The sequence below is a fragment of the Sciurus carolinensis genome, chromosome 2 (assembly GCF_902686445.1).
Source record: "Sciurus carolinensis chromosome 2, mSciCar1.2, whole genome shotgun sequence".
Taxonomy (NCBI): Eukaryota; Metazoa; Chordata; class Mammalia; order Rodentia; family Sciuridae; genus Sciurus; species Sciurus carolinensis.
In genome coordinates this window covers 198,362,906-198,506,528 of record NC_062214.1, presented here as the reverse complement: position 1 = coordinate 198,506,528, position 143,623 = coordinate 198,362,906, and the positions used below count along the sequence as shown (strand labels likewise).

General features: G+C 47.4%; 4 protein-coding genes across 8 annotated transcripts in view; 2 read left to right on the top strand and 2 right to left on the bottom strand.

Moving 5' to 3' along the window:
* The window catches only part of Aspg (asparaginase), a 21,174-nt gene extending 9,051 nt beyond the window's left edge, over positions 1-12,123 (bottom strand). For 3 of the 5 annotated variants that reach the window (XM_047534119.1, XM_047534133.1, XM_047534125.1), the window contains exons 1-5: positions 6,612-6,717; positions 5,872-5,983; positions 4,318-4,443; positions 2,522-2,605; positions 1,528-1,654 (exon numbers count right to left, since the gene is read on the bottom strand). In XM_047534119.1, the coding sequence (XP_047390075.1) occupies positions 1,528-1,654; positions 2,522-2,605; positions 4,318-4,443; positions 5,872-5,983; positions 6,612-6,670 (508 nt within the window). In that variant the 5' untranslated portion in view covers positions 6,671-6,717. Of the gene's footprint in view, positions 1-1,527; positions 1,655-2,521; positions 2,606-4,317; positions 4,444-5,871; positions 5,984-6,611; positions 6,795-11,681 lie in introns of those variants that run through there. The other 2 variants (XM_047534138.1, XM_047534148.1) reach the window with 2 other exon arrangements.
* Positions 12,124-35,709: 23,586 nt separating this feature from the next.
* Positions 35,710-107,908, bottom strand: Tdrd9 (tudor domain containing 9). The gene is made up of 35 exons (XM_047539792.1): positions 107,852-107,908; positions 106,918-107,015; positions 105,481-105,702; positions 104,874-104,996; positions 101,599-101,679; positions 98,440-98,604; positions 92,865-92,968; positions 84,049-84,113; positions 81,442-81,496; positions 81,212-81,296; positions 80,360-80,417; positions 76,540-76,644; positions 74,071-74,168; positions 72,859-72,990; positions 71,760-71,925; positions 71,614-71,677; positions 71,477-71,540; positions 71,171-71,215; positions 70,351-70,404; positions 67,026-67,142; positions 66,014-66,121; positions 63,970-64,070; positions 61,366-61,539; positions 59,772-59,883; positions 58,551-58,763; positions 58,233-58,322; positions 57,465-57,725; positions 56,446-56,601; positions 55,363-55,433; positions 53,797-53,906; positions 53,222-53,318; positions 44,329-44,467; positions 40,631-40,749; positions 37,437-37,509; positions 35,710-36,389 (listed from the first exon to the last, which is right to left on the bottom strand). The coding sequence occupies exons 1-35, from the start codon at positions 107,868-107,870 to the stop codon at positions 36,288-36,290; spliced, it is 3,846 nt and encodes a 1,281-aa protein (XP_047395748.1). The 5' UTR covers positions 107,871-107,908; the 3' UTR covers positions 35,710-36,287.
* Positions 107,909-122,942: 15,034 nt separating this feature from the next.
* On the top strand, positions 122,943-124,600 carry Rd3l (RD3 like). Its single transcript, XM_047534107.1, has 3 exons — positions 122,943-122,997; positions 123,383-123,688; positions 124,042-124,600. The coding sequence occupies exons 2-3, from the start codon at positions 123,390-123,392 to the stop codon at positions 124,337-124,339; spliced, it is 597 nt and encodes a 198-aa protein (XP_047390063.1). The 5' UTR covers positions 122,943-122,997; positions 123,383-123,389; the 3' UTR covers positions 124,340-124,600.
* A 16,239-nt stretch (positions 124,601-140,839) lies between these two features.
* Atp5mj (ATP synthase membrane subunit j) lies at positions 140,840-143,188 on the top strand. The gene is made up of 4 exons (XM_047540399.1): positions 140,840-140,954; positions 141,503-141,626; positions 142,309-142,332; positions 143,013-143,188. Exons 2-4 carry the CDS (start codon positions 141,503-141,505, stop codon positions 143,045-143,047), a joined length of 183 nt encoding a protein of 60 aa, XP_047396355.1. The 5' UTR covers positions 140,840-140,954; the 3' UTR covers positions 143,048-143,188.
* The last annotated feature ends 435 nt before the right edge of the window (positions 143,189-143,623 follow it).

Genomic DNA, 143,623 nt, shown 5'->3' with positions numbered 1-143,623 from the left:
GTGAGTTTCCCACACCTGGCCCATGCGGGGACGACCTGGAGGAATGGTGGGCAGGGGCTGGGGGCTGCGGCCGGAGCGGCCTCCACTCTGCTGGGAAGCGGCTCCGCTGGGCCGGGACTGAGCCCCGTGGGTCCCGTGTGTGGCAGAGGCCCTGGGATCCAGAGTGAAGGCCTGTCCGCCCACGGAGAAGCTCCAGTCCTGAGCCCGTAGGTGTGACTCAGCCCCGGGGAACGCCGCTCCTTCCCGCTGCAGGGGCTGAGCACCACGCCCACCCCTGTGCTGCCCGCTCCAGGCAGCCTTCTGGACTGCCTAGCCCTGGGGAGCAAGGACCCCAGCTCGGCCTGGGAGTCCTGGGTGCACGATGCACACTAGACATGGACAGTCCTGGCTCTACACTCTCTGGAAGGTACTAGGAGGAGGGCAGGGGAGGGGGCGTGGAGTCAGAGCCTGGGGCCGTCGACAGGGCTCAGGGTCAAGGCCCTGGATGCCCACAGCCCATCCCTCTCTCTGGGGGCATCCACTCCTTCCTAAAGTGAGGGTCGAGTGGCGGCAGCACCTGCTATACCAGGAGATCCCCAAGAACAGCTCTCTCTGGGCCCCCAGAAACACCCTGTGCCAACCCACAGGCCTGCAGTGGCCCAGGCAGAAGCACGGGGTGGGCAAGAGACATTGCCACCTCCCAGAGGGCTGGGGCCCTACACAGTCACGCAGTCAAACGAGAACAGCAGCTTTGCTTCTAGACAGGCAGCCCTGCCCTGCCATGAACACGGGGAACCCAGGGGCAGGCAAGGTAACAAGACCCCAAAACATCCCCGAAAGAAAGGCCAGCTCTGCTGGGCAAATCCAGAAGAGATCTCTTCTGGGACAGATCCCTGGGGACAGGACCCCATAGACAGCAGGGTAGAGACACAGGCCCCAGGGCATGAAGGGGCAAGAGCCAGGGAGAGGCAAGAGACAGGGGGCCCCGCATCCAGGAAGGTGGAGACCCCTCAGGAGACTAGACCCCTCAGGTGAAAAGACGGTGGCCTGAGTCTCCAGAATGGCCTGACCAGAGTGCCACTATGACACCCAGGGTCAGGAAAGGCTGCTCGGGCCTCCCCTGGGGAAGCCTCAGGACCAGCCTAGGACATCTGTTGGCACCATAAGGACAGGACAGGTGGATTCCCTGGAACGCCTGGGAACCAGATGTACCACAGGGACCCACATCTCAAGGAGGGCTAAGCTGTGTGGCAGAGCCGTAGACAGCCACCGAGAGAAACTCCTGGGTTTGTGGCACATGGAGGGTCAGGCAGATCCCCAAACCTCTCCTCCAGCCCCAGCTCCTAACCTGTGGTGGTCTGCCGAGACCTCCCACCTCCCTGGCACGGGGCACCATGGCCCGCCCTCTCCAAGTCGCCCTCTGGCTCCTCCACAGCTCAGGGCGAAACCCAGCACCGTGCCCTCCCCCAGATCAGGGAGACCACTCCGGAGCCCACAGCCTCCGTCCAGCAGCACCACAATCAGCGACCCTGCTCTTGGATTGCTCACTTGTGATGTCCACACCCACAGTAGCCAGTGGGGGCAGGTTGGGGGAGCTGAAGGCCGCGAACCTCCGAGTATCCACCTTCGTTGCCCGGTTGCCCCGAAACAGCTGATTCTGGAAGAACAGGCATACCTGCAGGAGAGAGGGACAGGGGCTCTGAGCTGGGGGCAGGGCCTGTCTCCTTCCAGCTCTCCCCACCACCCTGCCATCAGCAGGGATGCCCAGACCTAGGGGTCGGCAGATGACCCGCAGGCAGAGACCTGCCCAGGAGCGACCTCCATGGATGGCTGCTCCCCGCAGGCCCCTTCCTGCCCTGCCAACCACCAAGGCAAACCCCAAGCCTGCAGGGCCTGGGCAGCATGGGCAGGGGGAGCTGGCTGCTGGCCCCAGGAGGGGCTCTGGGCCTGCTTCTCCCCCATGAACTCAGCCACAGGGGCAAGGAGCACGGGGAGCTGCCTGCCTCCGAGCTGCTCAAGAGCTGTCCTCGAGGAGGGGCTGGACAAGAGCAGGCAGAGGGTCGGCCTGGAAACGCTGCTCTGGAGCGGCCCCAGCTCCAACACCGCCCGCCCAGGGAACCGCTGAGGACAAACCTGCTCCTCGCCCTGGCCTCAGGGGGGAGGGGGTGTGCAGCCCTAACGACCACCCGGGAAGGAGGAGTCCCGAGCTGCGCCCCAAGCCGAGCGCGCTCCGGGAACGGGCGCTCACGGACAGTACGAGAACGAATCGTGATGGGAAGACTGCACAGGCACCCGCCAGACTGACCACGCTGACGTCTCTGGGGAGTGACATGGGTGACCGTCCACCCGCATCAGTGACTGCTCACGATGCGTCACTTGGAACACAGGCGCATCTTTAGAAGGCTGCGGGCCCTCGCCTGCAGGTGCCACGAGCACAAACCACGAGCTCCTGCCCCGGCTCCTCGGGAGCTCCCGGGCTGCACCACCCACCGTCCTGCCCTGGATGGAGGCGACCCCCACCAGGCCAGGCCAGGCCAGGTACCTCTGGGATGACGTACTGGCCGGCCATGAGCAGGGCCCCCAGCAGGTTCTCCCGGCCGTCATTCCACAGCGCGTGGATGGGAACCTGGGGAGAGGTCACAGGTCAGGGCTGAGGCCCAAGAAGCAAAGGGGCACCTGCTCCCCTCCCCAGTCAAGTCCTCCAGCCTAGGGGAGGGAGGAGCAGCCCATTTCCATGGCCACCACAGTGCTTCCTGCTACAGTGCCAGCCCAAGCCCAGGGCCTTGCTCCATGCAGGTCAAGTGCCCAGGGGACAGCAGGCCCAGGCTCCCTGGTCCTGAGGACACGACAGCTCTTTGCTATCATAGGAGCTGTGGGTGGGAAGGAGCGAACGATGATGCCCAGGCACAGTCCAGCCCGTCCCTGGGCTGCGGGTGTCTACTGTGGACAGTGCGCTGGGTGATTCCGACAGTTCCCAGCTCCTCGCCACTCTTTCCCAGGAGGGCACCCACGGGCAGGACTGCTTTGGGGTGTGCAGAGGCCCAGATCCGCGGGAGAGGCCAGTCGTGGCGCGGTCTGCGGGGAGTGGTCAGCACAGGGTCTCTGGAGGGAGAGACCCCGGCCCAAAGGGTGAGGTCCTTGGTCCTCCTGAGCTCCGCCCCTCACGGGGTGGCACATGGCTGTGGGTGAGCCTGCCCAGAGCCTCAGTTTCCCCTGCAGCACAACAGGGAGGGACGGGTGCTTCGTGACAGTGAGCTAGAACGTGCTGGTGCCCCCGGGGCCAGCAGTGCCCACCCCCCCCCCCGAGAGAGCTGCGTGGCATTCACTCCCCTGGTCTAGGAGGGGCTGGGTCATCAGCCCAAGCCCCATGCGCCTCGCAGGGACTCCAAGTCAGGGACATGTGGGAAGGAGCCAGGCAGGACAGGAGATGCCTGGCACCAGAGGTGTGCTCAGTGGCCTGGGGCCTTCAGCACAGGGCACCATTGCCCCTGGATGCCTCTGAGCAGCCAGGGAGACCAAGCTGGGGGTGGCAGAGACACCTCTGAACGGCATCTGGCAGCCCTGGCAAGAGGGTCTCCCTGGAGCTTCATGGGGTTCTGCTCACAGGGACACGGATTGGCCTCCAGAGCCCAGGCCTCAGCCTCCCCAGTGGGGAAGGATGCTGAGGGGCTCATCTAAGATTGACCCCAACAGCCACTGGGGCTCCCTCTTGTGAAGCCACCTGCAGGCAACAGGGACCCCAGGTCAGTTTCTAACAGGCCCCAATGGGGGTGCAGACCTCCTCTGTCCCCTGCCCTCAAATATAGCAGTTTTCCAGAACATTCCACCAACTTTGGCTTTGGCAGGGGTGTGCTAGCTTAGGGTGAGAAAGGAGGGGGCATCATATGCTGGGTCCCCAGGGAGGGCACTGGTGGGAACCACCATGGCAAGAAGGAAGAAAAGCACAAAGGCTGGAGGGTGACCAGGGCCTCCCCAGGCACCTATCCTGGGGTGGCCACCATGCTGAATGGACAGCAGATATGAAGCTGTTGTAGTGGACAGCAGATGTGAAGCCCATTAGCTAGAAGAGAAACGGCTTCCTCGAGGGTGGAGCTGTTGGGGCTGGGCTCTGGGTTCTCCTGAGGCCTCATGGCTGAACAAAATCACCAGCAGGCCATGGACCTCAGCCACAGGGACTGCTGGGGACTGGCCCCGGGAGGTCGAGCAGGAATGAACTGGGCCTCCAGGGGGCACACAGGAGCTGCCCCAGGGAGCTGAGCAAGAAGGTCGGGTCCCAGCTGGGACTTGCTCTGAGGCCTCAGGAGGCCTGTGGCACAGGAGCCTCCGACCCCGGGGTACCTGGGCACCGGTGAGGATGACGGGCTTCTGCAGGTTTTCCAGCAGGAAGGAGAACACGGAGGCTGCGAAGGCCATGGTGTCAGTGCCGTGGATGACCACAAAGCCATGATACTGGTCGTAGTGTCTCTGTGGGGGCAGCAAGCTCAGGGCAGGTCTGGGCCTTCCCCTTTCAGCCCTGCTCCTGGGAACAGGTGCTCAGTCAGGGCAGCAGCCTGTCCCCTTTAACACTAGGAAAGAAAGGAAGGGGCCCAGGAGGCAGGTAGAGGGACTCAGGGGGCACCACGTGACCACCCCCGTAGGCCCAGAGGCCCTCTCTAGAAGACCAGCCTGGGCCTGGGCCCTGGCCTGTGGCTTGCCTCAGAGCATGGGAGAACGTGGGTCCTAGGGAGCCCTGGACTCCCCCTAGACTTCCAGTTAGCGTCTCCCCAGGCAGGGCTACCTCAAAACTGGGCTTGGTAATCTTGAGAGTGCTGGACGAGGGCCCACTGCCTCCAGGGCCACTGGGGGCTGTGGGGCGAGGACCTCTCTGCCCAGAGATGGTCAGCATTAGCACAAACAACCAGCACAAGGCCTGGCCGTTGCCAGCAGGTGGTTGGGAGGAAGGGGACTGGGCAAGTGGGCAGAGGCTGAGAGACAAACGTGGAGGAAGGGCTTTCTTGGGTTAGCAAAGGCCAGAAGCCCTCCCAGGCACACTGGCCATGCAGCAGAAGTGAACTGGCCATGTGGGGATAGCTTCTGGCCACTACCTACATAGGGTGACTGTCCAGGCCATGGCTACCAGGAGCACAGCTCTGGCCACAAACCCTCCTAGGTCCCTGGTCCTAGGCTGCCTAGGGACTGCAGAGTAGCCAGGAGTGGGGCGGGGCACCCTCTGCTGGCCAGGCCGGGCTGCAGGATGAGGAGGCCTTCCTGAGGCTGGGTGGCAGAATCTGGAAGGACCACAGGGCACCATCTGGACCTCTGTCAAAGTCAGGCCTGGCCCCAAGGGTGCTGCAGCCACAAACAAGGGGCGCTGTCCAGACCTCCACAACCCAGGCCAGACGTGCCCACTGGCAGCCCCATTCCTGGAATGGGACAGACGCAGGGTCACACACTGTCCCCAGCAGCTCACAAGTTGGTGGAGGGGTCGGGGAGGGATTATGGGGTTGGGGGGCTGTTGTGTCTCAGATAGAAGGAAATAAGCATGTGACCCAAGTGACCCCAATCAGGGGACTGCGTGCTTCTTCCAGGAGGCAGGTGAGGGAGCCCAGGATGGGTACATGCCGGGAGCTGGGGTGGTGATGGCGGTGGGGGTTGCTCTGGCCTTTCGGCTCCCTCACCAAGAACAGGGACATGGCCTCGGTGCCCATCCTCCGCTTGCAGGAGGGAAAAGGCTGCGGAGCTTTGCACCAGAGTGTACCTCAAGGACCTGCTCCGTTCCTGGGGCTGCCATTCCCAGGCACCACCCAGTCTCAGGCTGGGCAGACTCTCCACCGCCCCAAGGGCTTCTGCAGTGGCTCCGCCCCTCCCTCCCATCCGCCCGCCCACAGCCCCGCCCACAGCCCCTGCCCCTACCTCTATGATCTGGGCGATCTGAACCCACTCGGTGATGGTCATGTCACTGGAGTCGAAGAGGGGCTGGCACTCCAGCACCGTGTAGATGATCCTCTGGTCAGGGCCAGCAGGCCTGCGGGAGGCAGAACGCCCCTCCTGATCCAAAGCCCCCTGATCCTCTGCTCTCCTCTGGCCCAGCTCCAGCCGCTGCGCCCAGCGACGTCTGTCAGTGGGCCCTGCATATTGCTAAGGTCTCAGCATCCTGAGTACAGGGTACAACCTCCCTTCTGCCTGGAATCCCCAGAGGAGACAGGCTGTGGTCCACAGCAGGATGCCCCCAGCAGGGTCACCTTCCCATAGCAGCACTGAGAGGCAAGCCTGTGAGCAGCCAGAGTCCATGCTGGGAAATTCCCACTCAGGGAGAGCAGCCGCCACGGGGAGCTTCCAGCTGAGCCTTCCAGCCACCAAGGGCCCTGGGCAGCTGGGCTGAGCCAAGAAACAGAAGGACCGCCATGCCCGGGAGGGAGAGGTTGCCAGGCCAGCCCCACTTCTCTAGATGGGCTCCGTCCCTAACAGGCATCCTCAAGCTCACTGACCCAGTGGGCTCAGTGGGGCACAGGGAGCAGGACGGGGACAGCCAGTCAGTTTGTGAAGCCCCATGAAAGTGAGCTGAAGCCTCCTGCAAGGGCATGAGTGGACCCCAACAGGCACCATCCAGGCTCAGTGTCTGCCTTCCTCTCCCCGGGAGGACCCGTACTCACGGCAGGACCAGGGTGTCGTCCGGGAGGCTGCAGACCTGGGCCTGCTGGTCATGGAACATGGGCAGCGCCCTCAGACTGGCAGCTAGGCCTCTCCCGGGGACAAGCACTACAGGTGGAGTCCAGGCAGTGTGGGGTCAGGGCTGGTGGCCACGGCCCACTTCCTTCCGTCCTGTGAGCCAAGCCCTGGGCAGGAGCAGAGGGCAGGACCAGGGGTGGCCTGGGCAGGGCCTTCATGGAAGTCAGAGGCCAGGGGGACTGGGACATGGCTGCCACTGGAGGTCTTGGGAGGGTGGCAGCTGGCGTCTGGAAGCCACAGCTTCCTCCCATGGAGCCAGTGCCGAGTCCTCCTCTGGAACCCAGAGCCCGGGGGCCCTGCATGCCCCTCTGCCAGGTCCTGTCTCTGCGTGTGCCCCACTCTACACACACCCACTCTCCCCACTGAGCTAGGCCCTCTCCTGAGGCCGCACGTGTGCCCACCCACACTTCCACCCCACCTCCCAGAATGCCCAGGATGCTTTGCTGGTGCTCCCAAAGTCCTGCCCTCCTCCGCTTCTCACCCAGCAATGCTCCGAGGCCTGGCCTGGGATGCCACCTCCAGAGAGCCCTCCCCAGTGCCCGGGTAGTGGTGCCCTTCCCGCAGGCTCCCTTGCTGGTCCTGAGCTCCCAGATGGCATTGAACTGTGTGTGACTGTCCAGACTCCAGCCTCCAGCCTCCAGCCTAACCCCCTGCCCTGTCCTGTGAATGGGAGGGCCTGGCACACAGCAAGTGCCCAGAGAGGTGGGTCCCACCAGAGCCCGCCCCTGCCTGAGCCTCTGCATCTCAGAATTGTGCACCTAAGGTGGCCCTGTGCAAAACTGGTGCCTGTCCTACAAGGTCACAGGCATGTTTCCTGAAAACAAAGGCTCCTGGCCAGTGCCCTGAGCTGCTCCTGCTAGCTCTGTGACCTTGGACAAGTGAACTAACCTCTCCTTACCACCGTCTGTGAGCCTCCCACGTGCCTGGGAACTGGGACATGGTGGCAAGGGCAACAGGGTCCCCCAGAGACACATCCTTGACTGAGATGTGAGACTCGGAAGGAGTCAGTGTACCTGGGCATCACCTGGTTCCAGCCTTCATCCTTGGCTGCTTGGACAATTTCCTATTGTGAGTCTCAAATTGCCACCAACACAAAGCCTTCAAGAGCCCCTTATCACCTCCCAGCTCTGGGGCGAGAAGTTGGGCCATCCCAGGCGTCCTCAGGGCTGTGCCTCCTGTTGGAAGTTCTAGGCACCATTCTGAACCCACTCAGGGGCCTGGCGGAATTCCGTCCCATGTGAGGGACAGCAGAAGTGCTGTGTCCTCGGGGCTCATTCTCAGCAGCAAGAGGCCACCACGCTCCCAGGCTGTGGCCCTGAGCTCTGTCTTCAGAGCCAGCCCTCTCTTCTGCCTCGTCTCTCTGGCTGCCTCTTCCGTAGCCAAGCAAGGAATTCTCTGGGAACAGGTGGGCTCCCCCGCCCCGGACAACCCAGCTGCACCTCCCATCGCAGAGTCAGGCCTTGATCACATCTGCGGCCCCTTTGCCATGGGAAGGTCCCCACTCACAGGTGCAGGGTGAGGATATGGATGATCCAGGGGCTACAATTCTGTCACATGGGCACTGTGGGGGATGAGGAGAAGGAGGAGCACCTGGAATGGACAACAGCAGGCCTGGCGGCTAGGTGGCCCTGACTCTCCACTGTCTCCATCAACTGCTGCTGGTCATGCACGTGGCACCAGGGGAGCACACGAGGAGAAGGGCTGGCACCCCCATGTCCTCTCATGCAGCTCACAGTCCCACTGGCCTCATGGAGAGCACGACTGTGCGGGGCAGTCAGGCACCAGCCTCACTGCCCCTCCTCTGGTCGCCGCAGACCTGGCCCTCTCTCCCCCAAGAGCAGCTCTGGCCACAGGCTCCGCCCTCCCGGCAGCGGCTCCCTACTCTTCCTGGCCCACAGTGCCAGCCCATTGCAAAGGAGCCACAGACTCAGGCTCCTCTAGCAAGAGGGGGCACAGGCCCTGGTGTCCTGCTCGGGGCATGTGGGCATCACAGCCTTTCTCCCCAGGCAAATCCTGCAAACTCGCCATCACGCACCGAGAGCCCAGAACGGGCAGGCGGGAAGCACAGGGAAAATGACCTGTTAGGAGGGCCTGGGCCTTACCCCGCCGCGCCTTTTCTACGTTCCAGGGTATTCTTTTTAATCTGCAAGCTGTCATGGTGTCTACCATTCTAAGTCGGCATCAGCTTTCACGACAACTCTGATTCTCTCAATCCTATTGGTTTTCTTGCTGAGGGTCCTCCAAGGGTCAGGCCTAGGCAGCCTGAGCCCTGCCCCTGCTGGCCCTTCCCACATGGCAGGCAGGTGACTGACCTCACCAGAATCTCTGGGCTCCTTCCCACATGCTCAAGTGGAGATGGGGCTTGCTCTAGGGGCAGTGTGTCCACCACGACCACCAAGTCTGGGATGCCCGAGTGGGAGGGAGGCCGGACTGTGGCTACAGAGGTCATGCTGCAGTGCTCACATGGCCACGGGCACCACCCCACAAGGTCAAAGGTGGCCACTGGGCAGGATGCCACACAAAGGGACGCAGCCTTGGACCACTGTGTCCTGGGGTTTCTCCTGGCCACAGGAGCCAGGTCCCAAGGGCAGCAGGTGAGAGGTGCCACAGCTGGACACAGAGGCCTCTGGGTTCCTGTGTGGCCTCTGTGCAGGCCAGGCCAAGGCCTGGGTTACTGGGTTTTAATGCCTCTTGGCTAAACTATGAAAGGAACTGGCTAAAAGGTGAGCCCTGTGCCATCACCTCTGCCCCCCCCCAGGACTCTGGCAGGGCTGGGGCCATAGGGTGTGCTCTGCCCTGCAGGCCCCTGTGTCCAGCAAGCGTAGAGGCTGTTACAACAGCGACAACCCAAATAGCTTGGCTGTGGCCATGCCGCCACTCCCACCCACGCCCAGGTCAGCAGGACTGAGCAAGTTAATCATTGGTGCCTGTGGGGCCACAACTCCAGGGCAGGCAGGCCTGCAGCCTCCCTTGGGGGTGCAAAGAGGGCTGGGGCTTGCCTGAGACCTTCTGCCCAGAGCCCCTGCCCAGGACCAGCCCGTCCAGCTGTCCCTCACTCCCTGGCCTGTGAGTGCTACCTTGTTTCTGGAAGCCTTTCACTTCACACACATTGTTAGGCAAAAAATCCAAGGTGCCCCGTCACCATCTGCATGTCCTTGAAGAACAGCCAACTGCAGCTGCACAGGAGAGCAGGCCTAAGGCCTGGAGTCCCTCTTGGGGGTTGCCAGGAGTCAGACCTCACTCACTTCCTGCCTCGTCCTCTGGGGCTAAGACCCCTAAAGCCTTTCCGAAGGAGGAGAGTCACAGCTGCAAACTCTGGGGCTGCCAGAGGTGGGGGTTGGTCTTTTCTGGAAGCGGCTGGTGTGGGGACCACAGCCCTTTGCTGAGCCGGAACTGCCCTGGGAGCTCCCTGCATCTCACCAGGGCTCCAGGACCTGGTTTGGGCAGGACGGGCTGCCACTCTGAGCTTGCCTGGTGGGTTGACGCATGGGTAGATGCCTGCCAATCCCCCTTTCTCACCAGGCCTTGAGGATCCCGGGACCCAGAGCTCTTGGGATCCTAGCAGACTTTTACCTGCCTGAAATCGACACCCACTACACCCCATCTTTTGGGCATCAAAGTCTGGTCCACCTCTAGAAGTGCAGCATGCACCTGTGAACCAGCCCACAAGGCTGCCAGATGAGCACAAGGCAGAGGGCGCTGTGTTCCTTCAGGCGGGACTGTGGTCAGTGTCCACTTGTCCCTCAGCTTTGCCACAGGATGACCACATGTGGAGTTGGAGAGCGCAGGAGTTGGTCATGTGTGGAGCTGGGAGGCAGCAGCAGGCAGTGGAACGGGACTCTGCAGGTGGAGTCCACAGGGCCAGTCCAGGCCAGGCCTGGTTCACACTGGCCCAGCAGCTACGCCTCCTGCAGCCCTACGAGCACTCAGAGGGCCCTCTCCACAGCCCCAACGCAACATGTCCCACAGCCCACTGGCAGAACAGCACCTCTTGGACCAACCTCCTATGCATTTCTTTTGCACTGGGAATTCAGCCCAGGGGTGCTTGACCACTTTTTTGTATTTTATTTAGAGACAGGGTCTCCCTAAGTTGCTGAGGCTGGCTTTGAACATTCGATCCTCCTGCCTCATCCTCCTGAGCTGCTGGGATTACCGGCATGTGCCACTGCGCCCAGCTGAGTGTATCATGACTTTTAATGTCAGCCTTGTTCTTGGTGTGAGTAGAGAGAGGGTCCACGTCACTCCCTGTCCCTCAGTGGCATCCACCAACCTGTGAACCATGTCCCTGGTACCTGAGTCCATGAGGGATAGGCTCAACTCAGGTCTGTGTCCTGAGGCCTGGCTCTGAGGGGCCTTCAGGGATGGCTGTGTATTCTGCAGCCCTTGGAGCCACTGGGAGAGGAACAGTGGCTTCTGAGTACCCAGTACAGTGGAAAGGGGTGGCCAGGGGGGAGCTGAGTGTCCAGCAGGCAGCATAAAGGTCCCACCAGGGAGAGGCACTGAGTGCCAGATGTGTGGACAGCACCTGAGAGGCCAGGATCAGAGTGGACCCCATTCCTGGCAGGGGACCCACGCAGGACGGGGGTGGGCAACGAGGGAGGGCTGGAGCTAGAGAAGCAAGAGGAGGCTCCTTGTGTAGAGTGAAGCAGGGGCAGCAAGGGGCAGGCAGAGGTGCCCTGAGGCTGCAGGGTGGTCGCAGCCCTGGGGGAGGGGCACTCAGAGAGCCGCTGTCTCCACTGTCCCTGAGCCAGGGGTGCCTGGGAGGTCCTGAGGGGCTCCCCTCCCTTTCCTTGCTAGGTTCCCTCTCTAGGTGCCACCGGGGGCCTCCAGAAGCCTTGCAAAGGCAGACTGCAGACCAACCCCACCTATGGGCCGCTCAGCTGAGCCCTCCACTGTCCCGACTTCTGCCAGGGCCCTTGTGGGCGCAGGGAGGCGGGCGGGCGGGCGGCCGGAGGCTCCCCTCTCAGGACTCAGGGCGCGGGGTCAGGACTCACCACCTTGCTCGCTCCGCATGCCGAGGGTGCCGCCAGTGTAGACGGCCAGAACCCGCCGCTCCGGCCCTGCAGCGCGCGCCATGCCCAGGACCGCGGGCACCGCTGGCGCCGTGGACACGTGGGGGCCGCGGGGCGGTGGCCGCGGGGCGGTGACCGCGGGGGCGGTGCCAGCCCTGCGCGGACCTGGGCCGGTGCTGGCGGCCGCCGGCCGCTCGGGGGCACGTCACCTGCCGGGGGGGACGGGGGCGGCACCTTCCGGGGGCGGGTCCGGAGCAGCCTTGGCTGCAAAGGCCGAGCCTTCGGACCGAGCGCCCAGGACCTCCGGAGCCCCGCAGCCCCACGCCCCGGTGCTCCCCAAAGCCCGTGCTGCAGGCTAGGTCCCCGACGCAGTGAAACCCATCCCCCTGTCTCTGTGCACGGCAGCCGGGGCCTGGACTGCTGAGGACAGAGCTGAGCAGGGTCTGCAGGAAGAGCCCCTCCAGTGTCTGATTCCCAGAATCAGGAATCACGCAGAGGCCATTGTGCCACTGAGGAGCTGGGGAGCCCCGGGTCCATTAGGGCTCTGTGCTTATTTGTTCTGCACTAACAGGTGACGAAATACCACAGCCTGCAGGCTAACAGGTGACGAAATACCACAGCCTGCAGGCTGCAGTGCAGTGTGTACCTGTAATCCTAGTGAGTGGGGAGGCTGAGGCAGGAGGATCACAAGTTGGAGGCCTGCCTCAGCAACTTAGCAAGGCCCTAAGCAACTTAGTAAGACCCTAAGCAACTTAGCAAGACCCTATTTCAAAACAAAATAAAATAAAAAGGGCTGGAGACGTAGCTCAGTAGTAAAGCACCCCTGGGTTCAATTCCCAGGACCAAGAAAGAAGGAACAAACGCCATAGCCTGGGTGGCTCAAACATAAGGTGCTGCGCCACAGTTCTGGAGACCAGAGGTCCTGGATCTCCGTGGCCGCAGGTTTGGTTCCTCCTGGGTCCTCTCCTTGGCTGACAGGTGGTGCCTCCTTGTATGATGACAGCAGGCATGTTGGGTTAGGGCCACTGAATGGGCCTCATTTTAACTTAATCGTCTCTTTAAAGACTATTTCCAAATACAGTCACGTTCAGACGTTCTGGGGATTGGGACTTCGACACAGGAACATGGGGTTCAACAGGTAACAGCCACCCCTGAAAACCCAGGGTGCCTCCCATGGTTCATCTCCGATGCTCCCTCGGCCTCTCCGTTCGCCTCGTTCTAGGTGGAACGGGTTCTCCGACTCACACTCCTTCTCCATCGCTGAGACCAAATACCTACAAGAATGACTCAGAAGGGACAGTTTATTTTGGGCTCACACTTCCAGCTCAAGGTCCATCAGCTCCGTGGTCTGGGCCCGGGTGAGGCAGAATGTCACTGCAGAAGGCATGGAGGGGCAGGGTCGCTCAGCGCATGGCAGCCGGACAGGAGAGGGAGGGCAGCAGGGAGGGACCTAGCCCCCCAGCCAGGCCCCACCAGCCTACAGTACCACCCAGCAGTCCATTCCGATTATGAATGAATCAGCGAATTAAGCCACCACTGAGGTCACAGCCCTCTGATCCGATCAGGAGCCCCTGAACATGGCTGCACTGACAGACTTCTCAGGGGACGCTTCAGAGCCCAGCTACCCCAGCTAATGAGAGTCACAGTTTGCCCTTTGGCAATCTTCCTTTAGCTACCAACTGCCATCACCAGCCCCAGGAAACATGTGAGGCTGGGCAGGCCTTTGGTGATAATCCCAGCCCTGGGCTTTCCCTGGCTCCAGGCATGTATGAGCCTTACCAGGTTCTACAGTCAAAACTATCCAAGAGCCAGCTCCACCTGTGGCACCAGCGGGTCCCAGGCAGCTCAGCCGTCCCACTCTGTGTTCTCTGTGCACGGACACCTGGCATCCTCTGGTCACCCGTCTGCACCATGTGTATTCTCAGACCTAGCTCCTGTCCTCCTGGTGCTTATCCTCTGGCAGGGGCAGCAAAGGACAAATACAAGTGCTGGTGTCTGGTGGGCTCAGTGCAGAGGAACAACAGGGAACAGTGACAGATGGAGGTATTTTTCAACAGGGTGGCCAGGAAGGGCCCTCTGAAGGGCTACATTCCTGCAGAGCCAGGGCAGAGCACACACTGCCAGGCAGAGAGGAGCAGGTGCCCAGCCCGGAGTCAGTCCACACAGTGGTCAAGTCAGTGAGCAGGGCATTTGCAGGGCAGGTGTACTGGCTAAGGAGCCGTGGGACCAGGCAGGGACTGTGGCTGTAACCCTGAGTGTGACTGTCAGTCCCTGGAGGGCTTCAGCGGGTCTGTCACAACCTCTGGCTGCTGTGGTGAGAGAGACGGGCAAAGCAGCAAGGCTGGCCCTGGGCTAGTCGGCCCTCGGTAAGTGACCGATCGAGACACTCAAGAGGAGGCAAGGCCGCTCGCCTCATGGTTTCAGAGTTTTCAGCGTGTGGTTGGCTGGCCCTGTTGCCTTGGGCCTGTGACAAGAGCCAGGGACTAGTCCCCTAGCCAGGCCCCACCAGCTAGGTCGCTTCATGGTGGCCAGGAAGCAGAGAGGAAGGGATGATGCACGCCCCATGGCCCAACTGCCTTCCACTGGTCCCCACCCCTCCTAATGGTGCCAGGAGCTGAGAAATAAACCTCCAATACAGGGGCCTTTGGGGAACATTCCGGACCTGAACTACAACAGCCCCAGTCTTTGGCCAGAGCACCCTGCTAGGGGGACTAAGGAGGGAAGAATCCACCCCACAGACCTGCAGCCCGTCTGCCTCGCTCCCTCTCCACCCACATTTCTGAACACTTTCCTAGAGCACAGTTCTCAAAGTACAGCCCCCAATCCAGCAGTGATACAGGGAACTTGTAGAAACTGCAACCCCAGGCCCTTCCCCAGTCGTCCTGACGCGAGGCTCCAGGGGCCCAGGAATGGATGCTCTGGCACCCTCGGGGTGATTCTGACACAGTATAAATCTGAGAACCACTGGCCTAACCCAGGGGCCAGCAATCTATGGCTCCAGGGGGAAACTGCCCTCCTGTTTCATAAATAAAGTTCTCTTGGAACAGCTATGCCCATTCCTTTGTGATCTGGGTGGGGGAGGCCAGGAGATGGCCTGTGGAAAGGCCCTGTGGTCACATGGGTAGGAAGCAGCTCCAGGTGAAGAGTGGAGGGGTGCAGGGACACTGGATGCCCCGAGTGATGGGCAGCCTTTGTCCCAGGGTGTCCCACTGGTTCCCAGCAGTGGTGAGAGTGGGCTGCTTCACAGAGACTCCACAAGGCATAAGCTGTCCACATACACACAGCTCCCTCACTGGAGGCTGGCAGCCCAACGGCCTTGTGAGGCACATGCAGAAGGCCTCTGTGCTGTGGCTTCTTCAGGCAAGTTTTCCCTCCAGCTGTGCAACTTCTGTAGAGCCCACCCTGTGCCTACTGACCCCAGCACCCCTGTGGCCCCCTGAGGTGCTCATCCTCCGTCCAGCAGGTGAGGGAACTGAGGCCCGTGGAGGGCTCCACAGCTCTGTCCGCTGAGCTGTGCTCATGGACCCATGCGGGTATATGGTGGCCACGTACAGGCCAGGCTGCTGGGTCCTGGGCCCGCTTCCTGTGTCTGGAGGGGAAGCCAGGGGAGGTGACAAGGAGGGAAAGGGGGAGCAAGGGGGGATGACAGTGCTGGGGACCCAGCAGAGGGAGGCCTGAGAACCCGAGTGGGGTGAGGGCCTGGGCCAGGCAGGGAACAGGCTGTGTTGGGCTGAAGGCTGGCTGGCAGAGCGAGAGGGGCCCCAGGGTCCACGCAGAGGCCTCAGTGCTACCCCGCAGCACCTCAGAGGTCATGTGGGCGCAGGTGCTGAGCAGCCAGGAGAGCTGCTCTTTAGACCTGAACCTGGCCCCCTCTGGGAGGGAGGGAAGTGGGCTCTGGAGCAAGGTCCACCTGGTCTGCCCTGTGGACCATGACCTCAGGGCTCTAAGGTGTCCCACAGCCTGGCAGTGCCATGGCCACTGGACACTAGCTTCCTCTGAAGGACAGTGTGACCTTGGGTGAGGCACTCTCTCTTCAACAAGAAAACCTCCAAAGGTCATGACAGCTGAGGGCCAGCCCCAGCAGCCCCAGCAGCACAGGACACCATCATTTCTTGGGGGAGCTGGAGGGACATCATGGCATCCACCACACCACCCAATGGGGACAAGGCGTCTTCTCGATGAATGGTGCCAGAAGGCTAGCTGCTCACAGGGAAAGGGCAGCCTCTGACCCTCACCTCACCAGAACAGCTGCGAGCCTGAGAGGGGTCCCAGCCCAAAGAGAAAGGCCAACACCATGACATTTCCAGGAGAAAAGAGAAGATTTCAACTGGAGAAGACAAAGATTTCTTAGTTAGGAAACTCTTAGGCAGCAGTCATAAAACAAAATTTAAAAATCAACAACATAGACTATTAAAATTTCAAACTTCTGACCAGGAGTTGTGGCACATCCATAATGCCAGAGACTCAGGAGGCTAAGGCAGGAGGATTGTTAAGTTCAAGACCAGCCTCAGCAACTGAGTGAGTTCTTGTCTCAAAATGAAAACTAAAAAGGACTGGGGATGTGGCTCAGTGGTAGAGGACCCCTGGGCTCAATTCTAAGTAACTAAAAAAAACTAAAAAAAAAAAAAAAAAAAAAAAAAAAAGACTACCTTAGGATCCAGCAAACCCATCTGAGTACACACCCAGAGAATTAAAAGCAGATACACATCTGCACGGCCCAGGTCCACGGCACCATTCCACCACAGCTAAGCAGCAGCCCGTGCTCTCCCCAGACAGATGGACAGCACAGACGTTGAGAAGGAAGGAAGCCCCGCCACGTGCTGCAACCTGGAAGACCCTGAGGCCGCAAGGCTGAGTGAAGTAAACCAGCCACGAGGAGCCGAGCACGTGCGGCCCACCTAAGTGAGATGCCAACGGAGGGTCTGAGTGCAGGCCCAACGCCAGGATTGGAGATGAGTGCCCAGTGAAGCAGTGAGGGGAGGGTCCTGGGCTCCACCATGAGGGGGTCAATGCCACCGTCAACCGGCTGACCCAGGAGTCGGCACCTTTTGCCCTCCTGCCATGTGAAGGTGCAGAGTCAGGGCACCATCTTGGGCACAGAGACTTGGCCTTACCAGACACCACAGGCCGGCACATTGACCTTGGCCCCTCCTGGAACCTGTTCTTTATAACCCAGCAGACAAATGTGGAGAGATGGACTGAAGAATGGGTGGCTGCCAGGGCGGGGAAAAGCAGGGGACGGCAGCTGCCTCACAGGCACCGAGCTCCTGTGATGGAGCTCAGATGGGGAGTCCTGGAACTCCTTCACACGGCGTGAAGACACTGTACTTGTACTACTAAAAGTAGTTAAGATGGTGAGTTTTACACCAGGTAGTTGTCACCACACACAAAGAAGTGAACAGGGAAGAATGGCCCAGGAGAAAATGTCACAAAACACACATCTGACGAAGGACCTGAATTCTGCATAACTCAATAACAAAAAGGCAAATAAGCACCCCAGTGGGCACAAGACTGGAACAGACGCTGGACAAAGGAAGAGGTGGCCACACTTAAATATGAAGACTCACTAACTTGTAAGGGGGATTAACTCCCAAGACAGGTGAGAGGAAATCTAAGGAGTGTGGGAAGAGACGAGGCGGAGCTGCTGCTGCCTCTGGGACCCCTGAACAGGCCAGTGCCCAGGAGGACCAACTGGACAGAGCCCTGCCGCTGTGCAAGGCCAGGCAGGGTGCTCTGGGAGGAGAGTCACCAGACCTTCGGCTGAGACTGGCCGAAGACCCCTGTGGGCAGAAGGCACAGGGCCAGGAAGCCCCTCCTCTGCTCTGCTGGCAGGCCTGACTGCACAGCAGGCACAACGCCTACAAAATCGTGGCACAGGGTGGGCGGGGGCAGAGGGCAAGCTCCGGCGACACCAAAAGCAGCCCTGCAACACCTGAGGAGCCGGTGGCTTCTGAAGAAGCTGAGCAAGCCCAAGAGAAACCCAAGTGCGCACCTCAGGGGGTCTAGGCCCCAGGAGGATGACAGCCTGGGCTGAAGGACAAGCGACTCGCAGCACAGCGGAACGAACCGCGAGCCCTGGGGACCCTGCCGGGCACTGGCATCCTGACATGGGACATCCTGCTGAGCTCCCTCCACACCTGGAACTCTCCCACGGGGAGGGTGACCCCCACGGGCCTCTGTGGGGCATGGTGCCCTGGCGGGGAGGCCACCCAAACTCGTAGCACTGGGATTCAGGTCTGCTTCTGCCCTGCCTGCAAATCACACCTCAGCTGGCTTTAAAGGGGAAGAAAACCTCAGATTTCTTGTGTTTCATGAAAAGAGGAGGGAAGTGCAGAGAGACCAGCAGTGCTGCCTTCTGTTCCTCATCCTGATGGCCTCTTTTAGTTTCATATCATCCCAAATCAAAGTTGTTTCATAAGCCCGAGAAACCAAAGATAGCAAACGGCAGACCTAAACCCGACGCCTCTGCGGGCCCCTCGGGAGCACGCTTCCATGCATCAGCATCCGCGGCCACTCGTGGCCTGCTGGCCTGCTGACGTTCTCTGGGGTCCTGGCTGCGGGGGATACTCTGCACGCTGTCACCTAGGCCACCTCGCCCTCTGCCTGCCAGGACAACCAGGGCAGAGGCAGGGCCTGCGGTTCGTGGTGAAGCGGGCTAGATGGCAGTGCTGTTCTCTCACTGCCAGTTCAGTTTGTGAGGGAAAAATCGCTCCCCATCAAAGTGGTTCACGCCACTGAAGTCTAAGCAGCTCACTGTGAGGCACAGTTTCAGCAGCAGCATTGTGGAAACACGGCGTGCCAATTCCTAATTACAGGTCTTCAAAAGCACAGTCTAATTTCAGACTCTTCCAGAGCCTTTGTCTGTAGTCTTTTAACATTACACTACTTCTCTGAGGTTAAAATGGTAATTTTCTCTTTTACTTACAAAAGTCTTTTCAAGTTAATGTACTAAGATAATTATTCCAATACAGCAGTGAGCCCACAGAATCATCAAGAACATGCCCAGATGCAGGGCACGTCTCCGTGCCCTTTCTCACCACGCTGTGTAATTGCCTGCTCTCTGCACTGGGCTGCCATTTCTTCCTGACCCTATGTATCTTTTGTGTTCCCTAAATAGCGCAGCTACTTCATGGTGGGGAGAGAAAGTGCTTAACCCCAGCTCACTCGCTTGAGCTTGAATGGTATGGAGACCCACTGTGCTTCTAAGGGAAGTCAGCCCAGACTTGTCCAAGTGTCCAGCTGGTCTGGGTCAAGAGTTCCTTTGAATTTAGGCAAGTCTGAATAAATAGCCTAGACACATATATTCATGACCCACACTTCATCTATGATACACCTTTGCACTTTGGTCTCTAATTTGGACTCTGAATATTCCTTCTGCAGTATAGCCCTGTTGACTGAATGCATATCCTTTTAACACCTCTCTCTCTTAATTGTACTCTATCAAACAGAAATGATGGGTGCTGGACTCACCTACCAAAAATAACAAAGCAAGCCCCCAGTCAGGCAGCCAGGGCTGTCAGGAACCCAGATTCTGCCATCGATTATGAGTGGCTTACATCCTCCAGGTCCTCTTGTCCTGTTTCAGTCAGCTTTTTTGTTGTGGTGACCAAAATACCTAACAAGAGCAACTTGGAGGAGGGGAAGTTTATTTGTGACTCACGATTTCATGGGATTCAATGGCCAAATCCACTGCTCGGGCCCAAGGTGACACAACACATCCTGGCAGGGAAGCTCCTCAGTTCATGGTGGGGTAGGAAGCAGAGAGCCAGCCCCACAGGGCAGATGCACCCTTCCAGAGCAAGCCCGAGTGGCCTGCCTTCCCTAGCCCTGCTCCGCACCCTCTGAAGTTAATCCAATCATTCCACTTCCAAATATTCCTGCACCAACCCGAGTTTTGGAGACACCTCAGATCCAAACCATAACATTCTGCCCTGGCCCCCAAAAGCTCGTATCCATCTTACAATGCAAAATGCATTTAGTTCAACTGCAAGAGCCCCACAGTCTGTATAGTTTCAGCCCTGCCCAAAAGTCAACACCAAAGTTCTTTTCTGAGACTTAAAGCAAACTCCTGGCTGTGAGCCCTGTATAAATCAAAAGCAAGTTACATATATCCAACGTATAGCAGCAGAGGATAAACATTCACATTCCAAAAGGGAGGAATGGGGTCATGGAAAGAAAGGATGAGGCCAAGGACCAAAACACAGTCAGGCAAACATTTTCTGTCATCTGGGGCACATGGTGGGGAAATGTGCTTAGCAGCCCTGCCTGGGCCTTGCCTGCTTCAGGGCACGTGGGTTTCTTTTAGCTGGGTTCTCTCTGCAGCCAGATGCTTTTCTCAGGAGACAGTATGTTACTGGCATCACTTAATTCCTGGGGTCTCCATTTGGGGTTCAGCTTCACCTCCATCGTTTCAAACATCAGGGACCACAGGGACTCTGACCCTACACTTTGCCTGGCCTCCCAGGCCTTCCTCTGAAGTTTCTGTGGAAGCCTCCATGCCCCCTAAACTCCAGCATCCTGCATTCCTGCAGAACTAGCACCATGTGGAAGATGCCAAAGTCTGCCAGCTCATCAGCACCCCCCTGGAATCATGGCTGCAGAGGCCTCTGAGTGTCTGTGTGGCTCAGAGGGATCTTCCCTTCTACATCCTTGGTCCTGCAGTGGGTGCAGTCTTACAAATTGCTAATACACACTCAAGGCATCTTTTCTACTGTCTCTGCAAAGTACTTAGCTTCTCTTTAGGGACTGTAATCTCTTCAAGAGCTCCAACTTCCTTGACCCCAGCTTTACATGCATTTTTCTGACCAAACTGCAAGTTTTTAAAAACCCTTTAGCTCTGTTTTTCGCTGAGTCTCACAGTAAACCTGGCTAAAAGCTGCCAGCTATATCCATGCCACTGACTGAATGCTGTGCTAACTTGAAAATTCCTCTGCCAGATTAATTAGTCCATCATGTCCAAATTCAGTTTCATGTAGTCTCAAGATGTGGGCAAAATGTATCCAAGTTGTTTGCCAGAATATAACATAAGTGCCTTTTGTCTAATTCCCACCAAATTCCTCATTTACCTATGAAACCTCAAGAGCATAGTCCACATTCCTATTGGCATTCTGGTCTTCTGAACTCCCACCAAAATTGCCCATTAAGCTCTACTTACAACATTCTAAAGCTTTTCCAGCTTACATCTCTAAACTTTTCAAAATTCCTTCCACAGTTGGGTGCAACGGTGCATGCCTATAGTCTCAGTGGCTCAGGGGACTGAGGCAGGATGATCACAAGTTCAAAGCCAGCCTCAGTCACTTAGGGAGGCCCTAAGAAATTCAGAGACACCTTGTCTCAAAATAAAAAATAAAAAGGGCTGGGGATGTGGCTCAGAGGTTGAGTACCCCTGGGTTCAATTCCTGATCTAAAAAGGGGGGTGCGGTAAAAGAAATCCTTAAATTTCCTCCCATAAACCAATTCTGCTGAGAGAACACCCTGGAGGCCTGCACCTGACTTTCTTTGGACTTCACCTCAGTGCATGCTCCTTTTACTGATCTTTTTCTGTATCGTTTCCTGCAATAAACTTCATCCTTGAGTGCCACTCCACACCAAATCCCATGAACCCTCCAAGTGAGCTGCCGGCCTGCGGTGGTGCTGAGGACCCCCAACACACAAGCAAGCACCATCTCAGCACAAGGGCTCATCCTCATCTCCTCCTCTCTGACTTGGGTCAGGTATTTCATATTTCTGTTGATCCCACTTGCTGGTACCTTTGAGGCATGAAGTCACAGTGGATGCTCCTGCCCAGTTCCTACCTTTCATTCACCTGGCTTCAACGTTTTGCCACTTACAAGAGCATTTCCCAGGAATCTCCGGTTTCCACTCCATTTCAGTGCAAGGAGTTCTCACTTGGCTCAGCTGTGAGAGGCACTGGTTTCAGTTACCAGAGGGTAATCAACAACAGCAGCCCAATAACACGGTTCAAGTACCAGTCACTATAGTATATGCCAATACATAAAAAGGAAACTTTGCCACTAATTCTCCAGTCTACAAGTCCCTAGGTGGTGGTAAATGACAGGCGCACATCCTGATATGTAAGTAGCCACAGCCGTGCAGATGCAGGTGTGTGCGGTGCTGCCTGCAGACGGACCACCTGAAGTTTTATGAGAATGGCTACTCGAAAGAGGGACTTGGCCCACCAGAGCAAATGTGCAGCCAAGAACTGGAAGGTGACACTGCTGGAAGTGCAGCTCCAACAAAAGGTGAGCAGAACACACAGAGGAAACAGGCAGGAGGGAACTTGGAGCGGCCCCCACCCACCCACCCACCCAGTAAGGCCCAGTGACGGTGACTGTGACACAGCTGAGGAAGGAGCTGATGAAGGCCCGACGAAGCTATGCCAGCCACACGCTGCCCAGGAAGGGCGCTAGGTAGGACCGCCTGCAACATTGCAGGTGCCTAGGGTCACTGTGGGAAGTGAACCAACTTAGGAAGGAAGGAGTGCTCCGGGCCCCAGGGGAGGCAGGGAGGCCTGGCACTGCAGGAGGGGTGAGGCCATGGCCAGTACTGGTGACAAATGGCTTTAACTCTCAAGGTTTTTAAGGTGACTTACGGTGCCACCCTTCCCATCTCCACTGTTTGACAGTGTCTGAAGGGACAGGGAACAATGGTCTCTTCGTTAGACCATTGGAGCAGCCCTGCCATCCACACAGTGAAGACTGCCGGGCCTCTCCTGGCTATATTCTATCCCTGTTCATTTTAGACTAGGAATGGGTGCCACGCTTCACGAGGCCCCTTGCCAGTGCTGGGAAGTGGATGATCTTCCTGCTGTGTTTGCGTTGGACAGGCTAATGATTCTGTACCCCTGGAACAGGCCTGCTTTGTCCTGATTACTAGATTCTATTTGTTGTTTTTCCATCCATCTTTATTTGTAAGTGAGCTTCACGTGTAGTTTTCTGATACTACCTCCAACAGGTCTGCCATTAAAGTTAAAAGCCAGCTTAACTTTGTACCTTCAGATCATTTTAAGAACTTAAGGTTCTTGATAGTTCTGCAGCCTGGGAGAGGTGTAGCAGAATTTTGAGTTTGTTCTCTCAAGACCATGAACCTATCTGACGCTTGGCCTTTCCCGGTGGTGGGACTGTGAGGCCTTCAGCTCATCTCCTCCTCCTCCTTTCCAGGTCCTTCCCTGGTGGTGGGACTTCAGCTTGTCTTGTTCTGTCTTAGACCTGACTTATAAGAGGCTTATCTTATTTTTGTCGATGCAGCTTTTGGATTTATTAATCCTGGTAAATTTCTTTTTCCTGATTCCGTATCTTCAATACATTTCTCCCCTAGAGTTTGTTTTTGTTTTCTAATTTGTCATGAGTACCTGCTGTCTTTTTCTCATGGGTTGTGGTATGATGTCTGCTGCCTTGGGGGTTCATAGTTACACTCCTATCTTCCTCTTTGACCCAAAAATTGTTAAGGAGCATTTTTTTTTTTGCTTTTAACTTTCAAGCAGTTAAAATTTGGAAGAGACCAACTCAACAGTGTCATTTTAATGGGTTTGATCATAAAATGTAGACTTACAATACTTTAATTTTTAAAATATGCCTCTTTGTAGTCAAACATGATCTATTTATGTGAATGCATCATAAACATAAAAATATGCTTTCAATTCAAGGGAAACTGGCTTTTATTTCAATATTATGTCAATTTTACTGACTACGTCATTCAATTCCTGGTCCTAAGTGGTCCTTACAAGGGAAGAGAGGTGCATGCCGAGGTCTGCACGGCCCTCCTTTTTTTCCAGCCCTCTGTGGACACTGCTCCTCACCCTGCTGCTTGGCACACCGCTGTTCCTAACAGGAGAGGAGAAGCGATACTCAGAGTTGGGGGGGTTCAGAATGGGAGACTCTCAGGATGAAGGGGGTGGTGCAGGGCAGATGTAAACGTGTGCTCTGCCCGCTCAGCTTCCCGGCCTTTGCCCCACAGCCCTGACACCCTGAAGTGTGGCATGCAGAAGTGCTGCACTGCCACCCCTCCCCAAGCATTCCTTACCTGACCCTCCTCACCCTTCCAAGGTCGAGTACAATGCTAAGTCCCTGAAGAAACGCCCAGGAAAGGTTTCTGTGCATCCTGCCCCCGGAGGCAGAGACCCAGGCCAAGGCCCTGGCCAACAGCCCCCGTGGCATGGTCTGTACACATGACTTTTGTGGCTGGTGTGTGACTCCACATGAAGCTGAGCTCTCCTAGGCAGGAGGCTTATTTCTGGCTCTAGCACCTAACCAGTAACCCAGTACCCAGCTGGTACTCAATTGTTTACAAAGTTTTTCCCTAAAAGTATTTACATTTATAGTAAATTATTCCTGCACTTTATGAGTCACTGTGAACTGCTATTATTCCAACTCAGCAATCCATTTTACACTTAACAGGTCGCTCTCACATCTGAAAGCAGCACTTTGACATTTCCATAGCAACGAACCCCCTGACAACTGAGGGGCTAGGGTGGGTTTGCAGGGTTGAGGCCTGGGAGCAAGGCCTGCCTTTGCCTTCGTGGGGTGGGTTGTGCTGTTTCCCCCACCTCCTGGGCTCCCACCAGCAGGTACACCACCTCCACTCCTAGTCAGGGCTCCTCCAGGCCTCTCCCGACAGAGACCAGAACATCTCTCCCCAGCTACTGTGCAGCCTATTCAAACCACGTCTGAATATCAATTAGGTGTCAGGTTCTTCTGATTCAGAAATTAACAAACTGCAGATTCCACCCTCCAGAGACCTGCACAACGTGAAAATCACTCTTAGGAGGTTTGGCCCCAGCCCAGGTGCAAGGACACTAACCTAGAAACCCTGTAACAATAGAAAATGCTTGGTGAACAAATGGACTGCCCAACTCCAGTTGCTCATGCAGACTGTACAACAGGAAAGGGTGCTTCCTTCTGTCCAGAGGCCAAGGACAGTTGGCAGAAGAGACCCTTCTGGAGGCTTGAGGAGGAAGAAAAGATTCACTGAGGGCCCAGGAGGGGAAGAAGTCCAATTGCAAGGGACAGAGTGTGCAGAGAGAAAGGAGCAACCCATGGGTACCAGGCTGGCAGGAGGCGATGGGCAGTCACAGGCCACCCTGCCAGCTACAGCAGCCTTCCTGTGCCACAGTGGCACTGGTCTGATGTGCACCAGAAACAGGAGGGAGGGAGACGTGGCTTCGGAAATCAAGTTGAAACACTTCCACTACAGCGTGTCCAAACTCCAAAATTTCTACCCTGCTACTTTAAACAAGTGTTTGTGAATTTACAATATATTGAGTGGCACTTTATCTATAATGATGAGTTTTCACTGAGCAAGTATTTTCTGGAATGAATTTCACTAAATCAGTATAATTCCTTGCTCAATTTCCACACACCTAGCTTTTCTTTTCTTTTTTTTTTTTGGGAGGGGGGGGTGCTGGGGATTGAACCCAAGGCCTTGTGCTTACAAGGCAAGCACTCTACCAACTGAGCTATCTCCCCAGCCCCCACACCTAGCTTTACTTTGCTTAAATTTTCTAAAACATTTTCATCAGTTAATTCTCTTTCAGACAGTTTTGGGGAGTGGGTTATACCTGTTTTGAGATGACAACTTGATCCACTGTGGGGTTTTTTTGGAGCCACGGTTTCCCAGGTAAACGTGACTCAGCGGTTGGCTGGCTGAACACTAACATGAAGGTGCTTTTGGATGGCTCTTCTGCCAGGTGAACAAGGCGTGTTTCCAACGCCACTGATCAGAGGTGACCCTGCAGTCCTGTCTCCGCTGCTGTCTTTTCACATGCTCTACCAACACCACTCCAGCTGTCTCAGCAACGGGGACTGCATCGCTTCCATCAGGTGCCAACAAGGTGCTTGCTGCCTTCACCTGCAAGTGGGTCACCATGCCTCCTGCCAGCCAGGTCTGTTCTGGAAGAGCTGTCACCCTACAGGATAACGGCAGGGGCCCTAGCCTCCAGAGCACCAGGCTGCACCACCTGGGCTCTTTTTACTCACAACCTAAGTCTCTAAGGCAAGGCCACACTCACGCCTCCAGCACCTCGCCACCACATTCACGTTCCCACCGTCCTCGTCCACAGAAGCCTCTGGCTGAATCATGATGCACAAATGCTGTTCTAAAAACCACACCTACGCTGGTGCCAGTCTGTGCTCCAAGAAGGTGCAGGACTCTGCTCCACGTACTCCCTCGTCCTAGCAGGTACAGATGGCCACCTCACCAGCATGCTGGCAGCAGGACTGCCCCCTGGAGCCACGCGTGGCCAGGGCATCAGGGTGCACAATCTTCCAGGGTGCTGCTGGCCGCCATCTGCCAGCACTGGGGATTTCTGACTAGGTCCATGGAGGACACAGAGTGTCTGGCACAGAGCAAGTCAGGACAGGTTCCCTGGAAGGGACACAGCAGGACTGCTGTCTTCTTCCTGATACTTTGGGAGGCCACATATTCCTGACCAATGATTCAGATCTCTTTCCACTGCTACAAGTCTGCTGAGGTTTTTGTTTCTTCTTGTTAGTGTTCACAATCATGTCTCTGGAAATCTACCCACTTCACCTGTTTTGTCCACTCTACTGGTATACGATTGTTCCAGGTGTCCTCTCAGTCCTGCAATAGCTCTTTATTGGTAGTGGAAGGTCTCCATTGATTTTTTTTCTCCCTTTTTTTTTTTTTTATTGTAAACAAATGGGATACATGTTGTTTCTCTGTTTGTACATGGAGTAGAGGCATACCATTTGTGTAATCATAAATTTACATAGTAATGTTGTTTGATTCATTGTTATTTTTCCCTTCCCCCCCACCCCACACCCCTCTTTTCCCTCTATACAGTCCTTCCTTCCTCCATTCTTGCCCCCCTCCTTAACCCTAACCCTAAACCTAACCCTAACCCTAACGCTAACCCCTCCCACCCCCCATTCCATTGATGTTTTTATTTGAGCTATTCATATCTTCTGCTTTTCTTAGTCTAGCTAAAAGTTGAGATCTCTACTTCATCCCATAACCAAAAAATTAGCACAAAATGGATCAAGGCCTCAATATAAAAGCTAAGACTGTAAAACCATTATTAAAAAAAAAAAAAAAAAAAAAAAAAAAAAAAAAACAGGAGTAAATCTTCATGACCTTGGACTTAGCAATGGATCCTATACCAAAAGCATGGATGGCAAAAGGATAGATGAGGTGGATTCCACCAAAACTACAGAACATCTGTGCACTAAAGGGCATTTTCATGAAGTTAGGAGGAGGCACACTCCTGTAATCCCAGTGGCTCAGGAGGCGGAGGCAGGAGGATTGCAAGTTCAAGGCCAGCCTCAGCAACTTAGCAAGACCCTAAGCACTTAGTGAGACCCTGCCTCAAAAAATAAAAAATAAACAAAGCTGGGGATGTTGCTCAGTGGTTAAGCACCCCTGAGTTCAGTCCCTGGTAAAAAAAAAAAAAAAAAAAAGTATTTAAAAAGACAATCTACAGAACAGGAGAAGATATTTGCAAATCACATATCTGATATGTTTCACATCTAAAATATATAAAGAACTCCTGACACTCAACAAGAAGACAACCCAATTTAAAAATCCACTGCACGGGGTGTCTTAGTCTGTTTCCTGACATGGCAGCAGAGTAGCACAAACTGGGTAATTTATAAGATCTTTAGCTCATGGCTCAGGAGGCTGGAAGGCCCAGGACACAGTGGCCTTGTCTGCTGCGTCCTGACGTGGTGGAAGGTGAGCTGGTGGGCAGGTGCGTGGAGGGGAAGCACGAGGGAGGCAGGCAGACACTTGTGTGGCACCTGCCTTTGTGATACTAACCTCTCCCCTGGTAATGGCGCTGATCCTCTCGCCAGGGCTCAGGCCTGCAACCCAGGCCCCACCCTACATGGCTGCAGTGGGAATCAAGGGTCCTACAAGTGAATTTGTGGACACATCTGAAACACAGGACCCAAAGACACTTTTCTCAAGATGACATACAAATGGCCAGAAAGCACATGGACAATGCTTAGCCTCCCTGGTCATTAAGGAAATGAAATCCACAGACGCTTACTCCTGCCCTACAGAGTGGCCTGACTCCACCAAGCGAAGGGAGAGGGAGAGCAGCGGGCAGCGGGGCAAGGGCACAGAGAGCAGCGCCCAATTCCACAGCGGGCACCAACCACAGAGCCAGAGCGGGACTCGCCATGTGACCAGCAGCTCTTCCCTTAGGTGCAGAACCAAGAGGGAGAGCCCAGGCCCCACCAAAGCCTGCACACACCACACACAGGAGCACCATCTGTAGCAGGCAAGCGGGGAAAGACCAACCAGACATCCGACGACAGATGAATTCTTCAATGACTGTGGCATCACACATGACAGGGTCCCACTCAGCTGCAAAAAGGAACCAAGAGCTGTCACATGCCATGACAGGGACAAACCCCACAAACAAGCGAAACCCAAACGCTCTCCTACAGGACCCGACAGAACCAGCAGGCCCGTGGTCTCCAGGGGCACAGTGGCTCTGCTAGGTGGCAGAAACACTTTAAACTAGGCAGAGAGTGTGTCCCACAACATTGTGAACACACCAAATGCCACTTTAAAGTACTTAATTATAAATTATCTGTTTCACCTCAATCCAAAAATCGGCAAAGGGACAGAGAAAATATACCATGCTGACACAACAGGAGACGGTGAAATAGCTGTACTAACTCCAGGACAGCAAACTTGGGGAGAGGACAAGGGACAAAGGGCACTGTGTGGGGTCAAAGAGGCCCATCCTTCATGAAGACATGAGGATCCTTAATGTGCATGTGCCTAACAAAGTGTCAAAACACACGAGGCAGAAACTGACTGAAGGGCAGGGAAGAATGGACCAGGCCACCGGCACAGCCGCAGATGCAGCCGGGAGCTCAGCAAGGAGAGCGAAGGGGCAACGCACCAGCCCTTGGCCAACTGGCCCCCCCCTGCAGAACACAGCCAACGACAGCAGGACTAGCCTTCTCCGCAACTCACAGGCAGCCATCAGCAGGACAGGCAACATTCTGGAACACACTTTCATAAATCTGATGGCAATTGTAGAAGGTAAGCTCTCAGACCATGATGGAATTACAGGAGAAGTCCATAACAAAAAGGTAGCTAGACAATCCTGTAATATTTGGAGATTTAAAAACATGTCTAAATAATACATGGTCAAAGAATAAGTCAAAGAAAAAGATCTTCAAATATTTTTAACTAAATGGAAATTAAAATATAACTTATCAGGGCTGGGGTTGCAGCTCAGTGGTGGAGCACTTGCCTAGCGCATGCCAGGCACTAGATTCAACTCAGCACCACATAAAAATAAATCAATAAAATAAAGGTATTATGTCCATCTACAACTTAAAAATATTTGAAAAAATACAATTTATCAAAATCTGTGCTATGCAGCAAAAGTTCTACTTAGAAGGATGTTAATAGAATTAAATACATATATTAGAAAAGAAAATATGTAAAATCAAGAAGTTTAGCTGGGAATGTAGCTCAGAGGGGAGCACAAGCTCCCCATGTGCCCTCCAGGCCCTGGCTCCATCCCAGCCCATGTGCAGACTCAGAGAAGGCAAGTCTCAGTTTTAGGGAACCAGAGAGAATAGCAAGATAAACCTAAAGTAGGCAGAAGAGAAGAAAAGAAAAATTAGCACAGAGATCATAAAATTTAATACAGGCAAAACTAGAGAAAAACCAATGAAACTTCGAAAAGATCAATAAAACTGATAAAATTCTAGCCAGTATAATAAAAAAAAAGGCACAAAATACAAATTACCAAAAATACACATGAGAAAGGGGTCATCGCTACCGATGCCATGGACAGTAAGAAGATTTTAAAAAATTAACAATTCTGTGTCTATCTGCTCTCTAAGATGAATTCCTTGAAAGATGTAACCTGCCATAGCTCAGACAGGGAGAAACAGATACTCTGAGTAGGCTTATATCTACTAAAGAAATGGAATAGTTAATGACTTTCTAAAACTGGAAGTCCCATGCCTGGATGGTTTCAGTGACTTCAACCCAACAGTTAAGGAAGAAATGGCACCAACTCTCTTCATCTCCTCCATAAAATAGAAGAAAGAACACTTCCTAATTCATTCTACAAGGTCACTATTACCCTAATAGCAGAACCAGACAAAGACATTCTAAGACAGGAAATTTACAGATCAGTATCTCTCAAGAACACAGATAAAAAAAAATCCTAAAGCAGTATTAGTAAACAGAATCCAACAATGTTTCAAAAATTATACACCATGATCAAGTGTATTCACTGTAGGTATGCAAGACTGCTACAACACTTGAAAAACAGTTAGTACACCACACTGGTAGAGTCAAAGAAAAAAACATCACGCAATCCTATCAATACAGAAAAAGCATTTGACAAAATCTTATACACATTCATGATCAAAACTCTCAGCAAACTACAAATAAAAGGGAATTTCCTTAACATGAAAGATGACATTCATGAAAAAAACACATTCAACATCATACTCAATGGTGAAAGACTGAAATTTCTGTCTCAGACCAAACACAAGGCACAGGTATCTCTTCTCACCACTCCACAATTTCACATTGTGCTCAAAGTCCTACCTAATACAATAAGGAAATAAAAGACACGCAGCTTGAGAAGAAGAATTAAATTTTAGTTTACGGATGATGTAACTGTTTATATGGAAACTCCCAAAGAATAACCCCCAGCCAGGAATAAGAATTTCCTAGAACTAATAAGCAATTATAGCAAAACTACAGTATGCACAATTAATAAATGAAATTAAATTGACGTTCTATATTCTAGCCACAAACAATTAGAATTTGAAACTTAAATATAACACCATTCACATTAGCACCCCCCAAAAGAAATGTTTAGATGTAAATCCAACAAAATATGTCTACATGAGGAAAACCACAAAACTCACTATAGATCCAAAGGAACATAAAGATATTGCGTGTTCATGGACAGAAAGACTCAATATTGTTAAGATGTCAGTTCTTCTCAATGTGTCCTATATATTGAACACAATCTCCCAGAGTTATTTCATGGATATTAGCACACTGATTTCCAAGTTTTTATGGAGAATAAATACCCAGAATAGCCAACACAACACTGAAAAAGAATGAAGTTGGAAAAGTAACACTACCTAATTTTAAAACTTAATATAAAGTTATAGCAATCAACACCACATGGTATTGGTGACAGAACAAATATATCAACAGAACAGAAAAGAGGGTCTAAAAATAAACCCCCCAAAAATTCAATGGGGAAAGAATATGATTTTGAACAAATGTATGGAAAAACATAAATCTCAACCTCATGTTAACACCCATCCCTTCCTCCAAAACGAACATGGGAAAAAACACGGAACTTGAAATGGATCACAGATCTAAATGTAAAAGTTTAAACTATAAAACTTCCAGAAGAATATGAAGTAGGCAAGCAATCTTGACTGGACCCAAAATTTCTCATATGGGACATGAAAATAACAAAACATAAAATATAAATGACTATTGTCAAATGTCATCAAAATAAAAAAATGTGGTCTTTACATTAAAAAGTAAATTTAAGGGGGCTGTGATTGTGGTTCAGTGGTAGAGCGCTTGCCTAGCATGCGTGATGCACTGGTGCACTGGGTTCAATCCTGGGCACCTCATAAAAAAATAAAATAAAATGAAAGTATTAAAAAAAATGTAAAGGCAAGCCAGACTTGGAGAAAATATTTGTAATATACATCTCTGATAAAGAACTTCTACCCAGACTATCTAACAAATTCAAATAACTGTAAGACAGCAATGCTGTTCTAAAAATGAGAAGACTTAGAACAGACCCTTCACAATAAGTTACATAAATAATAATCACACAAAAGGTGCACAAAACCAGTATTCATTAGGGAAATGCAAAATTAAAATCACAATAGCACACAGTCACCCAGTATTTTTGTTCAAAGACTAAAACTCCAAGACTGCCAGTCCCAAGTACTAGGGGGAATTCAGAGTGGCTGGAAGAAACTCAAAATGGATGTCAGGCATGGTGGCTCCACCTATAATCCCAGCTACTTGGGAGGCTGAGGCATGAGGATCTCAAGCTTGAGGCTAGCCTCTGCAATTTGGCAAGACTGTGTCACAAAATAAAAAGTAAGAAAGGCTGGGGATGTAGACCAATGGTAGAGTGTCCCAGGTTCCATCCCTAGTATTGAAAAAAGGGAGAATGAAAGATGATAAAATGGCTGTCCCTCCTGAAAACGCCCGAGGCGTCTTGTTAAACACACACTCGCCATCTGACTGGTAGTTCCATTCCTAAGTACTCACCCACGAGGAACGAAGCACGCCCACACAAAGATCAATACCAAATCATTCAGTCACTACGTAATTCAGCAACACCTGAAAATGACCCAGAGAACCACCGAGAGGTTAGAGGACGGATGAGGTGCCACACACAGGATGGGGCAGACCCCAGAACCAAGACGAGCGCAGGGGTCCGAGGTCATGCCTGGGAAGTGGGGACCAGGACTCCCCCAGGTTGCTGAGGATGTTCTGGGCCAAACTCTATGTGCCTTGACCAGACAAACTCCATTTTACCCTGAGACTCCATTTCATATAAGGAACGTTTCTCCCATGTGAAAACCCCACCTCTGTAAACCGTTTGTTATTCTTACACAATGTGCTACTCTGCTCCCTTTTGAGCTCCTCCTCTCCTTGGGCTGTGGTTTTGACTTACTGGTGCTCACAGGGTTTTGCTGAGAGCGCGTCCTACTTTTTGCAAGGGGTCGAGATGCGCAGAAGCAATGTGGTCACTGCCCCTTGAAGACCTGCAGTGAATAAAGTTTCATGTCCTGCTTCAAGACTGACCCAGTGATTTATTTCTAACACTCCACAACACTGGCACCAAGTTGGCAGAGGCCAGGGCTGCTGACACCCCATGGGGCATGGCCACACTGCCCCTGTCCACCGTCTGTGGCGAGTGGCACAGCAGCACTTGGTGGGTGAGCACACAGGGAAGAAGCTGGTTTGGGCTCTCCGTCCTGGCCCAAGGTCGGGAGCGGGGCACAGCTGGTGAGGGTCGTTCAGCCGGCAGTCTAGATGTGGCGCATGTCTGTCTGTTTTCCTGGCTCTCCACTCTGGTCTCTCCCTCCTCTCAAAGCCGCCAGCACTCAGCTGAGGAAGTGCCCACAGCCCACCTGTGAACGGCATCATAGGCGGCGCCCTGTCCCCCACCACAAGGTGAGCACATCCAGCCTGGCAGCCCCACGGCGCCAGTGAACAACTCGGCTCTGGAGTGACAGCAAGCAGGCTGGTGCTCCCCAGCTGCTGTGCTGAGGGTGCAGGGTGCGGTTGGGCACGGGGAACTGTGTGGGCAACAGGTGGTGGTTGGTTTCCTGGGTGTCCATGACTGTCAGAACTCACACTGACACTTAATGTTACTGATTCACATGTGAATGAATTACCAAAGGAAGCCGAAGGAAACAGGCTATTTTTCTAATCATTTCAAACTAGGGGACACTTTGAGAGTCATAAAGGAGGCACCAACTTTGACCACATGAAAGGGTAAGACTTATAAGGCAGAAAGTAAATACGGTCAGTCAAAAGACAAATGACACAGATGAACCTGACTTGGCACAGAGAGCTGCTCTCACCTAGAGCCCAGCACCAGAAAAACTAAAAATAAAAAAAAGAAGACACTCAACACAAAGACAGCCCACTCGCCTAAGGATGAGACCAAGGCCATGGGTGCAAAGATGCTTGCTTCACACAAAGAAGCCCAAATCCAACTTCCAGCCTCACAGGGACTCATCCCTTGGGGCAAACACTTCTCGCACTGAGGCCACTGGGGGCAGGTGGGGTCTCTGTGAGGAAGCAGCCTCTCTGGCTGAGTTCTCCGTCAGTGACTCCATTCTAAGAGTCACACTGTGACACTGTGCAGCAGCAGACCACAGCCACCCCAGTCCTAGGCAGTAGCAACCCATGACCTGTGGGCACTCCGGAGAACGGGGCCACTGTGACCTGCACAGACATGAGGAGTTAAGGCAGAGACACAGGTGGCAAAAGTAGACAGGAGTTACCCTATGGAGGGCACAAGATGCCAGCTGGATCAGCATCACCACAGCCGGTCCTGGAGGCCAGCGGGCCCAGGCCAGGTACTGGTCCTCTAGGCTCTGGGGGCTGCCCAGTGGTGCCAGCTCCAAAGGCTCAGGCCTTCTGGATCTGTGGCTGCCTCACTCCCACCTCTGCTGTCCTTCACACGCTCCCCTCCTGAAGGTCTCTTCGAGCACACCACGGTTGGCCCAAGTCCATCCTGAGCCCAGGACACTCTTCCCAGCTCACATTCTTAATCACACTTACAAAGACCCTTTACTCAAAGTCATATCCTCAGGGAATCCAGGGGGCTGGGACCTGGACACAGCTTAGGGGCCCCACCAAGCCCACTGCACTAGTGCCAGAGAGGTCTCTCCTGACTTCCTGCACTCCCCCGTCTGGTCCCCCCTGCTCTGGGCCAGCACTGCCCCAGGCCTTCCCTGGCTCCCTCAGTCCTCCTGTGACCATCCCCATCCCTCTGCTCTGTGCAGGCTACAGGCCTCCCACTGCCTCCTCAGGGCCTCTGTGCACAGCCTACAGGAGGTACGCCTGGCCTCCAAAGCTCCCTGGGCTTCCATCATGCAGGACCAGGCTCCACTCTGGTGCCTGTTTTTATACATGGACATTTGTGGACACCACCTGGCCCCTTCTTACACAGCCTCTGGCTGCCTTCAGCTACACAGGTAGAGCTACTCTGGGTAGATTGGTGACTCAAAGCCTGAGTCAAGCTGCCTTCCTCACCTGCCCACCTACTCAGCAGCCTCACCCCCACCTGGAGCCTCCACCCACATCCAGCTCCCAGGGTACATGTGACCTGCACTGCTTGTGACAGTGCCCCACAAGTACTTGCTGAGGGAGTACCAAGCCAGGAGCACCAGGCTGACTTCCATCATACCCCTTTTAGACACTTCCTTTGCATTAGGAACAGGTAGTGCCTACTAAGAACATGCGTAACTCTTATAAGTGCAGGAACAGAGGATTCTGCCGGTGAAAACAAGACAGTGGCCCTTGACCATCAGTCAGGTCAGGAGGAGAAGCACAATCCAAGCACGCCACTCAGTTTTCCTTTGATGTTTGCAAAGTCTGTGTTCTTCAGTACGATGACTCATTTAACTAGCTGCACTGAGGTGACTGCCCCAGGAAATGGGGAAGGTGCAGTGAGGGGAACAGCTCCATGAAAGGAAGCAGATGGCTACCAAGATGGACATCGTTAAGATGCAATCATGACTGAGCGGGATGAGGCAATTCCAGGAAAAGTTCAGCATGGGGGCAGGGCTCCTTTAAAAAAAAGAAACCTCTTGGTACTATTTAAATATTTAACCATGTGCAGGGAGCAGACAACAGTGGAAGCACCTGCAGCCTGTGCAACCATTCTTCTGGAAACACGTGAACCCTGATCCTTGAGGTTGGGTGCTAACTCGGTGCTGCCACCTCCTGCCTGAAACTGGGAAAGCACAGCCCCTGAAATCCCCAGACCCATAGGGCTCTCTGTTAGAAGCAAGCAGGGTAGGCAGGAAGCAGAGGCCCCACGGTGACACAGTGACACAAGCCTGGCAGCCACAGTGTGTTTCAGCCTCTGCACACAGAATCCACTGGCTTCCTGAGCTGGCCCCACTGACCAAAGGGGGCAAGGCAGCTGCAGGCGCTTGTCATGGCCCCTGTTGCGCAGACGTTCCCCCGCAGGGCACTGCTACCCTCCCTGCGAGCTCTGGATCCCTCGCTGAAGCCCAAGAACACATGCTGCTATCTCCACAGCTCCTCAGCTCCTAGGTGCACCCGACTGCTGCCTCCACCAGTCCTTTCCTCTTGGTGTCAGAGGCGACTGATGCACCTGGTCTTCCACAGCTTTTTCTGATGAAACCCTGACTGATGATGAGTTGATTTAAAAGAAGTCCACACGTGTCCATCAGCTTAGAAACGCAAATCTTCACAGCATGAAGCACTTATTAATCTCTGAGCAAAGATGGTCAGAAACATAAGTCTATGGTTTTTATTGTTTGAACCAGTTGCCAGGTCATCTCTCTGCCTCCTAAAACATGAACTAAGAATTGTAACCTAACTAAAAATTTTTAAATATACAAAACTGAAATGAGTTTTCCAGAATTAGGTATTTTTCCTCATGGGGAAAAAAATCAGAAAACAGCAAGTTTTTAAAAAAACTGCACACAGTCCCTGTGAAAAACTGGCAGTCGCGCTCTTTCCTGCCACAGGACAGGGCACTCAGCACGCTGTGGAACCGGGTATGTAAGACTGGTCACTCACATTTACCTTAATACATTTAAAGCAAAACACAGCTTTTTCCAAACAAAGTCTTCTTTCAGGACAACTTCTTCCAAATAGTTAATACAGTGATTTTCTGTTTCTAGAAAAGACTATACTTTCCAATCCTTCCCACCTGAAAAGAACACCGTCCCCCTCTCCTAAGAGACGGCAGAAGGAAGGAAGGAGGCTCTCGAGGGGCAGCAGGCCTGGGTGGCAATGCTCAGGCGTGGAACAGGGCTGCAGGGGAGCCCTCACTAGGCTCTCACCGCTCCCACAAGGCAACTGGACACAAGCTGCCCGCCTTCAGGGACTGAGCACAACAAGCTTGTGCAGCTGGTAGAGAAAGGTGTTCTTCCCTCTGCTGCCTTCCCGGTCAGCCTGCTCCATGACCAGCTTTGGATCGACCTAGCAGGGCAGACAAAAGGAACAGTCAGACTCACAGTAGAAAAGCCAGGCACATGTACCAGACATGTATAACAGTATGGGCTCCTGCTTCTCGAGGCCAATCAGATGCTTCTCCACTCACACTTCATAGGGCATGACTTTCAGATTCATATTTAATAACAGGGTGACCTTTACTGGGAAAATTCCCACACTCTCCTAAGTAACTGTGAACAGTAACTTCAGTGTAGGTTTTCATATCTAAAACACCAACCTCAAAAGGAAATTCTCCTTTCAAATGACTTCCTGCTGTTGTATGAACCCCACACCCCCCAACTAACTGACAGGTGTGGTGGCTGCCTGCAGTGACCGCCCTGAGGGTTCCACAAGGGAGCCAACTGGGGCGAGTGGAGAGTTCTGCAGTAGCTGGAGGACCTTAGACTGGGCACAGAGAGACAGGCCCAGGATGAGAAACACTGCCTCCACTGGCTTAGAATTGAAGCATGAACCTTCTTCCTGCATTCCTTTCCTGAAACTACATCTTGTACAATTTTTGAACCCTTACAGAGAAGAAACATCACAGGCCTGAGATGGGCCCTGCCCAGCTTCACAAGGGAACTGCATCCCCCAGATCCCTCTGCTAAAGGTTGCTGGGTGGGCCTTTGGGAGGTCTGAGAGTGAGGCCACATGACGAGCGGGTGCCCTCCTAAGAGGAGACTCCTGAGAGCTGGCCAGCACCACAGCCAGGAAGAGCCCTGGCCAGGACCTCCAGCCTTCAACCGGCAGGAGAACAGTGTCAGCAGCTGCTAACCACCCTCCACCAACAACACAACGTGGCCTAAAGCCAACAAGCAGGCGGTGACCACCCTGCAAAGCAGTGCTCTCAACAGACCGCCAAGAGCTGCAGGGTTCACCCAGATTTTCGTAACTGCTTCCCAAACTCACAGTACATTTCCCCGGGCTCAACCACTGGCCAGCCCTGCCCGCAGAGCCTCGAGGCTCTGCACCCTCCGTCACCTAGCAGCCCTGCCCTGGTGCCAGCAGCAGCTCCCCACAGGGCCCACTTCTCACCTGATTCCACTCATAGGGCTTCTCGTGCCACTTGGGAACAATCTTCTCCCTGGGCTTCAACTGGCAGAACAAACTAAAATTGAACAAAGATCAAGTCATACTAATGATACATATGTAACTTAAAATACTAATGTGATTCTTTTAAAAAATATTTAATCCTATATATTTCCCTCAGAACTACAAGATTTTTTAAAAGGTCATAATTTATGTAGTTATGATAAGGGAATATTTTAATTTATAGCACATTTAAAAGCAGAAAGAACTGGAGCACAGCAGACCTGGGTGTTTTATATACATTACCTAAAATGTCTAATTAAAAAAAAATCAGGAGACCTGCAAAGACACAGGAACATGTGACCCTGCTCAGGACAAAAAGAGCAGCTGACAGAAGCTAAGTGGCCCAGGTGGGCTTAGCACACAGACATCTCAAAGCAGCCACTACACACATGCTCAGAGAATCAAAGCAAGTTATGTTTAAAGAATTAAAGGAACACCTGATGGCACTGACCCAAAAATAATCTCAACTGAAACTACAACTATTAGAAATTCTAAGTAGAAAAGTACAATAACTAAAATGGAAAAGTTCCCCAATGGCAAGATTATCAGTAAACAAAGACTGATCAATAGAAATTATCCAACCTGAAGAACAGAGAGGAAACTGAAGAAAAATGACCAGAGCCCCAGAGATGGCATCGTGTGAACCCAGGTGCACAGCAGGTTCAGGAGCATAAGTGACCTGGGGGCAGAGGACACCTTGAAAGAAGTCGAAAATGCAAACAGGTTGTCAGGAGAAGGGCAGAAAAGACATGCCACACCAACAGTAACCAAGGAGGGCTGGAGCGGCTGTGCTAAGAGTCAGACAAAACAGGCCCAAACGAGAACCACTACTAGAGATGAGGGAAGTTACCTCACGCAACAATAACCACGCTGGACACAGAAAGCCTAAAGAACATGCAAAAGCTACTAAACTCATCCATGAGCTTACAAGGTTGTAGGATTAAAAAAACAACGCTTACAAATCAATACATGAAAACAACCTAGAAATGAACAATTGAGAAAACAGTCTCTTTCACAATAGCACTGAGAAATACTTAGACACAGTACAGGACCTGCACAATGAAAACTGGAGCTCAGAATGCAAGGACACCCGTGAGGGTGCAAGTCCCCAAGTTCACCTGCAGGCACGCACAGCCCTGCCACCCCTGCGCGGGGCTTTCTGCTCCAGCTGACACGCTGGCAAGGGAAAGGACATGAGGAACCAGAGGAGCAAGATGCCAAGGAAGGGAGGGGGCTCTGGACCCACCCACAGCCTCGTGTTGCCTCTAGATGGCACAGGATGGGGCGATCAGGCCCCACACCACCCCACAGCTACTCTGTGGTCCAGGTGCCTCAGGAATCCAACAGGGGACAGGACGGTGCTCAGAGGGGATGTCAGAACCACCAGGGATCACACAGGGGAGCGTGACCCTTCGACTCTCACACTGCACACCACACACCCAAGTCACTTTGAAATGGCTCCAGACCTACATGTAAGAAGAGGACAACAGAAAATGCTGTGACCTTGGGTTCACAGAGACCTTTTCAGATGTAACACAAAAGCATAATTCATTCAGAAAAAGATAAAGTAGATTTCATCAAAATTAAAAACTGTTCTGCAAGCACATTAAAATGAAAAGAAGTCACACAATGGAGAAAATTACTCATCTGACAGGAGGTTTGCATTTAGAATTTACAAAGGGCTTCTAGACTCAGTAGTGAGAAGACAAACATCTTTAAATAGGTAAAAGATCTGAACAGACAATTCACCAAAGAAAGAGAAAAGCTGCTGGGAACACAAGAGGAGGCCCCAGGCCATGGGCATTAAAGAAGTGCAGAGTAAAGCCCATGAGACGTCACCAGGCACAGCAGAGGGGGCACATCAAGACAGCACTGCCAGCACCAGGTGTGGTGAGGCACTGGGAGAACTGTACCACATGTGGCCCGTGGGAACTGGTAAGGAACAGCCATGCCACAGAGAGTCTGGCCCTTTCTTAGAAAGTCAACGCAAGTTGGGCACAGGGGTGCACACTGGTAATCCCACAGGCTTGGGAGGCAGGAGGATCGAAAGTTCAAGGCCAGTCTCACCAACTCAGCACTTGGGATCTCTCTGAGGAAGCATGCCAGACAGGCCCACTCCTGGGCAGACTGTACACAAGACCGCCTCCCTGTGCCATGCTTACGAATGAACTTCTGAGACGGCAGGAGCACTATAAACCTGAGTTCACTGATGCTCTGCTCAACTCCACAAATTCACTAAAACCATTTGACCATTTTAAAAAACAAACCCAGACCATCCATGTCTGGCCTAACACATCAGGATAGTTACCCTTGTTGGGAAGCTGGGGTGACAGTGACTCTAAGGAGTCCCATTAGGTGACTGGGACCATGCTCATGACCTGGAAGCTGGCCCTATGGACTTGAAGTGGTGCACTTTATGTATGCTAAACTTCTACGCACACTTCACATAGGAATATATTTTACAAAACAAAGTGAAGAGAAACCAAAATTGCCTTTCCCACAACAGCAATACCTCTCTGGAAGTCTTGTTAAACTAAGAAAAACCCATTCCAAGTGTGTGAGAAAGAGAAGGAAGCTCCCGTGACACCAGTTGCCACCTGCTCTATGCAGCTCCAGCTCCCAGCCAGCACAGAACTGTGGGCAGCAGGGACTGGCCCCTGGACTAGGAAGCTGGTTCTGAGAATGGTGCAGCCTGGGCGTGGGGCACATTCTTTTCTCCCTCCCCAGCCATGCCCACTGTTCTCAGTCTCCTCCAGGCCCCTCAGGCTGACTTCGGCTCCTGGGTTGCACCAATGGCACCCTTGCCTTCTTTACTCTGTCTGGGTTTGGCCAAGCAGAGTCTAGGACAACACAGGGGCAAGGGAGCTGCAATCGGGACCCACCAGCCTCCAGGGCATACTCTCCGGCCTGGCCCTCCCGTGCCCACTGGTTATAATGACCTACCACACTCCTCCTGGCTACCTTTGCCACTGCACCCTTGCTGGCATGGGGGCACAATGCCCAAGTGCCAATGCCTCCCACTGCCTCAGCACTGGAATCCCACTTCAGGTGGTCAGTGTGGTACTCAAGACATCCACAATCCAGGCAGCTGGGAAAGCTGATCAGGAAGAGAGAACCTGTGTTGCTGCACAGCTTACCCTAGAAGTTTCTGGCGAGCATTATCCTGTAACTGCACAATTCTTTCTGGCCCAAGATACTTGGATCCATTTGGCCCATCACACACCAACTTGTTGATGGCAGCCCGGAGGATATTGATCTGGAAACAAATGGGGACATAAATATTGACATGGCTCCATAAGCTGAGTTTCATCCCACATTCATTCACAGCATTCAGAGTGACATTCTGTGGCTATCGTCAGTATGGTTTCTAGGAGGATTATTAAAACATGAATAACATCAATAATCACTACCATCATTTAAAACAGCAGAAAGAGAAAAAAATGAAGAACCAGTAAGAAACATACTTCTTCCATCACAGTCTCACAGCTGTGACACACGCTTGCCTCCTCCCTGGCTTTTTGATGATGCTCCTAAGGAAGCCTGAGGGGCTACCACCCCAGGAACTGACACTGCTTTGACACCAACCTTTGTCATGGTTATTTAGAAAATAAACTTTTTCCATTTTTTAACAGTTTTAGGTTTACCTCAGAGTTGCAAAGGCAACAGAAGAGGCAGTTCTCGTAAGCTCCAGTCAGTCTCCCTTACACTTGTCACAGCTAAGAACCCAACTCCAGGCGTTGCTGTCAGTTAAACTCCAAGCTGTGTGGATTTGACCGTGTTTCCATTCACATCCCATTTCTGCTCCAGGACCCAGGTTCCAGGCACCACACTGAACTTGTCACATGTCCTCCAGGAGAGGAGGGCTTCTCAGCCTTGTTTGTCAAGACCTGGGCAGTCTGTGGAGTTCTGGTGGAGAATTTGTAGAACGGCCACAGTCTCTTCTTGGGATAGAAGGGAGATGTCCTCTCATCACATCCTACCTGTCTGCCTGCCACAATCGGGACCTATCGCTGGGCTGTGGGTGCTCAGCTCAAGGGTAATCTGCCAGGCTCCTCTACCCGCCATTCTGCTGCTCCATGTTTCCCCTGCCTCTCCTGCCCTCAGGGGTGGGGAGCACCTACCTACTGCACTCTTGGGAAGTCTAAGGGAGAGCCATCTCCTTCCCTTTATTTCTAACTATACAGGCACATGGATGTTTTATACTCTGGGCTATAATCCAGTTTGGTGGCTCCCACTGTGCCAGCTCTGGCCACTGAGAGCCCCTTCTCTCCCTGGCACCCTCACTCTCACAGGTCCTCTGACACACCCCATCCCTGAGTGCTGGACTCTCCTTACTTCCTGGCTTCCTCTTCCAGGATCATCCTGTGCCTTTCTGACCCACCCCCAGCCCAGCTGTCCCTCCAGGTAACCCTGGCTCCTCGTGCCAAGGACCCTGTTAAACACCAAGACCTGGGTGCTGGGCGCATGTGCGGCTCCTGGGTGTCACTGCTTCCCGCCCCTCCCAGAGCTGGACAGTCTGTATGGACAGAAACCCGCATGCACAGAGCCTGGAACTGCTTCTGGATCTGACCATCCTGAGGCACTAGCTAACCACGAGTTCCCACTGAAATCGATTCTAGTCCAACACCACAGGGATGGTCACTCTGGCCTTTGTTTGTAACTGCTCCCACGAAAGGAGAACCTGGCTCCAGCATCCACTCCCTCACTGTTCAACCCCAGGAGCACACGAACCAGAGGGCTATGTTCACATGCAGCTCTTCTCTGCAGTCTTACTGTTCCAGTCAAAACTGGACTAAGCTCCTTTTCTCCTCACACCTTCCAGGTAAATATGCGCCACATCTGAACACAGATTAACTTGTGTCTGTGCATGCATGCACTCCATCTTGGGGGCACTGACACCCTGATGGGGTGTCTGTGTGGACAGTGGGCATCAGCACCCACTCTTTGGGCATGGGCAGTCTGTGGGTTTGGCAAATGCAGTCGTGTCTGCCACCTCCGCCCACAGAGAACTCATCACTCCCAAGCCCCACAATGCTCCCTGCCATCATCCACTTCCTCGCCTCTGGCAACTGCTCATCTTCTTTCTGTCCAGCGTGTCATCTGAACACACACACAGCACACACACAGCCCCAGGTCCTGGCTTCCTTCATGCAGTGACATGCACTTACGATGCACCCACACTACTGCACAGATCACTCCCTCCTGTTCCCTGCTGAGCAGGGTCCACTGTATGGCCGGGCCAGGTAGCACACTCATTCCCCTGCTGAAGGACATCTCCATTCTTCTGGTTTTACGATCATGGATAAAGCTGCAGTTGACAGTCACACACAGGTTCTCTGAAGGTGCTAAGTCTTCAAATCTCTTAGACAAACACCTGTGTGGTAGGATTTCTGGGTCATATGGAGATGCATCCTACAGCTGCCCAGGGAGCTGAGGCTCCGCATGTGGCTCCACGCCCACCCCACCATGGCCATGGTCCTGGTTGTGGTGTGTCTGGTGGAGCCGCAGTTTGTACTTCCCTGTGCTGAGCGTGTCTGCCTTGGTTTTACACATTGCCCCGTGCGTTCAGCAAGCTGCTTGCTACCTGTTACTAAGAGATCACTCTGAATACAAGCCTACACCAGACCTGTAATCCACATATATCTTCTTCTAGTACACAGCTTCTCTTTTCATCATCGTACCAGAATTTTTTTTTTTTTTAAACTAGGGATTGAACCTAAAGGAGCTTTGTCACTTAACTACATCCCCAACCCTTTCTGTTTTTGAGACAAGGTCTTGCCAATTTGCCAAATTGCCTCAAACTTGCAATCCTTCTGCCCCAGCCTCCTGAGTCACTGGGATTACAGATGTGCATTTTAATTTTAGTAAAGTTCAATTTATCAAGTTACCTTTCACAGATTGTGCTTTTGGTGTTACACCTACAAATTCATGCCAAACACAAATTCATACAGATTATACAGATTTCTCCTATATTTGCTTACAGAATCTTAGTTTTACATTTGCAATCAGGTCTGTGATAAAAGGAGTATTTTTAACCCCTTAAGCCCTTTCATGTGAAATGGCAGTTACTATTTAACAGCTACACTAACAAGTCAAACAGCACAGGGCACCCAGCCCCTGTCCTCAGGGCCTCTTCCCAGCACTCCCTGCTCCTTCCCTCATGCCGCAGTGCAGCCTTGCTGACTTCACAGAGCTTCTAGGAGGAGAGGAGTCTGACTTCTCTGGAGCAGCACACCTCAAACTACTTGGGGTGAAGAGTGGACAGTCCCCCCCCCACTCTGAGAAATGCAAAACAACAACAAAGAATTGCTAAAATAATGAAGTATAAAAACAAAAACATACAAAACACAAGCACACATTTTTCATTGCTAGATTCAAAAGACAAACTGGTTTGTTCATGAGCTTCATAAAAGTTTTGAAAAGTTTAGCCTGAGCCTGCACCTGCCATATCCTGGTAGTCTTGGTGCAGCACTGGACCTACTGTGAGTGGGGTCTCCATGTACTCGCTCTGGGTTCAGCAGGGTCAGCCAGGACCGGCAGGGGAGCAGTGGGGACAGGAGAATGACTCGTGGCTCCTAATGCCCTGGCATTTCATCTGGCTACCCAGAAAAGGTTCCTGTGCCAGGAGAATCCAAATGAGAGCACCAATGACCAGGAAGCGACGTCTCACAGCAGACGCCAGCAGGCCGGTTGAGGAGTGTTCCCTCTGTACCCTCCAGCAGCGTGGAGGGCCTGGGGAGAGCGTGCTCCTCAGAGACCAGGCGTGCATGTCCGTGTGCACAGCAGACAGCATGCACCACAGAAACACCAACACTGTAAGGACCACCCTGCTCACCTCCACGACGTCCTCCACGTTGAACTGCACATCAAAGGCCAGCTCGATGTCATGCTCCGGCAGCACAGGGGCCTCTGTGGTGGGGTTCCAGCCCAGACCACAGAGCACGCCCGTGTAGCACTTCCCCTCCCCATCAACCCTGAAAGACACGGTGGGGAGGAGTCAATTGACATTTTTCTATTAGCTAATCGACCCATAAAATCACACCAGGTTCTGCCAGTAGTAGTACAGCAATGCATCTCATCTGTGCACTCATTCCAATTGTCTCACTAGAAATACAGATTAAACAGCTGTAAGATGAATATTTAATCACATTAACTTTCTAATTCTCACTGCTACTGACAAGGTAGTGAACAGTCTCTCCTGTGTCCTTCTGAACTCTCTCCGTGTGTTAGGTTCTGACTAGGGAGACTCTAGAGAAAGGGTTACTCGCACCTGTGACTGCAACACAGGGCCAGCACTGTAGAAACCTAGGAGAGTCTGTCCTACCCTCCCTACACAACAGATGCAGATGGCTCTGCACCTCAGCTCTGCCCCAGCTCCCAACCCTGCCGGCTCTGCAGCCTGCCACTCCCCTCTCAGCTTCCCCCAATCCTTCTGTCTTCCCATCCCTGGTCCAAGCCACAGTCACTCTGACCAAGGTCCCCACCTCTGCCCTATTTCTGTCAATCTTTTTCCATGTAGCAAAGGAATCCAGCGACGTGACTTCCTTGTTTAAGGGCCTCCGCAGTGTCCAGACACCTCTGCACACCACTGGGCAGGTGAGTCACAGTGTAACCCAGTCTCCGCTCAGGCCTTCACTGCACCTCAGGCTGCCTCCTCTCTGGCCTCTCTCCACCTAGGAGCACAGGCCTCCAGCCACTCCTCCAGGGGCAACCCCTCCCCACCACACCCAGGTGCTAGTTTAAATGCCAGTGCCTCCACCCATAACAGGCCCACCAGCAATCACATAATATGCGTGCGCACGCACATACACACACACACACCCCAGCACTGAGGCCTTTACAAATATTTGGTAATTTTCTTAAATGCTTCGCTCAGATTTTTGCCATCATCAGGACCAATTAGTCTTTTTCTCCAGCTTCATTGTGATATAATGGACAAAAACTACCTGTATTTAATTAAGGTGCACATGATGTTGTGATTTTGTGTGCTCTGAGTGAACCACAATCAGGACTACTGAGGCACCCCCACCTCGTCCCCTTTTCTGTGTGTGGTGAAAACTCAGGATCTGCTTGCAGCAAACCTCAAATAAACAACATAGTGTTCTTAACCACTGCTGTCACGCTCTTGCACAACGGCTACCTGACACTCGCTCTTCCTAACTGCAAGTACACAGACCAATTAAATTGTATTTTCTGAACTGGAGCCTCGCGGTTGCCCAGGCTGGCCTTGAACTCCTGGACTCAAGTGATCCTCCTGCTTCGGCCTCCACGGTATCAGGGACAACAGCTGCATACCACTGCACTCAGTGTAACTTGAGGTTTTTTTGCACATTGTGCATATTTTTATGGGTTTTTTTTTGGGGGGGGTGTACTAGAGGTTGAACCCAGGAGTGTTCTACTCTGAGCTGTTTCAGTCCTTTTTAATTTTGAGACAAGGTCTCAATAAATTGCCTCGGCTAGCTTCACGAAACTTGCAATCCTCCTTCCTAAGCCTTCAAATAGTGGGATTACAGGCATGTGCCAACCCTTTTCAGTTCAACAGAGTGAAAAAAAAAATTTCTGCTTTAAGTAGACTCAAAGAACAGAGACATGGAATTGAGACTTATAAATTAGGAGTTGAGTATCTGTAACACTGGTCCACTTTGTGCTTTGAATATAACCCTGGCTGCTCTGTCACTCCAACTTAGTTTTTAAATGGACATGTTTCTTTCTCTTCCTCTCTCCCTGCTCCTCCCTAATCTCTCCCCTTCCCAAATCTCAGGGGAAAAACGATTCCTTTCTTCCCCATCCTAGGCAGAGTTCTGTCCCTGAGCACACACCACCATAGGAACAAAGTAATCCAGCCTTGGGGATGGTACCAGAAGATCTCAGCAATGACTCTCTCCCAAATTAACAAGTGAATTACAACTCCAGACAGAACGCATGGAATGTAGCCTTTGAGTCATCTCTTTAAAAGCCCCAAGTTATGCACAAGGCCCTGGGTTTGATCCCCAGCACCGCAAAAAAATAAAAGCCCCAAGTTCCTGCTGATAGGCAGATTCGAAGCCTTTGGGACAGGAGTATCCTGTGTTTCTCCTATGCTAGCAAAGCAATAAATCCTCTTTTTCCTTTTTCTCAAAACTGTGCCATTGTTACTGGATTGGCTTTGGGGACAAGGACCAAGCTTTGGCACTCCTGGTGGGACCCGAGAGCAGCCCCCACTCTGGCTTTCTTGGGCAGGCCTTCTCCAAGGACCCCCCACTTCCATGCTGAGGACTCCTGGTGCTGGTGAACTTGTTGAGAGCCAACTGCAGGAGAGTTAGGAGATAGGCAATTTTGCCTCTGGTCAAACCAGAGGAGCTATTCCTGTGAGTAAAGGGAGGGACTGAGGGACCGTCCCAGCAGCGGCTGAAGCACCCTTTGCTTTGGGGAACTCCCTCCAGCCCTCCCTGACCAGTACAGGTTGCTCCATCGTGGTCCACTTTGAGAAAAAGGAAACTGAACTCAGGAAAGTCTTAACAACTTTGGTCATTTTTAAGTCCCCCAGTGTGCACACTGAAACCCTTGATTCCTCTTTGTGGGAATATCTAGTCCCTCTTTCTGGGGACATCTTTTGGGCCACTGGTGTAGGAGTCACGGTTAAGGGGAACTCAAGAACCTAGGAATATGTACTCCCTTCTGATCTGTTCTAGGTGTTCATGTGGTTGTCGGTCTTGGGTCCGGGAATCCCCTCTGGTTGTCCATTTTGTTGGTGTCTGCTGCTGCCCCTTGTAAGACAAGGCCAGTACTGCACTGATCCCACAAGTAGTCTCTTGGGAAAGACCTTGGCTGGTCAATGTAACAAAGCAATACAACTTCATTTTCTTTTTTCTCAAAACTGTGTCCTGGTTATTGGATTGGCATTAGGGATAAGAACCAGGCTTTCAGCGACACTACCATGAGCTCTCTACCATGAGCTCTCCACCATGGTGTGCTGCCTCGCACAGGACCAAAGCAATGGGCCCAGCGACCGTGGACTGAAACCTCTGAAAATGAGTCAGAATACATACTTCTCCCTTATAAGTTGATTGATCTCAGGTATTTTGCCACCATGATGGAAAGCTGACCAACACACAGTGGGCTCAACTCTCTTCTAGGAATCCCGTGCACTGTGAACTTAAAAAACAGACACTGAGATCACAGAAATATGTTTAATTCACCTATAATGCCTGCTTTCCACTAAAGCTAAAACTGCAAAATCACAATGGGAACAAGAGACGCAGGTGCCACACAGAGCTCAGCACCAGCAGCTGCAGATAAAACCGAAGCAGCTCACTCCTGCACCTGCTGCATGTTTGGAGAGGGACTTCTCCAGACACTCGGGTTTAAGACAAAATGAGAGAAAGGAGGAACTCTCACTGCAAACTAATAGGATTCCCTATTGGACTCAAATAAGGACATACATTTCCTCAAAAGTTAAACACTGGTCAATCTGAAACAACCATGTAAAAAAAATCTCTGTTAAATATTCAGAAATGGGCCTGGATTAACCTGCCAAGTGTCAACAGCAGTCTCTGTGGGAAGTTGTGAAGCACCCCCAACTTTTCCCTCTCCCCCTGAGGCTGCCACAGTTGGGTAGGCCATGCATAGCTACAAACATGGCCCTCATGCAGGTAGGCCCATGTGCCACACGGCAGGAGTGCCACACAGCTCTCTCAACCCCCTCGGCAGCCTTGGAGAGCAAAGGAGCTCTCTTCCACAGCTGGGAAGGCCTCCAGGCCAGAAGTGGTCCCACTGGTCTTGCCCAGCAGGACCTACCTGCTCCCATGGTCCCCAACCACACCCGAGGGCATCCCTTCTGCCTCCACTTGCAACAAGGCACCTTTGCAACATTCACCCAAGTTTTTTAAAGATATGGGAAGCAGGTCAGGATTTTTTTAAACTACAAAGCAGTGCATAAATGCACTGTACACACTTCAAACAGGAAGCCAGTGCAGTCTGACAGATGGTCCCTTCCAAGGAGCAACAGCATCCACTTCCACCCACACTCTGTTCTTATGGCAACAGTGGGCTCTTCCCAGGACCACTGGGGTCAACGGCACTGAACCTTGCTTCTGGGAGGGCGGTGGCCGTGGCCAACTCACTGTGTGATGCAGCTTCCCGCTGGCTCTCAGGACACCGACGCTTGGCACCAGCCACCATGCTGGGATGCCCAAACTAGCCACAGAACACCCACCTGGGAGAGTCCTGGGTGAGAGACAGAGGCGCCAGCATAGGCACAGCAAGAGGGCAGAGACCAGATACCTCCACACCCATGTCTGAAAACCTTCCTACCCAGGCCCCTGACCTCATGGCAGAGCAGTTGACCCTCAGGAGGCGTCTCAGTGCCCCATTCACAGAGCAAATTAGGGCTGCCACACCCACCTCAACTGGGTAACTGGTTTCCAGCCATAGTCACTGGAACATCTGGTCAAGCAGTGGTAGTTCCTTTGAAGGCACTCATTTAATTTGTGACAGCTGTAAGGTTAGAATTTTGTTTTGAAAACAGCCCACTCCCTGTGCCTACCTGGCAGACAGGCCAAGCACTGCCACGGGAAGTGTGGCTCTAACCCTGGAGCCCACTGAGCACAGTGTCCCACACAGCGCAGACACAGAGTGCTTGCGTGGCTGTACCAGTCACACTGTTTTCACAGGTGAGCCCTTCCCAGAGCACTTGCTCACCCAGAAGGGACACTGTCATTAGGTACAAAGTAATGGCGCCACCGCTGAGCTGAAGCTGACACTACGGGTGGCTCCTGCTTCAGGAAAAGCACTGCAGGGAAAGGGCACTGAAGAGAAGCAAGCCTGGCTGGTGGCACCCATGCTCCCAGGCACTCAGGCAGAGGCCCCATGGCAGGAAGCCCGGAGAGGGCAGCCAGGCCAGGGGCCCTCCATTTCTTGGCTTGCTAACGGAGGGAGATGTATGCCCCCTCTTCTTCAAATAGAAACAGAAGGCCCAAGCCTGGATGCAAGACTAACCAAGAACACCTACTGAGAGGAATGCCTGGGAAAGGGAGAGGCGCCCCACACCACCATCTTGAGAAGCACCCTCCAGTCCTACCTTCTGGACTATAAATGACTTCCCTAGGCCCTAGGCCTTTCCTTTGAAGTGTAAACACCCCTGTGGAGGCTCTGGCCCAAGGCTAGAGATCGACCTGTGAAGGCAGTGTTAAAGGAGCAGGTTCTTCCCCTATTGCACTGGGTTTCTGTAAACATGCTTAGGGCTTGAAAACACGTGCACAACCATGTACTGTTTAGACTAGACAACTTATGACTAGGTAGCCACAAATGCCGTGAAAAACCAGTGATGGGCACTCAGAAGCTGGAGTCTGCTCTCCTCTGGTTCTGCCGGCGTAAAATCAAGTTTGAGTTCTCCCACTCTTTGAGTGCCGTCTCCACTTCTGGCCCAAGTCTCGCAACAAGGCAGCAGCTTAATGCTTAATGCTTCATTAATCTTCCCCTTCATCCCACTCCTATACAGAGAACGTGTTCAAGGTGCAAGGTGGCGAGTCCTGGAGTTGGAATCAACTGTGACAGGTCAGGGATGGGAGTGGAGGGAGAACAGAATGGACCAGAGACATGCGAGTCAGGCTCTGTTTCCACAAATGGTCCCTGGCAGCCTCTAGAGTAGCAGCCAGATGACATCCGAGCAGGAGAGGAGAACCCTGCAGGTGGGGGGGTCCCCAAAGGAAGGAAGGGGAGCAAGTGGCACGCAGCATTCTCCAGGAGCTGGGCTTCAGGATGGCCTTCCCTAGGGACTGCTGCAACACATTACAGGTCCTCAGGGCCAGGCCAGGTCTAGAGAACCCATCCTGCTGCCTGAAGACAGGACCCTGGGGTGATGGGAAAGGAAACCTCTCTTCTCAAACCTAAGGCCTCTCTCACCTTTCAAAAGTCTCTCAAAAATGGTTGCCAGGGTCTCAACAAATGGGCAGAGTTTGGACAAAACTCCAGCAGGCTGCCTCTTCCAAAGACCAGAGATGGTGCCGATGCAGGATCCTTGGCTTTCCCTGGTGCACACCTTGAATTTTCGCCTCTTCACACACCAGCATGGTGCCACAGGGCGAGCCGCAGCCGTCAGTCCTGCTGCCATGTGCCATGTGGCCAAGGCGGGATATGCGGCAGGCATGGGTACCGATGCACTTGCCCCTTAGGACGGGCTCCTCGGGATGTGACCACAGTTCAAGCTGAGGGGTGTCTGCAGCCTTACTCATACTCTCACATACCCGTTCCACTTGTGGCTCGTTTCACTCAAATTTAACAAAATGACTATAACCATTAGCTATCTGCAAAGCACTATGTACGGTTTTTCTTCTAAATATTTTTTTAGTTATTAATGAACCTTTATTTTATTTATTTACATGGGGTGCTGAGGATCGAAACCAGTGCCTCACACATGCTAGGGAAGCACTCTACTAATGAGCCACAGTCCAGCCCTATGTAGTATTTATATATAATTTTCTCCTATTAAGCTTTTTTTTCCCCAGAAATACAGTATTTTTTTAATATATAGTTTTAAGTTGTAGGTGGCCACAATACCTTTATTTTCATGTGGTGCCTCACATATTCTAGGTGAGCACTCTGCCACTGAGCCACAACCCCAACCCCATTTTAAATACCAATTAGTTATTTCAGTGTTTTGTTTTTTAAATACCTTTGCTTTATTTATTTATTTTTATGTGGTGCTGAAGATGGAACCCAGCCCCAGCCCCCTCAGTGTTTCCTAAGTGTCTGCAATATAACCACTTGCACTGTGGAGATTAAAAAGTAAGGGGCTGGGCTGTGGCTCAGTGGTAAAGCACCCACCCAGCATGTATGAGGCACTGGGTTCCATCCTCAGCACCACATATAAATAAATGAATAAAAAAATAAAGGTCTATCAACATCTAAAAATATTTTTCAAAAATAATACACTGTTATTTAAATCCTGAAAAATTTTTCATTTAAAAGAGAAGAGCGAAAGCAGAAATGTGGTCTAGTTAAAGGCAGGAAGAGTGGATCTCCACGTGTCCACCCCCATCAGGGTGCATGCCCTGGGTGCCTGTGTGGCACTGTCTTACTGAACAATCATGCTGGGGTCTAGGTCCTCACCTGTCTCTCCTACAAGACCCTGAAGATGCCTTCCTTCAGCATCACTACTGCAAAACAAGGGCAAGATACTCCAACAACTGAAGGGACACAAAGCCCTGTATGGACAGGTCAGAGCACACAGGCAGATCCAACCAGGTAGCACCTGGTCACGGGACACCCAATCTGTGAGGTGTGATGTAATTACCAAAACGGATGTTGCAAAGATAAAATAGAATGCTTCCAATATGTGTGAAAAAGTATGATGAAAATCTAAAATCAAAATACAGTGATTATATAATTAGAAAATGAATATGCAAAATATACTTAAACTTAAACATACAAATAAATTTTAAAATGATGGTGTTCATTTTCTCCCATTCAGCTTTTTCTATGTAGCATATATTTTAATAGAGAAAAAAAAGATACACAATTATTTTTACAACTGAAAATAAAGCACTAAGACTGCAATGTTAAGACTGAGCAGGCATGATCACAGAGGACAGAGTGAAAGGGAGGGGCCTTACGGCTCCCTTCACCCAACTCAACCAGCTAGTCTATCAACTGAGCCCTGTGATCAGCAGACTAGAGGGGACAGAAGGGGCAATGCCCAACCATGTCCCCGGAGTGCCCCAAGGGTCCCGCTTCAGTGCCTGTCAGGGCTGTTTCCTCAGCCCATCAGAATGTGGGCCCTGGTGCCCAATCTCCTTCCTCTCTGGCCCCAATCCCACCCACACCTATTAGCACTTCCCCATCATTGAAGGCTCTGCAACTCCCCATAGCCAAACAAAACCTTGTGAAATGGCCACCCCGTTACACAGCTCTCTGCATTAAAATCTGAGGGAGAAATCCCAGTTTGATTTTGACACAGAAGGAGACACAGTCCACCAGACAGCCCATCTCCTGGTCTTGATGCACCCATGGAAAAAAGCGCTGATGAGGTTCCCCCTGACACTAGCCACCACAAGGGTCAGCTTGGGGAGCAGGATGCCCTGGCCAGCTTGCTGTGAGCAACACCCTGGCTCTGCCCACACGCCTGCGGTGCGGTGTGCACCTTTCCCAGATCTCTGGGCCCCTCTGAAACAAGTCCAGCACAAGTGTGGGTGCTCCCACACCTCCACACCCCATCAGCATCCGAGCTGAAAGCATCCTAAGTCAAACACACCAAGTAACCTGACCGAAGGAGCTTGGCTCAGCAACAGAGCACAGCAGTCTCGCCCCTTCCTGCAGGACCACAGGGCTCTCTGGAGCTGCCCAGCTTTGCCAGAGGACCAGGTTGTATCTCACTAGCCCAGGGAAACACCAAAGTCCAAGATGTGCAGTGTGAACAAGCATCCCTCTCATACCACCATGAAATCAAAAGCCAGAAACCAAAGCCAGGCGAGGTGGCACAGGACTGTAATCCCAGCTAGCCAGGGAGGCTGAGGTAGAAGGACAGTGAACTGGAGGCCAGCTGGGGAACACAGTAAGACCCTGTCTCAAAGGGAAAAAGCAGGTAAGAAGTTGTGTGCACATCAGTGACAATCTAGCAGAGCATACTGAAGCACAGGGAAGGTTGAGCACACACAGCTTTGTTTCAAAGGAGCAAGGAGAGGGCCCACTTCCCCTATCAGATCTCACTCGGCAGAAGCCCGTACAGGGGCACAGTAGGGCCCGAGCCCTACCTTAACTCCATCACGGGTGCGAACAGCATGCTGAGGAGGGCAGGGAGGCCAGGGATAGGAGGCATCAGAGAGGTCTCTCTCAGCAGCATGGTAGATCCTGTTGCACAGCAGGATGAAAGTCAGTGTCAGGCAGCCTGTGCTACTCAGGGTGCCTCTCTTCTACTGAGAGGTCCCCACAGAGCCCGCTTTGGGACTGTTGCCTATTCCCAGTTCCCACACAGCCCACAGACAGACACCTCATAAGGACATGTAGGTGTTCATCCCACTCAGGGCAACTCATTTGGTTGTTATTCTTTTCCTCTGTTTCTCATTATACAATCCGGTTTTCAAGGCTCAGAACTTGGATTTATTCTCCTTGTGACCAAGCATGGTGGAGAGAGGGAATGATGAAGTTACAGGTTAATCCCCACAGTCTTGTACAAAAAGAAAAGTGCTCCATTTCTAAAATGTGCACCAGCCAACGTGCTCAGAAAATAGTATGAAGTTGTAACACATAAGGAGAAAGTGCTCCTAGTAACCCAAGCCGAGGAAAAGCAGGAGAGAGGACCACAGACAAACCTCAGCCCTTTGCTTACCAGTCGCATTGACTGAGAGTGAGGCTGCAACCAGCATCCTCTGGTGCAGGTCTGCAGGGGCGTCACTGATGATCACAGAGTTGATGCTCTCCTTTTCAATCCAGACACACCTGCAAGGAATGTGAGCAGGACGTGGCTACAGACCAAGCAAGGGAGCATGCCCAGCCCACAGGAGGGCCCCTTAAACAGATGGTCCAGCACACAAGTGGGACGATTCGCAGGTTGAGCCGTGCAGGGTTTCCCAGGCTTCTGGCCTCCTTTTCTGGGCCCCTCCTCCTACCAGGCCTCACCTTCTCCCCACTCCCAACGTGGTCCAGACCTCTCCTTGCTTTATGTACCATCTTCATGTCCAAACCTGCTCCTACACAGGAGTAGGTCTGTCCTGTGCCCAGCCCACGTACCATCACCTGCATTCTAGCAGAGGGACTCAGTGTGGTACACCCCATTCCTCCCATCACCTCTCCGCAGAGGCCAGCCCCACTCCACAGGGCATCCTGCGTTCCTCCTTATCCTTTATCACTGGCCCTAATCAAGCTCCAGCCTGCTGCTCCCATTCCTGAAGGTGTTTATGCAGCTGCCCTGGCCTTGGGTTGTACCAGTGACTGGTGCTGATAAGGTCTGGTCCTGTGTGAGGTTCCTCTACTCAGAAATGCAGTGCACTCTGCATGGGGATCCTCAAACTTCAGTGCACACGCAGAGCTCCCGGAGAGCTTGTGAAAATGCACATTCATTCACAAATCTGGGTGGGGCCTGAGCATCCTTATGTCCATCCACTCCCCAGGGAAGCCCAGCTGCTGGTCCTGGAGGAACCTAGAGTGATGGGGCTCACTCAACGTGATCATTTTGGAATGCACATGGTAAGGCTTCCCAGTTGTGTCTGGAGATGAAGTCTAAATGTGGCTTATGGAGCTTGCCCCCCACTCTGCCACAAGGTCTGCAGCCCCCCACTCCCCTACCACTTCTCCAACGTACTCCATCATTATTCACAAGTACAAACCCTCAGATTTAGGCCTATGCACTTGTCACTAGAACTACCCCTAACCTTCCCGCTCCCACCCCGAACACCTGCTCCCTAACTCCGCTGCAGTCTTCTGGTCTCAGATTTCTTTGAGAGATCTCCACGGCCTGCAAAGCATGGCCTGGCCCCAGCCACTCTGATGATGTTCTGTGGCCCCTATCAAGACCTGGTCACCCTATGTTGTCATTGCCAGGCCCCCCACCACTGAACCCATCCATAATCCTGGTGAAGATGACAAATGTATCCTGTTCATCACAGTTCCCCAATTCTTATTCTGTTCCTGGCACAAAGTGGCGCTCACAGACCTGCTGAATAACAATTAAAACAAGAACAGAAGAAATGAAGTCTGATAAAAGACACTCAAAAATGCTAATAGAGAACAGCTTTCATGGAAAAGAGAAAGAATATCTCAGATGTGGAGCTAGGAGGGAAAAGAGGATGAGGGACAAACATTCCAACAGTTTAGATATGAAGGAAGACTAGTTTCTGATGAGATCTATAAATGGAGGAACAGAGAAAAATTCATGGGAAAATTAATTTGATCATACCTGAACTTGGATATTCTGGTCAAACTGTGACACTTCAGTTCATAAGGGTTGAAAGGTCCATGGAGTACCGCCTGCACACACAAAACGTAATGTGACCAGTAGCAAGAAAAGTCCCAACTTCAGCCCATATTTTAAAAGGATCTCAATTCCGCCATGCTCAAGATTCAGTGAGGAAAACAGTGCCTCAAAGAAACACAACCAATCCCACATATGGTGTGTGAAACACTCCAAATATTTTGGTAAAAGTGTTTTTTTTTTAAATATTTTTAGTTGTAGATGGACACAATACTTTTATTTTGTTTATTTTTTAATGTGGTGCTGAGGATCAAACTCAGTGCCTCACATGTGCTAGGCGAGCATTCTACACTGAGCTACAACCCCAGCCCAAGTGTTCGTTTGATGGCAGCAGACCAACAAGGTTGAGTAGGCAGGGCCAAAGGCCAGGGTAATAAAACTGGAGAACCTGAACGGGGAGGGGACCTTCTGGCCAGCCCTCCTCTGCAAATAGAACAGGCAGCACCAGCTCTAGCCCCAGCAGATGGGCTCAAGAACAGCTGGAGGGGCTGGGGAGATAGCTCAGTCGGTAGAGTGCTTGCCTTGCAAGCACAAGGCCCTGGGTTCGATCCCCAGCACCCAAAAAAAAAAAAAAAGAACAGCTGGAAACCCAGCTTGGCAGCTCTCTCAGAAGCCAGGACCACGAGACTGGGGTTGTGGCTCAGTAGTAGAGCATTTACCTAGCATATGTGAGCCACTGGGTTCAATTCTCAGCACCAGACATAAATAAATGAATAAAATACAAGTTTACCAACATCTTAAAAAAAAAAAAAAAAAAAAAAAAAAAAACTTAAAAAAAAGCAGCCGCAGCCAGGACCACATGCCTCCTCCCAGCGGAGAACCAGTAGCATTGCTTCAGAGAGGGAGGTCAGCACAACAGAAACCAGGTGAAGCACTCTCCGCACCCTGCCCAGACTCTGTGGGGAAACCAAGGAAGAAAGCTACCAGGACTGCTACTGCAGCCTCAGCCCACAGTGCAGAATGGCAGTCAGCTTCCTGATCACCACTGACACAGCTCCTGCACGTCACCTTGCAGTTTGGGGCACCCAATCTATTGGAAGAAAAGCTCTCCAGCAAAATCCGGATCAGGTGCTTCTCATCATCCTTCCCAGAAGAGGGAACAGACCCATCCACCACATTTTCTACTGATTTGGAAAAGAGACCCTTGAGAACTTCGTGGCTTTGCTGAACAAAACAAAAAAGTTTCTTTTGTTAGAAGGAAAAAAATCATATTAAAAGCACCTTATTCCAACTTAATCAAAATATTTCATAGGTATAAGTCATTAAGACATAGGGAGTGTCTGCCAAATTCATTTTGAAATTCAAACAAATAAGAAAGCTTTTACTACATTTTAGCCATCACGGAATACTTTTTTAAAAAGAAGTATTCATGCAAATTTCCAGTTTTACATGACAAATATTAATATCATTTCTGTTTTTCACAGATTAGAGAATTTCAGTGAATTCCACCTTTATGTGTATCTATAAAGTACCAATCAAAAATAAACGAGTTAAAGGAAAAAAACAAAGAATTTAACCAGTTATTCTGTTAATATTTTGCTAGATTGTTTGTTCTTTCCCAATCGCTAGCTAGCATCCTTCAACCCCAGCAAAATTACATAAGTTTAATGAAAGACCTCAAACATCAGGCTCAAAAGTGGCCTCTCCACTTACGCCTTAAAGTCAAAAAAAAAAAAAAAAAAAAAAACTATGACTGATTTTGAAATAAATAGTTGAAAGAAATTTTAAAATGCTTGAAATAACTGAAACATTTTACTCTTTCCATTATGAATATAATTCTTGGAATCCATTTTTAAAAATCTAGAACGTTTTCCAACCTAATTTTCATTTTAAGAAAAAAAGTAATAGCTTGAGTAGGAAACCAACAAAAATAATAACCAGCCGCCATGATTTCATCTCAGAGGAACCTAGAAGACATTAAAAACTACCACAAATGAAGAGCAATGCCACCCACCCATCCCTCCCCCGGGACCTCAGAAAGGAAGAAAGGGCCCCTTGTTCCCTTTCCAGCTAGTGAAGGCCCATACTTTTGATTCGTAGGACTCCTCTGCGAGTTCAGCATGGCCCTCTCTGATGAGGACATCTCTGATGTTGACGACATCCTGCGCCCCTGAGTAGCGGTACACGTCCACGTGCAGGACACTGTGCACCACTGAGAAGACCTTCACCAGGAGGGCACGGCCGCTCACGAGGGAGGCAAAGCGCCCACTGGCCCCACTGCTCCAGTGTTCGCCACAAACAAGAGACTTCGCCGAGGGTCGCATTTTGCAAATCTTGAATTCCAAAGCCTACAGGACACAAATGCACACTGAAACAGTTTCATCAATGAGCTCGACATTCACCCCAGACACGTGACCTTGCGCCTGGATCTCAGCGAGGGAGGTAGTGAGTGAGGCTTTCCCAGCAAAGAAACTTGGCTTTGCTTTTACCAACAGCAGCAGTGTGGAGTAACTCTGAGACTGCATTCACACGGATAAGAAGGGTGTGCGTGGACATGGTCCTAGCCCCCTTTAAACTCTGCCTGGTGCCAACAGAACCAGAAGCCTTAGAATATACCACCGAATTCAAACATGTTTTTCTTTACTAATCTTGAAATCCTCCATATAAATTAATTCACTCCAAAAACAATAATAGCAAAAACACCTATGGCATTGTATCTTTTATGAGTGGAAACCGGGTTTGGCTAGTGTGACACAAGTCTCTTCCCGACTCTGGGCTGTGGCAGTCCTATGATAAGCTGAAGGGCAGGGGCCTCTAGCACTCAGTATTCATACTCAGAATCTTCCCTACCTTACCTGGAATGGAAGCTCGAGAAACTGACAGGGAATCTCCATCAGAAGACGTAAGTCCACATGAGACCTATTGCCATAGTCTACAAAGAACACCTAGAAGATAAAGAGAGCAACACTCCAATACAGTGTCAACAACATCCAACTTGAGAATGGCAACACAGTGGACTTCTCTAATTCTCTAATCACTGATCCCAGAGCAATCTGCTCTAGTTGTAATGATTTTCTATTTAATTTCCATCTGTAATTACTACAGATTTTCTATAAACTACTTTGTAAATTTATCTCCTTTTCCTTTGAGTGATTTGTTATAGAAAAACATACCTCAGCAGAATTTCCAGAAACATAAAGGATTTGAGCTCTAAAATAGTTTTCCTTATCAAAATCTGCAAAGGGCGCGAGGCAGACCAAGTCCGGGTGTGGATGAGTGGGCAGGGGCGCCAACTCCAGCTGGTTCATCTCAGCAGTCAGCTTCCTCAGAAGCTCTGCACTCTTTTCGTCAGTCCTGTACCCCCAGAAGTGGCCCACTTCCACCACCTGGAAAGCAGGGAGGGCAGAGGTGAAGCCTGGAAAGGGCGGCAGGTACCTCCCAGCCACTCTTGGGTGCACGTGCACTCCATGGGTTTGTCAGACATCTGTGATGAACAAAGAAGGGTTCCAGCCACCTGCAGTAAGGAAATGTGGATGACACAGCTGCTCTTGGAGTCATGCCCAATGACTCAGGGCTCTGAAAGGCTGCATAAGAGGAGCAACCCATTGCTTCCAGGTCGCCCAGAGGAGAAGCCACGACCACAGATGGGTGCCCCAGGCTCGCCGGGCAGGTGCACCCCACCAGCTGAGCCACAGAAGGTGGATCTCTGTTAAAGGACACTGCTGCACGGCGTCCACCACTGCTGCCACAGATCACAAGGGCCCACGATCACTAGTGTTCCTATCTGGCTGGAATCCAGACTTGCACATGGAATTTCCCAGTGAAGTATAATTGTAAACCAGGAAGCATACAAGTATTTTAACTGGATTTTTAAATTATTACTTATTATTTATTTTTTGCTGTACTGGGGATTGGAACCAGGAGCTCTCTCTCAGACATGGTCTTACTAAATTGCTGGCCTCTTTCTCCTGACTCAGCCTACTGAGTCACTGGGATTACAGGCATGTGCACCATGCCTGACTGAAATTTTATTTTAAAGAGGCAAAAAATACACCTAAATAATAATGTTGCCAACTAATTTTATGATACAAACTAAATTACACAAGCACATATCATTATGCCAATTAATATTTTGAACATGTATCTTATTAAATGTCTATTTTGGGATTTTAAAAATACTTGACATCTTAAAAAGGAACCTTGATTCTAGAATAAATAGTTGCTTCACTTTCCATCTTAGTCACATTCCAATTTAACAAGAAAAGTAGCTGGAGATTGGCCAGTCACTAGATAATTAAGTGTACAAGTTGCGTGTGAGCTACTCCCTGAATACACATGGTACTGCGGGTTCTGAGCAAAGAAACCCTCTCATGACCTCATCACGCCACTCCTACCTCTGTGACATCAATGGTCAGAAGTAGATCTGCCACAGTCTGGGACCTGTCCAGGGTGCTGAAAGAGACTTGCATGGGGTCCACTGTCTGCTTCTGGAAGTCCACATTCACCCTACGCAACACACGTTTTGTAAAAAGACATAAAAATCAAGTGTCCCTCAAAATGTTTACTATGTTATCACTTCACCTATCCTTATATTTCTACAAGAAAAGAACATTTTTAAAAAATATCTAAGCCAGCACTATAGTTTTGATCTTGGCAGCGGGTATTGGGGATAGAGCCCAGGGGTGCTCTACCAGTGAGCTATATCCCTGGCCCCTTTGATGTTTGGTGTTTTTTTGTTTGTTTGTTTTTTGTTTGTTTTTTGTTTTTGAGACAGGGTGTCACTAAGTTGTCCAAGCTGGCCTTCAACTTGCATTCCTCCTGCCTCAGCCTCCTGAGTCACTGGGGTTACAGGCTGTGCCACCATGCCTGACTTATAATTTGAATCCTGAATGTCCCTCAAAGGTCCATGTCCTAAAGGCTTGAGGTGGAACCTCTAGGAAGTGGGGTCTAGTGGGAGGAATTTAGGTCACTGAGGGCATGCCCTTAAAGGGACGCCTAGATCACGGTCCTTCCTGTTGCTGTCTTCCTAGAAACCATGAGGTGAGTGGGCTCCTATATATGACCTCCTGCCATGGTGTACTACATCCCCAAAGCCATAAACAGGGCCAAGCAACTGTGGATGAAACTATGAGCCAAAATAAACTTTTCCTTTTGGAAGGTGCCTCAGGCACTTGTCAGAGGGATGGAAAGTTGACTGATACTGCCAGAGGTCTGAGTTTGATCTCACTGCAGAAGTGAATTTCTGGTGGCTTCTGAACTGCCCTGGAAGGGGGCCATGCCCTAGTAATTATGTACTACCCTCTGGAAATATATTCCAGAAGTCAAGACTCTTATAGAATATCTCTCATTTCAAGGGTATAAATTCTAAATCTAAGTAGGACCTGCTATGGTTCCTACCTTTTGATTGCAGAAGTGGTTTTGACTTTAGGAAGCTAAGAATCCATGCTTGAAGTCAAGACAAGCCACTCATCACTTAGAGCAATAGGACAGTGAATGACAAAGATCTGGGACATGAAGTGGCAAGTGAGACTTCCTGCCCAAGTGGCAAGGAACCTGTTGCAAACACTAGAGGCAGTTTTAAGAACTCTGAGATAACAGATGTAAGGCTGGAGGGAAGAAAGCCACTGACGGCTGGCACTTCACAAGCAACAGGTGCTCCCAATTGCACCTCCACTGTGTCCCACCCTCTCTCCACCAGAACAAAGAAAATTCCACTTTGCTTAAAAAAGAACCGTCACAAGGAAGATGTGTACTTCCTAAGGAGGAAGAAAGCAAATTAGCATCAGGATCAATCTCTATTATTTAAACTCAAAGCCTTATATGATGGTGTCATACCTTTTAAACATGAAAAACACAGAGGCCCAAGCACACACAAGGAAGTGATGGAACCAGGGTTCGACCGTACCTGCAGCACAAGTTAAAGCTAGACTGCAGCCCTGGGAACACATTATCTGGGTGCTGCACACATGCACAGGCTTTGAGAAATACCTCGTGTTCCTGAGTTTTGACACCGGCCCTCCTTGCACCTTTCCTTCGATCTCCTCAGCAGCATGAACGCTAAGCTCCAGCGACACTTTCAACTGGGACATCTTAACTGCCATGTACACTGCAGGAAGGGTTTTGAATCTCTCCGTTGGATTCCGTGAGAACTCCACAAAGGCTCTGCTCTCCAAATATAAAGCAAAAAATTCATCAGGCATCTGGTGAAAAAGGATTACATGCAGTCTCTCTAGAGATTATGTAAAAATTCTCACTGGACATCTCCCAACACCAGTGACTCTTCGTTCTCATTAACCAATAAGAAGTACTGGATTGACCTAAAGAAAATTTATTCAGTAGGGGAAATAAAAGTTACAATGATAAGTCATTACACTGAAACCAGGTGTTATTCTTGTACAATATAATGCAAGAATGTTTCAGCCAAGAAATCTTAATTTTCATCATGACAACAGAATGACAGGTTTGCTTTTTTTTTTTTTTTTTAACTATTACAAAATAAAACACAGATTCAAAAAACCACCCAGGTACAAAGCTCAGAGAATTCAGTGGTTCACCTTTAAAAACCACTAATTATTACCCTGTGATATTGACGAATAGCCCGCCCCCATAGCCCCTCATGTGTTTTGGGATCCTAGTTCATCCCTTTCCCTGGAGGGACAAGAACCAAGCATAAAGCAAAGGGACCTGCCAGCCACTCCCTGCTGCAAGTTCACACTGTGCTATGAATGCTGCGATGCCCACCAAAGCATCAAATGGCCCCTCCCACCACGTCAGTGCATGGTGGGCTGCCACGAACCTGTGTCCTCCTGGGCGCTGAGGAAGGACGCTGAGCCAACCAGAACATCAGTGGGCATGTGACTGAGATGCCTAGCCTGCAGCAGCCTGTCCCTGGGCGCCCTGCTATCCTGAAGCCTGAAGTTGATGCCATCCCTAGCCCCTCCTCCACTCACACCAGCATGTCCTCCTCTCCCTCTGTCTTCCTCAGGAGCCCCTGGGCCTCCGCCTCCCCTCCCTACTACACATGCAGTCGCCTCCTACCTAATGCCCAATTAGGCACATCTGCCTCTATTACCTTTCTTCAGCAGGCTCCCAAGTCCCACTTTAGAAATCATTTCTTTTAAGCTCCAGACCACATTTCCAAGCCACTAACCCTCCAGGAGCACCTCCATCCTGACACTTCCATGTGCCTGCATACTCCCCATATCCCACGGTCCTGGCCCCCCAACCCACCCTGCTTCCCTGACCTCAGTGCTACAGCCAGTGCCCTCAACATCCAAGCCCAAACCTGAGGCTCCTCCACAAGCAACCACCTACAAGTCTAAGAGCTACCACTTACCACCTCTCTTCATTTCAAATGCACTGGGCAGGCCCCGTCACTGCCTCTTTTATGGCCCCTTCAGTCTCCAGTCTGCTTCCTCTCCTGTCTTCATCTGCCTCCATGTATCCCAAGTGAAGCTCCAAAATACAGCTCAGAGCAGGACCCATGGTGGTTTCCAAGTGCCCATCTTTTCATGTTCATACTTGTCAGTCTGTGACAAAAGACCAGCTTGACCCTCCCACCCCATCACACACCACGTGACACCAGTTTCTGCCAAGAAAGCCACCACACAAGTCTGATCAGTCCTGTGCTCTCCACAGTCACTTGATCCTAATTCACTCCTGCTCCTCCACCACCTTCGCCTGCCTGAAGTCTTGTCTCACACTCTCCAACGCCCACCCAGATGGTCACTACCCCCACCTGGGCCTACGCACAAGGTCTTCCAACACCCTAAGTTCAATTCATTAAGTCTGTAAGACTGTTAAATGTACTTAAAAAGGTTCTGTTTGTTAGGGTTATGAATTTGCCTCAGGAAGCATTCATAGGCCTACAAAAAAATCTATATGTTAATCACAAAAATGGCACTTAAAATGCTGGAGGGAAGTAATCCAAACTGAAAATGGATTTAATATGTTCAACCCAAGTTAGCAGGATGTTAGTCAAGGAAAAAGTGTTCTTATTAACTACCTTTGTCCAATTAAATAAAAATTTTAAAACACTGACACAACACTGGAAGAACACTTCTGACTTTAAAAACTTAATGACTTTAAGAACTGTAAGCAGTATTTTTGCATATAAGCATTTCCTATTGAAAATAAAAACTCCCAGTCATGCTCCCTCAATCATTCATTTCCAACTCCTGATAAAATAGGGCCAAATAATCTGAGCTTCTGCAGTGACTATCAAGATTATTCAGATCAGATTTTTCTAAATAAACTCTGTTCAGGGTGTCCTCATGGCTATAAAATAATAGAATAGTGACCTTCCATGAAAATTTGGGGACAAGGCACTAGAGTGAGAGGCACCTGCAGAGAAGCCCACTGTGCCAGAGACCCCCGTTTGTGTTTCAGCAGACCCCAGCGTGCTCCCTGTAGAAGCCCTCTCAGTTGAGAGAAATGATGAACCCTTCTGATGAGATGGAGCAAAGCTGCATTTCAAGAGCCACCTGCAGCAGCCCCAAAAAGATCCCACGTCCATGAGCACATGAAATTTGAACACTTAGAACGTCACACCTTCCTCACAATTGCAGCTGATTACAAAAACACGCTACTTACTTTGTGCCATCAAATACGATGGATTTGACTTGACCACACTGTCTAAACAGAGACTGCAGCTGTTTATAGTAAAGAAATCCGTAGGGAGGAATGTGCTTCAACTGTAAGACACAACACCACAGGAGAGGTTAGAGCTGTCATGTAAGGGCTGATGGAGCAGGCCATCACCAGGCTGGCAGTATCAAGCTGCTGCTCATCTCTTAGCTCACAGATGCAGGCACCACCTTCGCCCATGGTGGATATGCTACGGAGTGACAGTTAGTTACCTAACATGATTCTTAAGTTATAACCAAGTTTATATAACAAAATATATTAAAGGCTAATTTTTCACTATAAAAATAGGTCAGTCTAATATAGCAAAATTAACATTGGTTTACTTCTATTTTATTTTACCTTAAAATAATCAAGCTAAACACATCTTTTTAAAAACATATTTCTACACAAGGAAAAAGGGGAACCTAGCAAAAGAAAAACGTGGTACTAATGAAAGCAGGGCGACCTCTCATCACAGCAGCCAGAAGCAGGCTCTCAAAGGAACCAAGTTGCTGCAGGGTTCTGCCACATTTCACACCCTCTGCACATAGCAGGACCAGTCACGTTCCAAGCTCTGGCTCCCTGTAGGGCCCTTGCTCAGCAGCCAAGCCCTTCTGATCTCAAGCCCACACCAGTTGCAGAAGGCAGCAGGCAAGGGAGGGCATGGCTCAGGCCACACTGTCCCATTTCATCCTTCCCTGAAGCTGCGTGTCTCCTTGGCAAGTTATGGAATGACCACTTCATCAAATTAGGGCAGATCCTCAACTCCAAGTGTTAGGGTGAGGCTCAGGGAAGAAAGAATTCAAAGTACTTAGCACAGGCTTCTTACAGAGGAGCTAAGAAGAGCCAGATATGAAGGAGCTTCTATCATGCACAGTTAGTCATTTCTGGCCCCCAGAGTGCATGGGGAGTAAGGCTGCCTGGTGACAGGAGGAAGCGTCGAAGGTAGGGTCCTATCCCTAGGGCCCATCCAGAGTACAGAGCCAAAGGAAGAATACCACAGAGGGGACAAGGGACATGGGGAGAGAGGAAACCAACAGAAGACGTCGGTCAGTCCGACGAGACAAGAGCCCTGGTCCTTGACAGCTTGTCAGCTAATGACTGCCTGCAGAGAAACCTCCTCAGCTCGCAGCACCCAACACCTGCCTCCTCATTGCAGCTCCTCAGACAGATGTTTGCCATGCTCTGAGAATGTGGCCCTTCTCTTGTCTTCATTTCCTTAGCAACAACAGCCTAGTGCCACAGTAATGCCCAGAACCAAAGCAGACAGTGGCCGTGCACTTGCTCTTTGCCAGAGTTAAAGTCACCAAGTGCTTTACACCCCGTGTCCAGCCCCCGGCACACACCAAGCAAGGAGCCCAGTGAAGTCAGTTCTCCTGCACCTCACTCCAGCTGTGCATCACCATGCTGCTGGGGTGCAAACAAACAGTCCACAGTGCTGATTCAATGGTCAGTGCCTGTGGCTGAGAGCTGGACTCACCCACAGTGCATGTTATGTAAATGTTGATTTCTAGGCTATACATTCTAGCTCAGACTTTGAGAGGGCGTCAAATCTGAATTTAAAACTAAGTAAGTAAAATGTACACTCCTAAGTCTCTCTGTTGGGCATCCAAGTCCGGGGATTCACAGTACTAAGCTACTAACCAATATTTTATTTTGTACAGATTAAGTTGCTAATTAAAATGTTCTTAAATTTTTGGAGAAGTGCCTTAAATCCTTCCGAACAGCTCATGATCAAATCACCATTTGCCATGAACATGTAAATTCTCCAGGCCTTCTTGCAAGGCCAGGTCTGTCAAAAAGGAAGAAGAGACCAGGGAACCAGGAGAAGTATCCTAAAGGTCAAACAAGGCTAATGTTCACTCTAGGTGAAAATCCACACAGCAGCTTCAAGAACAGAAACAACTGGAAAGGCTCTTGTTCTGCACTGTCCACAACCAAAAGGCAATTCCAGCTAGAAACCAGTGATTCAGTCTACACTCTGGGGACAGCCGTTATTCTCTGTACCTACCACAATGGTCGTCTTTGGGTCTTTGCCCGCCAGCTCTCTTACTGCCATCTCCTCATCCGGCTGTCCAAAAGTAAAGTAATTTGGATAAAAAGCACCTGCCAATACCACCTGAAAGAGAAGCTCATTTTCTTGAAAAAACTGCACATTTTATCAGTTATTCTCACCAGTATTCTAATCTCACCCCAGCACTGCTGGGCCACCCAACATGCAAAAGACAGGTATCATTTGCAAGAACAGGTTATTGCTGGTTATTTCCCCACAACAGATGCACTCCACTCACCCTTTCTTCAAAGGAGCCAAGGCACTTCCCAGAACACTGCTGGGAAGGGAGGCAGTCGAGCACAGACAGTCACCACACACAGCCCCAGCCACACTGAATTCCACTCTCCCAGGTGTGCAGATGAGACTTCCAGCCTTCCATCTGGACACCTGGCTGACAGCAGCAGGCTGGCCTCTAATACCTTTAAAAGGCGCTCTGCAAAGTGTCCCTTCAGTAAAGACACCCACAGAAGACTCTCCCACCTCATGGTACCTTTACATCCAGAAGAACGTTCCCACCCGCAGCGAGCCAGTTGCAACCAAGGCTGTATGCATTAGCCAGTGCTCCTCTGAAAGTCCACAGCAGAAGCACCCTCCACCTGCCAGGACACACTTCCCTACAGGGAAGGTTCAAGCCCACAGCAAGTCATCTGATCCCATGGCCTTGGGAGTTGTCTCTTCAGGGTAAAAGAAAACTCCCTGTGCCAACAATATCAAGGGCACACTCACTTTCTGAAGCCACTGCAGACTCAGTGGTGACAGCTGGTGTTCCACAGAAACAAACCTTGAAAGACGCAGGTCTGGGTTGTGAACCCAGAGCCAGGAAGGGCAAAATAAGAAAAGGTAAGAGTGGCTCCCAGTTCCCATTCTGTAACACGTGACCTGAAGTCTCTGAAGCTCGGCTCAGGAGTACTGAGAGCAGGAGACAGCACCTGCTCAACCAAGCCCAAGCAAGCAGGAAGACCCAGCACACCTGCAGGATGAAGCGCTGCTTATGTGGATATTCTTGGTCTAAGATGGGCCGCCGAGGATCCACATACATATTGAACTGGGAGATTCTGTTTTTCAGTTCTTCATACAATTCAGCCACCTGAGGAAACACATTGAAATCCAGTGTCTCACATATGCATGCTCTTCAGAGCAGGAAACAGCAAGAAAAAAGTGCACAACGGGAACGCACCAGTGCCCACAGGGTGAGACACTGCAGCTGCACGAGGCATCCCACAAGCATGAGACACTCAATACGACACTAATAGGAAACCAGGAAACTGCCTGCACCTCCACCTCAGCTAGTGCACACGGACAGCTGACCCAAACCAGCACACACGAGTGCCTCGCCTGAGAGTGTCCACACCCCTGAAATCATTCAAGTGCTTCCCCAACCTCTGCCATGAGTCTGCTCTGCTTTTGTGATTAGAAACAAGACAGCTGACCAAGAGCCAAACAGTCCTTCCAAATGAAAAGAAAAAAAAAAAAAAAAGTGTTGATTAAAAAAATTCACTTATAATAAAAACTGTTTCACCCAAAATGTCAAACTTTAAATGTACACACATGGAGCCAGGCATGGTGGCACACGCCTATAATCCTAGTGGTTCAGAAGCTGAGGCAGGAGCATGCAAGTTTGAGTCTAGTCTCAGCAAAATACTGAGGCCCTAAGCAACTGAGCAAGACCCTGTCTCAAAATAAAAAATAAAAAGGGCTGGGGATGTGGTTCCGTGGTTAAGTGCCTCTGCGTTCAATCCCCAGTACAAAAAATAAATAAATAATAATAGGTCATACAAGCTGGAAACCTAGAGCATAATCCATTTTTTAAAAAAATTAAATAAATGTACATATATAGAAACACACAACTCCAAATACCAGTGAACAATCAGCTGTCACCTCAAAATCATCTCAATATGTTACAAAATGTGAAAACAAAAAATAACAGGTGTGAACACAACTGAGGGAAAAACCCTACAAGTGGTTGGTGGGGGCTTGTGGGTAGCTTAGAGGGAGTGTATACTTGATGTGACCAAGGCTCTAGGTTCAACCCCCAGCACGAAAAAAAAAAAAAAAGAGGAAAAAGAGAAGAAACATTTAAAGGACAGAAAAAAATCTGAAACCACTGCCTCCGTGGAGGAAGGAAAAACTCAACAGCCCTGGGCCACAAGGGGGAGCATGTCCAGATGCCAGCCTGACATCTCTCACAGGACTGCTATCACACACACGCCAGTCAACTGGAAATCAGCCTAAAATGATGACAGCCACTTCCTCTTACTAAAGCGCAATAAAATCAGAAATTAACATAAAGATCCCTAACAACATTTTTTTTTCTACCTTGGAACTATCCAAAACTCTTCTAAAGAGCTGAGTTCAAGAGGAGAGCCCTCGAGAAATTCTGAACAGGAACAGTGTGATGTGGTCAAACCTGTGCTCACAATCAGATTCACAGCTTTAAAAGTTCTTAACTAGAAAATATTAATGAATTAAATATTCATCTTCAGAAGACTAAAAAAGTAAATCAAGAGACACAAGAGAATTAATAGGAACAAAGTAAAAACATCATTAGAATCCTCCACCTTCCCATCCCCTCCCCCCCAAAACACAGCAAAACTGACAACTCAAACCAAGAGTCAGCTTCCCTGGGAACACTAACAGACTAACCACCCCGCAAGCTGTGCCGTGAAAAGCTAACTCTGCAGGCCTGCGTTTTCCACACCCTGCAGGGTCAAAGTTTGACCCTGGCCTGGCTCCAGGGGGTAATGGGTAAGCCCTGGGGACCACCCTGCCTGGTCAGAGTGTCTGCTTACAGGGTATCTGAACTTATCACGGTAAGTCATGATAAGGTCATGCTGGGATAAACTTATACCTGGTGGGGCTGGGGGCCGCAAGGCATCAGTCCAACCTCTGGGGGAGCCAAAGACTGGAATCAAGGTCAGCAGTGGGCACTCCTAGCCTACACAGCCCATCCTCAGTATGAACCCTGGACACCAAGGCTCAGGGGAGTGTCCCTGGTTGGCAATACTTCACACCTGTTGTCATGTATTGCTACTAGGAGAACTGATCACTGTCCTCAGACCCCACAGGGAGGGGATGCCTAGAAGCCTGTGTCTGGGCTCTCCTGGGCTCCTCCAGATGTGCCTCTTCCCTTTGTGGTTTTAATTTGACTACTCTGTCTGTAATAAACCCCACAGGGCAGCAGGACAGTAATCTAAGTCCTTTAAGTGAATCCCTGACACTGAGGGTGGGCCTGGGAATCCCTCAACAGACAAGAAAGAAAGTGCACAAGACACACAATATTCAGAACAATAAAGTTGTTACCACTGTACACAAGTTTTAAATTATATAAGAAATATAAGAATTATATTATATTGTATAAGAAATAATTATATTATTTACAAATAAAGAACAATAAATTTGAAGATCTAGATAAAATGAATACTTGAACGAAAAATATGATTCATCAGGAATATCTCCAAGAGTTAGAAACCAGACAGAATCAGCAGTTACCAGGGAAACTGAAAATACTGTTTTTAAAAAACCTCTCTCTGAAAAAGGCATCGGTGCCAGAGGCTTTTATGGGTGTGTTCTGGTTTTCACCCCAGTCCCTGAAGCCGTCCCTGGGCATGGAAGACGCTCATACTGCAAGGGGATGAAAACCTAACAGCAAGATCCACTCCCACTGTGCCTGCACGAGCAGCCCCACACATGCACACCTACACACACGCCACAGGCCAGTGGCACAAGGACATCTCACAGGAGGAAGCAGGCAACCAGGACCCAGGGACAGTGGACAGAAGAAGCCAGAGTTCTTTCAGTCACATCGGTCAGTGAACAACAAAGAGACCACATGCCATCCTGACAATTCTGAAAGGACGCCTGACAAGACTGCACATCTACTCCTTTTTTTTTTTTTTGGTACTGCAGATTGAACTCAGGGACACTTGATCACTGAGTCACATCGCCAGCCCATTTCTGTATTTCATTTAGAAACAGGGTCTCACTAAGTTGGTTAGGGTCTCACTAATTTGCTGAGGCTGGCTTTGAACTCATGATCCTCCCGAGCTCCTGGGATTCCAGGCATGCGCCACCATGTCCAGCACATCTACTCCTCTTAAACCAACCATGGGGGAGTCCTGGTCAGGAGCCCAGGCCACTGCTATGTCTGGATGAAGCCACCAAGGCAGCCCTGCTGGAGGTGGGACGGGCAGAGAAGTCTCTCAGAGGATTCAGGACCACCCTGAGAGTTCTCAGTGCTCAGCGAACATTTGCTAGGCCAGTTTTACCTGCATTCATTTCGTCAAAGTACTACTTACCTCTCTGATTCTCTTGATCTGAATATAATTTAGCCGTCCCCAGTCAAGTTCATCCTTTAAATACATGAAAGCATAATATTCAACATCAAGGTAATAAATTCCAGTTGAATTTGGCTACTATATACAGAAGTCTCAGCATGTGAGCAACTGAGCACCAATGGTGCATTAGGGCAACCACAGTGTACACCCTGCAGGGCTTCTAACTCCACACTGAGCATCACACAGGGATGGTTCACCTGTCCCAAGCATTAAAGGCAGAAATACTGACTAGCTTGGGAAAGACAACTGGCTGATGGCACAACATCAAGGCAGGCAACATGGCTGAGTGTGCAGAAGGCAGCTTCCTAGTGCAGCCTGCATGCTTGGGGGATGTTCCCACTTAGGCACAGCAAATCTACACAGCCCTGCCAAGGTCTCTAAAGCCTAACTAGTTTAGAAGAAGAAAAAATTTGACCAAATTAGAAGAAATAAAATACAAGCAACCAGATTAAATTCCTCCTAAGCCCATTATCTAAACTTAGCTGAAAACAGCAAAGGCTACAGGGTTATTGATCCCAAACTGGCAGGAAGACCAGTGCCCGTGGAGCTGTGGCTCGAGCAGTTCTGTACTCTACAGGATGAACAGCTCCCTGCCCAGTGACTAACGCCAGGGGCACCTGCAAAAGGATCTGGCCACTTAGGATCACAGCCTGCCCCTCCCAGAGGGCAGCACAGGACAACTGTCCACAGCTCCTGAGCAGTGACTACGCAGGCACGCAGAGCCCTCAGGGAACCTTGTCACTCATGCCACCACGAGGAAACAGAAGGAAGCGTGACCAACCTTGGGATGCCGCAGCTCTCCACGCTGTCTGCAAGCTTGCCATGTCTATAAGTCAATGATCCACAGTTTCAGAACAATTTATTGGCTACCAGATGTCTTAAAATTCCAATTTCAACAATGTGTGACCACAGAAATTTGCAAATGGAATCTTTTCAATTACCTTCATGACACTGGCCTCCTGCCCCCACCGCCCTTCCTCCAGCAGCTGGCTACTGAATGCTGGACACCCCCTCTGCCCCTGCATCCATGGTGTGGACACACTGGTAGTCTGTGGCACCACCTCCCCAGGCCAGCACAGGGACTCACCTTGAAGGCCTCCACAAGGGCAAGGCAGTCACTCTTGCTGCTGCCAGAGAAGTTCACTTTGTTCCTGCAGACAGACAACAAGTGTCACTCAACACCATTAAGACCAGGTGACTCCTTACAATATGAATGTTAAATACCTATATCCATCAAGGTGCTGCCGAAAAGGCATCGCAAAAAAATTCTTCAGCGAAAGAGCTGCAGCTAACAAGAGAAGATACAGACAATGAAGACCGTTAGAGTGTGGCACCAAAGAATTGCCCCCAGGCTTGCTCCTCACACTCACCTATGATCAGACACTCATCCAGGCATCCGAACACGTGGCCCAGCACTATAAGTTTACCCAGCTGCTGGTTGACAGGGAGCTGCGCTAGCACCCTTCCTAAGAAGGTCAATTCGCCATCATGGGGGTTTTCATCTTCTCTCTGCCCACTAACGGCAAGCGCGCCAACCTTTACAAAATAAATCAGTGCTATTAGCAAGCACAGGTGCATTCACACCTTTTCACCCTTTGGCAGAAAGTGCAAAACAGGAAAGGAAGACTTTAATTTTGGTCAACAAGGTTCTAAAAGATATTTAAGTCAACATATGAAAGACTGATGCTCCAAAAATCTTTAAATTTTCTCTTGAAACTTTGACTTTTATTATTTCATTTAAAACGTACGATATTTGGAGGTAACACTCAAGGACTCCCACCAAAGTCTACTTAGTTCACAACCTAACAAATACTGAATAAAGGGTTCATCAGCCACAGCACACAGTGTACCATAGACACCTGTTAAATACGCATGAACAAAATCTCCTCAGTTTGCAGAAACCCAAGCAGCTACCACAGCTAAGGGTAAAACACAGGCACGTGCTCCTCAACCCCAAGGGTCAGAAGCAGAGCGTCCCCAGCCAAGCACACAAGGTTTAGACAAGGACACAGCTGGCCCCAAGGCCGGGGGTTGCAAGCTCCAAAAGCAGAGTGTGAGTCAGGAGTGGTCTGTGGAGCTCAAAGTAAGAAGGGCAAGGTCACCAGTACCAGGCCGAGGGATGGGCTAAGGAACGGAACAAAACCAGGGGGAGAGCAAGGGGCAGGCCCACCGGGGGCAGCAGGAGAGAGGTCTACAGACGTTTCTCACCCCATCAACCATACAGCAAGTAAGGGGGTGCTGGGGATCAGGGCAGAGGTTAGCAGGACAGGTGGTGCTGTTAAGCAAGACCACCCACAGAGCCAGTCTAAACCATGGCCCCAGAACATGGCGTCACTTGTCAGTCATTCCAAGCTTATGTTGAGCATTTACAACAGCCAAATACCTTAAAGATTATGAAATTAAAGTTCCCCAGCAATAAAAAGAAAATCTTAGCTTTCTCCACCACTAATAAACTCCAGAAAGCCCTACCTCCTTTAGTAGAAGGATGGTACGCTCGATGTCACTCAGGCTAGGTGGAGAAAGGGCGGTTGCCAGGAGAGCTCTGGGTTCACCCATGCCAAGCAACTTCACTTTCAATATTGTGCTTCCCAATGGACAGCGCTGAAATGAGCACAAGTCAGATTCAGAGATAAGACAACTAGATGAACCTATTCACATGACTAGTATTCTAGAAACGGGAAGCAGGAAAAACAAAATCAAGAAAGAAAAGCGTGAAACAGAAACAGTGGAGCCTAAGCAAAGCAGTGAGGTCACCAGAGCCCTGACCAGAAGTCAAGAGCGTTCTTCTCATGGGACTGTCAGTTATCCAGAGATGGTGGCCCTCCTAGGTCTCTGGCTTCCTCTCCCTCAATAAGGTCTCTGTCCTTGTGTTCTCACTATGAGGCCCTGCCATGATGTGCTTCAGTCAAGGAGACCCTCACCTGAGGCAGAGCAAGATGGAGAGGGTTAATCCAGGACTCTCAGCTTCCAGAACTGTGAGCAAAATAAACTTCTGTTCTTGATAAAGGAGAGAAAAAAAAGAAAGAAAAGGGTGAGAGAGAAGGAAAAAGAGAAGAGGAGGAGGAGGAAAGAGACAAAGACAGAGAGGAAAAAGGAAGAAAAAAGAAAATGAAGTGAAAAGAGGGGCAAGAAATAGGAGAAAGAATGGGAAAAAAAAGAGGAGAGAGAAAAGCAGAAAGAAAAATGCTGATCCGCAACTACTCACTCTAAAAGGAAGAGAGGAACAGCAGCATTTAAGGACAATGCCACTACAGAGCCAGTAGACACCCAGAAACCTCCTCTCCTCATTAAGATGTAAATCTGGTAAGGGCCCTTGAAGAGTCTGGTGCTTAATAAATAGTAAGCTGACCTTGTGACTAAAGAGCATAGCAGGGCATGGTGGGGCACCCCTGTGATCCCAGCTACCCAGGAGGCTGAGGCAGGAGGGTGGCAAGCTCCAGGCCAGCCTGGGAAACCTGGCCAGACCCTGACTCAAAATGACATAAAAAGGGCTGGGATGTAGCTCAGTGTCAGAGCACCCCTGGGTTCCATCCCAGTGCCACAAAAAATAAAGAAAAATAAAGACAAGCAGTCAGTGATTTTTCTGGAATCAAAAGTATAGGACACTAAAAATTATATTACAAAGACCATTCAGTAAAACTCTATTAAAAGTCAACTCTGACAATGAACGAAGCGCATTACCAACATCTCAGGAACAACGTGATCAGGGATGGAGCGCTCCCAGAAATCCTTGTGTATCAGCCTGTAACAGTACCCCTTAGATACTCGTCCAGCACGGCCTGAAAGAGAGATGAGGCTCAGCTACACCGGGCACAAACCCCTTCAACATCAGCATGAAGAGACATGTAGTTAGCCAGCAAACCTGAACTAGGTGGAAGTTTAATCGTCTCCCCCAGACTAGGTCAGTAAAAACTTTAGGATACATTAGTGTATATGCTTCATAAGTGTATATACATACTTATTCTAAAAGAATACCCTAAAGCCTAGAATACATTAGAGTAAGATTAAGTGCTGACTTCTACTCAGTGATCAACATTACAAAATCCAATGCATGCTTCTAAAGAAGATAACCTTAGCCCAATATGCAGTGGAAGCCAATACATTTTATATAACACTCACTTCCTGCAAACACACAGTTCATAATAACAGAAACGCAGAGGTCACTAAAGGAAAGTCATGCAACTGGTGACAGACACTGTGCTCACCCAGTGCAGTGGGTGTGTGCACTGCAGAGATGTGGGGACTGTATCCCGCTACTCAGGCCTGTGGCTGGTCCTGCCACTATCCCAACATCTCAGCAAAGGCATCGTCAAGATGGCTGCTTCAAGCTAACTGAATGAGTGCTACACATACCAGGAGCTCAGACCAAATCTAGCCCACGACACAACCTGTTACCCTTCTGTCACTGTATCACTTATGAAGCAGAAATAGAATCTTCTAAGGATGGGGAGTCCTTAATAAACACCCAGCTTTAAAAACACATGGTAACCCACAGAGCTTTCCTCCTATACCTGTGGGGTCAGGAAAGACTGAAGCAAGCTGGACTTTCTCCTCCACCCTCCCCATCCTATCTGCAAATGACAGGACTGGTTAGGCAGAACATCCCAGGGCAATCACAAAAACAAACAAAAACACCTCCCAGTACGATTTAACAAATCCAGCAAAGTTCCAGGAAGAACACCCAGGAGGCTCTGTGAGAATCATCTAAGGCCTGATGCCAGGCAAGGAGGAATCACCCTGGAGACCAAAAGTCCACCAAAGTTATTCAAATTAACCATTCCTATGCTGTCCACCTGCCTGCCCTGCCTTCCCCCCCAGAAAGCCCAACAAAGGCATGGCCTCAACCTTCCCTCACTGCCTCCTGCCCCTGACCACTGATGCATCTCCCACGCAGCAAGCATCTCCTGCAGTGTCCGCACCTGAATGACCATCTCATAAAAGAACAGATACAACTCAAGGGTAGTTCTGTGAAGTGGAGCCCTGGACAGACACAGGCAGAAAGGAACCGCAACCTAAAGTCACATCTTGTACACAACTGACTCTGATGTGAAACGGATCCTGAAGACATAACCCAACATGAGGCCTTTCACAGCCATCAGACAGCTTCCTCGGCCAGGTTGGAAGGGCGCCTTTGTCAGCACTCAGTCCCCTCAGGATGAAGGACTTCAGGAGAGGGGACTCAAAAGAAGGAGAACTAAAGTCAGATTTCTGGATCAAATCTCAGTCCCACCACTCTGCAGGAGAAGCTTGGGCCCATTTCCCTGCATGTCCGATGCTCTGAGGACTAATAGGTCATGGTGGGCTCACATAAGCATGGCCTTGCTGCTCTGACATGGGTTCAGGTACAGCAGGTGCCCTCAGAATGCTTCTACCTCAGAACACACCACAGAGACTATCCCCAAGGCCAGTTCCTACCACAGGAGAGGATAACACCTGTGCACCTGTGTCAGGCATGTTGTGATGTACTTCCACTGTGGCCAACATATCCTGGGTCTAAAGTGACACCATCCCTCTGTCAGGGACATGTGCAGATGTGCAGCAAACCCTAGGCCCCATGGAACCCATTTAGGAAAAGCAACCTAGGAACATCAAGAATTGAGGAAGGCTTGTCAAAATTAGTGAAGCGATCCACCTAGCTTCCATGACTGTTCACCAAAAATGTTTAAATTTTACTATGAAAAACAACAGTATTGAGATGGGATCCCTTAAGCATAAAGATACTCCCAATACAGAGCAAGAAGAGAAATGTGTTAAGAGCTGACAGCAGGAGATGCTGATACTCAAACTTAAAACTGTCCCAACTGTCCCAGTTAAGCATGGTGGTGGAAAACTGCAATTCCAGCAGTTGGGAAGGCTGAGGCAGGAGGATCATGAGTTCAAAGCCAGACTCAGCAAAAGTGAGGCACTAAACAACTGAGTGAGACCCTGTCCCTAAATAAAAAAAACACAAAATAGGGCTAGGGATGTGGCTCAGTGGTTGAGTGCCCCTGAGTTCAATACCCAGTACCTTTTAAAAAAAAAAAAAAAAAAAAAAAAAAAAACTGTCCCAGTAAAGGAAGTAAACAGTAAAAATGTAAAAGCAATGTTTTCAAAGACACCTGAACTGCCCCATCATCACCAAGTCTTCAGTGTACACCAAAAATGCCTTACCTTTTCTCTGGTTGCAACTGGTCTTAGAGGCCCAACTCAATCGCAGACTCTGATAATTCGTATCTTCATCACAAACCAGAGTTCTAGTCAGACAAAAATCTATAACTGTCATTTGAAAAAAAGGAATGTAAACCCCATGTGAACAAAAGACAGCTGCCCAGTGAATCACAACGCACAGTGGGTCAGTCAAAGCCCCTGGAATTTGTGTGCTCACAGGAACCTGGGAACATAATGACACGCACTATATTCAGGACAGGGAGACAGAAGCCTCTTTCCTGCTAAGGACCAAGAGCCCCTAGGCATCGAGAATAACCTGTGGGACCCAATGTACTATGAGAAAGGCCTACCTAGATGCACCCAAAAGATGAAAGTTACCCAAAAGAGCATCGTCACAAGAGGACTCAACAAGAGTGGCTCATGTTCTGGACTGCCAGAATTCAAACCCTGAGTCTGTCTCTGACTGTCTCTCTGACTGTATGTGGGGGGAGCAGGGCAGGGCAGGTGTCTGTGGAAGGTTAGAGCAAGTTGCCTAGTTTCTCTGTGCTTCAGGTCCTCATCTGTGGAACACAGGTGACAGAGCCCCTGCGGCTGGACAGTCTCTCCCGTCCTGTCTGTAGAACAGGGCTGTCCTTTGGAGACACACACAGGTCCTCCCTTAATGGTGGCTAGCCACCTTCTCTCCCACCCTCACGTGCCAAGCCCAACACCTCACTGCTACTGCCCTCTCGGATGGTGTCATGCCAACACCCCACCCTGCCCCTGGCTGCCCAGTCCTCTGACACCACCAGGCCTAGCATGAGTTTTAGTGATTTCAATACCCATGAAAAAGGCCAGCCGCACTCACCCTCTCAGGACCTCAAGCCTCCCCCCGACACCCTGGCCTTCCACACACTAGCAGCTTCTTCCTCTCGGTGCACCTACCACCGTACCCAACCAGAGCACCTTCCTCCTCCACTGCAGCTTCAGGCATCCCTCGAGACAGAACTCTTATCTTCCCTCTCCCCTGCTCTAGCCATCCTTCACCCTCTGGGGTCTCAAACTATCCATCCACGCTCTGCTGCTGTCCCTCACTGCCCCCTTGGGCCTTACTCCCCACCTGGCCACCAAGAGCAAGTCCAGGCAGCAGCTGTTCATCCAGCACCCCTCTGTTCAGCATCTGACGCAAGCCTGGTCCACGCACACGGTGACTCTCTACCCCCGACCCGGGCACCCAAAGCCCTGGCAAGGGAAGAGCATTCAGCCTTCCCTCGCCGGTGGTTGGTCCCCTCAGCTGTCCAGGCCACGTCTTCAGCTGGAGCCTCCCAGGCTTTCTGTTCTTTCCTCACAGAGGGTCCTCCTCCTAGCTCACCACGGCAGGCATAGTGCTGCAAAGACCTCCTAGGGCTTCCAGGCCATCTCTCGCACAAGGTCACCTCCACCCTCCACACTCAGCCTTCTCTCTGGGACCATGAATGGTTCCTCACATGTTGGCATCACCCTCTCCTATGCCTCTCCCCTCACCCAGCAAAAGCACTAGAAGTCCTTGTCCAGGAAGATATGCTCTCATGCCCCATCCCCCCAGCTACTGCCCATTACTCTGCTTCCCTTTACAGCAAAATGCCTCAGCAGTGCTATCTGGCCAGCAAGGTGGTGCACACCTGTAATCCCAGTGGCTCGGGAGGCTGAGGCAGGAGGATTGCAAGTTCAAGGCTAGCCTCAGCAACTTAGGGAAACCCTGTCTCAAAATAAAAAATAAAAGGGCTGGGGGTGTAGGTCAGTGGCGGAGCACCCCTGAGTTCCACCCCTAGCACCACACACGCGCGCGCGCGCGCGCACACACACACACACACACACACACACACACACACAAGCATACTGTCTGACCCACTGCGGCTTGATGCACCTCCTCTGTTCTTTCTTGGGAACCCACGGCAAGCAGACCTTTGCCTCCCCCAAAACCACCCTTGTCAAAGTCACTGGAGAGGTCTCTGCTGCCAACTGCCAGGCCAGCGTTAGCCTCGCTTACCCACACCAAACAAGGTGATGCTCCCTCCTCCTCCCACTCTACCTATCTCGGGAACCCCAGGCCCACCTGCTCCCTCCTGCTCCCCAGCCCAGCAGCTCCTCCTCCCTCTCTGCCTATGGAGCCAGGCTGCCCAGGTGGCGGTGGCGCATTCCCTGGGGAGTGAGGCCAGGCTCTCAGCCTGCGCCTGCCCTGCTGCACTCTCCCAGGGCCACCATTCCAGTGTCTCAGGCCACACATCCTCAGAAGCCACCGGGAATATCTCACAGTCCCTCCTCAGGCCCCTCAGCAACCCTCGCCCTGCCAAAACCCAGAACCTGACAATTCTGTCCCCTACTCCACAGCACCATCAGTGCTCACCCAGGGTATCAGCACCCACTCCCAAATCCTCTCCCTTTTCTCTCCTCTGCGTCTTTTCAGTGACTCCCAGAGGATCCTGTAAATGATATTTAATCGCCTTGAAACCCACAAAGGTTTGCCTCCCTCGGCAGAGCAGGTTGTACAATGCCCTGGAGGACGTGTGCCCAGGGCCACCTTCCCCTCGCCCTGCCATGCTCTCCTGCCCCAGCAACAGGCTCCTCGCTGCTGCACAACACCGACCTTGCTCTTGCTCTAGGCCTTCATGCTTTCTGCCCCTCCACCCAAAATACTCTTCCCCCGGCCCCCAGCGCCTCCCTCCAGCCTCTTCCCCCCACTCCCCTGGGAACAGCCCCCTGCCCCCAACACTCCTGCCCTGTGCCTCCTCCCTTCTCCTCTCACTCTTGTCACTGTTTGACTCCTTACCTTTCTGTGTGGTGCTGGGGACTAAACCCAGGGGCACTCTACCACTGAGCCACACTCCAGACCTTTCATTTTTTATTTTGAGACAGGGACTCCCTAAGTTGCAGAGGCTGGCCTTGAACTTGTGATCCTCCTGCCTCAGCCTCCCAAGTCGCTGGGGTTACAGATGTGTGCCACGGCAGTCAACTTAACTTATCACATGTTTTATTATCTCACTGATTATCTTTCCAGTACCCACCCCTCAGTGTTTCAGGAGAACAAGAATTTGACTGTTTAGTTTGTGGTTTCCCTAGCACAAAGCCCTTCTCCATCATCATTCTGTCTTCCGGCTGCTCCCGACACCCACTTCCTACATGTGAACCACATTTTTACACAGAGAACCTCTTGTTCAGTTCAGGCCTTTGTCCAAAGGTCACATCCTTACAGCGACAAATCGCCCTACTAAAAGATCTTCCCAGCAACTGTAACCCTCTCCCAATGTACCTTTGTCTATCACTTCCATCTCTACCTAAAACTGTGATTTTTATCAGCTAATTGTCTCCTTCCACCAGAATGTAGGCACCTTGAAGACAGGGACCTTGTCCTGCTGTACCCCTAAAGCCACCCACATGGGGCATTCAACCATGACCAATCAACCTAGGAAGCTCAGGAGGGAAGCAGTCTCGGTTATCAAGGGCATACATGCCAGCATCCTTGGCATCCTTCAGGAACAGAGACTGCGCTCCTTCCTCACACTTGCCTCCCTCCAGTCACAGAATTCCACCTGGGCAGCCCCAATAGTCTGCTCCCACAAGGCCCCCGAAGTGCCCCACACCCCAAGGGCAGCCCTGCCCTGAGTGATGTGACACACTCTGAGGAGGGCTGGGGAACGGAAAGGTCAGGGGAACCCACGTGATCCTACTTCTCTGAAGCCTCCCTTCCGTATCAGAGGGAGCAATTAGCGTGTGTTTGTGTGTTGGTGGAGCGGGGGTGTCCTCAGGGGACAAAGAGGCCAAAGGAAGTCATAGTTTATGTGGAGATGAGCAAAATGGACCTTACCATACTTGACATCTGGGACAGTGACAGAGCTCTCTGCAATGTTGGTGGACAAAATAACCTGTTGAGCACCAAAGAGAGAAGCAGAGCTTTAAATAAAAAATTTTTTAAAAAACCTCTGTCTTGAAAATTTTAAAGCTTCTTAGTGTAAATACTGAACTGAAATTGTGAATTTAGCCATTTTCCTATTTTATACAGATCACAATTGATCGAGTAGCCCTTAATATGTGGAAAAGCAGCCACACAAAACACAGGAGAGGCTTAAAAGCAGCAGGCAAGACACGGGGCAAGTTATTGGTCCTGACCTGCTTTGGAAGTTTTCCAGGGCTCCTGGAATTACCAGGGGGCAAAAGTACAACCAGGTCACAGCCAGAGGAAGAGCTGTAACCATGAGTCCTGGGATACCACCCAAGGTCTAGGTTGCCTCCAGAGATTCCAAAAAGTCCTGTGGAAATCAGGGAGTAGGGCCACAAGCACAAGGTCTGCAGGGTTTTGGGAAGGCAATCACAACACTCATACATGATCCAGACTAAAGAGAGTCTCCTCAAGCAGGACTTCAACTAAGTCACCTGACCAAGTTGCTAGAGTAGCACCAGAGACACCAGAGCAGTCCCAAACCTACAGAGATGCCCATGAACAATTAAAAGTTATCAAAACCCATCAGTGATAATGCCCTGAATTAAGGAAATAAAATTCTTAGCTTTTTAGCAAACTGATTTACAAAGTAAAACACAACACCAAGTGACAGGCGACTTATCAGCAAGCATTTGTTCAGGAGATGCCAGCGTCCTTCCTGGGCAGTCTCCACAGAGTGGTGCCTGAGGTGCCAAGAACTTGTCTTCCCCACCTTCCTACCTTTCTGTACCCAGGGACTGGACTTAAGAACACATTGTTCTGTTCTTCTAAAGTCACACTGGAATGGAGTGGATAGACCTGTAACCTAAGAAACAAATTCCTAAAGTAAAATATCACATGATACCATGACAAGCTAAAACACCTGTTCACTCAGATAATCGAAATTACACAAAGCATCAACAATACAATGGTCTGAAAGTAAAACTAAAGCTGTGTCCATTTAAACTCACCTTTTGTGAACCATGTTTGTGAGAAGTTCATGCATATAGTTTATTTCACCCAGACCTGGGGAGCAGGGGGCAGGGGAAGGAGGGGAAAAAACAGATTTGTTCTTATTGCTATAAGCCCAACCTCTAAAATGACATCTTTCTCAAAGAAAGTCCTAGCAATTCCTTTTATTTTACTTTTTTATCTTTCTTGCCTAAGTACATCAAATAACAAATAAAAATGCACAAGTACATTAAAAAATAGTAACTCAAAATTATGGGGAAAAAATTATTTCAGTGTTTTCTTTCAATAGCAGTGACTACTATAGGCATTGACTATGTAAGCAATAGTACATTTCTCCCTCAGATTTCCCAAATGTTCTACAAGGAGCATATAAGATCTTTCCAATCAAAAAATAATATTTTGGGAGCTGGGATATAGCTCAGAGGAAGAACACCTGCATAGCATGTGGAAACCCCTGAGTTCAATTCCCAGCTCTGCCAAAAAAAAATTATACATAATATGGTGTGTGTGTGTGTACATATATCTATGAAATTTATGTGTGTGTATGTACACACACACGTGCATGCACACACACATACACACACATATATGAGATACTCTGTGGATGGGATACAAGTCAGTGGTACAGTGCTTGCCTAGTACGCACGAGGTCCTAGGTTTGATACCAGCCCCAAACACAAAAAAATACATGTGTGTGTGTGTGTGTCTATGTGTCTTTGTGTATTAAAGATACGGTGGCACATGCCTGTAATCCCAGCGACTCAGGAAGCTAAAGCAGAATGAGGCCAGTCTCAGCAACCTAGGAAGGCCTTAAGCAACTTACTAAAACCTGTCTCAAAAAAGAAAAAGAGAGCTGGGGAGATAGCTCAGCTGGTAGAGTGCTTGCCTCGCAAGCACAAGGCCCTGAGTTCGATCCCCAGTACTGCAAAAAAAAAGAAAAAAAAAAGATAGATGGGGATGTAACTCAGTGGTGAAGCATCTCTGGGTTCAACCCCCAGTAACAAGAAAAAAAAAAAAGAGAGAGGAAAACGACAGAGACAGAAAGACAGATTTGGTCACAAAGATACACTAAATCTTTTTCATTGGATTTTCTAAATGTTTATTGATTATAACAGCTGCATGTGCTTTTGCCTCATCCTTAATTTGAGTCAGTTACCAGCTGAACTGTGTTCCCCACAAAAACATATGTTGAAATCTCAACCCCAAAATGTGCCCTTATTTGGAAATAGTCACTGCAGATGTAATCAGTTGGGATGAGGTTCATGCTCATAATCCAACAGAGCTGGTGCCCTCCTAAGAAGGGAAGGGTGTCAGGCCCACACAGACAAGGCCTTAAGACAGCAGCAGAGATGAGAGTGACGCGGACATAAGTCAAGGGACGCCAGGGACTGATGGCGTGGACCAGTGGAAGCCAGCAGAGGCCTGGAAGAAGCCTACCCAGAGCCTTAGGAAACACAGCTCTGCAGGCACCTTGGTTGTGAACATTAGAACTCCAGAACAGTGAGAAAGAAATCACTGTTGTTTTATGCCATCCAAGCAGTGGCACTTTGTTACAGCAGCCCTAGAAAACTAATACAGAGCTGCTCACAACAGAACATTTAGTGAAATACATAAAGGTAGGTCGGACTTGAATTTATGTAAGCATGTAACAGACACCAAACCTGAACTAAAGTATCACTTTACAAATATTTGTTCAGGCAATGTTCAGTCATTAAAAAGCACTTATCTCATTTGCAACATGAAGTCATTTTCAACACAGCTCTGCTTTGGTGATCTTTCTCCTTAATACAATATTATACACACAGTAACAATATGATAGGTATTTATGGGAGCAAAGGCAACTGAAGCCCATTGTCAGTTCATGGTTGTTTCCTGAATGTAAAATAAATTCATATGACAAAGATCTGAAACTCACACACTACAATCCAAAGTTAAACAAACTTCTCTCACTGCAAAGCTTTTGTACTCCATCACTAAAGCACTCAACATGCTCTACACATTACCTTTTGACAACAGAAAATATTTGAATTGTTATGTCTTATCAAACTGTACTAGTTGATAAAAGTAATTTTAAAAAATAATTTTGAAAAAGTACAATACAGTGGCTGGGATTGTGGCTTAGTGGTAGAGCACTTGCTTAGCAGTGTGAGGCACTAGGTTCAATCGTCAGTACCACATAAAAATAAAGGTATTGTGTCCATTTACAACTAAAATATATATTTTTAAAAAGTACAATACAAATTAATCTCTTCAAAAAGGTATAATTAAGAGCCTACAAAGGAACTCAAAGACCAGGCTGATGACTCCTGTGGTGTTATGTGTGTTACTGTTACTAAATAAGCTTTAATGCAGACTGTGACAATATTCTCACACTTAAAATCACATAAATGAACACAAGTTAAACAAAGCTAAATATCTTACTAAAATCTTGAAGGTGGCAAGACTTCCTTCAAATAGTTAAATTCTTCATTCTCATTAAGAAATTAGATTGAAAGTGAAATTTGTTTATATTCTTGGTGGCTAAAAAGATTGAAAAATGCCATTTTTCATAATTTGTGCTATACAGAGTATGATAATTTCAGGTCACAAAACCATGACATTCACACCTGGCAAAAACACCAACACGCTGCTCCGCTCTGACACAAACTGGGCCCCCGACCAGGTCTTGTTCCTGTGAAAATGAGAGGTACACAAAAGTGAATGGAAGCTAGAACTGCCACTGCTTTGCAAGAACCCTGACGCTACCAGCTTTGACTCTGAAAGCACTCAGAGCAGGCCATGTGATGTTCTTTACTTCACATAAGAAAATCCGGGCCACAGAGAGACAGCACCCTGGGCCCCTGGAGCCCAGGACGCTTCACACCCGTTATGCTCACCTTAAGAAGAAGCACGAGTGGCAAGTTTTCCTGGAAACTTAATTACTGTAATCCAGAACCCCAGAACACAAACATTTAAAACGACTACAGGCAAACTATTATTAGAGACCAAATTATTATTTGAAAGCATTTCTTTTTTTTTTTTTAAGCATTTCTAAAGACTAAAATCTCAAGTCATCCCCTCACTGCCCCACTGCGGTGGGTACATTTTTGTGTGAAATTAGAACTTCCCTTCCTCCACAAACCTGTGAGCCCTCCATTTGTGCCAGGCCCTCCTCTATGCAGTCAGGATACAATAGTAACAAGGCACACAAGTGTCCCCACCCTGCTCTGGAGCTTGCAGCCTGGCTAGAAAGACAGATGAGAAGCAAGTGAACAAGCCCCTGCGGTTTAGCACTAGTATCATGAAGGAAACCAACATACACACATGGGAAAGAGCTGGGGAAGCACACGTGTGGAGGGCCTGTGCAAAGGGATGGGTGAGGAAGCCTCTCTGAGGCTGTAGCAAGGGAGCTATGGAGTCAGTCATGGAAAGCCTGGGAATAACAACTGAAAGGAGAAAGGGTGTGAGAGAGGTGGGCCACATGAGGGGAATAAAGGTTGCTCAGGCTCCAAAGGTGCCTGATCCTGCTGCTCAGCCCCCTCTCTCAGCTACACCCGTGGCTCAGACACTATGATTAAAAAAAAAAAAAAAGGCCTGGTTCATGCAGGGGCCTGAATGGGATGTTGGCAATAGCCAGGAAAGGACAGCTGCTGCATTATAACCCTACTCAGGGTACTGGGGAAGGGAACTCTCCCCAAGAAGGAAGGCAAGCAGTGCATCTGGTAGTCCACGCCACATGGAAGCAGACAAGGCCATTAGGTTGGTCTACCCCATAGAGAGGTAGAAGCTAGATGGTTGGCCAGGTGGTCCATGACTTGGAAATGACAAGACTAGAAAAAGGATTATAAAGTAGCATTTGAGTCTCTTGGAGCAGGCACCAAAGAAATGCAGCCACGAGGCAGCAACAGTGAAGTAAACTTTTAACTGGCAGATGAATCGGAAGCCATGCAGATGTCTGCCAGTCTTCTTCTGCAGTTCCCCAAGGCTGTTCAATGCAAAGTGCTCAGGGTAGCAGGGATGATGGCTTAGGTATGGACTCAATGACATGCACCTTCAAAGGCTGATCTGGCTACCACCACTGCTGGCTACTAATCTGCAGCAGGGGCCAAATGTCAAGTTTCAAATATGGTGCCACTTCCTGGAGAACCAGCCCAGTCCATGATTTAATCATGAAAGGATGATGATTCACCCTGTGGGGACAGACCCAGATCCCAGCTGGATTCAGAGTTGTTTTCTCTGCACCTAGAGCTCCTGCCACACTTCTACTCATGTACCTCTGGGTACCCTTTACAATCCCACAATCTTCTGCATGGTATGGCCTCCAGCCAATGGGCTCATCAAATTCACATGTGCCCCAAAGTGGCTGGCTTTGAAAAATGATAAAAATGCCCACTAAAGGCTCAGGAAATACACCAGCCCTATAGGAAATGGCAAATGCTATGGATGATGGAAATCAAAGATAAGAGAATAACGTAAAAGCAGGAGGGAAAAAATGTCATACCACATACAAAGAAAACCCCAATAATATTAACAGCTGCTATCTTAGCAAACGAATGGATGCCAAAAGCAGCAGGATGGCACACACAAAGTGCTCCAAGAAGAACTGTCAGCTATGACATCCACATTCAGTAAAGTTCTTCCTTAATAATGAAGGCAAATAAAGACTTTCCCAGATAAACAAAAAATGAGGACATTTTGCCAGCAAACCAATGTTACTAGAAATACTAAAGGAAGTTCTTCAAGCTAAAGGCAAGTGATAATATTTCAAACCCACAAGAATGAACACAGAGCACTGATAAAGGTAACTAAGTAATTATAAAAGTCACTATAAATATCTACTTTGGCTCCTTTCTTCCCTTAGATGATTTTAAAAACAATCACACAGACACACACACACACCACTAGACCTGTAACATATAAAAATGTAACATGTAAGGTATTTGCCATAATGGCATAAGGAGGGTAAGGCAGGAGCAAAGCTATCATGAGGACTGAGTTGTAGCTCAGTGGTAGAGCACTTGCCTAGCACATGTGAGGCACTGAGTTTGATCCTCAGCACCACATAAAAATAAAGGTATTGGGTTCATCTACAACTAAAAATAAATATATATTTAAAAAAGCTATCATGGGCTAAGGAAATGATAATGAATAGTAAGGTAATGATTACACAACTATGTTTTTGTGGGTTTGTAATATGTATAAAAATAAACATTAAAAAAGCAAGAAAGAGAACAGAGTTCTATAGAAGTAATGTTTCTATATATTACTGGAATTAAACTAGTATAACCCTGAAACACTTGATAAGGTAAAGGACATGTTGCAAAAAAAAATTGGAAAAAAGTTAAGAAATTAATATGTCAAAAATATTTATTGAATATAAAAATAAGCAGTAAAGAGGAATAGAGTAACAAAAAAGATAACACATGTAGAAAACAAAAAGCAAAAGATCAACATAAATTCAACCATGTTGATGATAAAATTAAATGTAAATGGATTAAATAGTCCGGTCAAAAGGCAGAGATTGTTAAAACTATACAATGTAATCCCACTTAGGATATGTGGTGTAAAGGAGATACACTTTACATCCAGACACAAACAGACTGAAAGTGAAAAGATGGAAAAGACATACCAAGCAAACAGCAACCATGGGAAAGAAGAATGGTACACTGATAAACAAAATAGACCACAAAACTAAAAGTGTTAGAGGAGATGAAGACTTATGGTAAACTGGTCAATCAGAAAGATAAAATAACTGTAAACATATATGCACCTAATATAGCACAAAATATACAAAGCATAAACTGACAGAAATGACTAGAGAAACAGGCAATGCAATAATAGTGAGAACCTAAATACCTTGCTTTTGATCATCACTGGAACAAGTAGGCAGAAGATCAAGGAAACAGAGACTGGAAGAACACCATGAACCAACCAGGTCTAAGGGACATCTGTGATTAGACCACCCAACAACAGCAGAACATGAATTCTTCTCAAGTACCCAGGTAATGTTCTCCAGGAAAGACTATGTTCTAGGCCATAAAATAAACTAGAAATAAAGAATGTAGAATATATTCTTCAACCACAAGAGACCAAAGTCTGAAATCAATAAAAGGGGGAAAGTAGGACAACTCATCAACATGTGCAAACTGAACAACAAGCTCCCAAAGAGGCAACAAGTCAAAGGAAAACATCAACAGGAAGCAAAATACTCTGAAATGAAAAAAATGAAGATAAACACACCAAGATCTATGAGACACAACTAAAGCAGAACTCAGAGGAAAACATATAGCTGTAAATACCTCTATTAAGACCTCAAGTCAATAATCTAATGCCCACCTCAAAACCCTGGAAAAAGAAAAGCAAACTAACCCTAAACTAAACAGAAAGAACAATAACAGTTTCAGTGGAAATTAATAAAATGCAAAAGGAAAAATAAGAGAGAAAAGTGAAAGAAACCAAAATCTGGTTCTTTAAAAACGTCAACATAATCGACAAACCTTTCAGCAGTTTGACCAAGAAAAACGTGGAAAAGACTTAAATTACTAGAATCAGAAATGAAAGAGAAATACTACCACAGACCTCTCAGAAAAGGAATACTATGAACACTAGTCAATTAGACAGCTTTGATGAAATGGAAAAACTCCTAGAAAGACACAAACTACTGAAACTATCCCTAGAAGAAACAGACAATATGAATAGCCCTATAACAAATGAAGAGAATGAGTCCGCAATTTAATAAATACCCCTAAAGACAAGGGGCATGGTGTCATACATCCATAGTTCCAGCTACTGAGGAAGATGAGGCAGGAGGATCACTTGAGCCCAGGAAACTATGACCAGTCTGGAACAGTAAGATTCCATCTCAAAAAATTTAAATTATATTTTTAAAAGATATCCATGAGGGCTGGGGAGATAGCTCAGTCAGTAGAGTGCTTGCCTTGCAAGCACAGGCCCTGGGTTCGATCCCCAGCACCGCAAAAAAAAAAAAAAAAAAAAAAAAAAGAAAGAAAGATATCCATGAATAAAAGTTCAGACACCAATGACTTCCCAGCTGAACTCTACCAAACTTACAAAGAATTGATTCCAATTCTTCACAAACTTTTCCAAAAAACAGAAGAGGAAGTAACATTCCCAACTCATTTTATAAGACCAATATATCAAAATCAAAAAAAGAGACTGCAAGAAAATAAACTGAAGTACAATGTCTCTTGAGCAACAAAAAGTCCTCAATAAAAACATAATCAAACCAAGTCTGGCAACATATTAAAAGGACCGTGGCCAGGTGGGATTTACTCTATAGAGGCAGAATTGGTTCATCATCCAAAAATCAGTTAGTATAATATATCATATCAATAGAATAAAACCAAAAATCACATGATTATTTCAATACACACAGGAAATGCATTTATCAAAACCTAACACTCACTTATAATAAAGCACTAAACTAGGAACAAACACGCTTCCTCAGTCTGATAAAAGGAAAAACCAGAGAAGCCCACAGCTAACACCATACTTACCAGTAAAAGACAGAATGCTGTCCCTCTAGGATGGGGAACAGACCCAACGTCTGCTCTCGCCATTTCTATTTGACACTGTACCAGAAGTTCTAGCTAGGACTATTAACCCAGAAAAGGAAATAAAATGTATCCAGATTGGACAGGAAGAAGCAAAACCATCTCTATTCAAAAATAACATGATCTTATATACAGACAACACTAAGAAACTCTAGTTGGATAAATGAGTTCATTCAGCAAATTCACGATCATTATCTTTTGACACCACTGTCTACAAATCAGGCTGGAGGCACAGCTCAGTGAGAGTGTGTGCTTAGCATGCAGAAGGCCCAGAGTGTAATCCCTAGCAACAGAAAACACCTGGGTCAAAGGGAAAATACAAGCCAAAATTCACATCTTCTCAAAGCAATAATAAAACACTACAAATTAGAATATATGAGGATTCCATCACCAGAATGACCAAGTGAAAATTCACGGATTAGGGGTAGAGAACTTGACTAGCACGTGTGAGGCAGTGGGTTTGATCCTCAGCACTATATAAAAATAAATAAAATAAAGGTATTATGACCACTTACAACTAAAAAAAAATATTAAAAAAAGAAGATTCATGGATTAAATACTGTAATCAAGACAACAAAAGCCTGAAAATAACATAATTATCCATCAATTTGAAAAGGTAGAAAACAGAGCCAGCAACAGTCCATACTACTTGGGAGACTGAGGCAGGAGGATCCTTTGAGCTCAAGAGTTCATGGCCAGCATGGGCAACACGGGAGACTCTGTCTCAAAACAATAAAAATAAATACATTTCTAGCTAAACCCACTGAACAGATCTCAGTAGCAGTGAGCGCACCAAGAGACCAGGGCTCATTTCTAAAAACACTCCTCATCACAGTAGGGCTCCCTGGAGAAATGGGCTAAGTCAGGGAAAGAATAGGGGAGCAGCCTCTAACAACGTGTTAGAAGGAAAACAGGTGTAGGACTAAGAGGCCAGGCCAAATGACACAGGGATCAGTTTTTAAAGGCTTCACTGGCAAAGTTTTAGATGACTGAGCATTTATTTAAAAAAAGAAAATTAAAACTAACTTTTCTTTAAATAAATAAAAACCCACCAATTTCAAGAGAAGAAGATGACAAGTTACAGACTAGGAAAAATATTTGCAAAATGTGTGTAAAGAACTATTGTCCAACAAAGAACTCTTTAAACTCAACAATGAGAAAACAACCTGATTAAGAAACGGGCAAAGTGGGGCTGAGGAGATAGCTCAGTCAGTAGAGTGCTTGCCTTGTAAGCACAAGGCCCTGGGTTCGATCCCCAGCACCCCCCCCCCCAAAAAAAAAAAAGAAACGGGCAAAGGACCTGAGTCCACCTCACCACATACACTGACAGTAGCTCTATTCACACTGAAAAACTTAAGAGGCATCCAAGACACTCTCCAGTAGGTAAATGGGTAGACTGTGGTGCATGCATTCAATGGAATATTCTTCAATAAAAAAAAATTAGCTTATCAAGCCCTGAAAAGATAGGAAAGTTTCAGATGTGTGTGACTAAGTGAAAGAAGTCCATGAGAAAGGGCTACCGTACTTTACTATTCCAACCACACGACACCCTGAGGAAGGCAAAACCAAGGAGGAGTAAAGGACTAAGGGGAGGTGGGGTGCACCAGGGAGCACGGACAACTTTGCAGGCAGTGGCACTACAGTGTGAGGCTGCCGCAGTGGATACATGGGGTCACTCATTAGTCGATACCCACAGCAAGCACAGCACCAAGAGTGACACGAACGTAAAGGAAGGCCCTGGATGTCTATGACGTATCCTGTAACAACTGCACTGCTCTGGTGTAGCTCCTGGTGAAGGCGTTGGACAGCATCAGACACCAGTACCAACGGGATCTCGAGCAAGATAAATGGAAAGAAATCCACACCTACTCACAGTGATGAGGCTGTAGGACATCAAAGTCAAAGAATATATCTGAAAGTAGGTCAGAGCAAAAAGACAGATTTGCCTACAGGAACAACAGACCAGAAAGTAACTTCTCACTGTAATAAGAGAAGCCAGAAGATCATGGGAAAATAACACCAACCTATAGAAAGAACAACAAAAATAGGTACATTTGTTATCTATTAGCATTACATCTCAATAATGTTATTTAAATAAAATCAGAAAAAGGAAGTGTAAGAAGAGAAATATGTAACAACCTAGAATTTCATACAAGTTGAACATTCCTACTTCAAAAAGCCAAAATATGAAATTATCTAAAATTTGAAACTTCACTTTGAGCATCAGAAAGTTTCAGATATTGGAGCATTTTGGATTTGGGTTTGGGAATTACAGGTGCTCAGTCAGTAAATCCTATAAAATTTTCCAAATCCCAAAAACAAGCTGAAACACTTCTGACTCTAAGCTTTTCAGATAAAGGATCCTCAACCTGCACCTCAATCTGCACCTAGTAAAACTCCACTTCCAGAATGGGAGTGAGTGCTTATGTCAATAAGCTAGAGCAAGTCACTCCACATGTCTATGCTTTAAAGCATCACACCCTATACATACAAGCCATTTTATCTTCAATATTTTAAAAATTTAAATGAGAGTGAAACAAGTAAATTTTTAGCTAAATAAAAACTGAGAGCTGGGCACAGTGGCCCTGTAAGCCTAGCAACTATAATAAATTTGAGACCAGCCTCAGCAATTATTGAGACCCTGTCTTAAAAAATAAAAAGGGTTAGGAGCGTGGCTCAATGGTTAGGCATCCCTGGGTTCAATTTCCAGTACCAAAATAACAAAACAAAAAATGAGAACATTCAGCAACAGATTCTTTGAGGGATATAATTTAGGAAGAATGAAAGTGACCCAAGAAAGTCTAAATTTCACACCCAAGGACACATTTGGGGGAGGAGGCCGCCTAAAGTCTGGAGGAGTAAAGCCACCCAGGATCCAGTCCAGGCTGCTGGGAGGCAGGATCTACATTCTCACTGCTTGTCATTCCAACATACAAGACCTAATTATGAGCTCTAATAAAATTATAGAGTACGCTTTTTAAATCATGGGCCCTAACTACTACTTACAACCAAATACTATCCTGAAGGGAAAGCATTCCAAGTTTCAAAGAATCTGCTAAACAATGAACATCTGGATTACAAAAGGAACCTGCTGGTAGACAGGAATACATATTTTAAACAAAGGCAAAGAAAGGCTTCCAAGAGTTTCTACTGGCAGTATTTAGAGTCTTACTGGAGGATTAGGAATCATGTGACTTCCTGTCTAGAAAAGTGATTCTACATGAATGGAACAGGAGATTTCACTCAAGATAGAACAACCTTATCTGGGAGATGTGGCATAGGCCTAAGGAAAATTGTGAGTTCAAAGCCAGCCTCAGCAACTTAGTGAGGCCCTATCTCAAAAATAAATAAATAAAAAATAAAAAGGAAAAAAAAAAAAAAAAAAAAAAAAAAAAAAGAAAAGTGATTCTACCTGCAGGTTACAGATCCTAGCTTTAAAACTACCAGTCCTGCCAAGGGCAGTGTCACAGCCTATAATCCTAGCAAGGGAGGCTGAGGCAAGAGGATCACAAGTTTGAGGCCAGCCTCAGTAACTTAGTGAGACCTTTTCTTGAAATAAATAAAAAGGGCTGTGGCTATAACTCGATGGTAAAGTATCCTGAGTTCAATTCCCAGTACCAAAAAAAATTTTTTTAAATAAACTAATAAATGAAACTACCAGTCCTAAAACCACTCAGCATGGCTTTGAAGACTTTAGTAGAAAATTCCAGTAAAACATTTCCAAAATACTAGCCTGATGGTAAAATGCACACAATGACAACTTGATGGTATATACCACTGTGCCACGGTGCTGTGAAAGCACTAACAAGTTCCAAGTGAGCAACACGCCTCGCAAGGCAGGCATAGAAGCACAGCTGCACTGTTCTCACCCACTCTCCTTCATGTCCAGGTCATCGAACATCTGAATTAGGGCGATGGCAACATCGTAGATGTCCTTCGTTATCACCGGTTCCTCCAGGAGATGGGGAGAGAGCTGCAGAGAGAAAAAGAAAGAAGTCAGATACCAGAACAGGGTGCAGGGGAAAGGCTAGGCTGGGTGGGCGACTCTCCCCTTCGTGTCACTCTAATGAATACCCCAGGTGAACCCAACAGCCTCTGCAGCAGCCCTGGAGCACGTGCTGTGGCACACTTCTCCCACATTCATCAGTCACCTGACCAGTCATCAGAGCAGAGCTGGAGTCGAGAGAGGTCGGGGTGAAATGTCTGGCAGGAAACCTATTCTGCAGGCGCAGGATAAGATGCACCAAAAACATAGGGACCCCACAGCCAGTGCTCTCCAGCTGTGGCAAAGCCCTGCCTTCAAGAGCCCTAAGACTCCAAGGTCCCAACATGCAGAAAACACCAAGGAACGGCACGATCACATTCCTGCCAAGACGCGAAAGGAAACGGGGTAGCGGAGGTCTGCAAGGCTTCAGAGCTCACTAGACTGCGAATTAAAACAAAGCCACACTGAGCCCAGATACCGTGACGCTTCCCTTCAGGAGCCTCTACAACACACGGGGCACCGGTCACACAACTGTCTCCCCAGTAGTGTTGGAATGATCATCGGTGTGCACAGCCTTCCAGGAGTTGAGATCACAGCTGACTAAGTGTCTCTACAATATCCCATAGGACGGCTACAGCACAATTCCCAGTCTATTTTATGGCCTTTCTGAATTTTTTTCCAATAAGAATAAGAAGGCTTTTTTGTATAATTAAAATTTTTGCTTATCAAGTACTATATGCAAAATACTGCATTTGATTTTATGAAACACACATCAAAAGAAGCTTTCAGGTGATCAGAAGTTAACCGTATATGGAAATTATGTTTTCTGATTTTTACTTGGAGTAAATTAAATCAGCAAGCAGCCAAAGAACCCATTTCTCATTATTAGTACAACTGTAGTGATTTAAGTATAAGTTGACTTCTGCTTACTAATAACTTTGAGGAAGCATGCTAGTTCATCCATCCCTAACATACAACACCTCCACATACGAGAATTTCCTTCTCTATCCAAATAATAACCAGTGTTCACCATAACGTGACTGTACAGAAAGAAAGAAAGGAAAAGAGGAGAGAAGGATATGTTCCACTAACTCCAACAGTGGTGTAAACGCCCACCTAGAAGCCTTCCTACAAACAAGCCACGGAAAAGGAGTGTGAGCGACTCGTAAGTAACTCCACTGTACTCTAGGATCTGAGCCCCAGGAGCATTTTTAAACACCCTGATAAGACACCAAACAGAGCCACACTTTTCGAGTCGGCACTCTGGTTACGGGGACTCCTGCATCAAGGCCCACATTGCTGCTTTCCTGGGCTGAGAGACCAACAGTGAGCACAGCTGAGCACATCAGGGGATGGCACAGAAGGGGGCACTCAAGGGCACTCTTTGTCCCTCCCACTCAAGTGGGTGGTCGTTGTGATTTTGTCCCCACAATGAGGCAGAAGCCACAGTGCTTCTGCCCTAAGCAGAGGTCCAGAAGCCCTACACGCCTGCCATCACAGACATCCAGCCTGGCCAGGAGGTCCAAGAAGACAAGGAAGGATACACGTGGCAAATCAGAGAATGGCATGGCAGAGAGTGGGGAAAAAAATGGTGCCAACACAGCTGGGACTCCAGTTTAAGAGCACTAAATACCTAAAAAGAAGAAGAAAACCCTCACGGGATGCATAAAAGTTGTGCTCTAGGGTGGAGTGTGGTCTAAAACTGACACACTGTAAGTCAGGGGTACAGGATGCTCACTGCTGGACTGGGTCATGGATCGTGGAAGCTCGCTCCACAATTACATTACATTTACACACTAAACAGGGACAAGACCCTGGGTTCCACCTCTAGCAGTGCCCCCCGCCCCGCCAAAAAAAAAGAATATAAATAGTTAAGTCTCGTGTGTTCATTCGTTGAAATACTTACTGTGTGCTTATCGAGTACCAAAGACAAGCTGTTCAGTAAATAATGCCAAACAGGTGTTCCCCAGCCTATGGAACACAATCGCCCTGAGCCAAGGTGACCCTGGTTCTCTGGAAGCTGGGTGGTCCCAACCAAAAGGGCTCAGAGAGCAAATGGCCAGTTCCAAACCTGCTCCTCAGCATGTCCACAAAGAAGCACTAAATGTTTGAGAGCTCTGGCACATACTACAAAATAAACACCAAAAGGAATTAATTAAACTTTAGCCCTTCAAAGACTAGAAAATCATCATTACTCTCACATTCCAAAACTGTCAGGAAATGCAAAATGTTGAAATATTACAAATAAGTGCTCCCTCCTGCCCACCTGGAGTAAGGGCAGCATCCAGTGACTCATGTCAGAGGTGAAGGAAGTGGAGATGCTATGGTATCTCCACCAAACCAGCAGGAGATCAAGGTCAACATCACCAATGATGTCATGGTCAGAGTGTGTGTCTAATGTGACAAAAATGGCACATCACCCCTGTGGTCCTACTCCCCAAAACTCATAACCACATCTAAGCATGAGAAAAACAACACTCAAATTCCAACGGACTGACCGGGGAAGCAGCTCAGTGATAGGGTGCTTGCCCAGCAAGCATCCCCAGCAGTGCAAAACGTAATTAATTAATTAATTTAGTTAATTAATTAAAAATTCTAATAGCAGTGCATCCTACAAAACACCTGACCATCAAGGTCGTCAAAAGCAAGGAAAGTCTATAAAGCTGTCAGTCTGAGGAGCCTAAGGAGACATGTTGACTAAGCATAATGCAGTGTCCTGGATGTGGTCCTAGGACAAAGGACACATGGGAAAAACTAGAGCAAACAATCAGAAGGAAGTTGAGTTAACCGTGATACACCAGTGTTTGCTTCTTAGTTCTCACAACAGTGAAAACAAAAGTGCCATAAAGGAAATGCTGACTGTAGAATCTAGGATTATAATGGTAAATGAGGGTTCACTACAAAATTCTTTCTGCTTTTCTGTTCTTTTGAAATACTGTCATTTTAAAATTGAATTAATAGGAGTGTGACATTTAAAGGACAATGCTGGCCTGCCTCCGACATGACTAGATTTGACAAACTGTCTCTTATATCAAGTGAAACCATGTCATAGTGGTAGAAAGCACGCTTCAACATCACAAATGTTCTAACAAGTCAAACTCCTCACAGAGCATTGGGCAGCATCCACCAAAACCACAAATGCACGTATTCGCTGAAGCACCAGGGTCCCTCAGTGCCGGGACCAAGGTAGGGTTATTCCCCAGGAACATTTAGCAACGTCACAGTGTAAGGACATGAGGGATGCTGATTCCAACTCCCGATGATGGACAGGCTGTCCCCACCACACGGAATCACCCGGCCCTGAATGCCAACAGTGCCAAGGTTGAGAAGCCCTGGCCCACTAGCATGTTCTCACAGCGGTGCACTGCAGTGTGGGCAGCACTATTTGTGGTAAGACTGAAACTGAGCCCCTTTCAATTAAAAGCAACTTCCTGATAACTGCTTTTCTACATCCTCTGTTTCTTCCTGCTGAGAATGGAAACTGAAAAACTAGCCCCTGGTCAAAGTAACCCCTGAGGAAACAAGTTGGAACATGTTTCTAATCAGCACAGCAGGACTGAACCTGCATATGTGTACACCCTGCCTTTTGTCACACGGCCCCCTCTCCTCTTAAAAAAGCTGTTCCTGCCTCTGAGCACCCCCCAACGCAGAGATTCGAGACAGAAAAGTTCTCTATCTTCTTTAAGGTAAGATTAGTGTTTTCTTTTCTATCAAAGTTAAATCTATAATGTAGCACACACGTTTACAGTAGCTTAAAATTTTGCAACATGTAATAGAGTCATTTTAAGTTAAAAAACCATGTAGTCAGAATGCAGCCATGTTTAAATTCCCTAACAGACATCCAGTCACAACTGTGGTCCTTTTCCCGTACCCTCCCCAATTTTAAATCAGCTAATCACGTAGACTGTAACCCCAAACTCCTCCTATCAGAGCAAGGGGCAGTACTTCCTTAGGGATACAAGCCAATGGACTGCCTGACCAGGTGTGCTTGCTCGCAGAACTCCCCTTGGGGGCACACCCTTCTGCAGGGTACCTTGCCTATCCACTTCCGAGCACCCACCTCAGTATTTCGAACACTTTGAATAAACCTGCTTTCCTTCATCAACTTTTAGTAGAGCCGAGTGATGGAAACTTCCTTCCAGGACCAAGACCAGAAATATTAGGGCTTAGCTCAATTCCAGATAGCAAAATTATGGAACCAACCTGGATGCCCTTCGACAAATGAATGGATAAAGAAAATGTACATATACACAAAGGAATATTACTCAGCCTTAAAGAAGAATGAAATTATGACATTTGCAGGAAAACGGATAGAACTGGAGAGGATCATGCTACATGAAACAAACCAATCCCAAATAACCAAAGGCTGAACGCTTTCTCTGCTAAGCGGATGCTGATCCATAGTGGGGGGTGGGTAGGGAAGAATGAAGGAACTTTGGATTATATGGAGGGGAGTGAAAGGAGGGGTAGGGCGGGTGGGGATGGGAAGGACAGTAGAGTGAGACAGACATTACCCTATATACATGTATGAAAAACATTTTTTAAATATAAAAATAAATAAATAAAAGCACTTATCTGATTTTAAAAAATGAAAAAAAAAAAAAAAAAAAAAGACACATCGGGGCTTAGTTACAGAAAGAGTGGTACATCCACGTGAAGGAAGGTCGACGTGGCTCTCCAGAACACTACACACTGGTATGAAAAGAAAGGGACAAGTAGGTGAAAAAGCAGGGTGATCACAGAAGGCTGCCATTTCAGTGAAAGGTGACACAGCAAGTCAAGGAGACATCCCAGAGGTCACACAGAGTGGCCTCCTCCGGTGGAAAGGGCTGCTGGGCAACAGGTGACACTGGATAAGAGTGGGCAGATGAACGTCTTTCCTCCTCTGAGCACATGCTCAGTGCTGGGTTCTGAGCCTAGGCCTCGTGCATGCTGGCAAGTGCTCCACCACTCAGCTGCACTCAGCAGCTCCAGGAAGGAGACATGTCATGCCTGCTTTCGCTTTTTAACCTCAGAGCCTCTGAATGTCCCACTATATGAAAGCAATTTCATGTCCACTGCAACCATCATGAGAATGTGTGCCCCAGTTCTTCATGGTCACATCAGTACACCTTACTCACACTAGAAAGTTATGTCTAGTTAAAATTGTATATGAATTAAAATTACCTCCCACTCCCAGTGAATTACAACTTTGTACTGACCAAAATCTAACATTTTATTTTCGACATCAACAAAGTATGAAATCAGCCCCACTAATTTACACAGGGATGTGCAATATGAGTATTTATGGTACTCAGTTTATAACAAAAACCTGGGAGTTTCCCTCCTTTGCTCTTCTACCCCCTCCCTCCCCTTTGACTTCAAGTTCTAATAATGCCTTGCAACCACAGGTGGTGAATGCATGTTTGATCACATATAAAAGTTCAATCACTGCATAAGAAACAATCATTCCAACGTACCGCACTATGATAAATGTGCTCCAAATCATTAAGATAATACTCTTCAATTGAATAGGGCTTGCCTTCCACTTCAAAAATATACGCAGGATTCATCTTGTTCTGAACAGGAACTGCAAAGTAGTCTGCAAACTCCTTGCAGTTGATGGTAGCAGACATCAGGACCACCTACAGATAAGAAAGAACCACCTACAGATAAGAGAGGCCATTCCAGTACATAAACAACGAGAATAACAACCACTGAATTGAAACTCGACTAAAAGTCCAGGCTTGTCTTCTGCTTCATTCCTATATTTAATAACTTTTAGATTTTAAATAGAAGACCTTGTTCTAACGTCATGTATTGTACATATTATTATAAAGAATGCTCAGATACTTTTACTAGTCCTCCTAAACTGTTCCATCAAATGAGAAATCATATATCTCCAATAAAGCTATAGTATTTATCTAAAAGGAAATTTTCCATCAAGGAATTAATTTTTTAATAAGTTATTAGAGCCATGTGCAGTGGCACACACCTGTAAACCCTGGGGCTTGGGAGGCTGAGGCAGGAGGAACACAAGTTCAAAGCCACCTCAGCAAAAGTGAGGCACTAAGCAACTCAGTGAGACCCTGTCTCTAAATGAAATACAAAATAGGGCTGGGGATGTGGTTCAGTGGTCAAGTGCCCCTGAGTTCAATCCCTGGCACCCCCCAAAAATAAAAAATAAGTTATTAGATAATGTGTTCCAGAAATCTGAGGCAGTTGATCCCCAGCACCGCAAAAAAAAAAAAAAAAAAAAAAAAAGAAATCTGAGGCAGTAGACTAGCAAAGAGGAAGAGAAGAGATACAGAAAACCTTGACTATAGCCCAAGAAAGTGCATCAGACAAAGCTATGCAACAAACACAAAGAGTTAGCCCAGGCCAGAGCAGGATGATAGACACTCAGGAAATGACTGGTTCTAAGGTTTGCCAAAACAAATGTCAGATGATATCCTTAAGAATCCTGGCCACAAATGCCAGAACAGTGTTGACAGCATATCAAACATGCCTGGAGAAGGTGGCAGCATTATGGAGGACTGCCCGTTCCTCAACACCCACAGGCTGTTGAGAGCAACACAGCTCTCTGACTGGCAGCTGCCTATCTGCTGGTATGGCAATGAGGGGTCTGCATGTGTGCATCTTAGTATACAAGTAAAGACGCTCTGAGCACTGCTGGTGCGGTTCCTGGGTGGACAAACACTGTCCCCTTGACCTGAAACACAATGGTAAAGTCATACTGCTCAGAACTCACTTTGAGAAGGTTAGGAAAGCATGTTCTGACAGGCCAGCTGGAGTGAAAAAGTGGCCCCCAGGGATACACCTAGTCACTGTGCACGATCCCTGGCCATCATCTAAGGAAAGCAGGGTTTTTGGTTTCTGTTGCCTACCGTTCATTCTGCAGTGCTGGGGATCAAACCCAGGGCCTCGAGAATGTTAGGCAAGTGCTCTACTGCTCAGTACACCCCAACCCTGGGCTTCTGTTTTGCTGAGCACACTGCAAAGCCATACTGGACTCAGCATGGCCCTGGCCTCCCCAAGCAGCCCAGCCCCTCCTGCAGACAAGACAAGGCAGCAACCAACCCAAGACATGCTAGTCCAGGTTGGGCCTGGGCCAGAGGACAGCAGGTAGGGACAGGGAGGAACCAGGTCAGGGGAACCAGGGACCTCCACAGGTCTGAGGAGGGAGATGAAGCCCAGATACCCTTTTTCTTGCACCTGTGTTCTCTGGCAGCAGCACTTGTGTAAAAAGGAAATAACCAAGGATTTTCTGAGTTGTTTTTTTTTTTTTTTTTTTAACTTTACGAAACAATCTAAAACTTGGCTTCTAATTATTTGGCCCAAATACATGTCTGTGTGTTTGGAAAATATAGTGTTTTGTATATTTTTAAATAAATCATGAACATATTGAAACTGAAAAGTCTCTTGCTATTTACTGGACAGGATGCACATTCCTCACCACAGTTGTCCACAGTGTGGCAGAATTTCTTCTCAAATCCACCAACACTTTTAACTCTGCTTACCACAGAAAACTAAAAAACCTATAATCTAGTCATTATTTTGATTTAAGTAAAAAATAAAAGTCTTCAGGTGACAATCATGCAAGACCTCAATTTGTTGAATTATCATCAGTGCCATCTTTACCCCAAGGTTCCTAAATAGGAACAAAGAGCCCCTTCTCTCACTCATTCTCTAGCCACCCAGAGAAGCAAGAAAACCTACAGTAAAAGTCAGGTTGCATTCTTTTAAAAAGTCACTAAGTTGAGGTGTGGTCACCTTGCAGGTGAAAGAAATACTTCCCTAAAAATGAATAGAGTTGACACTTGGAGACAAACACTGCATGATTTAGAAAGCAGCTCTTTTGCAGTAACAAGAAATCCTTTAGCAGTCCTATGCTGTAACCACATGCGGATCCCAAAGACCTCTGCTCAGCATGGCTCACAGAAGATGAACTATGTTTAGAATTGTTTAGCTGACATAATTATTCTTTTTTTTTTTTTTTTTTTGAGACAGGGTCTCACCAAGTTGCCCAAACTGGCTTGAACTGGCCTTCCCCCTCCTCAGCCTCCTGAGTAGCTGGGATTACAACTGTGCGCCAGCACACACAGTGCAGATGGCAGTTATTCTAACCCTTCACTATTCTGCCCGAGTACACACCTTCCTCCTTTTGGTTCAAATAAAAAAGGGTATGTGCCATTTCCCCACAGCTGTTAGCTGACTCGGGACTGTGCCTCTAAATGGGAGCACATCTGCTGTCCTCAAGTTCCAGAACCCTCAGCACTTCAAGGCTGTTTCCAAAACAGAGCTTGCAGAGTCATCTGCACACCTTTAAACCATGGTTCCTGCTCAGCCAAAGACCCAGCATTTCATTGCAGTCAACTACTATTAGGTCATTTTCTAAAGCCTGGAGACAGTGTGAGAATTCAACACAACACAATAACCAAAAAGTGTTCCATGCTGTATACTGTGAACCTCAGAGTAACCCTCAGTCCACCTCCTGGACAACCTGGGCAGTATGCATAACAATGCATTTTAAAAGGCTGGGTCCAACTGTTTCTATTAAAACAGGACAGGGAGAGACACAAGTAAACAGTGAGTCTTAACTTTATAAATATTCCTGTTACTCATAAAATGAAATTTACCTTCACAAAACGTGAATTTGTTCTTAAAAGTTTGCGAACTACCAACAGCAGGAAATCCATTTCTTCAGTTCGCTCATGTACCTACAAAATAAAAAAGAGGGCATCCCCACATGGCATCAAGCACACATCACTACTAAATGAGGAGAGAAGGGGGCTTCAGTGCGCTGCTGGGAGATGGGATAACCAGCTGGCTGCCCATGCGGCTCTTCAGGGGAGTGGCACCCCTCCTGGCTCAGAGAAGGCAAAGAACATCTGCCCACAAGCCAGAGGGTTATCACATGCACCACTCTTACCTCATTGTTTTTTTATCTTTTTAACAATTTTCTTAATATTTTTTAGTTGTCAATGGATTTATTTATTTAGTTGTCAATGGATTTATTTATATGTGATGCTGAGTATCAAACCCATGCCAGGCAAGTGCTCTCTCACTGAGCCACAACTCCAGCCCTCTCAGTGTGTTCTTTAGGGCCCACTGGCATCTGAGCAGAGCAACGTGGAGAATCTTTGGCCCTGCCCTCTGAGTGCCAATTATGCCCGCAGATCATAGCAAGCAAATTCCCAAGCACAGAGAACCACTGGTCCACCCCTTGTGCCCGTTGCCTACCCCTCAGTCATGGTCTAAAGGCTCAGTGCTATTGTGGCCAAGTACAGAGATAAAGATGTGGCAGTCTAATGCAGACTGAGGAACTGCGTGTCATGCTCCATGATGTGCAGAACTGCCCCTCACAAGGGTCGGTGAGAACTGGCCCTGGAAAAGCTGGGTTGGTCAGAGGAAGGTCAGGGTAAGGCCAGCAGCAGAACAACAGCACCAGCACAGAAGTGTGCCCAGGAGATGGTTGCCTCCACATGCAGACTGAGCTACCTACCCCAAGATCCACCAATCCTTGGCCCATCCAAATCAGCCAGGGACAAAGGGCCCCTTCTCTAAGAGAACCCCATTAACCTACACTTGGTCAGGGTACCTCTGTACACGAAGGGATGGCAAGCTTCTATCTGAAGATACTTCTCTGTCAAAGAAGAGAGACGGCCACTACATTTGAAAGAGGGGGCACCCTCCTCAGGGGAAAAGCCCCAACATGTCATTTCATAGCTACTTCTGCGCCCAGTCCCACTCAGAATCGCTCCCCACTGAAGCAGATGTGCAGGGAAGTGCTACAGAGAAAGAAGAAACTGGCAGCTGGAAGTCCTCAGACCACCATGAAAGCTCCTTCTCATCTCATCCTATCACCAACCTGAGACATCTCATCTCAAGCCTCCCATATCTTACTTGAGAAAGAAAAACCAAGGTTACCGCCAGTAAGGGACCCCAAAGGCAACTTCTCCCCCACCCCAGTCCCACCTCTAGGTCTACTGCTTCCACCTCTAGCATGGAAGTCTCTCCCCTTGAGCTTCTACACCCATCTTTTCCTGCCCTTCTGCCCGAAGACCCCACCTACTCCATCTACAGGTCCCTAGGGTCCCCCACCACAGGACTCTCCCCATAGCACCAACCCCCTCAGCAGCCACCCATCTCCCCAGGCAGCAAGGAGCTGAGGGAAGAAACTAGGCACTAATGAGACCCCTCATTCACAGCAGGAACTCAAAACATACTCACTGAACAAATGACCTGCCTGAAACGAACTTATTTTTTTTTTCAAGAGTGGAAACGCTAAAATGTTACTGTTCCATCTTAAACAACCTGGCTATCTTCAATTCTGGCTCTTACATTTCTTCTGAAATTGAAATCATCCCAGAGAATGTGATCAATCCTACCTATAAACTTAATCCTCCAGGTACATTCTGTGCATTCACCCCGGGTGCTGGCAACTCAGTGCTGCAGCAGGCAGCTGTGGCTGCGGGGTGAACGCACAGCAGCCCCCAACACTTCCACTGCCCCTGCAGGGTGAGTTCTTGCAGAGAGCAGCCACCTCTGTTCAACCATTAGAAAAGAATATGGTCAAGGATGCAGTGCCTGTCACTCACCTACGTATATGCAGAGACTGCTAGTTCATCAGCAAACACCAGAAAGATGAAAAGCAAACGTAGGCCTTGGCACCACAGGCTCTGGAGTACACTCTGGAGGCAAACCCTGCAATACCATTTGCTCCAGCGGCCTGATGACTGAGCTTGGCTAAGCTTCAGGTTCCTTTCATGTAAAATGGGCTGAACTGTAGTAAAGAGCTCAATAAGGGACCACTGATTGAATCTAAATTTGAGCTCTACCTAAAGACACTCAAAATTGCCAAGTGAGAAAAAACAAATTCTGAATCACACTGTCCACAACACTATTTGGAGGAAATGCCACTCATTTCCACCTTCTACACACCTGCAGTTCTGTAAAGTCAAGCAAGCACACACAAGAGCATAGCGCACCGTGCAGCCCTGCGGTGCCTGCTGCCATGATCAACGATCGAACACGTCCAAAGAGTGGTGGGGCCTGTTGCCCAGTGGCTGCCCAAACAGCTGCACTCTTCTGAGAGCCCGGCCTTCCACATACCTACATACTAGCAGACATTTCTTCCTCACTAGAAATGCGTCAAGTTTCTCAGGACAGAATTGCTGATGAGATTTAAAACACAGGAGTTTTTGGTGGAGCCATTTCCAAAGCTCCTGGAAAAATTGTGGTACTAGAAATATAAATATCAATTAAATATTCTGTCCTACTGAGAAGTCCAAAAGAAACAGGGAAGGAGAAAAACAAGAAAGCTAAACCAAGCACAAAAACACAGTTCACAGGGCTTTATTAGAGCAATAACTTATATTTTATTGTTTGTTTTTTTTCACTTGCAGTGTTAGGGGCCTCACGTTAGCTACACCCCTAGTCCAATCTTTTAAAAAGCTACTGTTGGCCCTAATTTCCTAGCTAGAGAGCTCCTGTGATGTGGCTGAAAACATGCACATACTGCAGGGTTCTCCTGTCTTACTGTGACTGGCTTCTCCCCTTGCAGAAAAGCAAGGCCCATGTGTGTGGTCTCTGCCACCGCAGCCAGGGCACCACAGACAGCAACACACAAGGGCAAACAGCTCCAGTAAAACCTCCTCTATAAAAGCAGTTCCAGGCCTCACTGGGTCTGCAGCCTACCAATCCAGGTCTCCACGAGGAATCTTTTCCTAGTCCTCAACTTTCTGCCCCCATAATTTGAAAGGAAGAGCAAAGGATTTAAAAATTCACATTCATAAGTAGAAAGGGCAGTTGTAGACACAAAGTATTTGTGGACCCATCACAGGAGGACACACTGCAGGAGACCCACGCTACGTCCTCCATGAGCAGGCCCTCTCAAGGGCACAGCACTCACTTCATCAATGAAGACGTGCGTGAATTCCATCAAGCTCTTGGCACTGACTATCTTCTGCAGCAGGACTCCTGTGGTCATATAGATTAACCTGGTGTCTTCTGTTGCTATTTTCTCTAGTCCTACCTGAAATTGGGGAAGGAAGGAAGAAAGGGGTAAGAGGTCAGGTTTAAATGGCTTCCATTAACTACCAAAACAGGGAGATAAGGAATTTTAAAACATTGTATTTCAGAAGGCAGTGTCGAAACTGAAGTCAAGTTCTCAATTTGAATTCTTCTTCCTTTCTGGGCAGGGGCTGGCTTATCTAGTCATACTGCATAACACATTTTCATGTTACAACCACTGTGTATGAAGACACACCTTCCACACTACAGAGATATAATTAAAATGATAAAATTATAAAAGCCATGAGCCTAAGAATCCTCACTTCTCTCCTATTCAACAGAGAAATAAATTAAAAGTTGTTTTTAAGAAATTCAGTTTTTCTTTTAATTAATGCCATGGTTCTGCTCTGTAAGTAATTGGCTCAGTAGAAAAGTCATATACCATCATCGACTTACACAGACAGAAATCACAGCAGAGAGAGGTTGGCTTTCTCTCCCATGCTCACCTGATAGCCCACCACACCACCAAGAGTCCAAGCGCGCTCTTTGCTGATCCACCTGGCAATGCTGCTGGCACCTATCTTCCGTGGCTGGGTGACCACAATGTTGCAGTAGGCACAGCGTTGAATATAATGGTCCAAGATGTACTGCGGGAGCTGAGTGCTCTTACCACTTCCGGTGGCACCGTGTATGATTACCACAGAATTGCTCTCTATCAAGGAAATAACCTGAAATTTTTTAAAAGTTTTATTTCAAAATTGGCACAAAATTGACAACAACATAACATATTATCTATCTTAATAAGATTTTGTTTTCCTTTAAATAAAATTTATTAATTAACCATCCAGACATCAAAAGAGAGTGAAAGAAGCTGCCACTTTTAAGCCCAATTTCACTACCCCTAGGACCATAACTATTAATATCTGTGTAAACCTGGTCAAGGAACTTCAGCTCTCTAGGTCTCAAATTTCTTCTACAGACATGAAACTACCATCTGGATTTCTATGTTCCTAAGTCTAAATTGCTATTGTTTCAAAATTTTGCCATAAACCTGCATGTGATACTACATGAAAACAAAGTGGTTATTATACTCGCGTGGTTTTAAATTTTCATTTTAAACTCAAGATGAATTTTCAAACAAATGTCTAGTTCTTCACTTACAGATTATACAGATTATTCTAAACTTCAATCTAATTCCTTCCCACCAACCCCCAATCTTTGAGTTCTTTCATGCATCTAGCAATGGATATCAATCAGAGAATACAAACTAATCTGAATATTGGCCTCTAAAAATTAGTGAAGTATATCTACTCTATAAAAGTTGCATGATTCAATCTTAAACAAAATGAAAATGAAATTTGGAACATTTCTCACTGTTTTCCCTTGTAACTGCTTTATCCACTAGGCTAGTTAATAAAGGTTTCAATACTTTCTTTTAACCTTGTTTAATAACAGGTAAGTAATCAGAAACTCAACCATCCTCCTGCTAGACCTGGCCTAGCCTCAGTAACAAAATGATCTGTAAATGATTGACAAATCAATCCACAGGCAAAAATATGGGCCAATACTCAAAGAAGAACCCCACAGAGATGCTGGGGTACATCCTCTCTTATAATATGACCTCATGGTGAGTTTCTTCCATCAGCTCTGCTGGGGCAGGACCAGCAATGACTGACACCTACTGCGAAGGTTGATGCGGCCAGGTGACAAGCCCAGTGTACAAAGGCAAGTAGATGGAGGCTAAACACACTGAGCACAAGCCAACAGAAAAATCAGCAGCATGGTCACAGGGAACCACCTCCACAGAGCCCCAGGCTAATTAGCTCCTCAGTAGCTGTCTGCAGAGCCCTGCACACAGGTGGGCTCATGTGGTAAATCAACAGTGTTGGGCCTCAGGCATCTATTCAATCAGCAAAATTACATTATGACAAAAATAATTTTACCTCTTCTTTACATCGGTTTATAGGCAAATCAGGGTATTTATAAGTTGTCTCTGGGATGCATGTCGCATTGCTTAATTTAGCCAAAGGCGGCCTTGGACCTGGATTCGGACAAAATAAAGAAATACAATGGTCTAGTTTATCTGAAAACACAAAGTAAAGAACCCAGTGTTACTCTGCTCTAGCTGGTATGTACATGTACACACACAAATGAAAAAACACATTTCCTACAGGCTGATACAACCAACAGGCTTATTAGAAACTTCCCTTACACAAAAGAACAGAAGAAACCAGTGAAAGGGCAACTTCCCTTAATAGCCCACTATCAGGGCTGGGGCTGGGGCTCAGGGGTAAGCACTCATCTAGCATGTGTGAGGCACTGGGTTCGTTTCTCAGCACCACATATAAATAAGTAAAATAAAGGTCCATTGTCAACTAAAAAAAAAAAAAAGAATATATATATATTCTTTTTTTTATATATATTTTTTTTAATAACAGCCCATTATAAGTTTGGACAGTGAACAGAGAACATGCACATCCTTCCATCACAGTGAGCTATACTACTTCCCAAGGTAATGTCCTGCAAAACAGGACACATCACTTATTGAAAGGTGCTTAAATGGCCGGGTATGGTGGTATATGCCTATAATCCCAGTGGCTCAGAAGGTTGAGGCAGGAGGATTGCAAGTTTAAAGCCAGTCTTGACAACTTGAGGAGGCCCTAAGCAATTTAGCAAGACCATGTCTCAAAAATTTTTTTAAAAGGAAGGGGGTTGTGGGTGCTGGGGATGTATCTCAGTGGTTAAGTACCCCTGGGTTTAATCCCTGGTACAAAAAAAAAAAAAAAAAAGAAGTGCTTAAATGGAATCTTAATACACCCACTTGTTAAGCGTGCATTCCAAGCTACTAAAATAAACCAACAAATGAATCACACACACCTACCAACTCGGGCCTCATGAAAGGGTCCACAACACCCTGCTGAGGGTGCCACCCAGGTCTGAATACTCCTCTCTAGTAAACATCCTCTCAATATGCGCCCTGCTCTGGCCACCCTAGGAGCCCTGAACCACCTCTGGCTGTCACCTGGCAAGCTGATTAACTATCAAATTCCTGGGGTGTAAGCATTCACTGGGAAATATATTTTAATTCCAAAATAAGTAAACTCTTTAGGTGTACTCACTCTTTCCCCAAATCGCTCCCTTCTCTGAGTGCCCCTTTCCTCGTAGAGCCTTTTCTCCCTCCCCCAGCTGGCCCTTCCTTTCTGTTCCAGTGGCTCCTCCCTACCATTGTCCCACCTAATAAACATGCACCAAGTTTTTCTTTCATAGTTGGTTGAATAACATATAAATAAGATGTGGCTATTTTTTTTTTTTTTTTCGTTTTATTTTTGGCCCTGCTGGGAATGGAGCCCAGGATCTCAAACATAACAAGTGCTCCCCAGGCTAAACAGTTCTGCCCCTCTTGCCCTGTGTCCGAATCAATTTCACAACGAGAAGAGCCAGATCTGTTGTAATCACTCCAAGCAAAAACATGCTCCTTTGGGGAAAACAGTACTCCTCCTAAGGTACTCCTGGCCACATGGGGGATGTTCTCCAAGTCCTGCCCTGCAAAGCTTCCTAGGCCTCTCAGATCACCGGCTCACTAAAGCAGGAATTTTTTTCCATCCACACTTCACTTTCATCCAGTACTCCTGCCAGAACACAATCAGGAAAGGAAAAAGCTACACACCCTGGTGAATGAGGACACACACAGCAGGGGCAGAGGGGCAAGCAAACAAGGGGAACAGTGGAAGCCAGAGGCTGAGGAAAGAGCTCTCCAATGGGAGAGAATGAAGGTTCTTTGAGGAAGACATACCAGAAGGCAGCTACATGTTTCTGCTCAGACTTGAGGCCCTGTTTCAATGTGCCACTAAACAAAGCCTGTTACTCTGACAATACTAATGTGACTTATATGACTTGATTACTCGAATTTTGAAGGCTGTTACTTAAAGATAGAAATTTCACAGGGAAAAAAATGCCAAAAGCCCTCACTGCACTGTCTAAACAACAACCCTTCTCCTGGTGCCACAAAACACCACCTGACATTTTCAGGTCACTGGCTGAAGCAGACCCAGAGCAGGAGGAGCCCGCCTCTGCATACGCAGCCCCAGGGCAGGCAGAAGCCAAAGAGCACAAGGGAGGCTGGAGGCTCAGTCAGCTTCATATCAGCAACAAATCAAAAGGAAAAGCATTGAGGGGAATCTAAAGCAAATAAGACCACATGTGACACGGTGAACAAAGTGGCATGACAAAGACTGCCACCTCAAAATTTGCTACTCTCTCTTTTTTTTAACATGATCTCATTTTATTTTCACATTTTTCCATTATCTCTTTATCCTAAAGCGTTAAAATATTTTATATGAACTGGGGAAACCCTAAAAATCACTAGTTCTCCTCCTTAAGCCATCCCACAATTTAAAATCTAATCAAAAGTTTCATAATTAGAGGTTCCAAACAGTACAGAAAGGATTTTAACTAATGAGTGGCATACCAGCTCATATGAAGAACACAACAGCATGTCTTGCCTTAAACTCCAGACAGTAGGGGCTGGGGTTGTGGCTCAGTGGTAGAGCACTTGCCTAGCATGTGTGAGGTGCTGAGTTTGATTCTCAGTACTACACATAAATAAATAAAATAAAGGTCCATTGACAACTAAAAAAAAATTTTTTTTTTAATTTTTAATTAAAAAAACAGTAGACATTACAGAAAACAAGCTTAATTACTGCATTTCTGACTTAACCAAAAAATTTAATCTTCCAAATAGCTAATTCCATATCAAGTTCTCCAAGAACAGAATGCACAAGAAACTGGCCTGGCTTGACAGAGGGTTCCCTTCTCTATGGAGGCTATGCTCTTAAAAGCTCAGAAAAAAAACTAAATGGGGGGAGGGAGGAACAACCACTAAAGATACCACAAATGAAAAAGGAGGCAGAACTGTGGCTTTTCATCACCACCCAAAGACATTAGACGGGACAAACTCAAGTGCCATGAGAGAGCAAACGAGCCCTGAGGAGGCCTGGACCTGGAACTGGTCCAGGCTCTCCGGACAGGAGAGTTTCTGCTTACCAAGGCTATTCCATCTCTAGCTCAAAAAGTGGCTAGCCTTTAACTACAGGCAATGATTCTAATTAATCTACAGAAATTCACGGAGCATCTGTCCTTGAATTTCTACTTACAAAGAATTTTTTAAATACCTATGAATGAAACACCAGCAGTATCTCACCAAATCAAAAGTATTTTACAACTAGATGTAACACAATGTTCAGCTGAAGCCTACAGGGCTGGGCTGGAGTTAGGGGTAGCAGTGTTATCTCATGGTTTTCATAAAAGGAGACACAAAAGTAGAAATAGCTCGGGGTCTGTGTGTGTGTATCCATATTGCATGTCCATAGAGTCACACCTGGGCCAGGCAGTGTCTCCCAGCTGCTCTCCTCAAGTCCACTCTCACCCCCCAATCAAGTCTCAAAAAAGTGTTCTTTCCCCAACACAAACCTAAGCCTGTGAAACCCTCTCCTCCCTTCACACTCATCGACCGCCCTCCACCAAAAACAAAAAACAAACAAACAAAAAAAAAAACACCTAGAACCTTGGGTAGTTTCCCACTGCTCTGCCTGTTAAGACCAAAATTCTTGGCCACGGCTGTGGGCCCTGTCTTTCAGAGTACTTAACTCCAAAAGCATTTACTTATGCAACTCTCTGACCTCAGAGAGCTCTGGAGAAGGAAGGATTCTCGCTGACTTACAGTGCTGGCACACACACGCCTCAATGATTGCTGGTGGCTGAACATACCCTCCTCAGGAAGCCAAAGCTGCAGTTCAGGTGACTGCTCAGTGACAAAATCTAAGTGTATTAGGATGCCACAGACAGAAAGCAAAGAGCAGTTTAAAATATGAGTCAAAAACACACACTATGAGGACAGATACTCTAAACTGCAGGCATTCATTTGTAATCTAGCAATTTCCAAACAGTGGCAATCCAACATGGCAGGGTTTCAAGACCAGTGTGCAGTGTGTAATGGACTGTGTGTGCCCCAGGTATAACAGGAAGAATGGCATCACATAGAGTTGTCTAGAAACTAACCAGCATGCTTCCACAAATTGAAGTATTAGATGACAGACCTCTCTCCACAGTAACTCACAGGGCTCTTCCACGCCCTACTGAGGCTGCACAGCAACCCAGAACCCCTCTATCCTGATGTTCAAGACTTCCTAGACTTCCTATAAGTAAGCAACGATGCAATCGACATTCTTGAGTGCACAACCTGTACTGTTCTTAGCATAAGGAGAAGCATCAAAGGGCACACACATTTCGAACTATCACTTCTAGTAATAATGCACTGGGTTGTTCAGAAAAATCTCTCTCCAGAGACCACTAAAGATGTTAGGTGAAGAACACACACATCTCCTTAAAGGCACTGAAGGGACAATGATCCAATGAACACATATCAGGCCAACATCTACACTAAGGTAAGAACACAGAGGAAGGCAAAGGGTTCAGGTTGCCTTTGCCTTAAGGTAAAATATAAATGAATTAACCACACTAGAGCACAGTGACCCCACTCGCAGGCAAAGGTAAAAACACAAAACTAAATGAAAGAATGTGCCAGACAATGGCTCAGAATTTTCCAAAACTGATAAAGGAAAACCAGTCTACACTGGGTCAAGAAACCCAAATAAATCCCAAGAAGGACAAGGATTAATATAGTACTTGTGTGTATGCATATCTCATCGTCATTAAAAAGGTTAAAAAGAGAAAAGGGAGCTGAGCACCATGGCACATGTCTATAATCCCAGTGACTCAGGAGGCTGAGGCAGGAGGTTCACAAGTTCAAAGCCAGTCTCACCAACTTAACAAAAAAGCAATTTAGACTCCTCTAAATAAAATATTTTAAAAAGGGGGTGCTGGGGATGTGGCTCAGAGGTTAAGCACCTCTAGGTTCAATCCTTGGTACAAAAAAATAAAAAGAAAAGAAAGAAAAGAAAAATAACCCCAACTCTGTGCTTAAGTCAGAGGATAGGTACACCAAATAGAAAAAGGGGAGGCAGAGCTTCCTGGCTGGATCGGTAGGAAGTTCATCATGAACAACCTTCATAAAGTGAAACTCCACGGAGAGCTTCCACCACATGAACAGGGCCTGACGCTAGGGAGGCACTAAAGCAATTTGTTCCAAACTAAACAGTTGTGGCCAGAAAAAAAGGATGTAAGAAACTTTTACTTCTTACTTTACACAGTCTGCTTTGTTTAAATTTTCATTTCAATGTTTATTATTAAAAAACACTCCTATAAAGTTTTTTTAAAAAATTAAATAGTTTCAATTAATAATAAGGCAAGGAACCATTATTAATATTCAAAACACCATCTATTTAGGAACTATAAGAGAAAAAAATGAACATTCTACAACCTCTCATATACTCATGTGCCTAAACATTAACAAGCAATATGATTTCTTACTTTAACAAAAATACCATATTTCTTAAACTTTTTAGAACATAATGTAGTGTGTGAACACTCACATCATACTTAAGATATTTAAAGATGCCTGTTTACCTGGCCCACTGGATGGTTGGTCGCTGTTATACATATCAAATTCTTGTGCTTCAAGTTGTCTGTATTTGTTAATATACTCCATTTCCGAGCTCCTCTGGCTGAGGGTCCTGAAAATAATAGTAAAAATTGGATACTATTCCCCAAAAAAACACCAGACTGCTGATCCTTAGTTTTCATTAAGGTACAGGGGAACATGCAAATAGCCAAGTAGTAAATGAAAACACACTCAAACTCACTGCTACCAGGAAGATGCAAATTCAAACAATGAGAACCCATTTTTCACATACTAATATTGCCAAAACAGTCTCAGAATATTTAGGGGAGGGTGGTAATTTCCTAAAGGGAAATTAGTGGTATCTCCTAAAATGTGAAACACACAGCTCCTACAATCAAAACTTTCCTCAGTACAATCCTTGCACCTGTAAACAGAGGCTCGCAAACACATGCATGGAAGCCTCACACATGTGAGGTGCCCTCAGACACCACGGACGGCGCAGTGAGCAGAGTCACGTCCTCGCCCTCACAGAACTACCATCCTGGTGAACCAGACACAGTATGTCAGACGCTACAAATGCAGTGGAGAAAGTAAAACTGGGTGGGGTGTGAAGAACTCCAGGGAGGAAGGGCACTTTTCATGATATTCATGATTAAAACCTGAAAAACACATCCAAAGGAGGGACAATCTAAAACTATGGCATACCCTTACTTAACATGAATGGTGTTTAAAGATTGCCGTGGCTCTGTTCACATCAGTTGAAAAAGTGCTCAGGACATTTAAGTATTACATAATTGGCGGCTGCAGTGACATATATTATAACATGCTATCGATTATATTATGTTGGGCTGGGGATATAGCTCAGTTGGTAGGTAGAGTGCTTGCCTTGCAAGCACAATGCCCTGGGTTCAATCCCCAGCACCAAAAAAAAAAAAAAAAAAATTATATTATGGGTGGGAGGGGTGGGGGGAAGGGAAAAAATAACAGAATGAATCAAACAACATTACCCTATGTAAATTTATGATTACACAAATGGTATGCCTTGACTCCATGTACAAACAGAGAAACAACATGTATCCCATTTGTTTACAATAAAAAAAATTATTTTTTGTTCTCAATGACTAATTTAAGTCAACTGTTGTCAGAGAATGAGTGTGTACACTACTGATTCTTCAAATTTGAGACTCAACACGATGGCTAACTTGACTGGGCCAAGAGATGCCCAGATAGCTGGTAAAATACCACTTCCAGCTTCATCTTGTGAGGGCACTTCTGGAAAAGATCAGCATTTGAACCAACAGACTAAGCAGACTCTTCCCAACACAGGTCAGAAGTCATCATCCAAGTGAGGCCTACCCAAACAGCAAAATGGAGGGAAGGAAGTATTATCTGTATTCTGAGCTGGGATCACCATCTTGTCCTGCCCTCAGACACAGGAGTGCCTGAGTCTCCAGCCTTCAGGCTCCAAAACATACACCAGCAGCTCCACTACCCCAGGTCCTCAGGCGTTCAAACTTCATACTGAATTATACCACTGGTTTTCCTGTTTCCCCAGGATATCATGGGACATCAGGTCTCCAAAATCCTGGGACACGATTCCCACGATAATAATCATTTCATTGGTTCTGTTTCTCTGGAGAGTGCTAATACACTTTAATAAAATGCCATTCGTATTACAGCTTTCTTTTACCTGATGCTAATAATTATGTCACCATTTTTTTGGTTACCATTTGCCTGATATTTGTTCACTAATTCAATCAATAAGTAACTATGGTCTGACTTCATGCCTGGCACTCTTCTGAGCACCAGTCACCAGCACAGACTTCCCTCATGGAGCTTACAGTACAGCTGGGTCAAGAGTATTAAAATGAGTAAAACATAAAGCAGGTTAGAAAAGAGCACAGGGAGAAATAAGACCAGAAGAGAAGATGGGGCAGGAAGGACTGCAACATTAAACAAAGTGACGGATAACACTGCAGTAGAAGTCTGAAGAAGGTTAAGAAAACAGCTATACAGGGTTGGGGTTGTGGCTCAGTGGTAGAGCACTTGCCTAGCATGTGCGAGGCACTGAGTTCTATTCTCAGCACCACATATAAATAAATGAATAAAATAAAGGTCTATCAACAACTAAAAAATATATGAAAATAAAATTTTTAAAAAAAATACAGCTGTACAGCTATTCATGGGGAAAGCACTTCTCCCCAAGAATCCTGGGAAGCACTGAGGTCAGAGTATACCCAGTGTGGTCAACTGAGCCTGGAAAAGGACTACAGGAAGGTGGTACCCAGAGAGGTACAGGGGAGGACTGGGGGTACCTGGGAGAGGCAGGAAGTAACTAGAAAGATATTGGCTGTTGTTCTGAGTAAGATGTGTTTTGAGCACATAGAGAAGTAACATGTCTGACTCCAGTTTTAAGGGTGAACAGGTGAAGGGGAACTCAGTAGACCCCTAGCATCAAGGCCAACCACCCTAGGGTGAACCAGAGCAGCACAGAGATCAATGGAAACGGGACAAGCAGGGCCAGTCGCACTTGTGACATATTAAATGTAGCAGGGCATGGAAAACTAAGGGAGGTCAAGAATGATCCTGAAGCTCCTGCTCTGAATCAGATAAATCAAGCACCCCATACCCTGTATAGATCACCCCACAGCCATCTGGGGTCTCTGACAAGCAAACAGCAGCACGCAGATGAGGGAAGAAGGCCAAGATGAAAAGCCCCACCAAGCCAGGGGCATTTGCCGCTTATTTCTTCTGGTGTCTCTTGATCTGCACTCACTACAGGGCAAGGTCCAGACACGAGCCCTGCCCAGGCAGAGTGCCAGGAGAAGCCTCCAGCTCTGTCGCAAGGGGCGGCAAAGGGGCTGCTGAGAGCTCACAACCAGGGCAACTGCCACTTTGCCTCTTCTTTTCTCCATTCTCTCACTGTGGCCTACAAGCAATACCATGCAGGCAACAGCAACAGCAGCATCACAGGGGCTAGCAGGAGCCTAAGCCTTCCTTCCAGTGGAGGATCTGTGCTACAGAGGATTCGCAATCCCTCCTGTCACTCTCCCACTCTGCCCTCTCACTGCTTGGCCCAGGGTGTGGGCACAGTTGGATGATGGTGGCCAGAGCTGCAGGAAGGAAGAAGCTCACAAAATGGACCTGAGGCTGTTCACGCATGGTCTGGCCCACAAGAGCCAGCAGACCTAAACTAAGCTGTGGGCAGATGGCCGCCAGGGGGTACACGTGCAGGACAGTCTCCGAAAACCAGCCAGATGCTGGAGTTGTCAGGCTGGGCACAAATGGGTCACCTGCGTTCCCCACAGGATGTCCAGAGGACACAGAGACCCATGATACGCTATTCAAGTCTCCCGGAATACATGCCAGCATTACTTGGCATAGGAAGACCAGGAAATTCTCCTGGGTGGAGCAATGATCACTTACTTTGTATTGGATAACCAGTATGCAAATTAACCAAAAAAGTCTGACCCTTATCGCACTGATTTCAAACAACTGCAAAGCAAATTAAACACTCAGGTACTTCCTTTTTTAAGGCCATAAAGCCCATATTCCATATTTGGTAATTTGGAAGCAGAAAATGCCTTGAGTTCCAAAAGGAAAAGTCAAAAGGAAGATGTGAATAAGCTTAATTAACTGTTATAATTTAAAATGTATGACAAATATCTTTATGAAATATAAAAGGCAAGAACTGTGGTGATTTGCCCATTTGCCACACATACAAAGCAGCATATCACGAATGCGTGTGAATCAAGAAGATAGGACAACCCCACAGCAATGTGACTTTCAGCTTCAAAAAGTAAATGTACTGGTATCAAGAAAATATTTTAAAGAGGAATTAATACTGAGCAAAAACTTAACATCTTAGTTTCTCATCAAACTGTAGCTTTCAGTTTTCTGTTGAGGTGTATTTACCAAAGTGTACCACTCGACCATCAAATATGATCGCAAGGTGCAACTGTGGTCACCATCGGTCTCCACAATTGTTCCCACTTACAAATCCAAACACCACCCCACAAACGTCAGCTCTCCATTCTCTCTACTCTGAGATTTTGACTAGGAATCTACCTCAGTCAGTGGAATTCAACAGTACTGTTTTGTAACTGGTTCATTTCACTTAGCACATCTTCCCGGATCATCTATTCCTCACAGGTCACAGTTTTCCTTCCTTTTTAAGGAATGGTATTCCATTGCAAGAGACCACATTCTGCATACTCATGTTATGGTTTAGAGATGAGGTGTCCCTCAAAAGCTCATGTGAGATAATGCAAGAAAATTTAGAGATGAAATGATTGGTTTACTAGAGCCTTAACCTAATCAGTGCATTAATCCCACTAGGAATTTGAATGGTCACTGTAGGAAAACAGGGTGTGGCTAGAGGAGGTGGATCATTGTGGGTGTGCCTTTGGGTTTTGTATTTTGACCCTGGTGAGCTGAGCTTAGTCTCTCTGCTTCCTGATTGGCAAGTACGTGGCTGCTTTCCTCCTCCACACCCTTCCACCACTATGTCCTGCCTTGTGTTAGGCCCAGAGCATGGACTGTGACGTCTGTTAGCCCCAAATAAATTTATCCTCCTCTAAAATTGTTCTTGTCAGGTCTTTGGAACACAGCAGTGAAACAACGACGAAAACACCACTCATCTGTCAATGGACACTTTGGTTTCTTCTGCACTTAGCTCCTGTGAATAATACTGCCAAATGTGGGTGTAAAAACATCTCTTTGAGACCCTACCTTCTACTATTTTTTTTTTTTTAAATGAATGCAAGGCAGCCCCTTCTACTCTGTTGGATTTAGACCCAGCAGCAAAATTGCTGGATCATATGGTTAATTCTATTTTTAATTTTCTGAGGCACCACCATACTGTTTTCCACAGTGGCTGCTCCATTTTTACATTCTCATGAAAATGTTTCTCCACCTCCTAACCAACATGCTGTCTTTTTGATAACCGCCATACTAATGAGTTTGAAGTAGTAGCTAATTATAGTTACAATTGGCATCTTTTCATGAGCTTGCATATCTTCTTTGGAGAAATATCTATTAATTTCTTTGACCTTCTTTTTTTTGCTTTTCTCTCTTTGGCAGTGCTGGGGATGAAACCCAGGCCTCCTCAGGGGCTAAGCAAGCACTCTTCCCTGAGCTACACACAGCCCCAGTTCTCCACTGCCTGTTTTTGAATTGAGCTATTGCTGCTGCTGCTATAGAGTTTAAGGGAGTTCTAAGTGTGCCTATTAATCCCAAGTCATCTGATGCCTAGAAGGTACCTTCTCCCATTCCAGGAACTGCCTTTTGACTCTGCCAACAGTCTCTTGAGGTACAAATATTAATTTTCATGAAATCTAATTTATCTACTTTCTTTCTTTTGTTCTTCAGGTCTTCAGTGTCCTATGCAAGAATTCACTGCCAAATCCAAAGTCTTTGCTTTATGTTTTCTTTTCACAGTTTTTGGTCTCACATTAGGTATTTCATCTATTTTTAGTTAATTTTTTATATGGCATAAAGTAAGGATCCAACTTCCTTGCCTGTGAATATCCACTTTACTTTTTTAACTTCATTTGTAGGAAAAAAACAAACTGTCTTTTCACCATTAAATGGTTTTGACATCCTTTCAGAAATCATTCCACCATATATGCAAAGGTTTATTTCTGGGCATTTTCTAATCTACTCCACTGAAATTTATGCCTTTATACTTTTTTAATTACTATAGTCTGGAGTAAGTTTTAAAATCAGAAATGTAAGTACCTTCAATTTTGTTCTTTTTCAAGACTGCTTTAGCTATCCAGGATGTCTTAAGATTCCATATGAGTTTTTTTTTTTTTTTTTTAAGATGTTGATAGACCTTTATTTTACTCATTTATTTACGTGTGGTGCTGAAGATCAAACTCCGTGCCTCCCTGAGCCACAATCCCAGCCCAAGATTCCATATGAATTTTAAGACAGGTTTGTCTATTTCTGTAAAATACATCACAAGAATTTTTTTATTGGTTATACATGACAGTAGAATGCATTTTGACACACTGTACACAAATGGGGCACAACTTCTCATTCCTCTGGCTATACATGGTGCTGAGTCACACCAGTAGTATAATCATACATGCATATAAGGTAATAATGTCTATCTCATTCTACTGTCCTTCCCATCCCCACCACCCCACCTTTCCCTCATTCCCTTCTGCATAATCCAAAGTTCCTTCATTCTTCCCTACCCACCCATCCCCACTATGGATCAGCATCTGCTTATCAGAGAAAACATTTGATCTTTGGTTTTTGGGATTTGCAATTTTACTTAGCGTATTCTCCAACTCCATCCATTTACCTCCAAATGCCATAATTTCATTCTTCTTTAAGGCTGAGTAATATTCCATTGTGTATATATACCACATTTTCTTTATCCACTCATCCGTTGAAGGGCATCTAGGTTGGTTCCATAGTTTAGTTGTGAATTGAGCTGCTATAAACATTGATGGGGTTACATCACTATAGTCTGCTGATTTTAAGTCTTTTGGGTATAAACCAAGGCGTGGGATAGCTGGGTCAAATGGTGGGTCCATTCCAAGTTTTCTGAGGAATCTCCATATTGCTTTCCATAGTGGTTGTACCAATTTGCAGTCCCACCAGCAATGTATGAGTGTACCTTTTCCCCACATCCTCACCAACATTTAATACAGCTTGTGTCTTGATAACTGCCATTCTGACTGAGGTGAGATGAAATCTTTGAGTAGTTTTGATTTGCATCTCTCTAAACATCACAAGATTTTGATGCAATTTCAGTGAAGCTGTGGAACTGATATCTAAACAACACTAGATCTCCCAGCTCATCCACACAGGGCATTTCCACTTGTGCACCTTCTTTGGGTGATCTTTTGTACTTTCATCATACCTTCCTTGGTTAATTCCTAAGTATTCTATGCTTTTTGATGTTGTTATAAATGGTTTTTGTAGTTTCCTTTTCAGGTTGCTTACTGTTTATTGTTGGTGTGTACAAAAGCAACTGATGCATGTATGTTAACTCTGTATCCTATTGCCTTTATGAGTTCTCACGGGTTTTTGCTTGTATGGATTCTTTAGTGCTATGTAAGATCACATCAACTGTAGAGAGATAATTTTAGTTCTTACTATGCAATTCGATGCCTTTCATTTTGTCAACCTAAATAACAACAGAGATTCTCCAAAGATAATGATTTCAATTTGAAATAAGCAGAGCAAGAGCAAATGAAGAATGAACAAGTCCTAATAAACAATGGGTCTATTTGGGGAGGTGACGAAAGATAAGGTTTTTGTTTTCCTTTGGTTTGGTTTGGTGGCATGGGGGATCGAACCCTAGGCCTCATGAATGCTAGGCAGGTACTCAATCACTGAGCTACATCCCAGTCCAAGACAAGGGTTTTTAAAGATAAGGAGGAATACATAAAAGTTGTTTTGTGACAAGGAGTACATGGGCTATAGGCGTTTATCATAGGAAGTGACTTATTCATTAGTGGAGACAGTTTCAGGTGTGTGTTCTTGAGTATCTGGCTAGCTGTCCTTGTGACTCATGAAGCAAGCTAAAATTTGGAAAAGCCTTGGAAAAAGCACTTACGTGCTTAAGAGCCCTTTACACAATCTTTGTAATAGTCCTCATGGTAGGCATGAGCACCAGGGCTCTCCCCTCACACAGAACCTTCTGACTCTATTTTCTTTAGGTTTGATACAGTGACTCCATCTTGGTATTAACAACTTGATCTCAATTCTTTTTCTTGACTAACTGTTCTGGCTAGAACTTCCAGGACTGTACTGAATAGAAGAAGTGGTGGAAGTGGACATCCTTGCCTTGTTCCTGATCTTAGAGGAAAGTTTTCAGTCATTCACTACTGAGTACAACATAGTAGGCTTTCCTATGTGGCATTTATTATGTTGAGTTTCTTTCTACTTGCAGTTTAAAGTGTTTTATAAAAAACAACCCCCCCATACAAATGTGACTTTTAACTTAAAAACAGCAATGCAGAACTTTTAATCCCATCACGAAGGAATTTAAAAACAAGTTTATTAGTCTCTCCATAATGAAAATTCTTTTTTGCAATCTAATACTGTTGAAAACTTAATCCAATGACCTTGATTGTACTATCTAAAAAGCTGCTCCTGGCTCCTGAGTTTGCCTTTAGAGGTTCCCTGATTTTTGTTTTTCCAGACTTCCCTTTTTATAGACTTCCTTATACCTCTTGAAGTTTTATATAGATACACTCATCATGAACAGTATGGTCCTATTTTACTGGGAGTCTTTCAAACTTCTATACTATTTGGCTAGTCTAGAAAACTATGACAATAATCAAAATACTATTTCATAGCTCAAGCTTTGTCTTACACATAAAATATCCTAAAGTGTTATAATTCATTATAAATAATTCACTTAACTTTAAAATAGTTAATAAATAAAATGTGATATTAATCTGATTTTACCCTGATAAAGAAGAATAATTAAAAAGCACTTCCTTATCTCAATCTACAAACACACATTCTCCATCTACACATTAGTAGGAGGAACACTAGAGACTGCTATGCCATCTCTACTTCACTCTAACAACATTAGGAGAAAGAAATTAATTAAATTTGGAATGATACAAATAGCACACAACAAGTACTATGAACACCAGTTTATACGAGTAAGTGCAAAGGAAGGGTATTTGATGTGAGCTGAGGTGGTAAGAAAAGAACTAGGAGCCTTGCATGGCGGCACACATCTATACTCCCAGCAACTTGGTAGGCTAAAGCAGGAGAATCATAAATTTGAGGTCAATCTCAGCAACTTAGACCCTGCTTTGAAATAAAAAATAAAAGATCTAGGCCCTTGGCTCGGTGGTAGAGCACCCCTGGGTTCGATCACCTGTACTGCCAAAAAAAAAAAAAAAAAAAAAAAAGGTAGTATTTGGTATTGGAGCTGATCCCTAAAAAAAATTTCATAGAAAAAAAGAGAAAGAATAAACATTTAAGAAGAGCCAGTGTAATTAGAGCTGAGGGGTCACAAGCAAGTAGAAGTGAGACAGTCAGGCCTGGCACTGGGCGGCAGTAGGTGAAGAACCAGGTGGGGAGTGATAACAAGGCTGCACAGACCTCGAGCGGAAATCTGGTTTGTGTCCCTACGCAATATACTCTGATGTTTTCCTCACCATTTCAGAAGAAAGAAATTTTAAGGCAGTAACAAGAAGGCTATTCCAAGGAGGAAGTGGCAAGGGTCACTGCGATTTGAGTATAAAACGTGGCAGGATGTTTCTGTCATGATAAACTTCATTCCTTCCCTTCTCAGAGCTGCATGCAGCGCAAGGTGCAAGCTGCTAGTGAGGGTAACGCACTCTGCCTTCCGAGTTCTCGGGACTACCACACACACGCTTGACCTCACATGCAGAGGTCTGGCAAGAACAGTGTCTGCTCTTCACAGCTCACTGGAAGGAAAAACAACAGAAGAAACAAAAAATATAAAAGGAAAAGCCACCGTGTAGTTACTTCACAAGAGAGTCAGAGACCTCTTTTCCTTTACCTAAAAAAATCAGCACAATAAAGAGCACTGCACACCAGCACTCACTTAAACCAAGCTTCATCTGCAGCTCCAAGACAAAACACCAAAATGCTTCCTGTGAGAATTGTAAGACTGTGCTTCGAACTACATGTTCTTAATCTGTTTCTTCCTAATAACCCAATATTGCCCTATGACTTTATATCCAGAGATTATCAAGTGAATCTTAAAGTTACCTACTTAAGTGTTTATAATGTCCTCTAGCAGTTCTTGCTTAAGCACGCAAATCTAACTATTTTGCAAGAAAAGGAAAATAGAATACAACATTTGCTAAATATTTCACACATGACTGATGTCAGCATGTTCATTTACACAAAACTTCTCAGAGTGTGTATTTTGCAGATGGTCAAGTCTGATCCATTTTTCCTGCTTTCATTAGAGGGGACAGTGACCTGGCTTCTAAATGGCCTGAAAGTTAAGCTGAAGAATAAAAGCAACATGGTTATTTTTAGAGCTCTACAGGCATAAAAATACAGCACTAAACTGTGACCTACAGCTATGCACAGCAAAGCATCACATCATGCGACAGTCTTCACTCCAGCTAGGAGTGCATCTGTGGTGCTTCAGACGAGGTTCTTCATCACTACCAAAGACATGTCGGAATGCATTTGGGACCAGCATCCATAGCTGCCGGCATCTTTTTCAAATAGAATGAGCTGCATTCAAAAGGCAGGCCATTATATAATTTGAGAAGATTAAATAGTAAGATATTTTTGTCATTTCTTCTAGCTTACTTACAAGGTGAATTAATGAGCACTCTCTCCAAATGAAGACATCACAACCTCATTCCTAACACAGAAAGTTATTTATTTCAAATACAGTTTCAGTGGGCAAATCAGGAGGCTCGTTCAACAGAGAACAAATCCAGGAGAACAAGATATGCCTGAATGAGACACGGCTTCATCACCAATTTGAATAAACTCTGGCAGCATCCCCACGTCAGATCCATCAACTTGGCAGGTAAGCTTTAAGCCTTTTCTGTACAAAGCATAGACCAAAAGTGTGTCTGTTGACAGCACTTTCCAATACGTTAATATTTTAAAGCCTCCTAAGAACTTTTAATAGCAAGTGTTATTTTCAGATATCATTCAGTTTGTAGATTATCTCTGAATTTGTGTATTTAATTTCTGCTTAGCTATGTAAAAGTATTTTCAAAGTTTGGTTTTTGGCATTGACCTAGTTAGAAATTTAAAGACTTTAATCCATGTTCTGATTTTATTTGACCTATCTAGTCACTGAAAAACTCATGCACTTTTCTGGCAGTTTCATTATTCAAACAAACAAACATTTGCTGATCAGAACCATAAAACTGTACAAACATAAACAAGTGAGAATATTTCCACAGGTTAAAAATGCCACTCTTTGGTTGGATGAAATGGCCAAAAAATGATTCCTACAAACCCACACACCATGCTGGCTCAGACATAGTGACAAAGACTCTGCTTCGGGAATTAAAATGGCATCTAAAGGAGCGAGAGAGATTCATACAAGAGATTGAAAATGAGCAAAAAGTGAAAAAAACAGGTGTGGATTATAACTGGCTGAGAAACTACCAGAGTCCCCACACGACCATCTCAGGTACAGAGCAAAGACAACTTGAAGTTCTCTGTTCACAAGTTCAACCTTGCCAAACCGGAACTATTCTCAGCAGGTAAAAATACTGTGCTCTCTTGTGATATCTGCTACACCCAGATCTAAGCTCCTTACATATTTAGACTGGAAACTGTAATCTAGTGCGTAAATTCTTTAATCACATATATCAAATACCCACATACTAAAATCCCTAGAGATAAGCTGGACAAAAATACCTGTGGACATCTCACTGGTAGGAAATTTAAGTAGAATCAAAATTTCTTTACTAGAAGCATAATTTTAGAGCCATGTGCAGATTACTCAAAAGGTGAGTAACTAGTAAATTCACACTATGTAAGCTATATTTTGGAGATGAAGGGACATGACAAAAGAAATTTTCTGAATTGAATATTCATTCCCTCATTCCCCTAGATTTCGAGAAGTTCTAGCAGAAAATGATGTGCTGCCATGGGAGATAGTCTACATCTTCAAGCAAGTGCTGAAAGACTTCCTCAATAGTCCTGACAAAGGGACTCAGCAGGACGGTCCACAGCACTCCTGGGACACAGGCTGTTCCCCCAACTCAGTACTCCCAGGTGAAAGCTCCAAACGCCCAGAGAAAGATGAAATACCCACCGTCTCAAGTTATGTAGACAGGAACAGCAAGGACAGGCTCCCAGCATGCTCGTACCGGATATGGAACCTACCGTCCTACTACCCACCACATTAAGGTTCCCACAATCAGGTATCCCTGTGCCATCCTAGAACCAGCACCCCTCATAGTAAGCAAAAGTGATGTGACTTCTGTTTTCTTAGTTATGAAGTCAAAGGTAAAATTCCCATGGATGTATCCTATTTTAAACTGTTCCTTTTTAACCACTCTAAACATGCAATGTTCTCACTGAACAAGATGCTTTTAACTAACATGTTTCCTAAATATTTTTTTAAATATCTGAAGTGTTTTCTTATCCCTCAAACACATCTCACAGGAACCAAGGCAACTTAGTATAAATTTTGATATATTCTGTGTGAAAGTTAGTTAACATCAATTTTTATTCTAACAGGCTATGTATAGAATAAACGATTAATGTGAATCCTGTCTTTACAATATAACAGTGAAACACAGTATCTCGTTATGTGATGTCATTCTCAGCTGGGGATCAGACGGGAAGTGAGGAAGGAAATAACCTGCAATTTAAAAACAAAGTAGTGCCTTTATCCTGACTGGGATTCATTTTTAATCACACTTATTTTCTATCTTAACATTAAAGGAAAGTATTAAAAAACAGCTCTACAGGGACTGGGCTGTAGCTCAGTAGCAGAACGCTTGCCTGGCATGTGTGAAGCCCTGGGTTCTAACTTTAGTACTACATAAAAATAAACAAATAAAATAAAGGCATTCCGTCCATCTACAACTACAAAAATATTTAAAAAAAAAAAAAACAGCTCTACAGTGTATCAGTAAAAATAAATGGACTGATTTCTTATGCTACTGTCAAAGATAAACTTTCAATCCTGACATATAAATCTATATGCTCATGTAAAACAGCATATTATTTAATAAATAAAATTTTACATTTCATAATTTCATTAAAGTAGAAAATAATACATTAACCAAATTTAATCTTTTGTTAAAAAGCTAGAATCTTAGAATCCTTACCATTCCCTTTATTTTTCCTTTTTTTTTTTGAGGTGCTGGGGATCGACCTCTATCACTCAGGTACACCCCGCTCCACAACTTTTGTATTTTTTATTTGGAGGCAGTGTGTCACTGACCTGCCCAGGCTGGCCTTGAACGTGAACCTCCTGCCTCAGCCTCTTGAGCAGCTGCGATTACAGGTGTGCACCATGGTGACGGAAGTGGAAGAGAGCTATGCCATGCCACCAGACAGAGAGATAATGCAGGCCCTGCCACTCTGTCACCACAGTCCATCTTACAACCAGACTTGAGAAGGGAATGGAAGAATACACTGAGTTCTGAGTTCCTCTCTCTCATTTTATAACTGGCAATAACCTAATAACAGTGTTTTCCTTTTTTATTTCCTTTACTTTTTTTTTTAATGTGGTGCTGAGGATCCAACCCAGGGCCTCATGTGTGCTAGGCGAACATGCTACCACTGAGCCACAACACCAGCTCAACAGTGTTTCTTAAGAAAGTCTTGGTTTACGAAATTTAAAACTAGAGTTGTTTCTGGAAAATCAACAAATCAAATAGAAATTTTAACACAAATAGTTTCCTGAAATATTAATAGATCAGAGTTTTTAATATTAATAGATCAAGGTTATTAATAACTGGACTACTTATAATACCTACAGCTGGCAAAGGAATCAGGGTGAAAAATACAAAGGATAACAAAGGGGGAGGACAACTGGGAACTCTGCAGTACATTTAATCAAGAGAAGGTGGTGTACACACAGTCACAGGAATGTGTAGCTAGGGAACAACGGGGCATGCGTAAGAACGTCCACGGGAAAGCACAAGACCTAACACCACACTCTCCAACGACAGCCCAACCCACAGAGTGACACTAAACTAAGTCCTCTATGTGCCAGGAACACGGTGTGCCTTCCCATTCAATCCTACCTCGTAAATCAGTGACTGACATTATTCCCACCTGACAGAGGAGCAAGATGCCCCAGATGGGTTCAGTGGCTCACCCAGCATGATGGGAATCGCGCCCAATCTGTCTCACTTGACCTGCCTGAACCTACCTTCTGTGCTCCAAATGTAAAATAACCAGTTGCCTATGCGACACATCCTCAAAGTCAACATAATTACCACAAGGCAAGGTAACACACGCCTGTAACCCCAGTGACTTGGGAGGCTGAGACAGGAGGATTGTAAGCCCAAGGCCAGCCTCAGCAATTTGGCAAGGCCCTGTCTCAAAATTAAAACAAAATAAAAATCAATATGCTCAAAATCACCAATCATAGAAGTTTGTTTTCTAGAAGAACAAAATTCAAGAGAGAAACCAGCCAGAACATACACCATCAAGACAATGCCCAGAGCTGGGGAGATAGCTCAGTTGGTAGAGTGCCTGCCTTGCAAGCACAAGGCCCTGGGTTCAATCCCCAAGACAATGTCCAAAACACACACACTAAAAGTACAGCTGTTCAAACACTTCATTAAATAGCACTGTCCATCTCAGTAAATGATAGCACACTCTACCCATCAATTCTACAAGCCATAATCTCATCTCTTTTTGGTCTCAAGGTGGGGGAGGGGCCCAATCCACAATCACACAAGTGCAAAGATGATTGGCAGAGCTGGTCTTTGGTTATCACAAATAAGCCTTTGACATGTGATAAATGCTTAGAGGAAAGAAGAAGGTGAAACAGACTAAAGAGACTGGAAAAGAAGGTAGAGGAATTAATTCTTTAGCTATGGGAGCCATAGGAAATCTCTCTAAAGAGCAGATATTTGAAAACGGCCCCAAAGATGCAAGGAATCTGTCATGGGAAGAAACAGGGAAAAGTAAGAGGGGGGATAATCAACACAGAAGGAAGAGAAAATGCACATGACGAGTGGTGGGAATGGGGCTGGTATCTTCAAGACACAGAGAAAAATGCAAGCATAGTCAGAGTGCAGCAAAGACAGCAGTGCATGACACAGGTGCCAAATGAAGCAACAGTGGGCAAGGCACAATTCAGTCTCAATCATACCCAGCAGCTGTCTTCTAAAAGACCCCTAGTGTGACCATTCCACGTCGACCTCATGCCAGGCCTTCTTCTAGTGCTAGAACAGATCATTAGTAAACAAGGGTGGGAAACTAGGTGGCCAGAAATGGTGGGTTTTTATAATAATCCAAGCAAGAGACACCTGTGGTTTGGTCTAGGGTGGTGGTATGGAAACAGAGAGCTGTGCTAATTCTGAAAGTAAGTCACAGCACAGTTGTCAGGACCCCCCAGTTTTCACTGGCTTGCCTGAATGCACGCCTACACACACACACACGTACAGCCACGGCCCAAGGATCAGGGCACAATGCAACTCTCCTAGCATACTGTAAGCACTCAATAACTGGCACCTACTAATGCGGTTCACTCATTCAAACAAGTATCTTCCTACTATGTGATAAGGACTTCACTAAGAGGTAGAGATTTAGTGATAATTTGTCTTCAATAAGTTCTACTGTGGGGAAACACCCATAAAATAACTCCTATAAAGTACGAAGAGATTCACACGCAGAATGCAAAGCAAGTTGCTATCTGCTGGGGCCTCGCTCCCTGGTTTTCCTCTAACCCTTCCCACTGCTCCTGCCCAGTCTCCTACACTCATTCCATCTCAACCTCTGAACACCAAGCACCCTGGCTTGGGCTGTGGACCTCTTCTCTCTCTACACCCACTCACCAGGATCTAGCACCTGCAGTCTGAGGGGTCTTGCCCCACTTGGCCCAAAGCCCTAACCTCAGGTGTCTAGTTCCAATCAGACTTCTCAACTCTAAACTGTACACTTCATGCCCAGAGGCCTTTCAAAGTTAAACTCCTGGCACAGCCCACCACAGGCCAGTTCTTCCTGCAGTCTTGGCCTCCTCCTTGATAGCAACACCTTCCAGTGGCTCAGTCAGAAACCTGCATGCCACCTTTGACCACTTCCCCACTCACATCTGTATCTGGTACAGCTACAAGGTCCTCACCTCTATCTTAAGAGCATATCCCCAATTCAACCATTGCTTACCACCCCCGACTTCCTTCCTGGTCTAAACCACCATCCTATCTCTTGCCTGGATGATGTACTAGTCAGAGTTCTCCAGAGAAACAGAACCAACAGGATATGTGTACAGAGAGATTTACTTTAAGGAATTAGCTCACACGATCAAAGAGGTGCAAGTTCAAAATCTGAGGGCAGGGCAGCAGGCTGGAGACCCAAGAAGGGGCTGCAGTCTACACCCCATGTACCTGCTCATATGCTGACAGAATTTCTTCCTGCTGAAGTGAGGCCAGGCTTTGCTGTATTCAGGACTTCAAGAAATTGGATAAGGCCCATTCACACCATGAAGGGGAACCTGCTTTACTCTAAATTCAATTCAAATGATAATCTCATCCAAAACACGCCTTCACAGAAACATCCAGAGTAGTGTCTGACCATGTGTCTCGACGCTGTAACTCTGCCATGCTGACACAAAAATTGGCCATCACGGATGATATCCACAGGCTTCTTCCTGATCTTATTTCTACCCCCACCCCCTTAAATCATACAGCAGTAATCCTGGTACCACCATAAGTCACACCATGTCTCAGCTCCACTCAAAACACCAAAACCTCCTCCAGTGGATCCCAGTTCCCACAGACGAAGGAGCAAAGGACTCACTATGACTAATAGACAACTCATAGTCCCTGTTACCTCTCTGGCCTCATCTTTTATCTCCTTTTCTCTACTCCTGCTGCACACAGTACACACAGGATACTCCAAGTGCTTTTCTAATCAATGGGGAAATTACCTAACAATCTGTTAAGCAAAAGATCTTTAAAAAACATGGACTTTCTGGTGTGTTATTCAGCTAATCAATACTATAACAAAATACTTGAGGTAATTACAAAGAGAAAAGGTTTATTTTGACTCGCTGTTTTGAAGGTTCTAGTTCACAATCAATTGGCCCCAACATGGCAGGAGCCATGGCAAGGCAAAACAACTCACCTCATGGCCCAAAAAAAGAAATGGAGAGAGAGGGTTTGGAAGCCCATTATCCCATGCAAGGGCATGTCCCCAATGACCTAAGGACCTCCCAATAGGCTCCACCTCTCAAAGTCCCACCACCTCCCAAAAGCACCACCTTGGGAACAAATCCTTTAACATATGGGCCTTTGGGAGACATTTTAGATCCAAACCACAACAGTGAGTGAATAGAACAGACATACATTAACATCTGTATGAGGCCTAAATACCGAAAGGCAATAAGGCAAAAAGAAAAAAAGCAATAAGCTTTGGAGTCAAAGACATGTATTCTCCAACACAATAAAATGCAGACTGGATCCAGGTCAGCTTCTCAACTTCTCTGATGCTTGACTCCCTCAAAGAGCAAGACTTCCCCTGTCTGTGGAAGGACTGCCACCTGGTATAATGTCCTACACAGCAGGCGTTCAGCTCACAAGACAGAGCAGAGGAAAAATGAAGAAGGGATCTGGGTGAAAGCTGTCTGCAGGGAAGCCTCTGGGACAGAGCACACTTTTAAGGTGTTGAGTCAAAGGCACAACAATTGAGAATTATGCAAGAATGTCATGAGCCAGGAGTTAATGTAAGCCTTGAAGACAGAGGAGGTCCCAGCTCAGAAGGCACAAAGAAGCACTGGACAGGACAGTGGGAGGGAGCCATGGCTGAAGGGAGCCAGAGCAACCGCCCTGAAGGACAGTGCTCAAAATGCCCTGCATAGCCTCCAGGTTACCTTTCTCATGTGCCAAGGTGAAGAAGCAGGAAAGTTCAGACAATCAGAACAAGTACGCTCCAGTACCATGTGGAGGAGGAGGAGGGGGAAGTCCCACAGCCACTGGAAGCCAGATCTGCAAACTACTCACCCTCACCCTCAGGTCACCAAGCCCCACCAGCCCAGCACTCCAACCTCTCACTGCAGGACAGCAAGCAGTGCTTTTTCCCACGGTAGCCCTCTCCTCACCCACACACACACCTTCCAAAGCAGTTCTCTGAACTACCTATGATCGAGTCAGGTATCCTCCTGTTCACTACTTCAATGCTGGTGGCCACTGGTCATTAAGCTTACCAACATTCCCATAAATGACACCAGTAACTCGCTGAAAATGATCACTAAGTGACTAGCTGGCACACGGTACTGTGGGACAGCCCCAGGCTGTGAAAGCCATCTTCTTCTGTGTCAAATGTTTTCTAACTGAAACCCAAAACACAGGCAGAACTCTCCTTCACAGGAAAGACACTGTTCAACTTTCATCTGAGCACCCACCGTGTGCCAGGTTTCATGGGTCAACTCACCCAAAATCTGCAACCCAGCTCTACCTGTGTTGGTGTCCTAACTGCAATGCTGCCCTAACAAAAGATCCCCCACTTAGCAGCTTCAACCAAGAGATGGACTACCTCCCAAGCCCAGTTAAACTCACTTGGGTCCTCTGCTTAGGGTCTCACAGGCCAAAATCAAGGTGCTGGCAGGGCTGCATTCCCTAGCGACAGTTTATTCAGGTTGTCAGTCAAATTCAGTTCCATGCAACTATATATGACTAAGTACCCATTTCCTTACTGGCTCTCAGTTAATATCCAGTCTTCGATTTCACATTCTTCCTTATGCTTTTCATAAATAAGAATCTGACCATGATGTTTCAAATCTTTCAAATCTCTAACTTTAGTCACAGAAAATTCTCTGCTTTGAAGGGCTCATGTGATTATATTGAGCTCACTCAATCTAATTAATCTCCCTTCTGCCATGTAACACTACATATTCATGGGTTATAGCATACACCTTTGGGGGTCACTCTGCCTATCATGACCATGTGCTACATGAAGTTGGGCAAATCACTCTGCTATCCAAACCTGTTTCTTCCTCTACAAAATCATCACAGGTGATTAAAAATGCCAAAGGATTATTAGTATAACTAAGTAACGTAGCTGCATTTAGTTGAGTGTCTACTATATGCTAGAAACTCTGGCACTGGATATACATGTTTAGAGCCCAGAAAAACACTTTCAGAGGAATGTCATCTCAACTAGAACTACTCAGAAAGATGTTGTTTGCATAAAACTAATTAAGTACAAAAGTTAAAGCAATTATGAGGGCTGAGGTTGTGGCTCCGTGGTAGAGCACTTGCCTAGCATGTGCAAGGTACTGGGCTTGATTCTCAGCACCACATATAAATCAATGAATAAAATAAAGGTCTATCAAGATATCAAAAATTATTTTTAAAATTAAAAAGAATTATAATCATTTTATAATTTCACATATATTGAATCAAATACAATAAAATGGGGCTTTTGTCTTTTTTACATTTTATTGCTCTGAAAATTCATTTGTATCGATTTTATAAAAGTTTCAATCCATGAAGAACTGGATTATCTATTTATTTATTTATTTTACAGTTCTGGGGATTGAACCCAGAGCCTTGCATTTGCTACACTCTACCACTGAACTGCATCCCCAGTTTCAAGAACTATAAATTTAAAAAATTGATCCTTAGTAGTTAAAGTGACATTTAAATCTTTATTTTAAATTTCTGACAAGGTCAATAATAATTTAATTCCAATATCACAACTGAGTTATTTCAAGCAATTCATTTCACCAGTTTACACTGAGTAGAGAAGATGGCACAGGATCATTCACGAGAGTCATTTGAGTACAAAAAGCAGCCACTCCTAAGCAACACAAGGGGTGTCTTTGTCCCTGCCATGTCCCCAGAAAACAATTACCAAAAACCCCAAGGCTGCATTTGAAAGGACCCTTACAAAAGCTTGAAGCAACACACAAAAATTTAACCCATAGTCTGGGCCTAACCATTAAATCAGATGTAACCTACCAACAAGAATAACCTTACAAAACAAAAAACACACTCCCAACTTCAAAGGTGCTGAACTCAGGGTGGAGCAGAGTAATGGAGATTCTCCAGCTTAGCTAGAGGGACATCTCAGGCTGTTTTTATTAAAGACACCAGATCCAGGTCTCCTCTGAAACACAGAGGCCATCCCCCTGCCGTATTTCCAACAAACTTACATGAACAGAATAACGTACAGCAGCTAAATACTTAAGCCAAAGAACTGTGAGAGGAGGAAGGTTAATAAAACTGAACAAAGATCCAGCATTCACAAACCTTGGTATTTACCCAAATGAAATGAAAACGTGCCAGAGAAAAATCTGCACAGAATCTACAGCAGCTTTATGAACAACTGCTCAAACTTGGAAGCAACCAGGCTTCAGCAGGTGAATTTGGTACATCCAAGGGAGGATTAATCAGCGCTAAAAATGGAAACGCTACCAAGCCATGAAAAGGCAGGAACGTCAAATGCAGGTCGCTAAGTGAAAGACGCTGATACGAAAGGGTACATACTGTTGCTTGCAACCGAGGGACATTCTGAAAAAGGTAAAACGATGGAAGCAGAACAAAAGACCAGTGGTGCACAGGGGCCGAGGGAGGGATGAACGCGCGGGGCGCATGACTTCTAGGCAATGAAACTGCTTCGCAGACGGCAGAACGGTGGTGGACACACGTCGTCACACGCCAGCCCCAGTGCGCGGAATGCAAGACACCAAGCGCGACCCCTTACGTGAACCACCAACTCCCAGTGACCACGCAGTCTCGGGCTGGTTCATCGGCCGCAGGCTACGCGCCGAAGCACGTGCAGTCACGTGGGCGCCGGGAGGGGGACCCACCGGAACTGTGCGCCACGTTTCCGGAAGCGCACAGCTGGGGCCGAGCGCAGGGCAAACTCGCGAGGCGAAACCTCCGCACCCGCAAACCGAGGGCCAAGCGGTGCTCGTCGGGGCCCTGACCCGCTCCCCGCGCCCTACCTCCCGAGGGCGGCGGCTGGCCGGGCTGGGGCGGGAGCTGAAGCCGGGGCCGGGGTCGAGGGGCCGGCGCTGGGGGCCGCGTCCTTGCGCTGCGCCTCGTCCCTGCCCGCCTCCGCAGGGAGGGCGGGCGGGGCGCCCAGCAGCTCCACATTGGTCACCGCCTTGCCGATGGTGAACCAGTCGTTGATTTGGTCGACCGTGAGCTTACGCAGCATGGTGGAGGTCGGCGTCGCGCCTCCTCAACCGCCTGCGGAGCGCGGGAACAGCCAGGGCAGGAACGCCCCGCGCAGCGCCGCCGGCGTTCCGGAAGCCCCGCCCCTCCCCGCCCCAGCCCTCCAATCAGAACGCGCGGCGGGAAGGCCTGGCCAAGCCCTCGGCCACGTGCCGCCCGCCCCGCCCGGCCGCGCGAGGCCTGTCGGGAGTCGCTGCCAGCTGAGGCCTGGAGGCGGCCCGAGGACTCGGGTAAGGGTTAAGGGCGGGTGGCAGTGACGTCCGGTCCTGGGGAGCCGGACCGCGAGCGCGGGGACTTTGCCCCTGGCTGCTGGGCTGGGGAGCGAGGCAAAGAAGGGGTCGGGGAAGAGTCGTCTCCGCGGCCCCCGAAGGCGAGAGGAAGGCGGGCGCAGACGGGATCACAGGGCGCGAGTCTGGACGTGCGGCCAGTGGTGCGGGCCAGGCGGTGACAGAGGCGGGTGGGGCAGGCCCAGAAGGAAGAGCGCAAGAGGGTCCCCAGGACGGTCAGCTCCCTAGCTGAGCAAAGTGCCCCTGGCCATCGGGGAACCCAGTTGGATGCGCTTGGGTTCTCGTGGATACGGGCGGTGATCCGACCGAAAGACTGAACTAGGCGCGTGGACACAGGGTACCGGGGAGCGACAGTAAGGACAGCGTGGACAGCGGAGGAGCTCGTAAGAGGACCAAGTCAGTGCTCCCCTCTCTGGCCCAGGGGTCCCTTCTCTTGGGAGAATTCTGTCAGTAACTTTTGCTATTTCGGTCAACCTGCTGCTTGCTTGCTGTCTTTGTGTCCTATTGGTCAACTCTGCTGAGCAGAGACAATGAACCCCAGACCCTCAAGACCCCCTAGAAGGTAACGCCTGCCACAGGTGGCCCGCATAGCTGAACAGAACGAAATGGAGTTTATCATCTTCCCTAGTAAACCTGCATCTCAGGCGGCAGTGTCCTAGCCGTAGGTGAACAGAACTGGTGGGGCCAGTGGGCCAGATGTGGAGGTGGTTGCAACGCAGAGAGCAGCTGAAGTGGCCCAGGCCAAGCTCCAGGGGAATGAGGGTGGAGGGCACCTGTGTCCCAGACCGAGGTGCTTGTGTGGTATAGAACAGCAGTTTTCAGGCTGTGCCTAGCTCTGGGTTGCTCCATATCATAGAGCAACAGTTTGCCATGAGTTTCTCCATTTCTGAGTACAAGTGCCAAGGTAGAATGACTAAACCTTGTTTCTACAACCACTATCTGCCCAGCACAACCATAAGGCACAGCTTTTAATTTATTCATGCCAATAAACAATGACTACCTGGGAACATATCAAATTAAATCAGAAGCACTTGGACAGTGGGCATATCATATCATATCAGAAACACCAGACACACAAACTTATCAATCACATTAGATCACCTAAGACCCATAAAAGGAGGTATCTCAAACTGCTGTGGCAGCATACTGACCCATCACTTGGTCACTTGTCAAGAACCTTGCCCAGGAAAATTGCCACACAGAGTCCAAGCCTGCCCAGGCTTTGGCTTAGCACTGTTTCTCCTGCCTGTGGCACTGCAAGCTGGCTTAGAAACTGCCTGTCATCAGAACCTTCTCCTTTTGACAGCTCCGCCCCCTCAACACCTTCCAGACTTAGTGTTTAACCCCTTGCTGGCCACCCATGGGAACTTTGGCACTTGTGTCCATGCTCTGCCCTTGCTCCTAGTGCAACCCTTGTGGCCACCTTAAATCCTCTTCACCTTTCTGTGACTTACACTTATCATTGCGAGAAGTTTGATGTGGGACTTGAGTGTTAGGGATATTAGTGATTAAGGATATAATGGCATAAAAGAACTTGTGATTGCTTCAGTCATGACACCAACTAAAACCATGTGTAACTGGTGAGTTAAAGCTGATTAAAGTGATGTAGTTTATGAATTTATTCTTATTTAATAAGTTCAGACATTGTGGAAAGACAAAAATGTGTCTAGTTTGTCAGTGGCATAGCTCACTCCAGTGCACCCTGGGAAACACCCTGAAAGATGGGGCAAAGGAAAAATACCCAGCAAAGGTATACAAAGGAAGGAAGAGAGCAGACAAACAGTACTGCCCACCATCATCACCTCCCCAGTGTCCAGTGAGAGACTGCCATGAAAGAGCCACATGGATGAATGCATAGGGGGCATGCAGAGGATGGCATGGGTCACTAGTGTGAAGCCCAGTTATACACTGGAAAATGTCCCAAAGAGGGGCAAATAAGAAGTCAACTTATGAATGTGCAGACAGAAGCTAGAGTAGTTAGAGTGGAGCTACTGATGTCTCAAAACATGAACCCAACTTCCTACCAAGGCATGAGTCACATCTGCAAACCCCAGCCCTGCCACTAACTTATGTCACAATTTTTGGGTCTCATATTCTGACTTTTCCAATTTTTAGCCTCTAAAAATTGCCTCCCAATGTACAAAGCCATTGAGACTCTATATGTCATTCAGTACTGATTGAAAAATATTACAACTTCATGCTTCGTGTGAAAGCTAAGACATAACTCCGAATTTCATTAAATACACTTCAAGCATTTCCAGAACTAGCTGACATTTGTTACTCCTAGTGTGTTGCTCTTCCCACATGTTATTATCCTTTCTCCAGGCCACAATGTGTTTTTAAGTGGAAGGTGTTTTTTTGTTTGTTTGTTTTTTGTTTTGGTTTCATTTGGTTTTGGTACCAGGGATTGAGCCCAGGGTCACTTAACCTCTGAGCCACATCCCTAACCCTCCGTATTTTTTATTTTGAGACCAGGTCTTGCTAAGTTGCTGAGGCAGAGTTTGAACTCTCGATCCTCCTGCTTCAGCCACCCTATGATGGAAAAACAAAACCTGATTATAAAATGAAATTTTAGGAACATATTGATGAAAAAACAATGCCTGGGGAAAGCGTTAATTCTGCCTCCACCTCTGTCAGTCTTTCTTCAGGAAACGTAATTAACATGGGCCCCTACCTTTTGAATTGTAAGTGGCTGTGGCTAGAAGTCTGACTAAACGTGAAATGTAAACACTCCCGTGCCAGGCTTTCAAGGCAAGAGATTCAACAGATGCGTTTGAAGACTTTTCTCTTATTACACTCTGTAACTTTCTAAACTCTTTAGGAATGTAACTGTAAGCTTGGGCGGGCTCGGCGGGCTCAACAGCAGGACCAAATGTAAACTCGGCGGGTCTCTCGGCGGGCACCTTGGTGGGCACAGTTAGCAGCCAAATAAAATGGGACAGAAAAGTGGCTGAAGCAAGCTTTATTGGAATTTGGCTCTCGGGTGAAATTCCCAGATCCCCGGGGTATAGGGACCCGGAGAAAATCGCACGTGGCCCTGGCTGCCCAGGATTTTATAGACTAGGATGGGAGGGGGTCTTGTTGAGTGACAGGTGGGTGTGAAGGGTTAGTGGAACTTTCCATCCACCTTGCTGTGAACTTTCTGGTCACCTTTGGCGGGCTGGTCTTTGTTCTAACTGCTCAGCTTTGCCCCCTACAGTTGCCTAATTTCTGACCTAACAGTAACTACATCATTTAATTTCTAGACCAGTTAATTTCTGTGTAAACTATAACCTTGTAGGTTTAGTTCTTAGAAATATAACTCTTAGGGAGGTAAATTCAAGTCATCTTGAGTTGCTGCTACTTTTAGTAAAGGCTACTTAAAGATAAGTAGTGTTTTAATGCCTTTGTTCTGCACCTGTGAATTACTTATTGTAAATTCCCTGTGCATGGTCTTCAGTCACATAGGCCGAGAATTCAAACCCACCAATGTTGTAATGGTTAAGAAATGATGGCAAGGGCTGGGGTTGTGGCTCAGTGGTAGAGCTCTCGCCTAGCATGTGTGAAGCACTGGGTTCGATTCTCAGCACCACATCTAAATAAAAAATTAAAAATAAAGGTCCATCAGTGTCGCAAGCAGTAAGAGAGGACTCAAGTTTGGATCCAACAAGTGGATTTTATTCATGCAATACACACTCAACTTACCATTCCTGGGGCTGGAGAGATAGCTCAGTCGGTAGAGTGCTTGCCTTGTAAGTACAAGGCCCTGGGTTCGATCCCCAGCAACAACAACAAAAAAAAAACTTACCATTCCTAATAATAGCAAGTCATAAATACATTGAAGATTCTCTCCCTTATTCTCCTAGAGTCCAGTCCCCTTGGACTTAATGCAACAACTCTTAGCCAAGAAGTCAGTCAATAAGACTGAGGGAATTCTTCTCAGCCGTAGCCTCTCTCAGCTCCTCGGATGTCTTCAGATGTCCTCAGGTGTCCGATGAGTCAGAGGCTGGATGGCAGTCGTCGTCGCGCGAGCAGTGGTTAGTTGTCTGACCTCGGTGACAACGGTCAATCATCAATCAGCGATAGTGTGGATAGCAGCTGGGGCAATCAAGAGACAGAGTGACATGTAGTCCTCTGATTACAGTGCTGCTGACAGTTTGCTCCAAAAAGTCCAGTGGTTTAAGTAGTGATTTTCAGCCCAGTTATGCTCTGGTCTTCATTGATAAAGACCAGAAAACAGGGGCCAGGGATATAGCTCATTCGGTAGAGTGCTTGCCTCACAAGCCCAAGGCCCTAGGTTCAAATCCCCAGCCCCACAAAACAAAAAAAAAAAGACCAGAAAAGGACTAGACTAGGAGCCACCACTCATATCATAAAGGTTCATATCAGCATTGTTCAGGAGTGTCATTCTGCCACACAGCAAGTTTGTCACCAGGTGCCTTTTATGATTTTAGTTTTACCAGTCCAGGCAAATACCAAATGCAGCTTATTATTACTACATAACACAACTACAGCAATTCCTATTATTTCCTTGTCTCATTATAATCAGAAACTAAAAAAATAAGAAATGATGTCAGATTTCCTATAAAAGCCCTACATAACCTCAGCTTGGGACCCAGAACTTCAGAGCACTAGCTCATCTAGGTCCACCTGGGTTCCCCAACTCTCCCAGTGGTGCTTAGTCCCTTGCTGAGTGCAATTTCCATAACATCCGGAGCCCTTGGGATTATAGCTGGAAGGTGCTCTTCTGAAGCGAGTTCATTTCACACATTTTCTGGGAGGCAGCTCTATCCTCTTTTGCTGTGTTGATGCTTTTTTCAGTTTAGAATCTGCTTCTGGCTTCCTAACTAAACACTAGCTAACATTCTGTGTGGTCCTGAAATAGGGATTTAGGATAAAGAGAGAATTCGAAATCTTAAGGGAAACACTCAAGCCATTGAGATGCAGAAAACGCAGTTGCAGACCTTGGCCCCATACCCTTGTAAAATGAGGAAGATACACAAGCACAGGAATACTGGCACAAAATTGTCCTCTCCACCCTGGGTCCACCTCCAGTTCAGCCCCTGAGACCCCTGTTCTATGAATATTGGACACCCAGCCCAAGGGCTGCTTCTCACTCTGGAGACAGCCGGCATTCTCCCTTGAATGTGTATCTACCTTCCTAAATAAACCTGTCTATGCCTTAGTCTGACTCATGCTGAAATTCTTTTACATCAGGCATGCCCTCTGGTCCTGAGTTGAGTTCCCACCTCCTCTGGGAACTCCTTGGACCCTTCTACAGAGACTCTCCTTTGGAGACAGTCCCAAATCCCTCCATGTGATTCAGTGGTTCCTAGTGCTTCCCACTTACTTGGTCCAGCTCATCTTGCATTCCTGTCCAAAGTTCAGAGTTAAAGGGGACAGCTTCCCATTAGGCAGTTTTGTTGTTGTTATTTTGCTTGTGGTACTGGGGATTAAACCCAGGGCCTTGTGCTTTGAGAGGCAAGCACTCTGCCAACTGAGCTATATCCCCAACCCACCAGGCAGTTCTTGACAGACTTTAGACCTTTAGGCCACAGCACAAGGATAGATTGCTGAAGACCTCTGGGCCTTGGTATTTGAGGGAAGGCTTGGCATATTCACAGAGCAGAGTGAACTTCTGTTCTAAAGGGGAAACCAACAGCTGAAAGCATTTACAAATGCTGTTGATGCCATTAAGTGGCTTTCTCTAAAAGCCAGAGAAAATGTGCTTGAGGCACTTTGTGTCTTCTCTGACCTTCCAGTCACAAAATGTAGCATTAAATCCTTTGAACAAATCTGCTGGGGTGGCCCTTTCCTTAAACATTTGGGGTTTTTTGAAGTGTTTTACTTAGGGAATTTGGATTTGAAACTAGACATTAAAAGCTTATTGATCTCAAGTCTAGTTTGAAGTCCAAAAGCTTTTGTCTTGAAATAGCTTACAATGATGCTAAATTTTTCCTAAACAATTTTTCTTGTCTTCAGCAGTTTTCTGGTCATAAATCTAAAATATTCTTTCTGACTGCACAGTGGCACAAGCCAGCAATCCCACCCACTAGGGAGACTGAGGCAGAAGGATCCCAAATTCAAGGCCAGCCTTGACAAAGTAGCTGTAAGCTCATGGCCCACAAATGACAGAGGCAGGAGACAGGAAGCAAACTCCGATCAGCCAGCTATCCTTTATTCTGCAGCAAAGTCAATCAATCAGGCATGGGAGGACTCATTTTCCAGGTATGGAGATGGCCCCCGGGTTGTAGAAGGAGTTTGGGTTTTTATAGTTTCATTGGAGACTGCGGATGGTGCAGTTTGGACAGTCAGGGACCTAGCTGTGCAGGTTAAAATTTTAACTCAGGAAGGTAGTTGTAAAAAGGTTGAAGCTCATTGTCACTGGGAAAAGCTCAGAACTGGGTGTTCACTGGTTATCTTCCTTCCTCTGGGACCCATTGTTACCTAGAGCTTCACTGTTTTCTTTTCTCCTTCCAGGACACGTCTGCAACAGGAAAGGATAAAAGTCCATGGCCCAGCATTTCAGTATTTGCCTCCTTCCTTCAAGATGCACTGGGTTTGAGAAGGGGAAAATGCTTTCTTTTGATAGAGATGCTGGGGATGAAGGGATGAAAGGGATGAAAGTTTGCTTTTTCCCCTCAGGGCCCATTGTTATTGGGAAAGAATGTACTGAGAGAGGTTTAATGTTTGGCTTGTTTCTCCTCCCCCCTCCCCACACGGTCCCTCCGTTTTTCTTGGGGAGCTGTCTTGTAGGAATATTATTTTCCATAATTACATCAGTAGCGAGACCCTGTCTCAAAATAAAGAGAAAAGGGTTGGGGTGTAGCTCAGTGGTAGGGGCTTGCTTAGCATGGCCAAGGCCCTGGTTCACTGTCACTGAGATGGTGTTCCTCTAAAAAAATCAAGTAAAGAGGGTCCCTGGGCTGGGGTTGTGGCTCAGTGGTAGAGTGCTTGCCTAGCCTGTGTGACGTCTCAGTACCATATATAAATAAGTAAAATAAAGGTCCATTGACAACTAAAAAAAATTTTTTTTTAAAGTGTCCCTTTTTTTCAGGCTGATAAGCCAGTCTCTTTGTCTAGAACTTTCCTGGTTATAGCATTACAAGTCCTCCAAAGATCCGGACGTCTGGTCACTAAGACGCGCAGACACACCCAGGCGCCCGATTTCCGCAGGGCCTGGCCTTCCACCCCGACCTCCTTGCCTGCAGAGCCCGCGCAGCCGCCCGGGGCGCTGTGGGGCGCGGGCGCGACCCTGCCGGCGCTCAGGTCTTGGCGCTGCCGCTCCTTCCGCTTTCCCGGCAGGCCGCGCGCGGCGCCTGCGTACTGGGTGACCTTTTAGGGTGTCTTCACGGGCTGCTGCGGTCCGAGCCCTTGGGTCTGCCGAGGTGAGGACCGGTCCCCGCCGGCCGCGGAGCTCGCACGGCCGGGAGTGAAGGGCGGCGGGTCGGAGGTCGGGGGATAGGGGCGGAAGCGGGGCGAGGGACAGCACAGGCCCGCCGACCTTGGGTCAGCGCCTTCGCGTGCCGCTACTCTGCTCTGGCCCCCGGGGCTTCCCTGCGGCACGGGCCGGGGGTCGGCCTCTAGACTGAGAGCGGCTGGTCTGGGGTTGGCTTCCAGACTGCGAGAGAACTAGCCGTCAGGGTCACTCAGCTGAAGTTCACAGCCAGGAGCGGGAAGCCAGGCTTTGGAGGTTGACGTGATCCGGCCTGATGGTATGGACCTGACGGCGTGAATCCAGTCCTGCTTACCTGCTGTGGGATCTTGGGTGTCTGTCAAGTACCTACTTTGTAGGGATAGGGCGTAAATGCAGGAAATAAGTTCTTCAAGCCCTTAGTGCCGTTAAATCTGGGGAACAGACTTAGTGAATAAATGGAGCTCTCTTACCTGTTAGAGCAGGAGTCACCTTAGTGTTTATCACTGTGTTCATTTTCAGATGCTTCAAACCATTATTAGAAAATACTGGATCCCCTTGAAGCCCTACTATACCCAGGTTTACCAAGAGATTTGGATAGGAATGGGATTGATGAGCTTCATTGTTTATAAAATCAGGAGTGCTGGTAAGTTTGCTTATGTTCGAATTATTTGAGGTCAGGAAGAAAAATGTTTTCAGAAAGACTCACAATTCATTTATAAAGGAACTGTGACTCTTAACAAACTATGACTCGAGCATTAGAACCATTGCAGCAGTGTGAGTGTGCTATGAAAAGGCTGTGGGGCCAGTGGGGGAAACTGAGCAACACCTTGAGATTGGGGAATTGTGCATTGTCCTGAAGTATTACCAGTACACAGAGAGGTGTCCTTCATCTTCAGAGATGCAGGCTGATGTAGTGTGGGTATGGTGTTCTGGAGTGCAGTGGTTCATTGTACCTTCTCAACTGTTCTATTTGACGTTTCTTCACAACAAAATTTGGAGGGAAGGAATAACCTTTTGGCTCTTAGTGGAGCCATGCATTATTAAGCCATTGACTAAGAAGAGGAAGGAAAGAAGGCAAGACTGCAGTTGAGGGTGTGGTAGGGAGTGAGGAGGCCTGCTCCTCAATGTCTGTAGATCTTCTTTGGTAGAAACTTTATCACCTCTGGGCTGTGGGACACTACAGTAACTCTGCTATTATCTGAATGCTTCCTATAATGCTTTACCTACAAAACCTTCAGCCAAATGTTGCTTTTAACAATGAATCAACTATAGGCATTTTTGTAAAGTATTAATATGACCCATTTTTTTCTGTCCTTTTATTTTAGATAAAAGAAGTAAAGCTTTGAAAGGTAAGGTTTTGCATCTTAAAGTGGAATGAAAAACACCTTTATGTCTTTGCAAGCAGCATCATATCATCATTCTGAACTAAATTTATACATGGTTCAATTAAGTGTTAAGATACAATGAAAATACTTCAGAAGATAAAATTTGATATGCCTGCTGAAAAGGGATATTCTAAATTTCTACTTCTTATAGTCTGAATGTTTAAAAAAGTCACTGTTCACTGGGTCAATAAAACTTCCAGGAATAATAGAAAAAGAAGTAATCAGAGGTAGCTAATGCCACCAGCCGCAAGCGTAAGTTAGCTGTGTAAGCATGCTACCTTGTGAAAGTCCTAATGGTGCGTTTTGAAAGAAAGCCCCTAATAAATGTGTGCCCTTGTGCTAGATACTTGTCTACTTTGCTTCTCCAGTTACCATGAAACGGTAGTCATTTGAGTTACACAAACCAAGCACTGGTCCCATGAGCTTTGGGGAAGAGACATTTCTCTCTAGCCCTCTCACCTTTGCCCGTGCAGGTGAGCTGCTATGGGCAGGCATCATTTGCAAGATCCTTTAAACCCATTGGGCATTCCATGTAGAAAGAATTCCCTGTGTTTTTTTATAGCATGGAACTGTCATTTACATTTCCTGACTTGTTGATGCTTTCCTTCCTGATTTGAATCTATTTTATGCATCTCTTTCAAAAGGTTCAAGTCCTGCACCTGCTCATGGTCATCATTAGCCAGCTTGCTTGAGTAGAGAATCGTCAGTCTGCCTGTAAATGTAAGCGGACTTTGTTAGATGGGAACACGGAGCGTCACCATGCTCTCACATAAGCACCACTTACTACGTGGCGTGAATAAATGATCTGAGATGCACCACTGCCATGCCGGTACTGCTTTGTGTGTTTCCTCCAAGTCGAGCCTTTGCAATGCAGCAGGTGCCCTCATGAGGAGACCTGGAATGAGGAGCAAGTCTCCACTGCCATAGGGGTTGGTGGTCAGGTCTAGGTATTCACTTGAAGTCTAATACTTAATAAATGTTTGCTAAACAGATGAGCCTCTGTTTTCACGCTAGAAAGGTGGAGTTGTTAATTATGTAAATTCCAATTATTTTGAAGATCAGTAAGAGGAGAGGAAGGGCTGGGGTTGTGGCTCGGGCAGAGCACTTGCCTAGTGTGTGTGAGGCACTGGGTTCGATTCTCAGCACCACATATAAATAAATAAAATCCATTGACAACTAAAAAAAATATTGTAAAAAAGAGGAGAGGAGAGGAAAGCATTATTTAAATTGTGAACTCCTTAGAAAGAAGATAGCA

Excerpts from the sequence above, each read along its gene's own strand:
- Tdrd9 (XM_047539792.1), bottom strand. Across the intron at positions 105,703-106,917 it reads TAAACCGATGTAAAGAAGAG|GTTATTTCCTTGATAGAGAG; the intron begins GTAAAATTATTT and ends AAAAAATTTCAG. Across the intron at positions 72,991-74,070 it reads ACGTTGTTCCTGAGATGTTG|CGCTGTCCATTGGGAAGCAC; the intron begins GTAATGCGCTTC and ends TGCTCATTTCAG.
- Rd3l (XM_047534107.1), top strand. The coding sequence starts at position 123,390 with ATGCCACTCTTTGGTTGGATGAAATGGCCAAAAAATGATTCCTACAAA. Across the intron at positions 123,689-124,041 it reads ACCGGAACTATTCTCAGCAG|ATTTCGAGAAGTTCTAGCAG; the intron begins GTAAAAATACTG and ends TCATTCCCCTAG.
- Atp5mj (XM_047540399.1), top strand. The coding sequence starts at position 141,503 with ATGCTTCAAACCATTATTAGAAAATACTGGATCCCCTTGAAGCCCTAC. Across the intron at positions 141,627-142,308 it reads TTATAAAATCAGGAGTGCTG|ATAAAAGAAGTAAAGCTTTG; the intron begins GTAAGTTTGCTT and ends CTTTTATTTTAG. Across the intron at positions 142,333-143,012 it reads AAGAAGTAAAGCTTTGAAAG|GTTCAAGTCCTGCACCTGCT; the intron begins GTAAGGTTTTGC and ends CTCTTTCAAAAG.